This window comes from Pezoporus flaviventris, unplaced genomic scaffold (genome assembly GCF_033815535.1).
Source record: "Pezoporus flaviventris isolate CSIRO_AGI_PZ_B2104156 unplaced genomic scaffold, CSIRO_AGI_Pfla_v1 ptg000001l, whole genome shotgun sequence".
Classification (NCBI taxonomy): domain Eukaryota; kingdom Metazoa; phylum Chordata; class Aves; order Psittaciformes; family Psittacidae; genus Pezoporus; species Pezoporus flaviventris.
Genome location: NW_026892549.1, coordinates 46,161,933 through 46,288,295, shown reverse-complemented (window position 1 = coordinate 46,288,295; position 126,363 = coordinate 46,161,933). Strand labels below are relative to the sequence as shown.

At 44.8% G+C, this 126,363-nt stretch overlaps 2 protein-coding genes and 1 long non-coding RNA gene across 6 annotated transcripts; all 3 read left to right on the top strand.

Moving 5' to 3' along the window:
• The first annotated feature begins 5,792 nt into the window (after nt 1-5,792).
• On the top strand, nt 5,793-12,244 carry LOC133267309 (uncharacterized). Its single transcript, XR_009742744.1, has 4 exons — nt 5,793-6,013; nt 9,185-9,415; nt 10,911-11,038; nt 11,834-12,244. It is a non-coding gene; the product is annotated as an uncharacterized LOC133267309 (long non-coding RNA).
• Nucleotides 12,245-27,037: 14,793 nt separating this feature from the next.
• PLEKHM3 (pleckstrin homology domain containing M3) lies at nt 27,038-104,059 on the top strand. Of its 4 annotated transcripts, none has more exons than XM_061455827.1 (8): nt 27,038-27,866; nt 37,640-38,575; nt 51,059-51,204; nt 55,890-56,083; nt 67,679-67,742; nt 84,671-84,828; nt 93,238-93,340; nt 96,544-96,646. In XM_061455827.1, the coding sequence occupies exons 1-8, from the start codon at nt 27,263-27,265 to the stop codon at nt 96,547-96,549; spliced, it is 2,211 nt and encodes a 736-aa protein (XP_061311811.1). In that variant the 5' UTR covers nt 27,038-27,262; the 3' UTR covers nt 96,550-96,646. The 4 variants fall into 4 exon arrangements, with proteins under 4 accessions (XP_061311811.1, XP_061311820.1, XP_061311830.1 ...); XM_061455846.1 differs by lacking the exon at nt 93,238-93,340 and having other exon boundaries at nt 27,039-27,866; nt 37,640-37,947; nt 38,308-38,575; nt 96,544-98,128; XM_061455836.1 differs by lacking the exons at nt 93,238-93,340; nt 96,544-96,646 and adding an exon at nt 103,833-104,059.
• Nucleotides 104,060-119,128: 15,069 nt separating this feature from the next.
• FZD5 (frizzled class receptor 5) lies at nt 119,129-121,427 on the top strand. The gene has a single exon (XM_061455779.1). The coding sequence runs from the start codon at nt 119,232-119,234 to the stop codon at nt 120,954-120,956; it is 1,725 nt and encodes a 574-aa protein (XP_061311763.1). The 5' UTR covers nt 119,129-119,231; the 3' UTR covers nt 120,957-121,427.
• Nucleotides 121,428-126,363: the final 4,936 nt, after the last annotated feature.

The following is a 126,363-nucleotide window of genomic DNA, read 5'->3' as shown; positions in this document are numbered from 1 at the left end:
GCTGCTTTGTGTACCCTATGTGGGGTCTATTTTATCCAATCTCTTACGCAAAGTTAAAGTAAGTTAATGGTTAACACAGAGCATAATACACAAGTTCTTCATGGCAAGCTTTGTATTTCATATCTTTTCTAACATCAAGTGTTTGAATACTTTTGTTAATTATCAGAAGACATTTGAGAGAAACAAGTTCTGTACTCTTATCTGTGTTTTGCTTTTGGAATTGATAAATTCCATTTCTTTGAGAGCCGTTATTAGCAATGAAGTGACTATTTTCACATGAGAGAAAGGTTCCTGACTGCAGCAGAAACGGGTTCAGTTAGGGAAACTATAGTTGTATTCTATTCTGAGTGGCTGGAATTTCTGAAGAGGCACTGGAGTCCACCTCTGCATTCACAGAAACATCACCTTTGGGGCATAATGTTATAAAGATCAGCAAGGTTTCCTGTGAGGTTTGACTGGTATTGTACACCAATACAGTATTCTGTGAGACAGTGATGCTTCCTGCTTTGTTATGAGATGCCTAAAATATTGTGTGTTCATGATGTAGTGTCTTGCTGCTGATGTGCCAGCAGGATGATGCAAAGAAGAGAGTCCACAATCAGTGTTTTGTTTAAACCCAAACAGAAGCAATAGCAGGCACATTTTTTTCCTGTGGGTGCCTGTCTTGAGATATTTGAGAGGTAAAAAACCAGTTTGTTGGTTGTTTTCTTTATCACAAAGAAAACGTGCACCAAAAGTAAGTCCTGCTTTTGAAAAGCCCATAGAACATGTTCTTAAATCCTGGAGCATGAATTAAGCTGGCATTGTGGACCTGAGTACACTCTTGCGACAAATCTCCAAAACCCTCTCAGTAGCACCCACACAAGTTTGTTCCTGTTAACCCCGACCATGGAAAGAGGTGTCTAGTAAAGCCACTTACTGAGTTAAAGTTCATTTTTAGTGTTGTTGACCACATCCCAGTATAAATGGGTTGCATGAGAAAGCAGTTTAAAAGTACTACTGCAGTCAAAAATTGAAACTCCATTTTTTTAAGTAGAATTTGGCAAAGTAAATCTGTGTTCAAATTTGTAGTTCCCCATTTTTCATTAGAAGGGAGACGGGGGGAATAATATTTGCCTGACTGTTGCTACTTTCTTATGCCTGTCAGCCCTCCAGGACTGCTGCTGTGAACTTGGGTGTAAATACTGTTGTTTTTTTCCCCAGTAGTAATTTACTTTTCATTATGATAAGGAAATGTGTCTTATGTCCTCTACCATTTTTACCTGGATTTACTTCTGTGGAATACACCTTTCAGATGAAATACTGAGAGGCTTTTTAAGATTCCAAGATACTTTCACATTTTTACATCCATCAAATACAGCTAGGAGTAGAACTGGATAAAACTTATGCCTCTTTCAACTGAGAAGTCACACAACTGATAAGTTGTGTGACATAATTGCTATGATATTTAAAGTATGTTGATTGATTGCAGCTGTAATAAATGCTGTAGTCATAAAAATTATGCTTCCAGGTATTTGGGACATTGATACTATTGAAACGTAATTGGAACCATAGCGCTGTGTTCTGAACATTGCCAGGGTAAGCTGATTTAAAGTTTTGAGTGAAACATTTCTGGCTAAGGTATTGATTAGTCTCAAGGGTTGTTTTTGTAGCACTGAACTTAAAGGTAAGTAATCAAACCACAGAGACATGCTCTTCCATTATATTACATCTCTTGAGAAATTTTGACACCTACTTACACTTGCAACAGGTTTATGCTAGAGAAATGTCTGTCTGGAGCTTTAGTGGTATTCTAGAAGCTTAACAATCCTGTCAAAAGTGATGCTATGGAGAGGGAGATAGCTTGAAAGAGGTGTTTAGTGGAGATTTTCCTGGACTATGTATCCAGGTAAACTACTTCTGGAGAAGTCTTGCGCAACAGGAATACAGTGCTGGAATTTTCCTGTGTTTAGATGAGAATCTGTCCGTGACCTTAGCTGAGCTTGGGCCACTCAACCTGTGGAGGCCCCCTCCAGTGTGATTCCTTTCGGCCAGTCTGTGTATAATAGATTATACAAAACCATCTGTATGTGTATGGAGTGCACTAGGAAGATGGACAGATTTGCTGTAACTTCTGATTATTCCACATCTTTATCCTCTCCTTAATGCAGAAGTCATTTGTTGTAGAGTATAAATTGCAAGGAGTGTGCTGTATTGTGCAAGATATCTTGATGTAGGTTTTAGGGTTTTCCATTTTATTTAACCCAATTTTGTGCCTGAGCAATTAATACACTTCTAACATGCTGTTGTCTGAGGAGAAAAACTTATGCTGGGAGGTACCTATTTAAATGTACCCAAAGGGACACTGAAGTCTCTTACCTAGTACCTTGAAAGAAAAATGAGCTGATGAACTTGAAGTGCCTGGAACATATAAATTGATATGAGATTCTGCAAGAAACTGTGGAACTAATCATTCATAAATGATGTGCATGTGTAGTGTGGGTACTTAGGGCAGAAAAAGCACCAAACTGATCTCACCCGCTTTCATCTGTTGTGATTTTAGGTTCTGCTGTAATAGGTAAATACGATCATTTTCATTCTACAATGCTTGTCCTTTAACAGAAAAGTATTCTATTTATTAGGTTCTCAATACATGCTTAACGTGTCTAGAAATAGTTCAGATTATTGCTTCAAATCCAAGCAGCTGGTAATGATTTAGAAATTTGCTTACCTCTGTGATGACAGAATCTCGTTTTAGGTTGGTGCCCAGAAGTAGTAATGTCTGAGAACAGAAGCTAGCATTAGCTGATACATCTTTCAAGAAAGTTTCCCTTCTAAAGCCAACTTTCTGAATTGCTTTAAAGCATTCTAATAGGAAATGTGAGGAAGTTTTTCTTGCTGCATTCATTCTCAGGGTGGGTGATAAAGGTACACACACAACAGTATGGGTGCTACAAAGAAGATAATTTTAAGAGTTCTTCCATTCTTTGTGAAAAAGGGGCTCCCAATTAAAAAATTCAAACAGTGGTTTAAAGTGGAGAGAAAGAAGCCATTCTTTCCAAATACATAGTTAATCTGCAAAGGACATGTCCACAAAGTAGTACTTAGGTTAGATGTTATTTAAAATGGTAATTTAGAATATCTACAGCTATGTTGCTGTTTTAATGTTGGAGTGATGTAAACTTTTACATAGAGAGTACCACCATGAACTCGTGAGATAAAGAATAACAGGATATTCTCGGGGGATCTAGGGAGGGTATCATCCCTTGCACTTCATCTGGAAATAGTCCGTAACTGGCAACTTTCAGTGACAGTTTGACTGACTAGCCCAGCAGTCCCATTGATCTGTGCCAGAAAGGAGCGTTAACATTGACTTAAACCACTAGGATGAAAAGTTCCATTCTTTGGGGGATTTTAATATTTAATAAAAATATTTTTTATTTTTCTATATTTACATTCTCTTGAGTTGGTGTTTCGATATTTTGTGTGATGAAAACAGGCCAGGTTTTGGGTTTTTTGGGTGGTGGGTTCTTATTGCTAATTCCCATCTTGAAGTCATAATCCCTGTTTATGACATAATCGTAGAATTACAGAATGGTTAGGGTTGGAAAGGACCTTTAGATCATCTAGTTCCAACAGGGACAAGCAGTATCATACAGGATTAGAGAATTAGCACAGTGAGGCATCCAAAACCATTTCTGCTGGCTTTTATTAGACTTTTCTTTGGTTTGAGTGTCAGTAGATAACTGACTTCATAATGATTATAGGGTCTTTAGAAGGTCTATGCCCTGCTGAAACATTTGTCATCTGCAGGGTCATGCAAAAGAGAGGATGAAGGTGCTGCTGTTCAGAAAACAATAGCTACAGTGCTACACATTGAGACACGGCAAGTTTAGGCAGTAGCTATACTTCTGAAGGCTGCAAAAAGACTGAAGTTTGTGTATGTACAGCCTCACACAGTGTGCACATACATGTAACTGTATCGTTTTATCAGCCATTGATGATAGCTTGCTATAAACTGTTGGCACAAAGCCATTTTCAGTCATGCTGTAAAAAGCAAATAGCTTGCTTTCATGTGATAGCTTGACGAGACAAGAACCTTAGAACTGTTTATGGTCTACACAGCTGCTTTACAAAGACAGTCATTTAAAAATATGTATTTCCTGAAGCAGTAACTAACGTGCTTCTGTGCTGAAAGAACTTTAAACGTTTAGCATGGCTGTTACCTTGAACGATCAGGCAGCCATTGAAATCTACAGTCTAAGTTAGTCACATACTCAGCAAATAGATGGTTTTACCTTTGAGTAGAATATAGAATCCAAGCTGACACGCATTATAGAAGAATTTGGGGGCTATTTCTAATTAAATATTTAACTTTAAGAAATGTTAATAAAATCAGGAATCAGGAAAAGTAACACTGAATGAAGGAGAGGCATTGCCAAAGTTGTAAATGTAGATGAGCACTAAGCAATACCAGCAGGCACCACTTCTTCTGGAGCATTTGCACTGCTAGGCTTGTGCTTATCTAAGCCTGACCCGACCTGGTTCTCCACATCAGCTTGTTTCCCTGCGCTTTCACCCTTTGCGTCTTTTCCCCCTGCCCTGGCATAGGGAGGGAAGGCAGGAGGACACTTGCTCCTCTTTCACTATCCCTGCTCAGCACTCTTCTGTTCTTTCCCTAAGAACATGCACAACAGACCTGCCACTTTTGTGGGTCATTGGAACAATCTGAGCACAAGTGCATGAAGATAAAGCATATCGGACTATATGAAAGAAGAAGCAGAGGTTCTGCTGCTCCCTTCATATAGTCTTATTCTGTAACTTGCAGCATGGAATGAAGTCTGTGGTCCTCCCAGCAAGATTGGACCAGTTTGATCGGACAGATTAGTCTTGCACATCCTCTTCAAAACTGAAACTCTGTAGTGAGTTTAATAGATATTTGATCGTTCTGGAATATTGGCAGCATGAAGGAACCCTCTCGCTGATGGACATGTTATGTATGTCAAGGACAGGGCTTTGATATCAAACAGAACAGACACTAGTGCAGCAGAGTCATTAGGAAGTGTTGCAAACAACTGAAATCTGCAAAGCCTAGCAAAGTTCTTGTCCTGGGTTCTGCTGTTTGGCTTTCTCCTGAACAGGGGAGAAGGAGCTCTCTCTTTTAACTACTGAGCGCTAGTGTAAAGGTTGTTGCTTTTACGTATTACTTTGGCTTGCAATTTTGTGCAGTGACTATGTGCAGCTGCAGACCCAGATCGCCTGCAGGCCAGGAGTTTTGCCTCGTTCTGTTTCATACTCTTTGCCCTCTCTTGTGTTTTGAAAGACTTGCTCTGCCACAGAGAGAAGCTGCTTGAGCCCCTGGTACAGTACAAACAGTGCAGACAGTAGAGCAGAGATAAACATGCTTCAGCATGTGTTTGTGTTTGTCACCTTCCACCTCTAAAACCAATCCCAGATGCCACCAAAAAATGTTTGCTACATCTCAGTCTGGGAAAGAGGATGTCATGCAACACACTCTTAGGTCTTTAGGTGCAAGATCTAAACCCTAGCAGGGGGTTCATACACATAATTCACTCATGGGACACCATTTAGGTTTTACTCCTGGGTAAGAGGAGCTCTGGCACAACCAAAAGAATCCTCTGTTTTGCTCTCAAATGCTGTAAAATGGAAGTGATGACTAGAGGAAGAGTTTTTAAAAACCCAACATGAATATTGAGATGCCCTAAAGGATTATTTTACACACACCCCACCTCACCCGCAGTTATCTAAGTTCATTATTTTTTGTTACCTCCTTTTTACCTCCTTGGTGACAATGCTCCTTTTTGCAGTGAGCACAGTGGTGTCTCCATAGAGATCGTCATGTCCAGAATCATCAACTTGCCAGCTTGCACTGTTTTCCTGTGAAAGCTGATGCCCAGGCTAGGCTTCTGCCATTTATACCTGTGTTTCACAGTTGAGGATATAAAATAAGATCTGGCCTTTTCTTGTCCTGTGGACACATTTGCCTCCTAATTCTTAAGGTGCCAGTGTTTAGGTATGTGCACGCAATTAACTTCAAGGATTTTTGTTTTCTTTTCTTTTACCAAAACGAAGAAAAGGGGCAGAATTCCCTCATCTTACTGAAACTTCCTTACATTTGTTCTCTGTTCCTTTAGGATGGTAAGGGTATCAACTGCATTAATCTTTTTAGATACTAGAGGGAGCTCATGGCTTGAGCACTCAGAGTGAAACACGGTGTCTTGGAAAATTCTTGAGGAAACACAGACGGGAAGTAAAGTGGTATTGATGACTGTAATGCACTTCTTCCCATCACTGGCAAAATTGGAAGAGCTGAGTTTGTCCGCTTTAGGAAATTACACATGGCTTTCAGGGACACTCAGATAATTAAATGCTATAGCTGCAATTTCTTCTGTATCCAAGCACCTCTCTGTCATGGCTGCATTTATCTTCACAACTTTCTTAAAGGAAATAAGCCCTCTTATATCCCTATTATTACATACAGGACTGCAACACTGGAAGCACTCATGAGAGCACAGCTTTCAGACTCTACCTGCCATAATGAATTCAGTTGTGCATCAGTCTTGCACGTAGGCATCAAAGCATCACATAGTGTTCTTGAGAAGTCCTGATGTGCTGTGTTTCTGTGCTCAGCCAGTTCCTTGAGGCACAAAGGCAGACCTTTCACAGTATCTTCTTGCCCAATCTAATAATACTTCAGTTAGGAGAGGCTGCTGGGTGGACACAGCTAAGGGATGTGCTTCCTAAGCCTCTCTGTGTTGTGCCCTCTTCCCAGTCATAGAGCTGGAGGGAGGCCACTGTCAGGGTATGGAGGAGCTGACAGCAGACGCCTTGCATGCATTCCCATGAGGTACATATTCAGTGAACAACTGCTCAGTGGGTTTGCGAGTGTGAAAGGCAAATGTATCTTGGACTTAAGGTCTTCTCTGAGACAATGAAGGCTGTGCCAGCCTGGTGGACCTAAGGCACCCCAGAAGCACCTCAACAAGATGGACAGCCAGCAGCAGGCTGTAAAGAAGGCTGGTTCTCACTTGGCCAGAGCTGAGGAACGCCTCACCGGGTTTCCGCAGAGAGAATTAGCCAGAACAGAAGATTTGGAAAGGAAGCTGGCAGGATTTGTGCCCTAGAAGGGCCCTAATATGGGAAGGAAGTGTAGAAAGAGCATAAGCAGCATTACAGCATTGCTGTGTGCAGGGGCTGGATGGTGAAAGAAGAGAGTGCATGCATGTGCAGACAGTGTGTGTGTGTGTGTACATGTTGGCTAACTCTTTTGCCACCTCCCTCACGGTGGTATGTTTTTTTGTGCTAGGGATCTATCACTGTAATGGGGCAGTTGAGAGCAGATCAGCCATTAGAAGGTCTTTGGGGGCTAAAGCACAGCCACGCTTGGAATGGGCTAGCTTAAATATCTTAGCTAAGGTAACTTTGCATAGAACAGTGATTTAGTTCTAGACATGTGAATTTCTAATCCTCGTGAGCACTACCTGTGTCCTGTTTAATTACATCTTAACAAATCCTGATTCCTTTAGAAGCAGCTCAGCTGTCGCTGTGATGCTCAGTGAGGTTACTGAAAGTGTCAGCGCGAGGGTTAGTAAGTGGGCAACCATATTCCTCCAGAGCCTGAGGCAAAGCAAAGTCAAGCGCTCTGCTGTTTTGGGAGCCAGGGCTCTGTGTTTGTGCAGGGGCAGATCTGCCCGGGAGAGGGCAGCGATGCACAAGTGCACGCTCCGGCAAGGGTTCTGGTGGCTTGCATAAACACAGACTTCCAATAGCCATCTCCTGCGCAATACAGCTGAACTGTTCTTCTTCTAACTTAGTTTATTCTAAACGTGAAGTGTTTAATGCAAGATAAACAAGTGCCATACCACTGGAGGGAAGTGTGAGGCTGCTCTGACCCTTTCCAGTTCAGGGGTGAGAAGTGTTCAGGGTCATTTTTCTCCCTTTTTCCACAGCAGGAAGGAGGGAGCTCTGTCCTTCTGAGGGGCTTTGGGGTGCTGTCAGGCCAGCATCAACGTAACTGGGAGCCTTTAGTCTGCTCTTCACTGTAAGGGCCATGGTGGTGAAAGTACAGTGTATCAGATAGGGAAGGCATCGCAGCATGTTGACTTCATAGATACCTGGGTTTAAGTACTACAGTTTCCCCGACATTAAGTACTGATCATTAGTATGGTTAACAGCTCAGTCTAGCTTGTGGAATAAAAGGTACTAGGGTACACCTGGGTGCAGAGGGCTGAAGTTTTTCTTCTCGGTATCTTGTAATGCAATTACATAAAGCCAGATTGCTTGGGCTTTACTCTTAAAGGATGCAGTAAGTACCAAATGATGCTGTTACCTGCTTTATTGTAGGTGACACTGTAAAGACTCCTCAGGCTAAGGTGGTCATGTTCCTTTATCAGGTAAGCAGTTTATCTCCATGAACACCGATGGCATTGCTTTTGTTCAGCTGGATTTCCTGTAAACGTTGTCAGCCTTTTTTTATCCTCTTCTTTTTATTTGTACTCTAACAATAGAAGTCAAAATTGAAAAGACCGAGACTATTATAGTTCACTGAGTTTTCCTTCATACAGGATTTACAAAATGGTTGATCTTGTACGAATTCTGAACATGAGTACAATGGTGGGTACATGGAGTAAAGAGGATTTTAGCTCTCAGGACAGTATTTGTATAGAAGTTTCAGGCTATGGAGAAAGTATACCTGTGGGTCACATTTATGCCTTTCCTTCTCATACCTTAGAGAAAAAGAGCCTTGGGGCTGCTCTAACTCTTATCTAACCTGTACCTGAATGGCTATAGCATCAGCCAGAGTTCTCAGGAATGCAGCAGCAATGACATCTTGCTTCTTTTCTTCCTCTGCTACTTGCTAATTGAATTAGCTTTAAGATGAAGAGTCACTCACTGTAGAGGAGTGCCAAGGTGGACACTGAAGGTCTGGATGTAATTTCTGAGGAGAAAACAAGAGCAAGTTTCTAGCATGAGAAACTAGCAATAGCCAGTTGTTAGAGACATTTTTTGAAGTAGAACCAGCAGATTACATTTGTGAAAGCTCTGGCACCTGAGACTTCTTCTAGACGGGTTCAGTTTCATGTCTCTCTACGCAAAGCTTTTCAGGGGTGCTGGGACTGGAAGTCATTGTTGTATAACATCTGTCTGTTGATCTTACTCCAGCATCAGTATTTTCTTCCTACAGTATTTGTTGCCCAGCAAGGAGCTCACGTAGGCTGCGTCTGTATTGCAGGGAAGCAGTGCCTTTGAGAAATCCCTGAGGTGGCTGGAGGCTGCACAAAGTTGTGCTGCTGTGTTGAGGGGCTGGCCTAGGCTTTGGGTGCAGGATGACTGCATGGACAGGCAAAACATGTCACACAGCTGCTGCTGTCTCCCCTGTTTTTGTGGGGCTTTGGTCTACCTGGCTGCTAAGTGGGTGAGTACTTCTCTCCTGTCCCACTCCTGTTGGCCAGGAGAATGGCCAGCGGGAATAAGAAGGAGAGGGAACACACAGCAAGTGCCAGTCAAGGGCATCAGAGAGAAAGGTTTTTGCTAAGCTGGCAACGCAAGACCTATTTCATGGAGGAAGAAGAGCTGAAAGGATGCAAAGACAAAACAGGGAAGTTACATTGAACTAAACTGGGATGCGCTTGCAGACTGATAGTTGCTTCTTGTTCTATATTTTAATATGCCTATTGCTTGCAGTAGATTGCAAACATACACAAATTATTTTCTGGAAAGGAATCTTTTACTTCTCTTTACTCCTGTTCATTTTCCCCTTGGTTTCATGGCACATGCAATAGAAAAAATTGCTCAAATCTATATTAATGAGCTCAAACACAATTCAGGGCATGATCCAGAACTGCAAAGCCAGTGCAGATCTCTTCATTGTTTTAGTGGGCTTCAGATGGGATCTCAGTTAGATCGTTTGATTAAAGTGTGACAGGATAACAGCAGTAGAGTGAAGCAGGGCAACCTAGAAGTAATCCACTTGCATTCATTGTTAGCCGGAAATACTAGCAGAATTGATAAGGGGAAACTGGGGAGAAAATATCCCTGTACTGAAGTATACATGTTAAAGGGCAAATCTAAATAGAACTGACTTGATGAGGTCCAATGCAGTGACCCCCTGTTCTCTGCACCTGAGGGAGAATAAACTGGACAAATTGTTGCCGACAGGGTGATGGTTCTCAGGCTGAAACTTTACTTCCAAGACTTTAGTCACTGTGTTCCTATCTCTTTCACACTAAATGCCTTACCTTCAAGTGCAATATTCTGGCTGAAGCTTCAAGAAGCAGTCTAACCAGCCTCTCATTGCCCGTCCTACCTCTGTCACTGCTGCAAGCTCTCCTCCCTTCTATCCCAGGACCATTCAACTGCTATGCACAAGCTGCTCATCAAGTTTTCCTTCATGTGAGGTCTCAAAACTCCCCAAATCTCTGTCTGCCTTTCCCATGCTGCAATTGCTTTTGCCTTTTTCTGTCGTACCCGTATCTTCTAAGCTATGAACTAACTCCTTTTTTCCTTTTTATTGATGACTCCATTTGTTTCCCCTCACTTGGGATGGTAACAAGATCTCAGTTCTCTCTTCTGAGTCACTCTTTCGATTTTGTTCAAATACTGTCTTCATTTGCAACAAATCTGACTGTATTATCTGCTAGTGGCAAACAAGGATGACATTTAAAAACACTTATAAAGCAAAACCCACATCAGTCAGATGCCAGATCATGTGGGCCTAGTAACCCATTGCTTTACACATCAGTGTATTAACTTCCTTGCTTAGACTGCAAAATCCATAGGCAAAGGCAGTTCCTCTGTATATATTTAACGCTTATTATTCTAAAAAGAAAAAGAGCATATGAACAGAAACTGTGATTAACATGAAGTTAATCTGAAGTCCTGCTGAAAACAGGACTGATTTTCTGTTTTAGGAGTGTAATCCTCCAGACATTTCAAAAGAGGGAGGAGAAATACCACTAATCTTGGAACACTGCAGTTAAGACTCTGGAGCAAGAACAGTATCCACTTCCTAGCTTCGCCATGGCAAGAATGACCTCGGGTATTGTTATTTAATTCCCCTGTGACTTAGCTCTCTGTCTGTAGAGGGTGATTGCTCCCTCTTTGACTTGCGAGGTTGTTCTGAGATGTTTTGATCCTATAGAGATGAGTCAGAGAAGCATCTATGAAAAGTTTCTTTTGTTACAAAAGATGCAGTTACTGGTGAAATGTTGAAAGGAAAAGGCCAAAATCATGAAAACTTCAAACCTAGCAAACCCTCAGGAAACAAGGGTGAAATCTTATGGAGTCTGTGTCTTCAAACCAGAGCCTTGTGGCTTAAAATGTGGGGAGTTTCCACATATCTTTCTTTTTCTTCTTGAGATAAACCTTTAGCACAAGGACATTTGCCTAAATGGAGAGAGGGTTGGGTGGGTTTCTGTACGAGGAAGTTTGTCATTCCGTGCTGCGGCTGAATAAAACCATTACTCATAACAAAAGATGTAGCACTGACACTGGGTGGCTGCCCAGCTCTTGAGACCACTGTCATGTGCAGGTACACAGGCACTGCTTTGTCTCTGTGGTCTGTGCGCTCATTGTACAGCCCTCTGTGAGGGGTGTATCATTTGAAAGAGAGGTAGAATAGCACAATGTCCAGGGCTTGGCTTTAGTGAAAGACCTGCACAAACTCCGGGGAATAATTTCCTTCTACTGTTCTTTAGTTTTCTCACTGGCTAAAAATGAGTCTAGCAATTCTCAACCTTGTATCCACACCACCTTGAATACTGTAGCTATATCATTCTTTATTCACATGTGCGTGTATCATTACAGTTCACCGTTTGAATGCTGTCTTTTGCAGAGACCTCCTGAGACCTCTTGTCCACATTTCACTGTTTAAGGGACCAGTGTGCATGTGACCCTGTAACATTGTAAACCGCCGCTGAAGTGTGTCCCTTATAACTGGTGTTTGAAGATGGGAACAGTCTACGACCCTTCAGAAGAATTTTAGCTCCATCCTCCTGAATGTGGCTCTGAAGGATCTCAGAAAAGTGACCGCTGCCAGAAGGCAGGAGACATTGGCCTGTGCTAGATCCCAGCCTACCTTCTCCAGTCCTATGGAGAGCAGAGGCTGCTCTGGTTCTGCATTCCCAGCAGCATCTCCCAGTCACAGCGGCTGGATAAAGGACAGCAGCCCCAGGTTTTGCTTCGAGAACTTAATCTGCACTGTCGTCCCTCATTACTGCCACTCAGCGCCGTTGTGTCCAGCCATGAAGGGTCACAAGATGACATGACATGAGAGAGGTCGGGCGGGGGGAGAGCATAAAAGGGGCCTAGCAAGGACCGGGAAATACGGAAAGGCTAAAAAGAGAACAGCTACCCAAGCGGTGCTCCCGGCGGCTCGCTGGGGATGGGGCTGAAAGCGGCTGGGTTCACACTAAGTTTTCCCGGAGGTCACTCTGCAATATGGTAACTCCCAGCTCTGCTGTCAGTGCCCATAAAGACAGCTCTCCTCACAGGGAGTGGGGGGGAAGGGAAGGAGATTTGTTTAGAAGCATTAGTGTGCCCCTCCCCCGGCCCCATTAGCGGCCCTTATTAAACCAACACAGACAAAGAGCAAAGATGCCCTCGTTAATGGAGAGTCTCCGATAATTACTCTGCTCTGCCGCTTCTTTTGGGGCCTGAATGGCCTTTGAATAATGTTTCTCTTGCTGTGGTTGCAGACAATACCCTCGCAGACCGCTTTAAGCGGTGCCAATCCCATTAGCAGAAGAATAGCAGAGCTTTCTGGTTGCGCGGGTGTGTGCGCTCTCGGGGAGGACGGCGGGCTCTCAGTGGGAACGGGGCTACGCTGCCCACCGCTTCCCTCGCCTCTCTTGCCCTCCACGGCCCGAGAAAGCAAAGCAGGGAAATGCTGGGCGAAGCTCCATCTCTGCAACAATCATCTCCCTATTTAAGCAGGGCCCGAGCCTGGGAATTTGAGAGAGCCGCTCTGCCTCTCGCTGCAGGAGCGCAGAGACGGGCTCGCCTGCTCGCCAAAAGGGAAGGATGGGAAGAGCAGGGAGGTAGGAGCCCCGCAGGACTGAAGAAGAGGAGTGCCTTCAGCCTTTCCTGGGGTTCCCCAGGCACAGTTCTCCTCCTGCACCCACGCAAGGCACCAAAGGGGACAGAGGCCCAAGAGTCTCGAAAATCAGACTCGGGCTGTGCTGCTGCTTTACCATACAGAGGAGATTAGGTGATGGTCGTTCCTCTGCATCCAGTTGATTACAGAGCAAGGAAATGGCTATACTGGCCACTCTTGGGAGGGTTAATTTTGTGCTGCACACCCCAAGCAGGAAGCTAATTACTGCGTTCAATAGGTAGCTATCAACCAAACTTGGAGGAGTTGGAATAACTCTACCTGAGCCTTTCTCTTTGATCTCCCCTTCTGCATGATAAGTGAAAATAGTGTATAGCTGGGCTGGCTGCGGTGTTTAATTTAATCATCTGATGATATTTATTTTCACAAACATGAACTCAAGGAACAATTATCGGAAAAGCTTCATCTTGTGCTGAACGTGCCAGTTAACAGCCTTTCTGTGAGGTAATAGCTTCCATGTAGGGAGTCAGTAATTAAAACGTGTGAAAAAAGGCTCCTTCTTCAGAGGCAGCGGGGAAAGACAGCGGGTCTAACGCTCAGCTGGTGTGAACTGGCAAGCTTGTCAATGGCCACAATAAACGGGCATTGCTCCTTCTACATTATGCCAGCAAAGGATGCGCCCAAAGGGTTTTTGAGAATTTTCCCAGTTTGAGCAAGATATTTGGATTCTTATCACAGGAGCCAAACTTGGGAATGCATGGTACAATTATCTGGTCTTTGGAAGGCGATTCTGCAGTACTCATGGGAGAAGTTCAGATCTGAAGAACACTTGGTCCTGCAAACTCTTCCACAAGGAAAGCAGCTAAGTTCCTAGTGTTAACAGAGCCATTTTCTCCCTCTTTCTGTGTTAACTCTCTAAACTTGCAGAATCATAATCTAAAAGCCAAGAGAAAGCTGACATTTGAGACGTTCCAAGTAGCAGGAAGATGACTTCCTTTATGTCTCATCGTGTAGACGTATAGGGCACAATTTGTTTACTCGTCCAGTTAACCACCAGATGGCTCTAAGCACTCTGCTCAGTTTTGGGCCACATGTTGATGGTTGATGAGCAAGGGGCACAAAGCTGGAAGTCAGGCTGTATGGACGGTTCTGTTGGATAGCCACCACCATGTCTTTAACCAGTATATCTTTAACCAGTACATCATGAAACAGCTCATGATTTCATGTTGGAGGAAGGTGATATGTTTCAATGATGAAAATTGCAAAATATGGAGGTTGCATTTTTAAATATATATGTACATATATATAGTAATAACAATTTTTGTCCGAGTTTAATATTCCTTCAGAATTAGTGTGTTATCCTGCAGCTTTTAAGGATAATGTTGGTCATTTATGCTCTTCCACTGGCACACAGAGTGCAGGAAGATAATTCTCTACCAGACTAGAGGAAGAAAATGCAGATTCACCTGTTCTCCAATTCAGTTGTTTTAAGCTGTGGTAGAGGGATATGTGATGGATCACAGATATAAAATGTGATTTAGGAAGGGGATGGCATCTTTTCCTGCTCTCAATAAAAAGGTGACAGTTGTTTAAAAAATACTTCTCAGATAGAATTTAAAACTTGAACCTGTTCCTTAGCAGCCAGTGTAAGAAAGGTGCATGTTAATTGCATTTTGCCTAGGAAATGGAAAGTGTTGCCCATCCCAGTACATTTTCAAAAGATTTCCAGAAGGTAAGAACAGAGTTAAGAGTATGTAGAGCTGGGAAATATGTTCCTTAGGGAGCTGAGAAGGACAAAATATCAGACCAGCGTCAGCCTCTTTATGTGTTCCTTCTCTTTCTTTGGGAAACACAGTGTTTCCTAGACCCTACAGTGCACCAGGCAGTGCTTGGAGCTGGCTGGCCCCAGGGAAGCATCTGACAGGGCATGAAGCCCTGGCAGGAGGTGCCTTTCCCATCTCCTGCATAGCAAAGTGCTGGGGACTGCACAACACAAACTATTGTAAATGCCTGAATGTGTTTGGCAAATGGGGTCCTGCAGAGCCCCGTGGGACATGCTTGGGCTGTAGGAAAGAGAGGGGGCAGAAATAGTACCTGGCTGCACTGAATGCCTGGGACTTGACTTGGCTGCTAAGACAACTGAGATTGGTTTGGGTTCTCAGCATGTGGTTACTGTCCTGCTGGATTTAAGGATGCCAAGTGTCTCTGGGAGTCTGTTTTTGAGTAGAGGGCTGATTGTTCTTGATCAAGGCCTCTCAGCTGTCCTCCCTTAAAAAGAAATGCCATCTATGTCCTCCTGCAGTCTGAAATCACTTTTTTCAGCTACAGGTAGAAAATGGTAGATGGGCCACTTCCCAGAAAACTATCTAAGCATAATGTAATGTTAAACACAGGCAATTTCTCTCCAACACAGCAGTGAGATCAGAGGGAGGGATGGATTTTACACTTCTCTTTGAGCTCAGCCCACACTGCCTACCTGCTCTGCTTCCCTGACATTTGTGTCCCCGCAGTGACAAACCAGCATGCCCTGTGCCTCCTGCATGAGTATGCTTGGCCTAGAAGGGGACTTGTACTTATTGCTGGCAGAGAGGCAACATCCTGAAGCATCGTCAGACCCAGGAGACCTAGAGATCTTCTTTACTTTTGAGGAGCCCAAGAGATAAATGGCTCAGTACCATTCCAGGAAAGGCTGGATGGCAATAAATAACATGGCAACTGATGGTACTGCCTCATCCTTGAGGGCTTGCAGTGCAAACAGTTGAATTGGAATTAAAAGATCAATCTTCGACTGTTACTCAGTCAAGAAGCCATTCATTTTTAGGAGCAGGACTTGAGATGTACGGTGCTCAAGTAATACATTATTTGTAAAGGCCAAGATTAATTAGTTTTCAGTTGGATAATCAGGTATTTATTTTCTTCTGCCAATGGCTCTCATTCCTCCATGCTGTCACTGAACTGAGATAACCTGTATGAACACCACTTTATTAATCGTGCCAGTCACGTTTTGCAGTCTACATGAACTGGTTGGTGTGTGTGGATGCAAGCTAACCTAACACCTGCCTTTTGTTGTAGGTTGTGAATCCTCTGTACGGACTCAGCTCAGCACCATGTTTTCGTGCAGTTACATCTGAGCACTGTCCTTGCCTCTGTTGCCCGGCTCAGCGCAGTACCACTGGCTGCCCTGGGCCACAGTGAAGCAGCACAGTGCCTGTGGTTTTAGATGCGTACAGGCAAAACTCAGAATTGGTTTGCGCACCCCAGCTGTCAAGATTCAGGTACATCCCTAATCCACACATGGGTATTTTTCCCAGTGAGGTTATTTTTGCGCTGCCAGGCGGGGTGCCATGCCACACACCACCGAAATCAGATATTTGTTACAGTTGTGTAACTTTTTTCTTTTCTTTGGGTAACAGGTCGTGCCTCAGCTCTTTTTGCTGCCCTGTGGCAATATGAATCCACGCACCGCCGTGCTGCTCCCTGCAGCCTTCACGCCTTGGTAAGCGTGCTTGCACTTGGGATGGGTAAAAATGCGTTTAGGAGTTTGTGTTACCCATCTCTCCTGAAGTCACAATCAGCCCGCTACGAATCTCAGCTGCTTTTAAGCATGCCAGGTTCAGAGTTACCCCTTCTGCTTATACGGCAAAACCTGAAGGTGTTTCCATCATTACTTTTAAGGGGAAGTAGGACCCGGCGCGTTCCTGCATCCGCGCGGGGTGCCGCCGACCGGCTCTGCCTCCGCCACCCGCGCTGTCGCCGAGCCGCAGGGGGACCGCTCGCCGCTGCGCACCGCTGCCCGCGGTTCCCCGAGCGCGGCGGGCGGCGGCGGCGGCGGCGGCGGCGGCAGGAACCTTGGTGCCGCGGAGCCGTTTCCCGCGGCGGCCGGGACGGCTTTGCGGCAGGACGCGGCCCGGCAGCGGCGCGGCGGCGAGGAGGGGCCGTGGGCTGCTCGCCGGCAGCCCCTCCTGGGAGCAGAGGCAGAGCGCGGCCCCCGGGCGGCAGGTAAATACTCGCTTTGGTCTGTGGTCGGTGCGGGGCTCGAAGGGTCGGCGAGGTTCCGCAGCCCCCCGCGGCGCGCAGCCGGCCCGGGCTCCCCGCAGCCCCCGCCGTCCTGGCTGCGGGCTGCGTGCGAGGACCCGGGCGCGGCCGTGCTTGCGCTTGTAGCACAAACACGCCTGTAGTCATGTGTCCGTCTGGAAAGGCACCGCTCCCCTGTGCACGGAAAGGCCCGGGATGCAGTTTCCCCCACCCGTAGCTGGTCGCGATCCCAGCAGGAATTTTGGGCTGCTCCCCATCGGTGGGATCGAGCTCCAGCATGTGTAGGCACAGTGTGCAGGCGTCCCTCTCTATTCTAATAGCCTGAAGAATGACATAATGCTGTGGCCTTCTTACACTGCGGTAGAATTGCTTCTTTCATGGAGCAAGCACACAAAACACAGCTTCTGGAATCAAATAGGCCTGACAGGAGAGTATCTGTTCTGTGGCAATGTGTGCTAGCAGGAGTGCCAGTGAAGATGCTAGGATTGCTGGTATCACAAGGTGAGAGATAAGTAAAGAAACTCAAGCTTGGGTTTGTGTAAGGAATGGTGACTTGCTCCTGATCAGTTTTTGGTTCTGCACTTACACCCCCGATCCCACAAAGATTTACAGACAGATCTAATTTTAGGCACTGCATAATCCCACCAAGTGACTACAGAAAATGACATTATGTAAGAATAAGAAAGCATCTGAATTTTAGCAGAACCTTTTAGCAACAGTAGTTTTCATCTTGCCACTTTCAAGGTTTATGTATCTGAAATTAGTGAATTAAATTTGGAATTAAAATTGAAACACGGCACTACATAGTGGAATGATGGATTTTATCAGTCTGCAGTAGCTATGAACATCATTCCTGCAGAACCTTACCAGGCTGAAGTCACCTTATGTGTTAACATTGCAATTTCATCAGATGTTTTGAGTCTTCCACTGGGCTTCTGCTAAGATCTCCTGTAATAAAGTTATAGTTCAGTTTAGATATCAGCAAGTGTTTGTGCTGAGTAGGACTGAAGCAGTACATGCGGTTACAGCCAAGCTGCAGGGTTGGCTGTTGCGGCAGGGCTCCCAGGACCTGAGGGTTCTGGCTGCTGTGGTAATTTGCCAAACTTCAGCATTATTTGGATCACTGCTTCCCTTCCTTCCACTGCCCCTCTTCCCCTGGAAGAGTGCCAAACCACTGTGGTCCTGGCTGTTTGAAAGACAAGAGGAGGGCTTAGTTTGAGGTTCAAAATGAGTTTGTTATTAAACACTGTATTTCCGTCAATGGCAGCATTCAACCACTAATAGTTAATGGAAATCCAGGTCTCACCGTGGAAAGGCTTATACTGTCCCAGCTGAGCTCTTTGGGTACCATAGTTAAGAGAGAGAAGCTGGCTACAGTCGCAGATCAGGGCTGCTCAGAAAGCTGTGTGCTGGGCAGATACAGGTGTCAGGTGTATTTTCTTGCAGCCATAGCATGATCTCAGGGAAGAAATATCTCCTGTGTTCTTGTGGGAGAGGCTGTGTTTCTTACCCTCCTGGCCTCTGGGGCAATGGCAGCTGTTATTTCCAGCTGTGGGGTTATACTGGGCTATGCTGGAGCCTGGTCATTGCCTCCTGCTTGCTGTGTCACAGAGAAACTGCCCTGCAGAGCTGACTAAAATTGTGTAGTCTGGCATAGATGGTAAAGGATTCAGTTATACTGCTGTTTATACCAGCTACTGCTTCTTCTAGAAAAGTCCCCAAGTGTCTTCCGAGTCCTAGTTATAAGGAAATAAATGTCTTCATCTGGCAGCCCCCCTTCTGTATGTCCTTCGTTGCTTAAATGCAGCTACCTTGGAGTGCAGCAGGACATGCTGCACACAACAGCTGAAAGCTCAGCAGCCTGGTTTCCAGCAGGCTCTGTAAATGAGTCCTGGAGGAGCAACATCCCCAAGAGCTAAATTTGCCTGTTATTTCTGTTCAGAACTCACAGGTGCAAACTAATAATGTCTTAATTTCTGACCTCTTGTCTCCTAGCAGAAGACAAGCTGGTGCATCAGGGCAGAAGTATTAGATTGAATCATGTTGGTTGTTGTTTCTTGAGTGTCCAGTTGAATCATCTTTCCTTTTGTACTGGATGAGGTTTGTATTGCCCCTCTTGGATACCCTGCTCCCTGACAGTCTCTGTATTCTTTGTGCTCAACTTGGGAGGTACCAGGCTGTTCTGTGGTGTCTTGTCTGCCTCGCATAACAGGTAGCAGTTCTTGTAGTTAAGGACAGCATGTAAAATGCAAGTTACACGACTTTAAACAAACCTGTACACACAAAGCAAACAAACCCAAGCATGGAAGTCACTCACCCTCCCTTAGGTTGTTATTTGGTCTTAACCAAGACCAAACATCTGTGCCTCAGGCCAAATCACTGTACTGGTTCATTCTGTTTGTCCATGTGGATTTTGTGTCTGAAATGTGTGTTTGAGGTGTTTGCATCCACAAGATCTACAGGGCTGGTGCTAGGACTCAGAAGAGCTTCTGTTCCTCTACATGCCTGACTTCCTTCCCTGTGAAGTCAGCCAGCCAGCAGGCAGCATGCACAAGGGGGTAGTCTGGGTTCTAGTGTGATGTGACCTGTGAAGGTGCCCACACGCTGATGGGTTTGGCTGGCCTGCAGCCTGGGCTGGTATCAGCTAACTCCCCTCTGGTCAGTCTGCTTTGCTTTCTTTTCCTCTCCTTGCCAAGGGTCCTTCATCCTTTCCAAAGTCCCAGTCCAGCTACTGAGATTTCAAATGGTTACTCATCCACGGGAAGTGATGCAGCCCTCTCATTAGCGGTGCTGCTCCTCAGCCAAGAGGGATGTGTGTCAGATGGCTGCAAAGCAAAGGAGTCACTGGTAAAGATGTGGGGAAAGCTGTACAGCAGTCAGTCTCCAGACGCAGAAAAGCTTTCTGTGGTCAGTACTCCTCCACTGCTGGGTCCTCCTCATCCTCTGGACCCGCTTTGTTCTGGTGCAGCAGGCTGTTGCATACTTTTCAGCTCAGAGTTTCTTGCATTTAATTACTGTTCCAAAATGCAGTTCAAATTAAAGATAATATATACTGTAAGCACTGTTTATTATCCATTACTGCATGCTCATTACTGGATGAGCTGTTCTGTAGCAGTGATGTGTTAGTTCCCCACACAGGGAGCATGCCTGGGGAGCTTGCTTGTTAAAGGCACTGGGTCAGATCAGCAGCTGGGGAAAATGTATGCTTCACAGAGGGAGACTCATGTATCCTCGCTAAGGGTCTGCTTCCCCTCACAGAATACGGCGTTCGTCTTCCTCCCTGGTTTTACCCCTTTCTTCATTTTATGTGTTTCCTGTTAGTTGTTTTGTTTTCTGTAGTATGGAGGACATTACTGCTGTTTTTTAGCCTGACTGTGGTGAGGCACCAAGTTAATTGCAGCTGTTCCTGCCCTTTGCTTCTCCCTGGGTTTGACAGACAGGATATGGGAGCTGTTATTCACTGGTAAATGTTGACATTCAATTCCATCCTAAGGGCAATGAAACTAGCAAACAGGTGGCCTTGTAACATGGACATACTTGGGCTTACAGTCATCCTCTCTAGTGCCTGGCCTTACAACTAAACATTCATGACCACAGAGCCTCTTTTTCCAGTTTCTGTGAACTTTTCCTGCATATTGTCAGTGGTTCTGTGCAGAAATATCAGTCAAAGCTATTTACGTGGGACACTTTAAAATTGGGATCATGTGATAATTTTAAGCAATTACTTCCTTGGCTGTGTTTTGGTGGAAAAAGGCTTTTGAAGAGGGGCTTTAAAAATGTGACTTATAGGCAGTTTCCAGGCCATGTTGAACCAGCTATTGACTGTCCTGTGACAATGTCTTTGAACCTGTGATCCCCTGTTCCCTGTGAAAAGCTTCTTGTAGTTTTATCTTCTTTCTGAGGCACTGTAAATTTCATCCAGATATTTTAATGATGAATCTAATAATCCTGTGTGCTGTGTTGCTCACTTGGTGTGCACAGCAGTAAATCACCTGGGATTTTGGAATCACTTGGGGAGAATGCTTGCCTTGTGCTGAGGGAACAAAATACAGCCAAAATACAAGAAAATTCAATAGTTTGCACGGAGACAGTGTCCCAGCTGATGCTTGCTCCCTGCAGCCATTCCTTATGAAATTCCTAGTTAGCAGTTGCTTCTCCAAATAGAGTATGAGAGACAAGCAGGAGTGCAGCTTTCAGTCATGGCTCAGAAAACTGGCCACTGTGTGCGTGGGATTCATAAACACTAGGAATATGAGTGTTTTGGACCAGGACTGCTTTTTGGCTATATATGGATGGCACACAGTACAGTGGATCTGACTGGGGATGTTGTAAGCTGAGGCTGCAACCACAGGAGCTATGATACTACTCTTCCTGTACAGCTAAGGGAGAGAGGGCTTGGACTGGGAGAGAAACCTAGATGCCATCATGCTTTGAGCAAGCTTCTGGTCAGAACAAGATGAGGATGTTTGCTTAGTAGGCCTTGCTGTGCTATAAATAAATACAGCATCTTCCACATAATTACAGCAGGGTGCTGCTGGAAAGAGGGCACTCCACAATACCTTGCATTGTGCTGCCACCGAGTTTTTCAACCATTCTCTGCCAGTGGTATATAGAAGTGCATAGGCAATGGTAAAGACTGTGTGTGTGACAGTCAGCCATCTGTGCATCCTCATTCTCTCTTCTATCCATTCAGGTGTGCCTACCTGACAAATACAGCTCCACCTCTTACCTAAGAGGTAGTATCTGTGTCTTCAGCTTCATAGCTTTTATCAGGGATTCCGCACAGCAGAGCCCGGTTTTCAGGGACTGACATTGATTTAAGTGCATCCCATTTAGATTCTGGGCAATACTTGGCTATGTGACCCACAGAGCTATGTCAGAAATCGTAGCAGCAAAACCCATAGGCTGTGATGGTTCAGGGTGCCACCAGAAGACACTCAGGTCACAGGCTGAGGTTGCTCAATCTAAGAGACAGAAAAGCTCATTACGTACTAGCTGCTCAAGCCCCAGTGGGCTGTATTTAACAAAGCTGTACATCCATCTTTTCTTAAGGGGACCTGTTGTACAGAGCAGGCTTGTCACAGCCCGTAAACTGGACTGTAGTGGTCCAGGTCTGCAACATAACAGAAATTAAGCTCCCTGAGGCTGCTTGAATGTGCTCGGCTACCAAATTGTTACCTAATTGAAAGAAAGTCTCTTTCAGTTTTCTTGTTGGCACTGGAGTTTCAGCCCAGGGTTGCAGTGCAGCGCGAGATAAGCAGAGCTGGTTCCCACAGCAGGTTCCAGTGTGCTGAGAAGGGGATAGCACAAGCTCTCCAGTGGCTGAGGCACCCCTGCTCTCTATTTGCATGCAGGTAACTTGTAAAATTCCTCTTGTGCTCTTGAGATAAAACTTGAGACCCAAATCTTTGCCAGGAATTCGAGCATAAAGGTCGTTAGGAATCAATGAGACTTGGGGAACCTTTATTACCTGCCTCTTGCTATCCTTTGCTGGCTGTGAGCTCTTCTCATTTATGCTTTTCCTTCTGAACACATTGCTTGCCATCATCTTCGATTGTTCCTTTCTAATTCTCTCTCCAAATACAAGAGAAAAGGGGAAGTTCCTATTTATCTGATGTGTAGCACTCATTGTTTTATGCATCTCTGTTACCTGTGTACTGAAGAGAGGAGGTCTCGTGAGCACCAAAACCAGCAAGACTTCTTGTCAAGCTGTGTGATGCCTCCTATTCATCCTTCCTGCTTTCCCCCTGTGCTTCCCAGTGCTTTTAGATCCATCTCACACTAGCCACTTGTGCTGTGGAGAGACCCATGTGATAGCACTGGCCTCTTAGAAAGGTTAAGGGATTGAGTTTTGCCTGCTTCTCCTTTAGCAGGAGGGTGACTTTGCCCTGTTTCCTGTCCAGGGTTGAACAGTGGTTCAAGAACTGCATCTTCAAAGACACTTCTGCTTTGTCACATCTAGTTGAAGTTGCCTGTACACCTCAAGAGAGAGGAGAATAACTGGCAGATGGGCAGGATGGTGGCATAAATCCTGTTTCCTTAGGAAACCGAACTGAAAGTTGCTTCTTTTGTATAAACTTTTTGTATGAATGGGTGGGCTAAAGATTTCTTCAGTCACTGGTTCTTAAACAGATGCTGGCTCTAGCTTTCTCTCCTGAGCTACAATGAACAGTCTTGAGCATCCTGTGTAAGCTGGAGGTACACAGCGAGTGCCTGTTGTGATGGTGTGTATCACCTGCAAGATTGATTTCTACCCTTGCTTTTCCATGCTTCTTAACTTTCGTCATGCAATGCCAGGTATTTTTCCTGGCCTGTGGGGGTCCAGAAAAGCACATCGGGGAGTTAAATGATCGATTCCATTGTACATTCCTTGGCATTTGTCATCCATGACTTTGCTGTCAGGCTGTGCTGTCACCTAGGTTAAGTCCTCGTGGTTTCTGTAAGGGAAGTAAACTGAAGTTCTATGTCTCACGTGGCATGACCAGCAGTCCTTGCTCTTCAACTCAGCCGTATGAGTAACATGGCCACTATAAGCTCATGAGAGTAAAGATTTACTCGTAAGTACAGACTAATTATCTGACTGCTGCACGATCACAGATGAGTGCTGTATCTGCGCTAAGCAGACATTAGAAGAACATGTTTTTCAACTGCTGCAATCCCTGTGTCCAGCAGTTTTTGCTAAGTACAATGCACCATGTTCCTTCACCTTTTTTTCTAGTAAGAGTAGGGGCCTAGATGAACAAATAGATGACTGCTTCCCATAAAAAAAATCCCTGCTTAGAGTTGCGTATAGCTTTGGCAGTCTCTAAGAGTTTGCGCTGATGCTTCTCTCTTCCTGTCCTATTCACTGTTTTAAGCTGAATGTTTTCGGAAAATTTCAGGTGTTTCCAAGTAACATACCTAAGGCAATACATTTTATAGCAGTTTAAAAGGAGTTCATCCTATCCTATTTGACTTTTTTTTCCCCTGTCATGTGAAGGAATTGAGTTCCAGTCCTGGAGGGGATTCCGATGGAGCTGTTTACTGACATATCAAAGTTTGCTTTCATTTGGCACCAAATCTGTGCAGAAGCCTGAATTGAATTTTTGTTGTGTGCCACTGTCAGAAAATGCCAAATTGTTTATGGAGGATATGTGATTGCAGAATCCCAGTGCCTGTGGGAATTACTGACACAACTCTTTCTTTGATCTAAGGAGTTTCTTGGCAATGTAGGAGGGAATTGAGCCCATCTCCATTGAGATCACCTTTCACATCTGTATCGAGCAGAGCAAACAGACTAGTTTGAAAGGTATGAGTGCTGCAGTTTGTGAACTGTATGATGCAGGGGCCTGTAATCTTCTCATGACCTTATGATTCAGCATCTTACTGGATATGAGGTCAGTTAGACATCACTACGCTTCGTTGCATGACACCGGATTGATCCAGACTCACAAGATCCAGAGAAACATGCAGCCACATGAAGCCTCCAGCATTTAGAAATAAACCTGTTAAATGTAAGTGTAAATCCCTCCCCTTTCCCCTCTCTCCCCCTTGCTTTTCACCTTTTCTAATGATTTAAAATAAAGAACAGAGCAACATTACATCTGCTACCCCTGAAGTTATTCAGTAGCATGTCACAAGCCCTTCTGGAGTGATTGCTGCTCCAGTCGTTTGAGTGATAGCAAAGCTGTATTCTCTGCCAACTCCGGTGAAACAGCATCTTTGAATGGGCCAGCCTGTAGCTTTCACTGTTGGTATATGATTGTGTTAGTGCTGGTTTTGTTTGAGTGAATGCCTGCTGCAGTTTTGCAACTTTAAAATATCAGTTTTGCTGTAAAGACATATCATAGAAGGATGTAGAATAAGTGGACTGTTTACATGTCCGTTAGTCTGTTCTAGAGCTACCAAGGTCTAAGGTGCCAGGGATAAGAACACTGTTCTGGGGTTACTGGCAAGAATGAGCTTCGAGAGTGAACTCCCTGCTCCATTAAGCTGACAACACAGGTGTGCCCAGGATGGCTGTTTCTCACTGCCATCATCTGGCACAGTTGCACAGCTTTGCAAAGAGTCTGTTCCCATACTGCTCTGATTTGAAATCGCTCCAGATCTGTTTTGTTCCCCCCACTGGTTATGGTTCTTGCTCTGCCTTCAGTGTCTTACTCTGCTGACTTTTCAAAGCTGATCCTAGTTGTGGTTCACTAAGAGGTTGGTGAAGTGAATCCTTGCAACGAGATAAGGGGGGAAAGATCCCACTGTAAAAACTTGATGTTTCCAGAGTTATGTATGTGATTTTTTTATTGTTTTTAAAAGTTATTTGCTTGGATTGTGTTTGTGGACTGAACTGCTGATCTGTTTGTTAGGAGGGAGAATGAGCTGCTGCTTTTGAACCGGACTGTGTCACGGCTGTCACAACTGAAGCAGGGATGGGAGGAAGATAGATGGTGATTGCAGAAGGGGTTGGATTGTGCTATGGGATTCTGTGTCCCTCTTCTTGGAGGAGCTGCTGGCCTCCTTTGTCCCTCTGGCTTGCTATAGGAAAGCGTGCCTGTTTAAATGACTTTGCTGATAGAAGTTTGGCAAATAGACTGTTCTGGATTAAAAGGAAGAACCTTAAATAGAAGTATTATCTGTGTTTGATGCTGTTTAATAGATGTTTTTTCCTGCTAAGTGTAAATCTTCATGGGTCCTGGTAGCACTTCAGCAGCATTCGAAAGCTAATGAGCTGCTAATTATCAGCCCTGCCCAGGCTAATTAGTTCTGTTAAGAGAGGATGAATCTAGGCAGAACTCTGAGCTAATATTGCTTTGCTGCTCCTAGGACTTGAGCTGATGTGTTCAAAACTGGGATGTAGATCTCTGATGTATAGACTGTTCTGCGTGTACAAGCTCTAGGTATTGTGATTTCTTCTAGCAGCCATGGGAGCCGTTTTCCTGCTAGCATGAATGCCCAGTCTCCAGGTGCCAAGAACTTGGACACATTTGACTGTTTTCCCCAGTTTAACCATACCTACTGTGCACGTCCCTCGAACCTGGCAGCACTGTGGATGGAGCTTCAGCAGGGAGAGGTTAGAAGGCATCAGGCTTGGTGTGACAGAAATCAGTTATGAGAGCCCCACGTTATTTATTGCACAACAGGGAATAGAAACCACCCATCCTCCTCACAGATGTAAGCTCAGGTGGTTCAGTACAGCTCCTCAGTAGTTTCAGACTTAAAGCCCTTTGCCACTCTTATGTTTTGCCCAGTGTGTCAGTAGCTTGGAAGGAAAGATCTGCAGGTTTATGACAGTACAGGATATGGTATATTTTGTTTTGCTGGTAAGATGCATTGTCTTTCTGGGCAATGGTTTCACTTAGGTTCCTGACAATATTCTAGAGAGAGAGAGAGAGAGGCTCTGTGTGGTGCTCTGCAGCAGCCTAACAGTATAGATTTATTAGGCAAATACTATAGTTCTGTTTATGCAGACAAGTAGGAAAACTAGCTACTGTAAAACTCATGTTGGTCTCCTAAAATTGGGAGTGCAAGCAATCTGGGAGAAAAAGGCAAACTATTTGAGGTTGGTTGGCCTATTTTACTAACCCTTTATTACAGAACTTTTTCTTACATCCCCAAGGGAACCTGTTCTAAGCATTCCCTAGGTGGCTGCATTTGTGGTGCTAGTCAGTGCTACCTCTCAGTCCAGCTTCCTAAAGCTTGGTTAATAAATGGCATCACTTTGGTTCCCCTCTACCTGGTGCCTCATCCTGCTGTCTGCAGGTTCCAGTTCAAGAAGTGATAATACACAGAGTTCACACATAGTGAACAGCAGGAACCGCAGAGGGGTTGTTCATACACAATAATGTTGGTGCCAAATGAAGAAGGAATTAAAATCAAAGGGACTGTGACTGAAAAGAGTGATGTGATTAAATGTATTCATCTGGGAAAAGGCCCTTACTGATGTGATGTTTTGCTTTGCTTTACAGGTACTGAAGCTTATTTCTTAGAAGGACAGTAGCCCACTTGACTCAAGTCTTCCATCTGAAGGCAGATTGATTTGGTTCCTTTCTGCTACTAAGGACTGTAACTGGTGAATGTATTTGCCCCACCACCTCTAAGTTAATGGTGTGCCAAGGACAGATGAGAAACAGCTCTTTGTCTGGATATTGATGTGTTATCTTCTTACAGCATCGCAACACCTTGTGCCCACTGGCAGCACAGGATATGGAGGCTCTTGAAGTTGATGACATTAGCCCTGCCTTGGAAGTGACTGAAGACTTTTTCAATAGTTTTGATACAAAGCTTGAAAAGACTGTGCAGCCCTCTGAGGTGTACAGCGTGCATGAGGTCCCCGAACTGGTTGGGCACGAGGTATTTGACCAGATCACAGAAAGCAGGAACCTGAGGAACGTCGCCTCCTTAGCCAAAAGTACCCTCATCTGGGATCACTGCAAAAATGGCCTCTTGGAAACCAAAGCTCAGACAGCATTCCCTGCCAAAGACCAGTGTGTGGTGCAGAAGGGAACAGCTGCTGACAGCCTTGCTTGGGCAGGGGAAAGGGAGACCACATCTTTTAACATCTTCCATATCTGCCAGCGGAGGAGAGACAGGCCTCGCTCGGTGAACGACATCCTGGTGCAGAATGAGGAAGCCTCCACATTCAAACCAGGGCACAACAGGTCACGCTCTGATATCAGCCATGTAAACTGGGGAGTGGTCTTCACGGGGACCTCCCTGCAGCAGCCACCTGCGCCCGGTCAGGACAATAACTGCGCTCTGCTCTCTTACCTGGCACTAACCAAGGGAGAGGACATCCAAGGAAACACAGGTTCGTGCTGGTGCTTTATTGTTCCTCTTGATATGAGGACTTTCCTATTTGTTTCTGATATTTATCTTGAAAGAGGAGCTGGGTGTTTACATAAAACCAGACAGCCCCCCCAGAGCAGACAGCTGTGAGGTAGCTCTTAAGAGGACAGCAGCCAGCACAGTTCTGTTGTCTTTGGTGTAGCTCTGTCTGCTTGTCTGCCTAAGGATCAGTTTTTAAACCAGTCTTCTGTTTTGTGGTTTAAAAACTAAGCATGGTTTACTTTTTGCTTCTATTTTGTTCAGTTTGACTCAGGAAAAGAAAAAGATGTTATGTATTTCTGACCTTTTCCTTACCTGATGTTCCCAAACTAAAAAAAAACTTTGAACGCTAAAGCTAATGGGAGAATGTCAAATCCAAACAAAGTCAGTTTTTAGTTAGAGTGCCCACTAAAAAGGGGCATACAAAGCTTTACTGTGAGGCCTGAGACCTCTGCTCTGTTTCTTTAAGAAATGCTGGCTGTTCAGTCTATAAACAATTAACAAAAACTCAAGCATGCAATTTGTGCTTGTCAATATTAAGGCATCTCTGCCAGCTTTGTATGGGCTACAGGAAGTCTTGTTATCAGATGGAGGCAGGCGTCTCCAGTGGGCAGTATGAAGCGGTGTTTCAGCAAGCGATTCTTCTTCCTTTTCCTTTCTCAAGCGCTGCGCTGGAAGATTTTGTGCTCAGGGCTTCGGAAACACTAACCCAGTGTCTCTGTGTCCATGATTTATTTTGTAGATGCCAGAAATGCACTGGGCGCTTATGGAAAAGAAAAGCAGCCAGTGCCACCAACATTTTTATAATCTAAATGAAGGCAGGACTTAACAAAGGTATTTCTAAATCAAAGGGTTGTGAAAGCAAGCGTGTTTGCATGTATGGTGGAATGACTCCAGTTATGAATAGGTAGCCTGTTCAGGGTTAAAACATGCCTTTTGAGTTAGGTTTTCCAGATAAGTCAGCTATTCTGGAGAATGAAAAGCAGGTGCCTACATAATGTGTAGGTATATGAATGTATATATACCTACAAAACCCTGTAAGTTACTGTGTTATATTGTGACGTAGTTGCTTTATCCCAGAGAAGGGTTCTCTTGGTTGATAAGTATACTTGCTGCTATTTTTGTTCAGGGAGATACATTGCTTCTTGTAGAGTGGGGTCTCTGCCCTTCTCGTGGAAGGGATGCAGAACAGGAACACGCCTAGAAGCCTGAAGACAGAGCTCTCAGGGCTTGCCAGCTGTATCCTGGGCATCTCATGGGTTTAACTTAACACGTAACATTTCTGTATGCCTTTCAACCCTGGCTCCCACTTCAGCTGGTCCAGTCCACTTGGCTTAAAACAGCAATTAATTGATTCCTTAAGCTTAGCTGTGTCCAGGCAGTCCCTATCACAGTGAGTACCCAAGGCGTGCTGCTTTGGTAGTAGCAGTGAAGTTCACTTGTACTCTTCCCAGCCCTTCAGCAGGCACTTACACTTTTTAAATGCAGTTAACCCAGTGAAGTTTTTCTTCATACAGAAAAAGTGAACAAACTGTGTTAGAGTGTGATACGCTCTTTATCGTTATGCTTTCATGTTGAACAGTTTGTAGTTGCAAGTTGTAACTGTGAAGACCTCACATCTCGAAAGTAGTTTTGTGAAGTATAGCAATATCAGCACTCTCAAGAAAAACAGAAATTGACAGGTTTCAGTGAAGAAAGCTCTTGGGTTTAGACTGTCTGCAATAGTGTCAGGTACCTTCTAGCTCATCTGAGGTGAACTGAAAAAGGGAAAAATGGATTAGTAAGAGTGACTGAAGAACCTCCCCCAGTACTCGCCCACAGCCCATCAGCAGTCAGGACCTCTGAAGGGCTCAGCCACATTTCTTCTATTGCCTTTTGTGAAGGTACAAGGCATTTGTCAGTGCTTGCTGCGTGCCTTCCAAGAGCCTTTCTGCATGGGATGTTTGAAGGCAGGGGTACCATCCTTGAGGAAAGAGAACTTCTGTGCTCTGAAAATGCACTCTTTTAACCTGTTTCCGTAACCTGTTCAGCTGCTGTGCAGGTCTTAGAAGGTAACTGTGGTATTTCTTCCCTCTGTGTTTACAAAAGAGGCTGCTATAAAGTTTGCTGCTGTGAGCTGAGCTGAAAAGAGAAAAGCAAAAGCAAGAAAGCAGGCGTTGCAAGTGTGTGTATCTGGGACTGGTAATCGTTCTCCACGAAAGACTGGAAAAATGGATTTTAAGGTTGGCTGCAAGCTACGGCAGTGGTTGAAGGGATCACAGTGGCGACAGCCTGTGGCAACACCCCTTTCCAGGGCTTTAATGCAGATTAAATGGATGCATATGAGACAGTGAGTGCAACTTCAGCCGCTCCTGTCAGTCCTCACTGCAGTGGACTTCCCTCTGGAGCCTGCAGAGGTCTCCCAGTCCTCCGAGGATGGCCGAGTTGCTGCATAGATTAGCTCTTAACAGGTTTTTTTTCCTTATCTTCATAGTATATTTATTACTGTGAGCTTATCTGTTCCTGCTGCTTGCTTTTTTATAATACAAATAAAATTAAACTGGATCTTTTCCATGTGCTGTGAAAGAAAAGGATCTCAAAAGAAGCTGTGCCTTTTGGGGCAGTATCTGCGTAGGCCTGCTGGCAGAACAGCTAGTGTGCTAGAAATGAGCACTGTTTGGGCTGCAGAGCAGTGTCAGGCGGGAAGTGGACCTAGCAAGGACGGAAGTTGTAACCAAATTCAAGTCGGGCTTCTGTATTTCTGGGCATGTGGCCTTGCAAACAAAGGGAGAATGCAGCTTCTGTAGTATCCAGCAAAAGCTTGCTTAGATCATTAAAACACAACGTATGAGTGTGGATGTTTTCATTCAAACACAGCCACTTCTGAGAGTGTGGGTGCTATGGTACTTTTCCTGGATGGCTGTTCTGTTTGCCTACCATGCCCGTGTGGGAAACTGTCATTTGTGCTGAGCACCTGCCCAGTGACACACTGTCCTTGCTGCAGAAGGCTGGTAACTTGTGCCCCTCTCTGACAGCAGCCATGGCGGTACTTCACCAGCCCTATTGATTTTGGCAGTATGTTCTGTCAGGAAGCTGAGCCTACAGGATTGTGCAGCACTGTGGCAAAACAGACATATCTTAGAAAGGTGACTGTCTTAAAACTGGCCAACGGGCCCAAATTCTGCTGTGCCTGATTGAGACCAGGATTTCACCATCTTCCTTTGGCAGACTGGTTTAACAAAATGTCTTTCCCCTCCTCTCTTCACATCTTTTTTCAACTGGCTGGGACCCTTTCGGGGTATGATCTTGTACTCAGAGTTTGTGCAGGGGATGTTTCAAGCAAGGCTTGGCTTCTCTTCATATAGCTCTGATACATACTTGTGTGTTTTTATAGAGGTAAGGCACCTAAATCTGTATTCAACACACCACTGATTAACAGGTTGGGGACTGGGGGTGAGCTTTGCGTTCTGAGGAATCATTTTACAGTGCTGCTTTCTCTTACTCTGATGACCACACAGGCTTTATGTCAGGGTGTTTGTTTGCCAGCTATCCTCACCTTCAGCTTCAGTAATGGTGGCTGGTACTAGCCAGGGAGGTCTCTGAAGCCTAATTGCCATTTGTGATTCTGTAGAACACCCCTGTAGCACTGTTCTTTGTGGTGTGTAAGAAGCTACACGATCAGGGCAGACCAAGGCCATTAATTGCCACTGGGATGGCAGACCATTATAGGTCTGTGGTGTTACGCAGAAGATAATGGTGCTGAGAGGCAGATGTGTGGAAACAACACTTCTGCACCTTCCCCTGTGGAGAGCAGGAAGCCTCAAACCACTTGGAAATAATCCAAGAGGTATCAGGCCAGTTGGAGAACTGATGTCCCTGTTCCAACCCCCACTCCACCCTGTGGCCAGTTTGTTTTCAGCATTAAAAGGTAGTCAAGGAAAAGGTAACTGTATCACAGAGATTTGGGGCCTATCAAGATTTGAGGAGGCAAAAATGTTATTTAAAATAGAATGCGAGTGGGATGCCCTTCACTGCGGAGATCTGTAAGTGCCAGGGACTGTCTGCACACCTAGCAAGAAGTCCCTTCTCTCATGAGTTTGAATACACCACACAGTAAGGATAGGGAGGGTGAGCAGGGACAAAGAGAGGTGAGGCACTTTGCCCAGCATGAAATGAGAGTATAATTTAGACTTCAACTCATCTGCTGGATGATGCTAACCCCCCTGGCTAAGTCAGGGTGTTCAGCACTTGTTCCCTGCAGGCTCACTCCTGATTGCTCCTTGGGCTTGGGCATCCTTTGAGCTACAAGGGCCATGAGGAGCTGGCAGAGAGCAACAGTAGCAGTGGAGGGGGTTAGACTGGGCAGCTACCTCCTCCAGTGGAAACGTGACCTGCTCCACTCCCTTGCCTGGGAGGCTGTGGAGGATGCAGGGTGGAGTGCAGAGGGAGGTGATGGCAGGGCCTCACATATAAATACAGTGGGTAAATTCACAGAGCAGGAGGATTAAAGTAAACGGCGCTGATGAGTTTGGTTGTGAAGCTCTTCTGGCTGGGAGGGTTATTCTTTATGGAGATTTTTGCTCCAAAATTATAATACTCCATAAAGTTAATGAACAGATTTCATCTCCTAGGGCAGTGCTGATTGCTTCCAGTGATGTTGTGATGACTTTCATAACTGAATTTGCAGGTTAGTTGCTATCATTCCCTTAGTGGTGTCAGCCAGCTCTCATACCCTTTCTTCCAACTTTTTAAAGCTGAATTAAGTGAATTTATAAAAACATCAGCAAATCTATCCTTATTTGATATTCTCACTTCTTCTGCAAGTACTGCTGCTTCCTGCATCTCCTAACTGGTAGTAAGTAACGATCTCTTTCAACTCATTATACTTCTGTTTCTGCCAGAATTGAGTCCTGTTCTGGGCTGGTCCTGCACTTTGAATCCAGCCTCCTTCTTTATAGCCCCCTTCACACAGGCTCTGTGTCAGTATGCACACTATACAAGTGTTCCACTTGCTGCGGAGGAGCAAAAAGGATTGGATGGAGTGGCTGGGCAGCCAGGATCCTGTAGACATCAGCAGAGTTTCTCATGTATTTCTCATACAATGCCACACCTGAAGGGAAAGACTATATAATTTATTAAGGAATAAATTGTTGAGGTTCTTTAGCCATCTGTTTCAGCAGTTCATTCAGTGAGGAGCTTATTTTTGGTAAACAGCAAAGCCAGTCTCACTAGCAATGCATAAATCTAAAATGAAGAGCTTGCAAGTTTAACATTTTCAAAGAAGGTTTTTCTTTCCCTAAGCTTAAGGAAGATAATAGAGTGAATTCCCATATGGTGGGGAGAGATGCCGTTTCTTTATATAAATTAATGCAAACAGCTACCTGGTTACAAGTCCCACTGCTGTACTGGTCCCTTGAAAAGAGATGGCATTTGGGGAAGCCAGACCTGGCTAAAATCTGCTGGAAATCTGTGGCTAAATATGAATGCCGTTATTTTGGGACCAAGTGGAATCAGATATACTTGCTTGAAAGAGAAATACCTGCAGAACCAGATGGGCAAATAAGTGGGAAGAAAAGACTGTATTTTTACAGTCATTTACAGGACACTGTAGATCTGAATCACACTGGCTGAGGCACAATTTGCCCCTGATCTAGCAAACCCCATCAAGCCTGTGATTAGCCCAGACCAATTGGAGAGGATTTTAAGTCCCAGAGGTTCTATGTGAAACCTAACTTCTATGGAGATCAAATTGGAGGACCATTGATAAGAACTCTGTAACGCATGCTCATCAATTACTAGAGAATCCAGAGAAGAGTGCCACCTCAAGAGACAAACCCTCAGAAAGTAGGCATCTCTGCTTCTGCTCTTTTCCACGTTACTTGGTATTACTGCCATCAGAAATGTTTCAGTGTTGGAAAGCAGCTCAAGTTTTCCTGCCATACTAATGGGGATGAAAGTACAGTCAGTTTTTCAGGAGCATGTATCTTCTGGACATGCTGAGACATTTGGCCTCTCTCCTGGGGTGCTGGTTGCACCAACAGCCCCCAGTGTGGAGAGGGGTTGGTGTGTCCTCTGTGCATAGTTCCTGGCTGGACAAGTGGGCAGTCCTCAAAGGAGAGGAGAAACATTGAGGAAGATGCTGCCCTGTCCCTGGCTGCTGAGTCTTTCTTTGCTTCCCTCTGCTTTCTGCTTTTTTCCCCCTGTTCCCTTGAAACTGTAACTCCAAATGGCTCAGGCGTGGGCTATTTGCTGTCATTATTTCCGTTTTTTCACTCTTCCTCAATTTACTCTCCTGTCTCTGTAGGGAGGAAAAGAGATGCAGTTTCTGTTTGGAAGGCTGATGGGAGCGATGGTAACATTTGCTCTCTGAGTGGAAAGGTATTATCTGGCACATTGCATGTCGAGGAGATAAAGGAGCAGCGGGTTGTAAAGTGTGTGTATGTGTAGCATATGGATTCAACCTGTCTCTGCCAGCATCTATTGCTCTGACCGAAACAATACGAGGCATTTAATTTTAATCAAGTTGGCTTCTGGTTCTGTCCCAGTTAGAGCGAGATCCAGTGGAGCTGATTCATGGGAGCTTTGAAGGGAAGGAGTGGGGCAAAGGAGGGAGACAGGGCTGCCTCTGTGAAAGGCAGGGAGAGATAACCTTTCTCTAACTCAACAAAATACAAGCAAACCTGTGGGCAGATGAAGGAGGCTGGGGGAAGGTTATGAGTTGTCTTATTATCAAGAAGCTTGAACTGTCATCTGTACTTGATGGAAGTGAGAGAGATTGCAGTTGGAGCCGCAGAAGCACTGCCTCCCTGATTGGATTAATAGAAAAGGAAGATGACTCTAGAATGGCTGCCCATTATCTGCACTACAAAGGGATTAGTGTGGGTTTCAGAGAAATTAATGGCTTTTGAGTTACAGCAGAAATACTAATGAATGTCAGGGCCAGAGATGTACGATGAACAAAATTAGTTCTCTTTTAGTGTGTGAGCGTGCATGTGTATCTATCCATTTGGGCTACGAAAGTGTGCTTTTTCTCTACCATTTTGAGTTTTAGATTAGGCTTTCAGTTTTCATATTTAGCTGAAATACTCTTGAGTAGCTTATTTGTCTGCAAGATGTGGTTACATTGATTTCTTTTCTACCTTTTCAGACCTAGTGCCAAAGTAGCAAATTTTTAACTGCTGTTACGGTTTCAGTCATATCTGCAGTAAATTTTTGTGGATGAAGTGTAGAGTGCTTTAAACACAGTGTTAAATGTGGGCTCTGTTCTGAGTATGTGGGTGATGTGGGGAAACTGAGGCTGAGCTGGAAAAATGAAATCTGGGTGCATCCTTTTTGTTAGTGTGGATGGGAGGTAGCATCCTTCCCCTGTTTTTTAACCTCCTTGAGGTTTGCATACTCACATTAAGTGTATCAGGCAATTAATTCTCATGCATGTTCATAAAGTTTAACTGAAGCTTGTTTACTTACTCCTTATACATCCTTAAAGTTGGTCTTCATTGAAGAGCTAGCCAGAGCTCTTACACAGTTGCTGTTCTGAATCTTCCTCCTGCTCATACGTGAAAGTCTTGCAACCAACTGCAGCAATGCTTTCAGCCAAGGATGGGAGCATCTCCTTAGACTGTAGGTTACAGCCTAAGTTCTGCTTTCTCACCAGCTGGTATCAGAAGCCATTACTTCTGATACCAACTGTCCCCCTCATACTGAGGGAAAGTAACTAAGTCCCTCAGATATTCATAGTCCCTGACTCTCCTTGTGCCCCTGGGAGTGTAGACAGACTCGCCTATTAGCCAGCAGTAGTGACAACAGCTTGACCAGCAGTCCTGGCCATGTTAGCTGGGAAACCCAATACAGATGGGGTAGCAGTAACTTCTGTACATGTTCATCTTTGGCTCTTTGTTTTCAAGCTTCGGTCAAGCCCAGATGCTTCTGTTCTCTTATCTCTGCGAGGAAGACACCCTAGGTATACTTGGAGGTGATAAACTTGTTAAGAGTGTGACCTGTTAACGTGAGTGGTAACTGGTTAAGCTGAGATGTTGAAAATATTTTGTGCCTCCAGCTGTCTCCCCTATCCATCTTTCAAAGGTTGTCAGCCTGAGGGCAGAAACCATGAGTGAAACAGCTCCTGTATTGCTGCGGTTTGTGATGCTGCTGTGTGTTAAGGTCAATTGATGCTGATTTCGTTTTGACCTAATTGTGCCTGGCAGTGGATGAGGAGCTGTTCCCAGGTGGCTGCCTTGCTCCTGCGTCAGGAATAGCGGTCTCCAAGGGAGATGGACAGCTGGAGGCAGAAACCTCTTCACTTGTGTCTGTTAATTCTGGCACTGTTTGCAAGTCAAGACCCATCAGAGGTACCCCCACTGTAAAGATGAAGTAAAAGTCAAACGGGAGCAAGAATTGTTCCTCAAGGACATGTGGTTTTGGGGTGCCAAGTGTTAAAGTCAGTGTTAAACAATTGAATGCCACTGAATTTATATGGGGACCAACAAAAATGGCATAGAGCTGCATGTCCAGCCCAAGGTGAAAATACAATGTCTGCATGTGGCTGAAGTGGTGCAAATGAGATTGGAACAAATTTTGTACGGAAACCTTTTTTAAAACTCGGGAAAGCATTAGGTAATTCTTTCTAAGTCTGTATCACTTTGGTGGCCAGAGTGATTCATGTATGGTTGGTTTTCTGGGGACAAAGAGAATTACCCTCGGCTTTGTCTTGAGCCAAGGTTTGTGAAAGGGTCTGCTCTGAAGCACCTTTAGTGCTGAGATGCTTAGACGCATGTGTTTGAGACTGGGCAGCCTCTGACTTTTCATTCTTGGTCATATCTGCTGGTCCTGAGCCTGATTCTCATAAATCAGCAAAGCTCCTCTCTATTAAATGGAGCTGTGCAAAATGTTCTGGTTCTGGATCGTGCTGAAATGTGGTAAGAAACTGCAGTTGTTGGGCACAGTTCTCCATTCCCTGTGTCCTGGCTAAGTCCAGAAGCAGTGCCTGGGTGCTGTTCCAGCCAGTGGCCCACAGGCAGGGATTCCCTGGAACCTGGGGGGAGAACATGGTGGAGCAGGTATCTTCCTGCAGCTCCATCCAGGACCCCATACTGGAGAAGGTGGAGATTTCCTGAACAGAGCTATGACCATGGAGTGCTCCTGAGAAGGAGTTTATCCTGAAGGACTGCAGCCCCTGGAGAGGACCCACACTGGAACAGGGGAAAAGAGTGAGGAGGAAGGAGCAGCCAGAGGAACTGACCATGACCCCTCATTCCTCTTCCACCTATGCTGCTTGGGACAGAGGGGAGGTAGAGGTGGTGTTTGTGAAAGCACAAAGTTGAGCCTGGGAAAGAGTGGGGCAGAAGGGGAAGGTGTTGTTTTCATTTGCACGTGTTTCTCACTGTTGAAATCTATTTTAGTTGGCAAGAAATTACTTGATAATGCTGTACTCTTCTGGACTAGGTTCTGGGAGAGTTGGAGAGTTTTGTTGCTCTGTCGCTGTTCTGGATAATCTCAGGAAAATGGCTTTGGTTCTCTGTCCCTCTCTTTCCCTGTCGCCTTTTTTGTAAAGTATTTTGGTACCTCTGGATAAAATAGTGCTGTATTCTCGTTTGTTCAAATGTAGTCAGTGCTTGTGTTGGATAATTATAACCTATTGGGTGAATGCTATTTCTGTGGTCCTATCCTCCAGGTACATCATGTATGCGTAGGAAAGATGTATAAGCCAGAATGACATAGCAGTTTGAAACGACTAATTAAAAAGAACTAATGGTAACATTCTCATTTTGTTTCCTCTAGAACACAAGCCAATGTTCCCAAATATTCTGAAGAAGGGATACTTAGAAATTAGAAGAGGCAGCGACAGCTACTGGCAAACCTGTTACGCTGAGCTCTCCCCGTACAAACTGTACCTCTATTGCTTGGACAGCAGTGGCAACCAGACTCTTCCCAGCGTGTATCCACTCATGCATTTTCAAAGGGTCACTGTCAGTGGTTGCATTGAAACCAAAGTGGTGGATGCTGTCCTGTCAGACAACTCGCAGCTACAGCTGAAGGCGGAGTCCTCATGGGAGGCTTTGGACTGGGGACAGAAACTCTGGGAATTGGTACGTGCTTCTGTGCCTGTTTTCACAAGACCACAGGAGAAACTGGAGAATGTGCCAAAGCCTGAAAATAACAGTGACCTTTCCAAGACCAATGGATTGTTAGAGAAGCCTGTGGAGCTCTTCCTATCCATGAATTTGACTGAAAACACTAAAGACTACCAAAATATCCTCAAATCAGGGACTCTGTATAGGTTGACCATCCAGAATAACTGGAAGGCATTTACTTTTGTCTTGAACAGGTCTTATCTCATGGCATTTCAACCGGGTAGGCTGGATGAAGATCCTCTGCTGAGCTACAATGTGGATGTGTGCCTGTCAGTCCAGACAGATACTCAGGATGGCTGTGACTCTTGCTTTCAGGTCATTTTTCCCCAGGATGTCCTCCGCCTGCGGGCAGAGACCCATCAGAGGGCCCAGGAGTGGATGGAGGCACTGAGAGCAGCAGCCAATGCTACTAGAAGTTTAACTCAGAACCCACAGGTCACGCTTCGGAACAAACCTGGAGATCGCCCCTTTGGAAATGATCTTAGGAAGAGCAAGCGCCAGTCTGTGACCACCAGCTTCCTGAGCATCCTGACCACGCTGTCTCTAGAGAGAGGGCTCACAGTTCAGAGCTTCAAGTGTGCAGGTAAGCAAGCAGGCTGCAGCACCTGCACCCACTCCCCTTCTGCACAAAAAGGAAATCACTCAGAAGAGCATGTATGTGTTTTAGCAGCACACAGCTGATCCCTGCATCTCACTGTGGCCATAAATACTTTGGTGTGTTAGGCTTTCTTTGCACATACAGCACTACATGGGCTAGGGCTGCCTTACAGGGTGGCTCAGCTGTTTTCTTGATTCAGGACAGTGGAAAGGTGGTCCAGAATCCAAGAGATTTGAATTCTGGACATGATGCAACTTTCCAACTCTGAGCGCTTTTGCTTCTTTTTATTAGTACGTCTCCAGGTAATTTTTTGAACTCAGTTTCAGATCTGGGCCTTCTGAGGAGATTCCTCAAAGCATTTATGCTTCCCTGAAACATTGTCATTTGGCAACTTGTGTTCCAGCACTGAGGAACATAATGTAACAAAATAAGCTCATCTGCTTGGTTCTTCCCTTGAGGCAGGGATGAAAACATGACCTTAAGCCTCTGCATCTAATTGAAAATCTCGGTTCATTTGACTGCTGACTCTAGTCCTAGGCTCCATCATGATTTTACCCAGTTTGGGAATGAAGTGAAAATAGAGGGGACCCATGTGGATACATAGTCCTTTTACTTTAGCAAGGGTAACATTGTGGGACAAATCTGGATGCTTTGTGCTTAAGCTGTACTCCATGGCTTTAGTTGCACTCAGAAGTTGTCAGTTTTATCAGAAACAACTTTTCTGGAGGGTTTTCCTCTTTTGTTATGGGAGCTATGAGGGTCCTGCCTCTTCCCCACTCTGCTCTGGGGCAGGGGTCTGATGTGGAGGTCTCCTGTTGCTCTGGAGCCATGCATGGCTCTGGGGGAAGGGGGGAGGGTCCAGGACCTGCTGGCTGGCCTGAATCCCTTCCACAGAAGACCTGAGCCCCAGAAGTACTGGGTTGTCCTTGGAACTTGCTGTGGGTGCAGCTGGGTTTGTCCCTGTCTAGTAGTCACCCATGGGCAGTGTTCCTGGACACGTCTTCAGTGCATGGCACACACCTGCTGTCATGAAGCATCATGAAGATTGTCCTCACTGCAGTTAGTGATTTGGTCACAACATTTGGGCTTCTGCCTGAACTAAGTTCTGTTCTTGGGTACATGTTCTTTGTGTGACTGCACATTGTTTTTGTTCTGGGAGTAGTTATGTGGCAAACTACTGCTGACACTGAAGGTGCCTGGGTCCTGTGATAACCCTCGTTACCTGAACACTTTTGGACAATGGTCATGTCTTACTTTTAAGGATAGTTGTGAGAGTGAAAACTGGAGGAAGACTCTGGGAATGGGTCAAATATATATGCCCAAGATGGATCTAGCCGAGTGTGTTACCTAGTAGAGAGCTTTATGAAACTCAAGAGGGCAGTGGAATTAACAGCCTAATTTTAAGGGAATGTCCCAGACAATGTTGAAACTTTAACCCTGTCTCCTAATTTCTTTTATTAAGCTCAGGAGAGGAAAAAAAAATCATAATTTTGCCTTTTACTGAGGTCCAGGAGAGTTTCAAGTGAGCATTTCCAGTGCCCTCGTCAAAAATAGGATCAGGCCCTGGGATGGGAACAAAATGCATGTGCTCAATATGAAAGAGGTTTTAGTCTTGCATTATGTAGTATGGGAGGAGACTTTTCTGTGGGAAAGGATGGATTTCCTCTCCCAAACATGGGATGATTGATCTGCACACACTCATGCGTGTCCCACAGAAGTAAGCTGCTCTGGCCGTGTGAGGGTTGCATGGTTTCCTGACACACGTGAGGCATCCCCGGTGCTCCCGTGGCCTCCTTTTAGGCTGCAAAACTGAACAAACACTTGTGCAAAGAAATGTGATGGTGGGGAGGCTGTGAGGAGCCGGCCACTGGGATTCCCTGCACCTGAGGGTGGGGATGCAGAGCACTTCCTGTGGTTTTGGACCCTTTGCCATCTGTGTGAGACCCTTCAAGCTGGTCTTTGAGAGTTGCCTGGAACTTGTAGCTGTTACCACGGTGCAAAGAAATGAAGAATTGCAATTACAGCTGGGAGAAACTGGGGAAACTCGTCTGGCTCAGAAAAGTTTGTGTGAGGAGCCTTTGGAGGCACACCAGAAAGCTGAGACTCTCCTTGTACCTTGCTCCCTGCAGGCAGTTTGCTCTGCTCCCCCTGGCATGGGCTGCTGTTTAACCTAAGGGGCCTGCTGTTGGTAATTACATCTTGCAGGCATTGAGAGCGGTTTTCCCCAGGGCTGCTGGGAGGGGTGAGCTTGGAAAAGGATGAGGAGGGGGGAGGAAGAAAAGTTTTGCTGTGAATTCTTCAGCCATTTAGTGCAAATTCCTGTAATTACCGTCTTTGTGTCCTGTCCCAATGGCACATAATACAGCAGAAGCCTTTCCTAATTGAGACCTTACAGGAGGTACAAATCCCTCCTTTGTTCGGCCTGACAAATTAGTGCCAGAAAGTGGCAAGGTCCGAGTGGGAATCAAAGGCAAGCAACACAAAGATGGAACTTAAGGCTACAGTAATAACCCTCTCCAGTCCTGCAGGGGTGGGAGGGAAGGAAAAGTAATGACCAATGAAAAATGAAGGGTTTTTTTGTTATAAATTCCCTTGACATGACAGCACCTCAGGGCTGCTTTATTTATTTAGGAAAAGTGATTAAATAGTAATACAACAGGGCAGACCATTGTCTCTGGAGCTACCCCCCTTCCTGCAGACCCCTGCTGCCTTGGCTAATTGATTGACAATGAACCTCTGATAAAGAAGGTTGTTGGGAGGACCTGATGGGGACAGTTTTTGTGGGGGTTTTAATTTTATTTTCTCTTTGCAGTCTTTGTGGGGTTCCCCTCCCTGATTTTCTTCCTGTTTGAAATGCCCTCTGCATCCTCCTTCCCTTTTCTCCCTCAGTAAAAGCTTTTCAAGGGGCTGCTCCCAGACAAACAGCTGACCCAAGCAGGTAGGGAAGAATGTGAATGTCTGTGCCTCACTATTGACAGGTTTATCTTGGAATCTGACTAGCACTTTTCAACTCGTGATAGAAGCCAGGGAGGTGGTGTCAGATGTAGTCATGGGGCAGGGGGGACAAACTGTTGATACACTGGAGTCAGAAGGGCAGCTTGAAAAAGTTTTTCCTTTGCTCAATCAATGCATACAAACATTTTCATCATATTTCTGTCTTACTGTGGAAGGCAGGATGTTATTTCCCATCATTTCCAAACATTAATGAATAGGCTACTGACTAACAGTGGAGAGGCATGTTTTTTATAAACACCTTTCCTGCCGTTACTTATATTTTTTTCTTTGGAATAGCAATACATTTTGGAACATGAGGTTAACTAGAAACTGCTGGCACTGGAATGGCAGCTTCCTATGTCCTTTGCATGTTCATATAATTAATTGCAGGCTCAATCGTGCCCTGTTGCTGGGGCACAGCAGTGTTCCCATGGGAAATGTCTTGGACTTGGAGCAAGAGTGGCATTTGTGAGTGTAGATCTGCTCAGTGAGACTTTGGAGGGACCTACCCCTTTTCTTCAAATGGATATGAAATTAAAGTTGGTTGCAAGTCCAAGCTCATAAATACCAGGTTTTATCATTTGTTCTTTAATACGTAGGAAATGAGACGCATCATGTTAGGATGAGTTGTTGGGAGAGCAGTGTTGTTATTTTCTGGTCTGAATTTCAGCTGAACTCAAGTGAAACCCCCAGACTGTTCGTGTTACAAATTTGGGATGAGATGGCTTCCATCAAAACGTGTTTGGCAAGTGCAGCATCTTGCAGACAGCAGTAGCTGATTGTGAGTGCTCCAGTGGCTGTCCTCTCTCGGGCCATCTCTGGGCTCCTTGGGAATGGCAGATTCCTCGTCTCCTGGAGGAGCACTCCTGGAGGGCTCTGTAAGGAGCAAATGTCCTCAGGTGCCCTTCACTATTGCTATTCCTTTGGCATGTGCCTTCAAATTTCTGTAGATGGGGAAGACAAATGGCCTCTGCGCTTGCCTCCTGGTTTGTATAGCTCCTGTTCTTTTGATGTCTCTCTTCCTTTTCATCTTTTATTTTTTCTCTCCCTGTCATTTACTGAAACAGATTTTTTTCAGAGAGGTCAGTTGTGTCTGCCAGCAACTCTTGTTGCTTAGACAGCAAGTCCTAATGGATGGGGGAGTTCCTGCCTTCTGCAAAATGTGCTCTACACCCAAACCACATTTGTCTGTATGGCTTTCCTTGCTCCTCTTTTGGGATGCCTTCTGTCCGTTCTTCCCTGCTTTCTCCGTGTCTCCTCACTTGCCAGGAGGATAAATACAGCCATTAGGGCTTCAGTGACTTGGCTGGCTGAGCTGAACGCTAGGTGCAGAGAAGCCAGGGTTAGTAAATGGGCTATTTCCTGAGCTTGCAGCCCTGTCAAATTGAGCAGCAGGTGGAAAGCTGTTGGCTTTCAAGGAGTCATTCTGCCTCTAGTGCTGTGATCATGTGCATAGATGGGGAACAGTCCAGTGCAGTATGCTCAGCTCATGAAGCCTCTGCTCTGGCTCACCCCACAGATCTGAAACTATCCCCTACTGTGGTAACAGTGAAGTTCCTTTCATTCTTTTCCCCTCAATGAAAAGAAAGTATTTTCCTAATAGATTAAAAAAACCACGCGCCCCAAAACCAGGTGCCATGCTGACTTTGTTCAGCTTCTCAAAAAGCCATATAGTTGAAACTTCCCAAGTCCAGATAGTTGAAAAGCATGGGTGCTCCTTCTTTGGATTTAGCAAATTCTTTGTGAGCTGTCATCCTGCCCAGTACCTATTTGAAGCATAACACTGGAATAGAAACACTAGGGGACAAATATTAGCAAACACAGCGCAATAATAAAATACCAGAATGCCCTTTGGAAGGTTGTCATCACACTTGTCACATTTTCAGTCACAAATAACAGTTGTTCTCTCCTGTCCAGGGCTCTTAGGGTTGTGCTTTCGAAGCGCTGTATATATTTTGTGCTTGGTTTCATTTCAGTTGATCTCTTTGTTCCAAGACTTCAGCAGCTTTTTGCCTTCCCTGTATTTGGGTCTCTAAAATCCCCTGAGAATGTGTTCTGCACAGTAAAAGTTTCAGTGTTTAAGTATCATCACTTTAGACCAATCTTCCGGTCTTGCATGCGACTTTCAGGCCCTGTTTCCATTGATTCAAAAGTAAAGCTTCCACTGCTAGCAGTGGTATTTCTAAACTCATATTTTTTGCTAGCCAGAGCCAGCTGAGCAGAAAAAACATCATCCATGTCTAAATTAGTATTTGGAAAATCCACTGAGTCTAAACAAGGTCACTGATTTGTTGGGAGAAGCATGAGGAAGGTTTCCAGGCAAGGGTAACTTGAATTTGCATAGCAAGGAGTACTGAATTTGCAGTGGACCTGCATATTTCAAAACACATTGTTGCTGGTCCACGGTGCTTTGCCATGTCGCAGCTGTTGTTTGGGGAAGGATCAGACGATACCACGTAGACTCTCTTTTAGTTGCTTGAGTGGATCAAGCCTGTTAGCAGTGATCAGTTATGATCACAAAAGACCTTAATCTTCAGGGGTAAAGTGAGTGATCTCTTCAGTCTGGTTTTAAGATGGCTTGACTAGGGGAAATGGCAGTGAAAGCTATTAGCTTTTTCTACACTGATAAAAGTTAGGTCTTCCACCTTCCTGGGATTTGGCTGGCACCTTTGCAGAGTGGGATTTGCACCTTCATAGGATTTGATTTGGAGTTGACCTGTTGCTCTGATCACACAAAAGGCTGGCCTGCTCTTTGCTCTGTTCTCTTGCCTACCTTCTCAGTATAAAAATACAAGCATGAGTGTAATCAGCTGTAGGAATGGGAATACCATTATTAATTATGCTCAAATTATCTACTTACTCGTAGCTGGCAGACTTAAAGAGCTGGCCTGGAGAGTGTGTTCAGTTCTCATCCCTGACTAAAGAGCTGGTGAATTACTGAATCCTGCCAATAACTCATTCCGTGGGAGCTCCTATTCCCTTCTGTCAGGCAGTGCTTCTGAGTCTCAGCAAAGCACCAGATATTGCAGAAAACAATCCCTTAAGGGGATGGGGGAAAGAACAGCAAATTAGCTTGAGGTGTATGGTACTCTTTCTCAGTCCTTTTATCCTGGGAATAGGGAGAAAGGAGTTGAAAGGATACACTATAACTGTGTGTGATGCGTATCTGCATAGCTGTTTTTAATTCCCTTGGAGCAAGTTCCCTGGGGAAAATGGCGTCTCAGCCTTTCTCAGCATTGACACTAAAAGTGAAAGAACCTACAATCTGGTGAAATTCAAGTGGGGAAATCCAAGCAAATGAAAAGCTAGTTTCCAAAAGTACAGTTTTGTTGCAGCCATTTGGCACACAGCTGATATTTTTCTGTCCTGATTTATTGATGAAATGTTGCCGTTGACTTGTATATGCAAAGTGCATTCTTACAGTTTGACATTTATGTTTTTTCAGTGTTACATTTGCAGGCTTAACTAATATTAGGTTTATTTGAAGTCAGAATTTAGCTGTGTAACCTCCATCATGCTGTATGAGATCTTCTACAAGGGGTAAGTGTAGCACAGACACACAGAATGTTGTGTATGGTGTATACGTGCTATCACCTGGCTTGTTTCCACCAGGGATTTTTATTTTTCTAGATTGTTCATCTTCTTGGTGAGGGCCACAGCTGTGTGTGTTTGACATGACTGACAACAGGGTGTTGTTTATTTCATTTACCCCTAGCAGGCTAAATATTGGATATTTACGCTAATCCAGTCTTCACTGATAGGAAGAAAGCCTGGGTGCCGTGGGTATGATTCATCTCTCCTGCCTTGGTGGGATGCTCTGTGGCAGTGTGCCTGTGGGGCATCACTAGTAGGATGAGATGGGTCACTCTGGAGTGGCCTGTCTCCCCAGCCCAGCCTACAGCCTGTGGCCAGCAAGCCTAGACTAACTTAGCTGAGCTTGCAAGACAAGAAAGGCAGAGCTGTGCATTGTATCTTCATATGGCACTAAGGAAGGTGGGAAAGCTGTTAATTTAGGGCTTAGTCCTGAGCTGCAGCTAATAGTCAAGGTTTCCATTGACTGAAAACAGTTTGTCCATCCTTTGGAGTCTATTAAAGAATTAAAGAGTCTAGGAGCTGAGGGCTAATGAACCCTTCTTTATTTCTGGAGAGACTAATCTAGATTATAATTAAAGTGGAATTTGTTCTTTGCTGACATAAATAACATGGGATTTATATGTTGCTTAGATAATTACAACTGGATAGGGTCAAACCCACAGGGAAAATGTTATGCCATTAATGGGTTAAGATTTTGTAGTCCATAAAACTCAAAAAAATAGGCAAGGTGAGCAAAGTGTGAGGCTTTGCTTAGAGGTGTGTGAGTTTTTTCTTTCTTCAGAAAGAGAATTGCTTTGGAAAAAAGCAGTAATGCTGGGAGAAGGACAAACTAATGCAAATTCAAACATGGGTAGGCATGAAGGAGAACTGAGCTGGATTGTCGGTCTTTCTTGTGAGCTAGAGTTTTCCCGTGGTGGAGTGAATTGGAATAGATGCACAGAAGCACAAGACCAGCAACTGAAGTAATTCTCACCTTCTCTGTGTTTGTGCTGAGCAGCTAGAGCAATGTTGTGTGTGTGATCTAACACTTTGAAAATTTGTTGCTGTGCTCCTTCTGCTTAGTCTGCATTATGGCATAATCAAGCTGAAAGCCTCTTGAAGTCTGTTGGTCATTTTCTTTTCTTCATATTGTATGTTGTTTCTAAACGAATTAGCTTCTAAGCTAATCTGTCACAGATTTAATTATGGTACACGATCATGAGGGAGTTGCTTTTTCCTGATACTGAGTAAGGAACTTTATTGAATAACAAAAGCATTTGTGTATTTAATTCTAGTTTGGTCTCTGTTTCACTGTAAAGCTGCTCCAACCTTTTCGTGCTAAAAGATTAAAGAAAAAGGTATCTGGATAAAAAAGATACCTGCGTGTGTCTTCCTTGACCATAAGAGTATGGAGCACCCTGAAAGTGGCAGAAATGGGGTTTTCTGTACTTTACAGGAGAGGAATTATATTCAAGCGTCTTGGATTTCTCCTTCACACTATCCTCACCACCACCTTAAGTCAAGAAGAGAGACTCATTGTAACTTTTTAACTTTATCTTCCTGTACTACTTTCTTCCCAAAGTCTTACCACTTGGAAATGAGCCTCTTGATGTTGATATTCCTGCTCTGCTCACAGACATGTCGTACAGAGAGATTCATCTGTGCTCAGCAGCACTTTCTTGCTGCTATTTTTCTAACCCCTATTTTCTTAGCTTGATTCTAAGGCTGTTTTGTTATATTTTCTGTGATTAAAGGTTTTGGATTACTCCTTCCATCTGTTTGCTAACAGTGTACCTACAGCTACACTTCTATCCTCTGTAGCTTGCTCTGTAATATCCTTTAGGTAGGGATGATTTGGAATGCTAGTAAATATGACAGTATTTTCCTTCCTTTAGGCTCAAGGTTTGACAGACCTTTGTGTGGCTGTTATCTGGATAATATTCTATGTAGGCATTAGGAGTAGGTGAGAGAGGCTTGGTCAAAGTTGTGCCACATTTTCCCCCCATCCTTTCTCTAGCTATGGGAAGTGTTTTCTCTGCAAACATTAAATGGTCCCTAGTTCAGTTTAGACTATTTGTTGAGTTGTGTTAATGATCTCCGAGTTGGTAAGCTACATCTTACTGTCTTGTTGGGAGGGGTGCTCAAGAGTTTAAAGCCAGGAATCAGTACTAGCTTTGCTTCTGGTAAACATGATGGCAACTTTATGTACCTGACTGTCCAGGTGCAGGATTTCCAAGGGCGTTAAGCCACAAGCTATTTCTTCCTCCTCTTCTTTCTCTCTCACTTGTGCTCTATTTTTTTCCCATCTTAACAAAACAAAGTAGCATAAGTGGTCTGTGCCACAGGAATATGTTTGTCGCACTACATCACTTTGAACTGCATAACATCAAAGAAAATCAGTGCTTTGATAACTTGATTTGAAAGGATTGTAGAAATAGCCATCATTATGAATCACAACAGATGGGAATGGAAAAGATGGTGATTTTCAAACAGCAAAGCTTGTAAGGTAAGGGAAAATACAAAGTAGGTGCCAGCTCCACATTCTCATCTAAAATAGCCAAACCTTACAACTTTTGTGTAGCTTTGCAGAATATGATTTACTTGAGGATATGGAGAGGAATGAGAAATACTCTGTGTAAATATGTGTTTCTGAGGAACAAGGAAACAAATGTGGGCTCAGAGAAGAGCTGGAATAAGGGAGAAATGCTGCTCTGGTAGGATCTTCTTCCACTTTTTCCTCTTATAAAGCCACCCTTCCTGAAAGGAAGGGAATCCAAGGTTGCTTGCTGAGACCCTTTTCACCCTGGAGACCTTCAGTTCTTATGGGACATAGGGAAGAAGGAGAAAGCACCCCCAGCACTTCTGTGCTTTGGCATTTCTCTCCCGAGTAAACTCTGTGAACTGGAGTCAGTTTCTGGCTCTAGGAGATTGCAAGAAATTAGGCCTCAAAATCATCACTTCTCAATTGCAAATATTTTAGTTTAAGGTGATGGCTGTACAAATCGGAGTTTAGCTTATTCTTGCCTTCAGTCTATGAGATAGGAGTTTGGGCACTAAGATAGACTGTCAACTGCAAGTTATCATGCTAGCCTGTGCAGTGGACAGTGCACAGTAGCAGTCAGGTTAAATCAGTGCATCCTGTCTCATCCTCATCTCAAGATGAGTAAGTGTTGGCTAGTGGGGAATGTTTATAAAGGTTTCAGTGGCATTAAGTTAGGACACTTCAGTCTCATTCAGACACTGCTCAGACTGCTACTAGTACTTCATCAACTGGTCCAAACACATTGATCTAGAAAATACTGCATGTCGTTTAGCAGTCTCCATTTTATCCAGTATGAGGAGGTGGCTGTATGTAATGAAAGCTGAAGTTGGAGCCAGTTGAGGTATAAAGATGGATACGTCAGTGCTTTTCAGTGGTACGAAATTCAGAGACAACTACTGAGGATAAGATGCAGACCCTTCACTTCTTTTAGCAAGGCTGGCACAGAAGAATGTGCTGTACTGAGGTATTGCTAATAAAATCATTCGTTCTGAGGGCTTGTTCCCATTTAGCTTGGGAAAAGGGAATGCTCTCTTTCCTAGTTTTCTTCATCTTGCTCCATGAGGAAAGGATTGGGCATACTTCTCTGTTTTCTTTACAAAGGGGCAAGACTTTCCCCTCTTGCGCTTTTAAAAACATGGGCTCCATAGCAACAGTGTGAGTACCTTCTGCAAGTGTCTTCCAGGGCTACTACTCAGGCAAATGTAATGTCAGACAAACAGGACTGGTATTTCATGTCTCATAAGCTGTTCAAAACCTTCACATTTATGTGTGAATGCATTTTAAATATTGAAGGAATAGTTCTATATGTACTCCAGAGCACTGATGCTAAACTTACTACCCGCTGTGGCCGACTTCATCCATAACAGCATAGTGGAGCAGGACTGCATGGAAACTCTTTTAACTGACTTGTCAAAAAACTGTTTTTTTTAACAAAGGCAAGGAACAGGAAAGGAAATATGGGAAAATGCCTGTTTTGCACTGAGGGAAGTATGGAGTTGTTGACTCCTAAATTCTAATCCCAAACTACAGTCCTAAGTGATATTGTTTTGCTAATATTTGCCACACAAAAATTGTATCTACGGTGATAATAGTTTACAGTCATGATGTTTGGGGTTTCTAATCAGTTATTGGCTGAGACCGTATTTTTGCATTATGTATGTTATGCCACTTGAGGTAGACGTTTATACTTCTGCTCTGATCTTATGAATGGTAAAAGAGGAAACATTAATATAAGTGTCTCTTTCATCAACTGACTGGTTTTGATATTTTCCTTTTTCAAGAAACTGCATATCCTCACTTAAAAAGGGGAGAAAGGGAGACAGGAAGTGTCTCACACTGATTCACTTGAGAGTGAGTATTGCAGAGTCAGTGCCTCTGGAGTGTGGAAGAGGAGGAAGTGAACTAATTGTGCTGGTCCGGTTATTCTAATTATTTTGATTAGAGCAGAGGGAACATGGTAGCATCAGCAAGTGGGGAGAAGGAGGAGTTCAATTTATGCCTGCAGTAGTTGAGCTGAAATCTCTCCTAAAATAAGGATAACTTCTCCTGGCAAAAAATGATGCCTTCAGTGTGAGAAGTTACATAACTAAACAAATTCAGTTACATGAACAAAAGCAGTCAGTCAGTTAAATTCTGCATTAAAAGCTCTGTTTAACCAATACTTCTGCCATAAAAGTGGTGCACAAGGTCTCTAGGTCTCTGCTGATCAGTGTTGCTAACCAGTTCCAGCAGAGACCTTCTGAGCATACAGCACGTGCTGGAATGAGTCTCTGGTGCTAATTGTGTCTGTAGCTGTAAATGTCATACAGGGACACTAATATTTGAGGGAAAAGAGAAATGCCATCATGTGTGCTGTGTTAAAGAGGTAAGAGGTGTTAATAACAACCACAGACATCTCATTGTATCTTATCTAAACACTTTTAGCCTCGCTTCCTGAGCAGGTTGTTTAATGTGACTGTGCTGTCTGTCTTCAGCTAATATTATTTGAACCTGTTCGCTTATTTTAGTCACAGCTGAGAGAAAGGCAGAGGTGTCAAATACAGTGAGTTTCTGTGTGGTTGTGTGGTCAGGTGAAGAGCTCTGCATTGTTCTTTCCAGCTAAAGCAGCAGCTTTTGAATACATTGTTTTACTCCAGGGACTGCATATAAGAGACTATGGGAAGAGGTGAGGGATCCAGCTGTGAAAAAAGTATCAGGCAGACTTCAGACCTTGTAAGATACAGGGTAATCCACTTGTAAGGAAAAAATAACCCCAAACCCTGCAGGAAACTGAGCTGTGTCACTACTGCTAGTCAAGGGCTATTCATTCCCAATGTGACTGCTGCTCAGAGTTATTATTCATGGCCTGACTCTGGTTTGCTTTGGCTATGCTAATTCTGTGGCTGAATCCTACCTGCTAAGTCAGCGTCCCTTCTGGCTGTCAGCGGGAGCTGGCTTGTGCTCCTCCAGGCAGCCAGTGCTGGCCCATTCTATTGTGGGGAAAATGGGAGCTGTCTGGAGCAAGCACACAGTCATTCTGCAGTCTGGTGTTCTCTATATAAGCTTCAGGTCACGGTTTTCAGATGGCCATGGCTGTTAAATGCCCAGTATCTCAAAGCTGGTCTTCTGCCTTTGTTTCTTGAGAAATGCTAAGTATCCTTTTACTGTTCTCTGAACTCTTTGCCATAGATGCCCAAGTTAGCGTAGTTTTTTTAGTATTTATATATTTATTATATTTATTCTTCTGTTTTTTAGGGAATGAGAAATGGCTCATTGGTAAAACAAATAAAATTTAAAAAGGGTCTCATAATTACTTATCTTGAGGGTATACTCTGGCATGGTGTACAGACCCAGACTTTTACCCCCTCTCTCTTCTCCAGGCTGTCAGCGCTCCATAGGCTTGTCCAATGGGAAAGCCAAGGTATGCAGCTACAGTGGATGGTATTACTGCAGCACCTGCCATGTGGATGACACCTTCCTCATCCCTGCACGGCTCGTTCATAACTGGGACACTTCCAAATACAAGGTAATCTCCCTGCAGGTTGGCTTGCTAGCAAGTGAACTGAATTACTCTTTAGATAGAAGGACAGACATTACAACAGATAGAAAGTTACAGGCCTTAACTGCTAACACTGTAATCTCTGTTCCTTTTACCAGAATGAGCCACCGTCAACAAGGCAGATGTTTTCATCAGTTACCTTAGCTGGGCCTAAAACATTCCTCCACAGGAGCAGCCATGCTTCTCTTTCTTGGTGGCATTTTTTCCATCATTGTTTATGTGGTTGTTCAAGAGACAGGCTCTTTTAGCCCTAATCTTTGCATTTATTGGGCCTTTGAAGAGTACCTGTTTCATGAGCACAAGGGACTATGAATTGGCACAAGGGACTATAGATGAGCACTGCTTGGTGATAGATGCTGAATTGTGGAAATGCCTACAGGAAACTGGCATTCCCAAACACGGTGTTTGCATGGCCCAGTATGTGTCCTGTCAGTTGGCATGAACATTTCAAGTGCACTAGAGGGACATTGCTATAGCACTTGTTTGGACCAGACAGACGAAAGCAACATAAAGAGAAAATCCTATAGTTGTTCACCTGCCACACAAGCAGCTTCTCTGAAACTTCTGTAATCTGCTATTTACTACTGCCTTGGTGGCTGGTTGCTAGATAGGGGCAACTGATTGCATGCCTCAAAGCATTACACCAGCAAACACAGTAGCAGTGTTGTTTTGCTGTCTCAGGGAGCATATGCTGGAACAAAGACTCGTAACAAATCCAGACCATGCTAGAGCTTCAGACCTAGCAGCCACTGTTGGGAGAGGCTGTTTGATGTTTTGTGTCTGCAAATATTATTATTATGGGCTATTTGAAAAGGGAAAAAATAACCAGTAAATGCTCTATTAGAGGAAAAGCAGCTGTCTTGAAGAAGAAAATTTGTCAGAAAGGGAGATTATTAAAAGGTAGCCTGAGCCTGCCATCAGGAAAATTATAGTCTTCCACTATAAAATGCAAGATTCTTCAGAGTTACAAAGCTCTTATGTGTGGAGACAAAACTCCTTCCCTTTCCTAGAAGCTAGGAATAAAATATTTAGGCATTCTTCCTTTGGATGCTTCTACAAAAGACCAGACTTGCTAGCCCACGGTAGTATAGGTAGCCCTGATACAGAGCAAGTGGATGGTAAGGCAAACTCATATCAAGCTGTAATATTGCCAAGAAAATAAACTGTTTTTCTAAACCTGCAGGGTAAAAACTATGCTTTATGCTCTGTCTCCTGTGGTCTTGGTGTGTAGGCAGCTGAGGCACAAAAGGAAATGGGACTTTCAAGTTTAAGCATTCACTGAAAACTTAATCTACTGTAATCTCACTGTAATGGTGAGAAGCTTTCAATTTGCACCTTTTATAGACAGGCAGAACAGCTATGAGGTGGCTTGGGAGCACAAGCAAATTCTGTGCAGATACTCTATCAGTCTCTGTGCCTAAGTGCTCAGAGAGTTGGATTTAAGAGAGGAACGCTGTCCCTAAGGTAGGAAAACACTACAGCATCCCCAGCTATATGAGCAGAGAACTAAGGCAGGGAGGGAAGGTGAAGAGCACATCATGTACCACAGTGTCAGTGTGACAACTGAGCTGAGATCACTGGTTAGATCTCCTCAACTCCATCCCATCCATGTAAAATAGCAAGTTGTTCTCTTTATTTTTGTGAAATCTTTGGGGTTTTCCCCTTTCTGTTCAGTTCTGCCTACATATGCTTTTATTTGTGTCCTTCCGATGCCTCCATGGAATGATGGAGTGCTATTCTGAGACAGAGCACATATTGCCTGTGCTTTTACATCTGCCTCTCCTTTCTCCATTCAGAGATAAGGCCTGGTGTTTATTTTTTCTCTATGTTCTAAAAGGCAACTTAGTGCTGGCTGCTGCTTTTAAGTGTTACAATGAAACTGTGTGATTCCTGATTAGTGTATTAATTAAATGTGCTGATTCGGCAAAGGCAGATACACGTCCCACTTCCTTGAGGTGATCTAAGTACTTATAATTTTATTTGTGCTCACTTTTAAATGAAGATCACTTAATTTGTCAGCATTTCAACTCTCAATTGGCCAGTGTGCCGACACAAAGCTGTGCAGCAACATCCCAAGTGAAGCTGAAAAAACAGAGCTTCTTCTAAGTGCACAGCCCTACCCCTCACAGGTAGTGCAGCAATGCCTGAAAGTGGAGCTTCTGTGGTGGGTGATTTGCTTCTGGCTGGACTCATGGCATAGGCTAGATTGGTTCTGCAGGAAATAAGCATATAGCATCTTTGATGGGCAGAACTGAAACAGGGTTTCGATCTTAACAAGCTTTGGTGTTTCGCACAGTCTGAAATGTGCCTGTCAGTCCCCCACATGGCATCAAAGTAAATTAAGGGTCTGAAAACATGCACTCCATCCCACTGCCTTTGCAGAGGTTTCTGGGGTCTGTTCTATCTGTCTCCTAGGTACACTAGGACATAAGCTTTTATAATGATACAATAATTGGGCATGTTTCTCTTTTACGTTTCATGGACTCCCAGACATCTGAGCAGCAGCAAAACTGTTACATCAATTAAGTAGATTTTGGAAATGGAGAGGTTCTTGTCTGAGTTTGGCAAGACAGGTCATGAAAAAACAGAAGCAGTAGAACCCTGTAGAGCTGTGATTTTCCGTATCTGGGACTTAGCACCTGAAAGCATATGGGTAGGAGAAGAAAAATCCCCTTCACTGCAATAAAAGCTATTTGAAAGGACTTGGCAGTTAGGCATGTTTCTCCTGTCCTAACCAAAGTAGCAGTTCAGTCCCCAGGTTCACTTTTTTTCCTGTCTCCCTACTGTTCTCATATTTGTGTTTACATGTGTTTGTGTGAGGGGAAAAGAAAAGAGGCAATCTTGTGAACATGCTTTTTCCTTTTACTTGGGCCAACTGTTTTCCCCGTTTGCACACAAAAAACAGTAGGTATTGCAGTTTGGTTCAAGTGGCTTCCAGCAAAATGCCGGACAAACACAGCAGGAAATGAACTCACTGTGCCAGAAGGCTTCAAGGGAGGCTGACTGCTGGTAAATTGAATTCCGAATTGTGAGTTTGCAGCCGCTAGAGAATAAAGGTCTGGAAATGTCAGCATCCATCCTTGTATGACATTTAAAGCTAAAACCTTGTTACACTTTCCATCTTTTCACTCCTTCTGGCCTACTTAATGGGGGTGTCTAGTCTTCCCAGTTAAATTGGGGGACTGTAAGTATGCTTGTAGATGTACTAGAATATTGGCTGGTAGCAAGCTGAGTTATTGTGACTGCCTGACCCTTCCCATTATAAGACTACATTTCAGCTTCTTGTAGCTTTGCTATGGTTGATTATGTGAGTTAATGTTTTACATGACCTGTGTGCCTGTGTCAGGCATTCAGAGTGAACCGACACATACCTGTCAGACAGTGATGCTGGGCAAAGTACCATTTTAGGGCCTGGGGAACCTGTGGAGTTATGCTCTGCTGCATTTAAAATTGCACATTGTATTATCTGCGTAGTTATTGGTGGGAAGGTTGGCCTTGGCATTATTTCTTACATTTGTATTATGCACTGTGAAAAGCTTACATTTAGGGCTGGCTTTCCCTGTAAGTAGCTAGTGACTCCTGTAGCTAGTAACTTGTGCTGGTTTTGCAAGTGGTGCAATTGATAAGAATGTCTATTGCTTTTCTCTACTTCCTACCTTACAGCACCAAAATGGAAATAACATCCTAAATCTCAAGAGTCTATGATGTGCCCTTTCTCCTTTTGTTAGCCTAATTCATCCCTCCCTCACTCAGTGTAAACACTGATTTAAAGGTCTGGGAAGGCTAATTGAATTGTGGAACAAATAGTATTTCCATAGCACAGTTTCAAGTGATTTGCAGCTCATTTCAGATAATCCCATCTTCTCTTTTCCAGCTGTGATAAAATACAGAAATAAGGAATGAGAGGGAATTTGGCCTACTCACCTCAGAAACAGGAGTATCTTCTCTAGTGGGAACAAAAGTCCCATTAATTTATCAAGATTACAGTAGCTGTTTGCAGTTGGAGATAGAACAGAGCACTATCATGAAAAAGGCCTAAGAAAAAATTGCAGATGAAATACTGGGAGTGAGTAATACCAGTCATTATTTGTCTGTGTTTAAAAAAAAACAAAACTCAATAGATATGCTTCCGATTATTTTCTTTTTACATCATTTTGTCCCTGCCGGCTGAGTATGAAACAAATGGGAGCAGTACTTTACACTGGACTTCTGTACTCTGGAGTAGTACAATGTGATTGGATTTGCAGTGTGTATGTTTCCTTTTCTAATGTGCTTTGGCACTTACCTTTGTCAAAAAGAAAGCAGCAAAGAAAGAGGAAAATCTTAACAGGGAAGAAACTTGGTAATTAGTTTTTAGACTTAAAAACCACCTGGTAAGCTATGTTACCCAGCAGTGAAAACATGTATGGCTGCAGATACTGCTGTATATTGGGTAAGTAAGCAATTATCTCACACGCTCAACTTTGATGGGTTTCATGAAGTTTGACTTGGCTATAAGCAGAGACAGCTGGATCTCTCTCAGCTCTGTCTTCATTTGTAATTGGTAACAAAGTAAGTTTTCAGATGCAAGGAACAGCTGACAGATCACAGAGGGGAGGATCTGCTTAAGAAGAGTTGGGAGGAAAGCCTAGCTGAACGGCTTTATTTTTCAGGTATCAAAGCAAGCCAAAGAGTTCCTGGAATATGTTTATGAGGAGCCATTGATCGATATCCAGCAGGAAAATCCCATGTTGTACAAGCATGCTGAACCTCTGGCAACCGTTGTCCGCCTGAGACAGCAGCTAAAATCTCTCCGAGCCTATTTGTTCAGCTGCAGAGCAGCAGTGGCTGAAGATCTGCGTAGAAGGTAAGAAACACAAGACAATGTACAGCACAACGATGTCCTTTCCTTGTCATATTGCTTTTCTCCATTGTTTTTTTTCCCTCACAATCTCATTCTGAAGGTGTTAACCATTGTAAAAGCTGTTGTGCTTGTATCTGACTTCCCTGAGCAGCTGGGTTGTCTGTTGCCAAAGTTGGTTTTATAGGGTCTGAATATCTGAAGTTGTTCTGGGCAACTATTAGCCCAGGGGTCACACATCGTGATGAGTATCTTTTACTTCTCCTCAGGCTTCCTGGCTGTGGGTGACTGTTTCCAGTCAAGTATGATACCTCGTGCTCCCTGCCATGGCACCAGAGTGCCAGCTTGGGGAGGCACTGTTGGGACCTTTGAAACACCTCAGAGTATGGCAAAGCATGGGAGAGCCCAGTCAACTGCCTGTCCAACGCTTCTGCCCTCTTCTGTGATATGATCTGACATGAAGGCAGAGGCCAGATGTAGTCCCCTGGCATGTGACCCAGCATATGATTTATGTGACACCAGAGCACTTGTGCTCTTGCACATCCATAACATGGCTGTGCTGAGTGTTTTGTTTACCTGAAAACACAGCACAGCACAGCAGAATGTGTTTTATAGTGAGTTTTCTGTGGTGGAAACAGTAGTTCTATAGGACATGAACTTGATTTTGGAAGTGCTGTGTCTTAGTCCGTTCAGCTGCTGCTTCATTTTTTCTAACAAGCTGAAAATTAACAATCTTCTGAAGACTATCAAGCCACAGTTGTGATCTTGAAAAAAACAAGCTGCTTTTGTCGTGGATCTCTGAAAGAGATGGGGAGATGTCTTTGCTCATGCAATATTGTGAGGCAAGTGGCACCAGGTACAGGCAGCTGATCTAATAGTAAATGCATCTATAAGCATTTGTATACTCCAAGTTTCTAAGTAAGACAAGACTGCAAATAGGAAAGCCACTGCTTTGAAATTGTGAGCCATGAAAAGGCAAGGAAGCAGATGTCATCAGTGACTGTATTTTGAGCATGGTGTTTTAGGGATGGGGAACCTGAATTCTCTGGGAGGGAGAGGAAGATGCAGTAGCGCCTTTATCCCAGGTAAGGAGTGAGACGTTCTGCTATTTGGTGCATAACCTATGACATTGACATTGCTTTGATGAACTACCTAGAACAACTAAGGGAAGGATATAGCAAGTTTCTGGAAAGCACTGCTGAGTTCTTGTGTGAGACCGGCTGTGTGCTAATATGTGTTTGTGTCTTACTGTTTAATTCCTGTTACTTGATAGGGCAGCTTACAGCAGTTAAAAAATAAGGATAGGTTTTTTTTTTATTATAGATGTTGGCATTATCTTGTAGAGCTCTTTTGCTGTTCAACTATAATAACTTTCCTATGCCATCCTCTTCAACTGCAATAGAAGTAAAAGGAGACAGATTTGTGAAGACTGGCATTCAAAAACAAAAAAGAAAAAAGGCAGAAAAGAAATTATTCTTTCTGATTAATGCTGAAGAAAAGAATCCCCTGATTAAAATAGACAGGAGGAGGCACGAGACTGAATGGACTTGGGTAAGAGTGAAAGAAGAGAGATCAAAAGAGGCCTCAGCAGAGAAATCAATGGATTAGAGACAAAGAGATGAGGGAAAGCCAGAAGGAGAAGAGTCAAAGAGGGAAGGGATTTCAGGAAATTAAGAGTTAATGAAGAAACCAGGACAAAGGGGGAGCTCCAAAACCTACCTCCCAAAAGAAGAGATGTGTTGGGGAAATGGAGAGAAGAGAAAACGAACAAAAATTAGCGCAGAAATGTGTGCATAATGTTTTCTCGGGTGGGGAGGAGAGAGAAAAAACCTCCCTGTATCAAAATGAAACACCCAGAATAGCAGAAAGGGGAGTTGGGAAATACTCCAAATGCTACCTTTTCTTATCTAAGTGTTCTTTCACGCTGTCTCCAATTAAAACTCTTTGTGGTGGAGAGGAGGACACAACCCAAGAAGTGTTTGCTTTTGTACTAGGGAAGCATCTCCAGTTTGGTAGGACTTGTTAGAAGTGCTGTAAAAACCACTGCAGGAGTGTATAAAACACATCTTAGATTTCTGCTCCTCCATGGTCTGTTGCGCTGGGTGCTTAGCTAGTTTGGTTTGGTGCTTAGCTAGTTCCTCAGAACTCCCTTTAGAGGTCTGCAGAGATGAAAAGTAAGAGACGCTTTCCCAGAAGGAGGTATTCCTTGCCCAGAACAGTCCCAATGGCTTTGCTTTCTGCATCTAGTATCCCAGTGTGCAGACATTCGCTATCAATGTGATGGCTTTATAGAGCTCAGCTGAAGAGTAAATAAAGAAAATAGGTGATTTAAATTTCCCTTTGGCTCGTCACATGGGCAAGTTGCAAGAAAAGGAGGAGTTTAAACAATATGGTGAGACGGCACTCCTAAATTTAGTACCTAGTTAGAAATGGAAGACTGGGGGAGAGAATCCAGTTATCTGTCCAGCTCTAAAAACATTCTTTTTCTGCTTGGTCTTCACCTTAGCATGTGAATGACTATTAATCACAAGAAAGTGAACACAGCATGTTGAAGACCTGTCAGACCCATATAAACAGACTGAAACAAACTGTTAATATTGCTGTCTAGGGAGAACTAAAAACAGACTGATTAATTATATTGGCACCTTGCTGCCTTTGGGACACTGATAGAGCCTGCCTTATTAGGGAAAAGCAGATCACTCTAAGGTTTCTTTTATTAATACTATTTGCATTATCATCTTCTTTAAATCTATACCTCGCTCTTGAACCCAGATCACAAAATGAAGATGGCAATGAAGTTAAAAACTCTCGGTGTCCTCTGGGAAGACAAAACTGTTTACAGTGCTTACAAGGCACTTTTTTCTGAAGAATTCCAGATGGCTATAAACTAGGTTAGCTCAGGATCCAGTTGGCTTAAATGTGGAAATGTTATTTATAATGCTTGGTGTGCACAGATAGGTACTTTGGGAACTTTGAAACTTGGCATCTAGTAGAGAACTCAGGGCTGAACCATGTTGTGAACTTTGAAGAAGCAAGTGACTATATAGAAAGAAAGGAAGGAAAAAAAGCAGAAGAAATCCTAAAAGTAGCTAGAAGGCTCACAATAAAAGTGGTAGTCTTCAATTATAATGATTTATTCTCACCTATTGCTTCACCAGATTCTAAGCTTTTTTTTTATATTTGAAAGGGAAAAAAATAAGGAACTCGAACTTGGCTGGGAGGAGGAATAAGGCCCTCCACCAGTTGCGTATCAGCAGTATTCCTCTGAGATTAGCCAGCTGAGACTCTCAGCCTGTTGCTGCGCTCCCTGTTTTACAAGGGATGTTGTTATGCCTAGTTTGCTGTGGCTGTCACTTCAGTATTGCAACAGACATAATTTGCCTCAAATGTCTTTACTCAACAAGTTCTTGCTTGTTTTGGTTGCCTTGCTTGTGTGGATGCTGTTCAGGCAGAAACTGCAAGACTGAAACCTTATGCCAACATAGAAATTAGTACAAGTGGAGTTGTACAGATCCCACCGCCATCACCTGCAGATTGTGGGATGATGAATGAATGGCACTGGCAAACAAGATAGAGTCAATAAATTTGATAGCTAAGAAAAAGCAAGAATTAATTAAGTCCATTAAATAATGATGTAGGTTATTCTGTGAAGCTATGCTGAATGATGCAAGTTTTATTCTGCTTTTGCCTTCTTCCTTTTATCTCTAGACACAAGACAGACTAATAGCATGTCCATGTGCCACAGCCTCTTTTCCTCTGTTCTTGTCATGGTTGAAGGCTCTTCAGGTCAGAAGGATGTTTTCGGGGAAGTCTTCAGGCACCCCTGCATCTACAGGGTGGGCTAACCCAGGTCAACCCTCAAGCTTCTCTGGGCACTCTGCTCTCTCAGCTGTACCCCTCAACTTGCAGTTCAGGCGTTGCTAGCCCAGGTATTTTAGACAGATGGCAGTGGCACAAGGTAAATGTTCTGCAATACATTCCCATATACATTAATGCTCATTGCAGTCTTCTGAATGGTAGTGAGAAACCGTATGGGAAAATTTCCCTCTTGTTAGTACTCGTCTCTGTCTAATACCATTTGTCTGTCAGCTCCAGACCAGCAATACATCAGTTTCACCCTAGCAAAACTCCTGTGCTGGTTACATTACTTAGCATCTTACAGGACAAGCACATTTGAGCTTGCTGTTGCAGCAGGAGGTTAAAGGTACACCTCCAGTGCTGCAGACCTGTGCTCCTGACTGAGCCTGCCGGTCTGTCAGCATGATGAGAAACAAGCCCAAATTCTGTTATGCTGAACAATAGAGTCCTGTCACTTCCTACAGTGAGGCCTTAGACATATCACTTCTGACACAGGGGTAGATTACTTTCAAAATATTTGTGTGGCAATTGGGGAACCTGTCTAAACACGTCACAGGAATCCTGATTGATCTTATGCAATCACTATACCACCAAATACCTCACGTATGTGAAGCTGGAGCTATGTCATCTTTCAGGCTAAGGACAACAGAAGGTCATTAAGTCATGTCCCAACTGTCAAAGGAAACTCTTTTCTCCATTTTCTTTGCAATGGGTAGGCCATTTGGAAACTGGAAAATTGCGGAGCAGGAGAACAAAGACACATCTTGTGAAAGCAGTAGACTGCAAAAAGAAAGTTTGAGCAGGAAAGGAGCAGAAAGATTTGGTTTTCATAGCACTTAGGGCTCTGAGTTAATGGCAAAACCAACAGAAGAAGAAAATTTGTTGCATGGGTGATTGGAAAGAGGGCAAGAGAGAAACTCATTCAAAGACAGTATCTGGGTATCCTGAGAGGATCCAATGTTAAGACCAAACAATACCCCAAAGTGAGAAAAGAGGAGAAAATAAATGCAGAGATGTGTGCGTGAGCCATTTGTTGTTTTATATAGATCCTGCTTGTGTGTACTCATTGCAGTAGCTGATATAAAGCATTCCTGTTAATGGAGCTCTTACATACAAACCACATCTTCGCTTCACTTGTGTCTTCATGAAGCAGTAACTGTGCCTGCAGGGTCCTTGCAGGCTAACATCTTAAAAAGCAGAAAGCAGATGGCTAAAACTGTAGAGGGTAAGGTTAGGTTGGACTTTGAGCTTTTGTTTGAACTAGGGGTAACAAACAGAGCTGGAGCAAGAAGACGTGTGCCAGAGCAGCCAGGGTAGGGGCAGTACGTCCAAAGGAAGGTTAAAAGCACAAGCCAGTGTTCTACCATGGTAGGCAACCAGCTGAGGAGCATGCCAGCAGTATACATAAGTTTTCCAGAGGACTGGATCTTGTAGTTCAGTCTAAGAGCACACCTGCACCTCTTTGTCAAATAGATCAGTAATATCTTTCAGAATGGTAATTTCTATTCACTTTTTGAGACTACATTTAAAAAAGAAGTTCCAATTAGATGTGGACGCCATATTGTGCCGGTTTTATCCCTGTGTTTTTATATCAGAAATTCCAGCAGCAAAATACAAGTGTTCAGAAGTGCCTGACAAAAACAAAAAACATTTTCTTATTCTTCAGTGCAAGTTAACTGGGGATCTAAGCTATTTTGATTTCAGAATGAAATGCTATGCCTCTTGTTCTCTGCATCCTTTTAGTAACTGTGGTACTTGATTCCAAACTGGAGTTTGATCTGTAGTAGTTCTTGTCTTTCACGATGTTACTGTAACCTTGCTCAAGTAACCACAGAGGAGAGAGTTAGCATACTGCATTTTAGAGTTGAAAGTTTATATACTGGTTCAGGATTGCTGATGGATGATAAGGGTAACTGTTTTAAGATAGAGATGCTCATGGGGAATTTCATAACAGCATGGAACAATACCTAACATGCTTGCTAATAAATCTAACACTAGTCCACAGTGTGGACTGTGGATACATAGGAATGTCTGCTCCCAGAATTAGAAGAGTTTTCATACCTCACGAATGTGAAATGATTCACAAATGCTTTTCTGGAATTAGAAAAAATCATCAGTCTGGTATAAGACCACAAGAATTAAATAACTAGTGTTTTGTTTTATTAATTTATTCTTACTTTTTGACTTTCAAATCACTGGGTTTCCCAGGGCCCCACTTCTCTAGATGATTTTTTTTTTGCTGGGAAGTTAGGGTCCTCCTCTCCCAACACACTTCTGGGAGCTGAGATTTCCAAGGAAATGCAAAATCAAAAGCTGGAAAAAAATCCTACCTTTCCCCATCACCTCCAGTGCTGTTCTCTGTCATAAATTAACAGACTCCATGTCAAATGATTTCAAGGGATAAACCTAGCAATAGGTGTTATTTACCGTGCCATGTACCTTTGGGATAACTCACATATATTTGGGATAACTCTCATATATTTGGGATAACTGGCAATTCACTGATATCCCTCTATAGTTTTTAAATCGTGTAGTAACCCTGAAAAATGCGAGCTCCTCTCAGTGAGGTTGGAGTGCGCACAGCCGCAGCTGTGGGTGGTGCCTACTGCTAGCACTTCAGAGGTCCTCTTGCCGCTTGTCTAGGGGATAAAAATAATATGGGAGCACTGGTAATCATCCTGGGCTTGCTTGTCAGCTACTTTAGTCTGTAGCATGGTGCACTGGCTTAAAAGTAAATTGGTGGTGGTGCAAGTTGCAGTGCCAGGGTATGACCCATGCTGACTGAGGAAGTGGACTTGGTACCCGGGGTGCTGTGCCAGCTGTGGGTGTAGCAGCTTCCTGCAGAAGAGGGGTGGAGAGGCTGCCTGAGTGTGGCTGCATTCTAGACTGGTGCATCTGCCTCTCCCGTGAGTCACAGCTCAGTCATACAGTTCTCAGCCTGGTCAAACAAGGCACTCCTGGCTGGCACGTGAAATCCCGGTGTCAGCTTCCCCTCTCCTCCCCCCTTCCTGTCCTAGGTTTCAACAGGCTTTTTGGTACAAAAGAGACGTGGTTGTGCCCACCTGCCAGCTAACTTGCTTTCTTTTGATTGCACTGTAGAAAGAAGAGTTGGCTCTGCTTATCACGTTTGTACTTCGGTTATAGTGTCAGGCTTGGGCAGATTAATTGGTTGTAGCTTTAGCAGAGCTGTCAGGGCATTTAACCCATTGAAGAAAAATTACCTAAGCTGATGATAAACAGGCTTTAAATGCAGAGCAATTACTTAGTGCTAACAAAGCACCATGACTACATACTTTGTCCAGATGCAAAAAGCAAAGTCTTATCAGTGGTTCTGTTTGCAGGAGGACACTAACAGATAACCTTTATTTGTGCAAATACTTACCTGACAAGATCATCCAAAAGGGAAGAGATGAAATTTCTGGTTCTGTCTTGCCTGAAGGTTATGCTTCAGATGACAAAGTATCAAACAAAAAGAATAGTAATCACAAAATAAGAATGCCCAATTCTCTCTTTTAGTTGATCTGAAAGCCTCCTACAGTGGGTTTCTGTCCTGCTTGTGTTGATTCCTTTGATTTCTAGCACTTAACAATAAAGCAGTTTAGAGACCTTTAACCAGTAGGACTTTGGATTTCATTGTTAACAGGAACTGGCAAAGCTAGAGGGCTGGTTAGCATTGAACTTGGTTTGTTCATTGCAGGCTTAACCCTGATTGGTGGTCAGGGTTTACAGCACAGCAACCTTGTGACTCACAACTGTTCTGTTTTGCATTGATGGTGAAACTGGTCTGGGAGTTTCCAAACTGTGAAAGCTTACGAGGTGCTTTTAGTGGGGTGTGCACTTGATACCATTTGCCTCTCAAGGGTCGCAGGTCACATTCTGAAGCAGCAGAGGATTGAGTTTTTATTGTGATGAATCTTAACATATTGTGCTTGACCTCTGTCTAGCTCACTCCATTTTTTCTGTGTTAAGATTTGACTGAAAGGACACTGTTTGTTGAATGCTTTCAGTTGACCAACTTCTGAAAAAATCCAGTTAGTTATAGCACATCGATCAAAAGATTTACAAAACTGACATCTTTTATTTTCCTTTTGAATAATTTACCAGAGATTTCCCATTTGGGGTTTGTAAAGGACCTTTATGTCAAAGGAAAAATAGCATGCAAGCACATGCTTTGGTGGTTTTGGTTCAAGGCCTTATATTAACACAAGAATGCTCAAAGCTACATCTCATGCAGAAAGCAAATACTTACTTTCTAGTGAAATGTTGCTAAGTGCATTTGTCTTGGCCTACTCTATGGTCTCTGACAGATTTTTAGACATGAATGTGATTTTAGGTTCATTTGGATGTCATGTAGTGCTTTGTCTGGATGCTAATGCAACGGCATGGTGTTTGTGTGAGCCCCATCTTGCCTGCTGTACTTTACTGACTTTGGATTCCTTCAACCAGTTTCAGTTGCAATTGACAGAGGGATGGAGGTGGTAGAGACATTATGTTCCTACTTGGTACATGAGGGGAAGTGTCTGGGTCAAAAACCAAGAGGCTCTGGATTAGTCTTGTGTGCCCCCTCCTGAAAAAGATTTTGTATAAGCTATCACCTCGTTAGGCTCAGAGAACCTCTGTGGACAAGCAAGCTGCTGGACATCAGTCATTTTCTTGCTCACTGGACTATTTGGTCTGTGTGGACTTCCTGACCCAACTGATTTGCTTGCATTTTATGATGACTTCCTCTGAAAATGCCTCTTGAGTTGATATTCTGGTGTCTCTTATTTTCTTGTTCCCCACCCACTAAAGGCTGACAAAACTGTCACTAAACATTCATTTCTGGGAGGTGTCTTCACAAGTTACATTCAGGTAGCTGTTGAGTTTCCAAATGGGACTAACAGAAGTTTTCTTGGAAGAGATCTTAATTGCAGATGTGCAGCACAGCAAGATGTGGTTTTGAAATAGCTGCTCAGCTCGCCACAGGTGTGGTGACCACGCATAATTTGTATTTTAAATGACAGGGTCTGAGCTGCCTACTTCTAGGTGATTTCAGTGATTTCCAACTCCTGAAGCTGTGTACTCTTCACCTTTGGAGATGTGGGTACCATATAGGATTGGACCATATAGAAGCTGGTCCAGTGCCTTCATAACACGTTTTGTGAATGCTGTTGTACATGCAAGCTCTGACTGCTCAGCTGTTTTTCTGTGGCCCACCACAACCAGACTGGGATTTTGTGAGTCAATAGGACTGCAAATCTGAAGCTGGACCAGCCTTACTTACTGAGGGGTTCTTAATGCCTCAGTTTGCATAGCAATTTCCATTGCACTCCTTTCAGAATGAGTGCTGGATGTATGCATGTACAGATGTGTCTTGCATAAGACTGGGAGGGCAGTGCCTACTTCTTTTCCTGGAAATAGATTTGGGAGGAATGTTGGATGCTGGTGCTGCAGAGCTGCTGCTGCAGGCTCATGTATCTCAGGGAGGGGGACAGGTACAGGGAGAGGATGACTGTCACCAGGGCCCATGCTGGCTGAGACCCCCCTGACAAAGGAAGTCCCTTGATCATGAGTTTGCTTTTCATCTGCGCACTTTTTATTAGGGGTTCGAACTTGCAGGAAATAAAATGCAGTCCTTGAAGGCGGCAGGGGAACGTGATGTTAGTCATCGATATCGGTCGTTGACAGTTTCTGCCTTATGGGCTATTCAGGCTATTTCCTGAAAAAGGAAATCTTTCATTAGCTAATTATTTTCTTTAGCAGTGCTGTAAGGGCATCAGCAAATAATAGTTCCTGGCAAAGCTATCGCACCATTTAGCGTCTGCTTGTGTGATCAGAGGAGAATGATGGGGAAATTTTAATGACAAATTCTGTCAGAGCTGAAAAATACTAATGGCTTCAAAATGCTGTTCAGAGTTGACTCCTTAGCAATCAATTTTAATAAATCTCCTATGTGCAAGTGAGAAATCTAGATGTCATATGTTATCTGATATCTAGATTGTGACTGTTTTCTAGTGGTCTTTGGCACCGTGCCAAATGTATTATGAAGGTGTGATGCAGCAGAGCCACTGAAGCATGTTCACCTGTAATAGGAGCAATTGTATAGCCTGCAGAACTAAAAAGGGAAAATGCAGTATCCCAGTGAGACTGCAGCTGAGAATTAGGTGGGTAGAGCAGACATGCTTGCAGAGCCAGAAAGAGCAAGGGCACGGTCCTGCTCCAGAAGAGTGCCGTAAGATTGGTGGTGCCCAGTTGTCAGTGCCTTGCTTGCAGGACTCTTCCCCTCCCACCCCAATAAAGCTTAGATTTTTATCAAAAGTATGAAAGGAGTATGAGGCTTTGTACCACTCACCTTGACAGCAGTGAAAAGTCCTAGTCCCTCTAAGACAGCTTTGAAAGCAGCAGTTTAAGATAGTTGTTTAAGACAACTAAGAATAGAATGAACTGAGGTGCTTTCATTATTTCTTAGATTCAGTGCTCTGTCAAAGGTTGCGGTTGGTACTGTTATCCCTGTTGATCTGTGTTTTAGCTAATTATGTTGTCACAGCTTCTAAAACGTCTTTTTTGAGTTCCTGTGTACCTTCTCAGTAGGATCATGGCATGGTCATATAGGCCTTTCAAGTATCTGTTTTTTTGGACATGTCCAGTGGTTTTTCTGTTCACTGCCATTCGGTTCTGCCATTACAAACTCGTCTTTGTCAGAGCTTTGTTCATGTATTTAATAATATCAAGAATTTTGTTTTCTGTATTGCTTTAAAACCACATGGTTGTAATGCAGGAGCTGAGTTCACCATTTATTCTCTAAGCAGCATGTAGTGTAAAGTAGTTGCACCTCTTGAGATACTCAGTTGCTTTTTTGCAAGAGTGGTGTGATTCTCTGCTCCTGTGTTACATTTGTTATGACTGGAAAATAAAGCTCTTTGACTGGTTGGTTGTGTGTGCACACAAAGGTAGACATTTCAGCTAGATGCACTCTTTCTGACATCTTTATGGCAGATCCATAGGTTTTCATAAACTTTTCTTGCTAATATCCACTTACTTTTACAAGGTCTATTTTTCTCTGTAATGTCGCTTTAATCCAGTTTTTCATCTTACTGCAAGTCACTTTAATTAGGAATTATCTTCTCTGATCAGGTTTCTGTAATTTAGCTTTACTGAACAGGTCTGTCAATTGATAATCAGTGGTCTTGCCTGAAACCTTGGTTTATATAAGGAAAATATGCCTTTCTCAAGTAAGTCATTATAAAGTCTATACCAATATATTTATTTCTGTATGCAAAAAGGAATTTATACCAATCAACTTGATGTTGGAAGAACAGTATCTGCATGGCATTTTTCCCAATATAATTGTTTCAGTTACAAGACCGTAAATCACAGCTTTCTGGGAGACCAGCAATCTTGTACTAAAACCCGTAAGAAATACTACAGATATGTAGTTTGGGTTATTTAGTTTTGTTACTGGGTTAATTGTTTAAAGAAACACATCTGTGCTCAGGGTGAGCTTTCTGTGGCTGTAAATGTCGTGGTACCCACTTACCTGACATTTGGAGAATGACACTGGCACAGCATTCATTCTTCTTGTGGAATTGCTGTGCCCATGAGGAATGCTGTAAAAGTAGCTGGTGTTGACAGGATGACATAATTCCAGTTTTTGACAAGCTTTGTCTCTCTAGCATTATTGTTCTGCAGTCTTTTGGTGAGGAGAGGAAATCTTTGAGTTTCATGGTCAAAAAGGTGTGACACATCCATTTTTCTCTTTTCCAGGATTTTTCCCAGAGAGTATCTTCTCCAGCAAATCCATCTTTATTCTCTCGCAGACCTTCAGCAAGTAAGTTTCTTCAACTAGTTCTACCTGCTACACATCAAACCTGTTCTCATCTTCAGTGCTAATTGTACATTCCCCCTTCTAGCTAATCGTAGCATAAATAGCTTTACTTCCAAGCTATATCTGTGATTAATAGTTTAAGATAAAATGAGTTAGTGAGGCATTGGTTAGGGATGAGAGGCAAAAGCTTAGAGGGTCAGTGTTGAAATGGAGCTGGAAAGAGGCTGTGAAAGAAAACTGTAATCTGTAAAGGGAACTTTGCTGTGAGGTTTTTCATCTGATCAGTGAAGGCCCATCTAAGGTTCAGCCTACAGGTAACAAGAACAGTTTCTTTCTTTCTTTGAAAGAATAGTTGTTCAGGGATGGATGAGTTTGTACAGTCCCTAACACAGCATGCTTATTTATAAAGTCTGCTAGGCATTACCATGACAGATGAAAAAAAAAATAATAAAAAAACCCCAAACCACAAAAACCTCAGCAAGGCTGCTGCTACACAGAGGTAAGCCATGCAGTGTTACTGTGACAGATGCGGCCACAAAAGAGGTAACGTGCCAGCAAAATGTGTCTTTGCATTGATATTGATGGAACTAAGCGGACACCTTTGCAGTACATCGGCCTAAAGAGTAGAATTTCATTACCTTCCAGATTAAAGAAGAAGAATTTGGCAAAAAAAAAAAGCTGAAAAAAAGAGGAATAGGGAATCTAGGGTGAATGTGCTGCAGCGCTCAGATGCAAAATGGGAAAAGTGATGAGGCAAGATGTGATAGCTGACCCGAGCACATCTGTGTTCAGACTCTAATGCCTTTGCTGGTGATATGTAAACACATTATTTAAAGCTTCTTCCACTGATACTTCCCTTGTTTAGTGGTGCCTTTTCTGCAGGATAATGGATAGCACAGTCAGTTCTGGATGGTCAGGTGACTCATTCAAGTTAAGGTAGTTGAGATGTCCCTCAGAGCTGGAGACTACAGAACTGCAGGAAACGTGGCTTTTGTTGGCTGGTGAAGTCACAGGGTAGAAATGATTCTATACATAAAATAAAAAGGCAGTCATCTGAGCTCTAAAACTGTTTCCACATCTTTGCAGCATGTTCTGCTATCTCATCTTTAATAATCAAGCCGTGAAAAAGCAAGCTACTTAACTCCAGAGCTGCAGTCCCCCTGGTGGGTCTATCTATTAGCCCCCAGTGCTTTGTAAGCTGCTTAATCAGTTCCTAACATTGGTAGTAGATATTTTAGAAGCAATCAGCAGCTTATCAAGCACCCTCTGGGAAGGAGGGAAGGTAGAAGTCACAATTCATCCATTGATTTAGCAGTTCCCTTTAGCATGTTTCTTTGTGTTTCTGTTTGCAAGACACCTTCTCTTCCCCTGAGGGCCCCAGCCCCAAACTTATCATATTTAGAGGCAATATAATTTGATTACCATTTCTGCTGGGGTGAGTTAAATTGCATTTACCTTTTAATCTAGCTATATCCTTGTCAGCCTGGAGAGGGTTTTCCGCATTTCAGAGGCTCCAAGTTTGAAATTCGATTGCCTGTTTTTGTCAAAGTGGAACTAGAGTGGAAAAAGGAGGAGGGCTCCACTGAGAAAATTAATCCAACAGCCGGAGGAACACTAATACCCTTACAGCCCGTGACTCCTCCCTGGTTTGCCCCTTACAACTGCTTTCTCCCAGTTGCTCATCATTTTCTACTGATCTGCAATTTGGGTGTTTTTTTTAATCCTAAAAGTTTCTCCTCCTTTTGATTCCTCTGCTGCCTATTTTTTTCATATCCATGGACTGCTTTCGCACTGTATCCTGCTGTCATGTAGATTGCATGTGTTTGGGGAATTAACTAAAAGGTTTATTAAAGATTAATGGAAAGATAAGGCATGGTGAGTAAATTAGAAAAGCAGAGAGGGGTAATCTGCAGATGTAAGCAACCTTTACCCTGGTTAGTCGCAGCTCAGTTCTGATTTGTTTCCTAGCCAAGTTCTCTGTGGAGATCCTAGAAAACATGGGTCATTTCTTCCCAAGCAGCTGAGATTCAAAAATGTAGTATGAGGGTCTGTTCTTAGGGGCAAAAAAAAAGTTGAAATGTCTTTTTGCCAGTAGCTGAAGCAGCAGATAATACTATTCCAAAATTAAATTTAATCTAAACCTCTTTCCAAGCTTAACAGAGCTTCATGCCTAGACCCTGTGGATACGGCAGGTATATACTTGAGCTTTCTGATGGTCTGGGGATGGCTGTCACTTGAATCCATTTAGATAGGGCTCTGCTGGGGGAGACTTTAACTATGAGGTTAAAAGCAGAGTGGAAAAAATTGAAACAAATTTAATTAAATCTTTAACTTTGGGAACTCACCAAATCCTGGTGAGGCAATGGTTTTCCTAGTGCTTTATTCAGTAATAAATGCCTGTAGTGCATATGTGAGTAGGCTTGACCTTTAACTAAAGAGACAGTGAGTGAAGGTCTTTATTTGCATGTACATGTTTATTTAAAGTGAACAAAAACACATGCATGTACCCCAGCAAGGTCTCACTGCAGACCAGGGCCCCAGGGACTGCATTAAAGTTTACAGCAAGTCTATCTATGGGCATTCCCATGAGGTACATATTCTTAGAATCCCCTTGTCGTCCTTGTTGTGGGAGGTGTTAACAGACGAGATAATGAATTAGGTGCATTCAGATGTAACAAGCAGAATCTCAAAGTGTGACAGCTTGCCTATTCTGCCCCATTGGCTACGCTTGCTTTCCTTTCCAACTCTCCCTGGTGTCATCTGCCCAGAGAGAAATCTGCCCTGCGTCACCTATAGCACCACTGCATCTCTGTTAGCCAGTTTTTGAAGGCTATTCCAATCAATTAAAGCTCTAAAGAGGGAGACTTCCAGTTGTTAGGTAGCAGGTATTTACTCCTGAAACTGCTGTTTTTAGTAGGCACAGTATAGGGCAGCTTCACCTGAAAACTACTAGAGGTATAACTCTGTTCTCTGCTGACATGACTAATGGACATGTATCACTGGCTATGTGTATGTGTGGACAGTTTATGCAAGCTGGTGTTCAAAACTATCCATTCATTTTGTGTAACTGTGGGGCTGCTTTTGTTGAAGCTTAACAGTACTCACACTGTTAAACATTGGTTTGGACAGAAGCTGACTCAGACAAGACTATACATTTCTTAGGAACAATAAGTCTTGCTACTTCTACTAGATTCCACATAAATGGGAGCTGTTAAAGTAAAAGACTTGACATAGCTGTTGTTCAAAATTCAGGTGCTTAATCCACACAGGTAACTAATATCTTGCCTATTTTTTATGTTAAATAGCAAGACATACAAGTGTACAAAGTTTATTGCAGTGATGGTCTTTACTGCAGAAGCACTCTTAATCATGGCAGTTATTTCATCCTGGCTGTACTGGCCCCAGAAGGTATTGTAAAATAAAAAGAATCCATGTCATGTCAAAAATGACTGGATGTCAAGGATGGAAATCATGACCAAGATAGGAGATTTAAGAAGACAATTATTTGAAGATTTGTTTACATGGCAACACTAAAGGAAGAAAAACGAAGTGACAAAATATGGGGATTTAAAATGATGAGTTCAGTTACACTGAATCACTGTGTAAATACTGTTATTCAAAATATAAGTGGCTTTCATTTGGTTTATCTTCATTTACTTTGGAAGCAAAGTGAGCTGAATTATATTAAGAGTATTTTTATTCTGAATGTGTCTGTCCATACAGGGATTTAATGTGATATAATTTATCCATTTTAACATTGTAGATAAACTAATCTGTTAACATTTAATTAAAACATCCATTTACTTCAGATCAACTTCCCTGACTATGTACCTGTAGGTGAACCTACAAACAATGTGAAGAACAATGGAGATAAAGGATGAACAGGAGAGCCCTATTCTCACAGTAATATAGCATAAGTGATACAGTGAATATGAGCTATGCATAAAAATCCTTAATAGAAATGTGTCTTTGCAGAGCACGCAGTGAGCAGGAGGAACTTAATGTCACAGTAATATTACTGAGGCCACGAGTTTATCATCTTTGAAAGGATTAAGTATCCATAATGAGAATATCCACAGTTACAGTACGTCAGATAAAAAGATTATGAGGGTTCAGAATAGACATATTATTTACTGAGGGGATTAGGAAGATGACTTCCCTATTGACAGACGGATCAATGATTTCATCTTCCTCTGACGTAAATAGTACTGATTACAGCATCCGATAGCGTTTTGGACTACGTGAACAGTTGGTCTAACAGAAGCATTGCAATATGAAAATCTCGATGTTTCTGTTCAAGATTTTGTGCAAACAAGGTTCCCTAAGAAAAATTTGGGGAATAAAAGTGAACTTCAATGAAACGTTAGTTCAACTTAATTTGAGCCTAGTATATTGTTACGTCAGGATTAGGAAGCATTAGAAAAACAAAGAAATTGTTAGGTCTTGTTCGGATTTCCAGACTTTTAACCCATGCTGTACTTCCATCACATCTCCTTTTCCAGTGGCAAATTTGAGTCCTCTCTGTATTTTCCTAGACTGAGATGGAGGAGGAAATGGAAAATGCTTTTGTATGTGTAAAACTGAATGGTTATTTAGACAAGTTGTTTCACAAGTCCCAACAATAGCAAAGACTGCAAGGACATGTGGAATTTTGTTTTCTTTTTTTCAGAAGTAAAACTTGTGTTCTGATCACTCAGTCCTCATACAATTACTGAGAAATGCTCATCTTAGGTTACCAGCAGTTCCTTTTTATTCAAGCATAAAAAGCATGGGATGTGGCATCTAGCCCACATGCCTGCGCTGGTGAAAGCTAGTATGTGTATGTATATTGCTTGACAAAACTGGGTTTATATACTGGGCTGATATACTCTGGGCTTGCTCTAGTTTTAGAAGTGTTACTGGAATAGGTGCATGACAAACATTGCCCACCCTACCTCTTAATGGATGTAGCCATACCAGTAAATGCATTAGTGCAAACTTGTTATATCAATGAGAAAGTCTTTTGCTGTCATTTCTTTCATTCAGTGATTCAATATAAGCTGTGTCAGCTTAGAGTTTTATTTACCAAGGAGGTTTACCCATGTAGCTGTACCAGCAGATCCTTTTAAGTTCAGGCAAGCCCTTTTTTGCTTGCGGGGTAGGAGGTGGCAAATGAGAAGGACAATTAGGTTTTTGGCAGGCTTGGCAGTGCTGAGATGGCTGAAGATTTGTCTGTCACAGTTCTCTGTGAGAGTTTACTGAGCTCAACAAGGGCAGCAAAATGCCAAGCATGTCAGTGCCATAGCTGCCACAGCTCAGAGCTTAGCACCGTAGTGAAAACACTGATTTACATCCCTAGCCTCCCAGCCACGTGTGATGGCGATGCAAGTCCTGCAGTGCATTACTACCAGTCAGCTGACCACAGGTTGGAAGATGTTGCTCCAGAGTAGAGATGGTTTAAAACAGCAGTGGGTTTTCACTGGCATGTCAGGTACAGCCCCAGCTCTTAAATATTTGGTAGGAGGTAGGTAGAAACAGATGGTTCTGTGAGGAGGTGAGAGGTGTACATATTGTTAATTTGTACCAGTGGAACAATTCTCATCCTAAGAGCAGGGACTCTTCCCTACTCTGCTGCAGACTTTCTGTGACATACAAGACAGACAATTTTTAATGGGTATAAGGTAAAATGGGTCCCACTTTACTATATGTATGTTTAAAACAGGCATCCTGAGCACACCAAAGTTCAAAAGAGGGAAATCAGCACTTTGGAGGGCTAGTTTGTCTGACTTATATTAATTATTATTGTACAACTTAAATACATGAAGATTTTGAGTCACTTAGATAATTCTGTACTTGAACTATGTGAACATGCATCTTGGACCATAACAACCTGATGCTAATAGCCATCTTTATGTCCTTTGTTTGCGATCTGTGCCTGTATGACTGTAGTAACTGTATTAGCAGAATATGAAAATAGTCCTAGGATGGGAAAACCACACATAAATATTGAAAGGTCTGATAGCAAAAGAGCAATTAAACAGCTAGTGTACTTTCCTCAGGCTATGGCTCCTTTATCACTCATTTCTGTTGTCACTCCCTGGAGTTTGCTAGCAATGAGCTGCCTTTCAGCAGAACAGGAAACTTCAGGTTAGCTGATATTCCAGGTGTGTGTATAATTCCCTGAAGTGCTGACAGCTCTGCTTACGATTAGTGGTAATGGCAGTGATCTTACTGGTGTTGCCTTTTTACAGCAACTCAGCTGGGGAAGGGAGCTGCTGTCATTCAGAAAGGCTCATGGTCAGGTGGAGAGCATGGCAGTGCCAGCCAGGCTCATGGGTGAAGAGCTGGCCAGGAGCATTTTGGCAAGTGACAAGTTAATCTGACTTAGGTACGTGAAAGTCTTGAAGGAGCAGAGTGTGGAGATGTAGCAAGATTGTTAATAAGATATTTTTAATAGCAGAACTGGCTTTTGCCCTGATTGAAATTAAAGTTTTCAACAGGGCTTATTAAAATACGTGTGTGCTTTTCCATGTGAATATGTAATCTAGGCCTCTAGGGTTTAGTGCGGCTTTTTAGAATGAAGCTGTTTAAAACAACCGGCAGTGGTGCCAGTGGCTCACAGGAGTTTGAGTTGCAGTCTTCAGAGATGTTTTAATGTTTTCAGCCTTGGAAGAGGTAGTAGCAATATAAGCTGCCACTTTTCTAGTCCATAGTGCTAACCAGGGTTCTTCTGTTCTTTGGGGTTTTTGCTGTGCAGAATGAAGGTCCCAGTACTGGAGATCAGGGTTAGCAGCGTGAAAGATTGGCCTCTGATCTCATTGCCATACTCCACACGGACATATCTCAAAAGAATAACATGTCAGGAAAACCAGTTTCCCAAGAAAACAAAATAGTGTGTCAGCCCTACCTGCTTGAATAAGAGAAGCAAAGCTTTTTTAGATGTTTTTTTTAAATATACTCCGCATTCACAGAGGGTTTTTTCAGAGTAACCCTAGCGCTTGATGTGTTGCTTTCTTGTTCTAAAGTCCTTCAGAGGACTCCACCTTAAAATGCCCTTATCCAGCCCTGTGCAAAGCAAAAGTTTCTAATGTTGTGATATCAGTCATGAAATAAGATCTTACTCAGTGGGCATGTAGAGTCAGTTAATAGTTCTGCATACAATTGCCTGCTTTATCTTAAGGAAAAAAAAATTCCAAAGCACGTATGTACTCTCTGCCTGAATGCATACTTGCGTGCTTGTGTATTTGGAGTCATGTATGTTTTTAAGCTAAGGAAAGTGCTTTCTGTTCTCTACCAGCCGGATTCCTGGTACTCTTTCAACCTTGTTTGATTAAAGTAGCCTTTAACCTTTACTTGAATACCTGCTTCTTAAAACAACCTATAATTCATCCCTGCAACAAGATTAGGAGAACTTGGGGTGTGACAAAATTGACATGTAGCTGCCTGGAAACCTTGGGGGAAAGAGAATGGAGGAAAGGTGATTGAAAGACAGTGAGTGTGAAGGCAGAAGTTGTGGGGCTGGAGTCATGTTGCAGGGCTGGCTGAGGAGTTGGCACAAGTGATTCCCAGGCATGTTGTTTGTACTGAGCCAGTTCCATCTCTTTCTCACTTGTGTCAGCTTGTACCCAGAGGCTTGCTGAGATTTCGAACTTTTCTTTCTCTCCATGAGAGCTGTTGGGGAGGGCTTGGAGGGACCTTGTCATCCTCTCTGCCTCCTGCTATAAATTCACTTGGACTGTCACCAGTTTGTTCCTCTCCCCCAGCCAATGTAAAACTCCATCCTCACCTTGCCCCCTGCCTATATGTGCTTATCACAGATTAGCAGTATTTGTTCTTGACCTTGTCTTGTTTTTCCTCCTCTTCCCAGTGCCTGTTATAGTTGTTGGCTAATTTATGGAATATCAGTTTAAGACCAAATCAAAGTGCAGCATGTTGAGTGGTCTGGTTGGAAAGGTCCTCAAACAGCAAATGGCTTTGCTGTCAGTGTGGACTGCCTGGTGCAAAGAAGTCAAAGGGAGCTTGTGATTTCTGTTTATTCAGATTCTCACTCATTTCTGCTTTTGTTTGATTTATTTAGTCGTTGGTTTTCTGGGATTGTTTTGTTCTTCACAGTGTTTATTGCCAGGTTTCCTTTCGGGTTGTTCTCTGCCCTGAGGGGGGGCTGAGTTAGCACAGCACAATGTATGGCTGTGGGATGCTGCTTTGTCTGTGTCAAGGTCAGTGGTGGCAAAATGCTGTCATGTGTTGAAGCCAGCACCTTGCGCTGGTGTCAGCACTGGATGAGTCTCTGGCCTCACCCACTCCTGTCCACCCTGCTGCCACCCTGCTACCAGCAGCCAGACACCTGCAAAAGCTGCAAAGGGAAGAGGACGGAGAGGATGGGGTGGTATCACTCTTATTGTTAGGAACTGAGATTGGCAGTAGCAACAAAAGAATGGGGCTCTCCTGAAGTTACTGCCGTGTTCTTTTTGAATTGGTTTTACAGAGGTGCATAGTCAGTGATTCTGGTGTGCATGCACGCATATATTAAGAAATCATTCTTCCCTTAAGTCACTTGCAATTTAAATAAACAAGACAGGCAATCTGAAAGAGATGACTGGGAGTCAAAGTGGAGCAAAGCAAGCTGACCGGACCAGTATATTGCACAAAAGATGGGGCAGAGCTGAGATCTGATATCTGCCTCCCTGGGGCTTTTACCTCATGATCATCCTTCCTCCTTCCATTTCCCTTTCCTCTGAACTAAAGATTAATTATGCATTGAAATCATAACAAGAATTCATGGTGTTAAGAATGTGGTGAACGGAAGGGAAAAAATCCTCAAGGAAATTAGCAGTCCATGAGCATTGTCTGTTCCCTAAATATAAATGATGAGGAACTTCCCAGCTAGGCAATATGTTTTCCCTTTCTTTTCTCTGCAGCTTGCATTATCCTTAGCTAAGCATATTGTACCATGCTTGTTTCCAAGTCCATGTTTTCATCACAGAAATCCCAACCCTGATGAAATCTGTCACAGGGTGGAGATTCTATTTACTCTTTGTGCTTTAATGCCCAATCTCCACGCCTAATGCATGCAAAAAACACCTGCTTGTTCTCCAGCTAGCAAATAAGTAAAGGCAACCATTGTAGCTTTCCTGCACCCTAAACTGCTTTTGCTCTTCCTGGTTTGTGACAGAGATCACATGTGACAGAGATAAGAATGCATCAAAAATGGTTTCTGAAATAGGTTGTACCGTGTAAGGATCAAGGTAGAGTGTGAAACAAAGATTACTGACTGCAGCAGAAAAGCAGGCATTGGGAACAACTTTCCAGCTATTTTGAGCACTGGAGAGTTTGGGGGGATCTCTGGTGAGAAGCTTTTATGCAAGTCAGTTATCAGTCGGTTGTGCCACAGGGTGAGGAGTAAACAGGAGGTCTCGAGAAGCGGTTTTCCTAGCCCTATTTTCTTGTATCATTGGTAGTTCCTTCAGAAGTGTATTTCTTATCTATCCTGAAGGTGAAGAAAGATTACTGTCTGAAGGTGAAGAAATGTTATTGAGTGTTTAGTCCTCCACAAAGCTTCCACCAGTGGCATTTGGAGGGTAGTGAGCACAGTGATGAATCCAAACTGATCTGTTCAGGAGATTTCATTTACCCTTTCATTCACTCCAGAAAGCGCATTCTCTATGGTACTCTGAAGGCTAGGCAAGCTAAAGCTTACTGCTGAGCTTGTTAGCAGAAGACTTGTTTCAGACTACCTGTTTCTAGAGAGGTAGAAAGAAAACAACCAGGAAGAGGCAGAAACCTTGTCTTTCTAGGACGGTGGAAAGCTGTGCACAACTGTTGACCGCTTCTTCAGATAGCTTCTTTCTGCCAGACATGCTTCTGACACTAATCCCAATAATTAAAGTACTTTCTATCCCTTCAATATATATAATTGGTGATGGTGAATGAGCTTCACGGCTATCACCCCTCCTGTTTTCTCAGTGCCTCTTGGCCTTTTCATGTCTCTTCTGCATTGCGTCAGTGCCTCCTGGCAAATTCTGTCTGTGTCTGTCTCTCAGATAGAGCCAAGTGTGCGTCTGGCCTTGAGAAATAATCATAAATTTTGTCCTGTCAGAAGGAGAGGCCAGGACAACCCAGTTGAGATTCGAACCTGTAGTTCAAGGTGGTGTAGGGATTTCGTATCACTTAACCCATCCCCTCCAGGCGTCACTTATGTCTGACATGTAAATCAGGCTGGAGGAATAAGTGGAGCAGATTGCTTGTGCTCCAGAAGGAGGTTACAAGGCAAACCTGTGTCTTTAAAGAGAGTGCCTTCAAATAAATGTTATCTGCAGAGAAATACACCAACCCTTACATAGTAGTTAATGTTACTGCTTCAGTGTTGGCTTATAAACCAGCTTTATCACCTCTCTGACAATAATGATTAACAAACTGATTTACAAGGGTGGGGTCACAGAGCCATTAGGCAGATTTAGTTTGTCTCACAGTCGCAATGATACAGAACTGGAGTTTTACGGCATTTTCACCACTTCACCTGGAATACTGAACCCTGATTGCAGGGCTCTTGAGCAGAGCAGTAGCAACAGATACTCCTTTGTGAGGTTAGAAACGGGGTTTTGTCCTGGGCTTCTAGTACATGAGGAATCAGAGGTCTAGGTCTGAGGACTCAGGAGAGCTGGGGACATTTGTAGCTCCCTACTTAGAGTTTATTTCCTGATCACTTAGCTGCGGTGAAGTGATGGTGGTTCTTGGTTGTCGCTTGTGCCAGAGTGGCAGAATATACAGATGTGGGTAGATTTCTCTTCCTTCTCTCTACTGCGCTTTTAGAAGTTGGTAAAAATGCACAGATGGGGTAGGAGATTTGGTGACCCTCACTCAAATTCACAACACAGCCTCCTGCAGGGATGGAATCTGACTCCTTACCTTTTACTTCTTTAGCTAGCACTGCTGATAGGAGCCCTGCCCTCAAAACAAACACTCACTGCCCTGAGAATGGCTGAAAACTGTACTGTTTTTTCTCTCCTGTCCAGGAAGTTCATTATGTTTGATAGATTTCAGTGTTGATTTATGTGGCCATGATGCAAAGGTTGGGTATTTCTGTGGACCTGGTGTAATAGGTGGGCAGAAAGCTGTGGAGGCGTTACTTGAAGCAATAGTTCGTTACAACTGACTCATTTTTCCTTCTATTTCTGCACATTCCTGCTCTAGTTCCCCTAAAGCCCTAATGTCACCTGTTTGCGAATGACAGAGTCCGAGTTTGAAGGGGACTTCCATACTTACCTTGTCTAATCAGTTAGATTGCTTCTCAGTGACATGTCTTGTTCTGTTTTCAACCAGAAAGTTATAAGCCATGAGTTTAGGTTACCATCTGTCTGGTTACCACCTCTCTGGGTTAGAACTCTCAACAGAGTCAAGAAGTTCTGCTACTTGGGCACTTTTCTAGTTTGTTTTTTTCATGAAAACATGTCTATTGCAACACTGCTCACTGCACTGCTGTCCTGTGGGACTAGTTTGTGCAACCCTCCTTCATGCTGGTGAGTATGTTCTCATACAAGGAGTCTTTGTTGCCTGAAAAGGGAAGACAAAGTGACTTGACTCCTCTCTGCTCTGGGCTGGGGTTCTGGACCCTCCTGTACTGTGCTGCATGGGAGAAAGAGGTTTAGGAGTGAGGCTAAACCCCCAGCGAGTGGGGGCCTTCAGAGGTGGACTTGTATGAGCATTGTGCTTGGTCTGTAGAGCTCAGTTAAGGAGTGGGGTCAGGACAGAGCTGTAGCTCAGCATGTGTCAGAGGTGAGGGGACTCTTTCTTCCCCAGTGCAGGGCAGCGCTGTGGGCTCAGAAATGTGTTGTGTAGGTAGGACACAGGGATACCAGTGAGAGTCACCTCAGCAATATGAGCTACTCCTTGAAGTTGTCTGTGGGCAACGGCCCTGTTATGTGCATAATGCCACTGAGTAGGATTTCTCTGCCTGTGAAGGATGCTGTGGTCTGTGGCCTTCCCAGTTATTCTCTGGAGATAGCTGGCTGCCCACTTGCTTCCGAAACATCACCTTGATAGAAGAGAGTACTATGAGTAGTTTGCAGTCTTTGGATAAAAGGATCAGGAAACCTCTGGGGGCCAGCCGCCCTCCTGACGAGTAGTTAAACTTTGACTGATCACACATTGCCCTCATGATCATATTAGTGTGATGCATCCAAAGGGATTTCAACTTGTTCCATAGCCCCTGCTGCCTTTCATCTTCTCTGTCTTCTTGCTGAATCAGGAAAAACATAACTCAGTGCATGTGAATCGTGTCTTCTCTCCGCCCAAGGCTCTCGGTGCTGTTGCCAACATTGGCTTGAATGCTAAAATTCGGCAGTCCCCATATTTCCTCCCCACCTCATACAGAGCATAACTGTTTCTTTGGATTTATACTGCTACCCAAGTGAGTGGTAGCACAAAGATACACAGAGAAGAAAGTTTAATTTACCTTTATTCATAACTTGTATGAAAAGCCTCTGTTCTAGAAATCATCTAAAATGATTGTCCCAACACCCTTTTGGCATGTGTTCAGCTACTGCGTACCCCTTTAGTTTCTTCCACTGCTGCAGACAAGTGTCTGCCTTCCCCTCTTGCTTCCCCATACCACCTCAGCTTTCCAATCTGGGTGCAGGAGGCTGGGCAGTGGGGCAGGTTGCTGCTCCTGCTGGCTTTCTTGGCTTCTCCTCTTGCCTCCCAAGCAGCCCTTGCCCCTGCAGCCGTGCTCTGGCCAGAGGGATGCTCTCTGCAGTGTGGGCAGGGAGCCTGTCTGGGATGCTCCTCCAAAACACAATTTGTCCCACTTAGGGTGGGAGATACGTGGCAGTTAGTGTAAAAAGTAGTATTTGTTTTGTTGATTTAAATTACAAGTGCTCTGAGGGCAGGGCCTGTCTTTTATGTGTGTACAGGTGGGTGTGTATTTTATACAAGTCCTAGTGTGAGACATGCAGTTAGGAGCTGCAGTGTGCCAAGCCATGGCTTTCTGTGCTGTGGTAGCTTGGAGAAGTGTTTTTCCCGATCCGTAGAGGTGAACAGCGATTCTGATCTCAACACTGGAGCCTTTCAGAGACACAATTTGCTTTCAGTCTCTGAACACAACTGTCATGAAGCAGCATATCCCAGAATATTCCAGGTACAGCAGTGGTAAGCTCACTGTAAAAACATGGCCCCATGTCCAGAATCCTTTAGGGATAGGTTCCTTGACTAGTTTAGGAAGAAAAAGCTGCATTGCATCCTCCATCAGTTGATGACCAGGACCAACCACTATTTCATCCTTAATTTTGGTCAATGAAACAATTGCTTTCACTACAAAGAATTTGGATTAGAAAACAGACCTTGCTCTTCATGTGAGCTGTAGGTAGAAAAGCATCTGAACTTTGAAAAACTTTAGTTTAAGTCTGATGCTCTTTTTTTTTTAGGCAGGAATATATTTTTAAGCCTTTTCAGGTATCAAGGCTATTATGCTTCAGGGAGAAGTCAATGCTGACATTTTGGGTTTCTATTCCTTTGGTATATTCTTAACTTACATTTTGTGCTAAGTTGTCACAATTCAATAAATGTGATGGACTTCTGCAGCTTGTAGTGTGTGATTTCACAGTTTCTCTGTTTTGTAAACTTACTTTGTAAACTGAAATGTCCTTAGGAGAGTTTTGGGTCAAAGCTTAGGAGTGCCTCCAACAGTGTGACCAGGTGTGTGCTGGGTTAGACAGCACGTGGGCTGTGCGGTCTCTGTTACTGGAAGGCTTTAGTAACAGATAGAGCTGTAAAGAATGACATAGATGTTACTGGCTCTGCCAAGATGTCCTCTTGAGGTCTTTCACATATACACCCTCCCTCCATGATTTCCCTGATATCTGGATAATGCATTACATTCATTTAACACACTTCTATTCTTTAATCACTTGTGTTTCCTTTAACTCAAAATCACATTGCAGCATCAACTGGGAGAATATCCTGGGACTCTGACATCGTGGTTCTGGGATGTCTAAACTGACTGACCCTGGTCTTCTGGCTGTGACAAGAGAGTGCTAAGTCACAGGAGTGTTTTTGTCACCTTTGATTACATGTCCTGTACTCCTTCTCCTAAGCCATAAAACACTCACTGTGGAAGTGTTACCATGAAACTCCTCTTGGGGACAGAAGGTAGAAATCTTCCCTTTTGCTTGCCAGGGTAAATGGATATGAGGATTTTATTATTCTTAGCTACAAACACAAATGAGAGAAGGTGCTGCATGGAAAAGTTGCATCCTGTGCACAGCCTTGAGGTCTCTGATGAAACAAAATGACACAAAATTTACAGATGCTAAAAATAGTGATAACATCAGTTTGATGTTGCATTTTGTGTTCCTCCTATAATATAGTAAAATGGCCTATAATTCACATTGCAAAATTGGCATGCATGTCTCTTTGAAGATACCATCTTCACTATATGTCTGCAGTGGCCAGAGTTACAAACCAACCCTCTACAGTGCTACAACAAGCCATACAAATAAATAAATCAATAGGAGCAAATAACACCAGCTCCTCAGGGGCAGCTGCCCAATCTCAATCTGTTTTGCTTAGGTTGTGAGCTCTTCATAGGAAACCTTGGACAGACTTAAATTCACCCCTGGTGCTTAGGAAGGTAATATAGTATGTTAATTTTGTTTATTATATTATTATATATTTATTATCATGATTTTAATTCAGAGTTTTAACAAAAGTCCTTGATGACAGTGATGTTAGTACAGACTCAGAGTTTGTTTGCAGCTCTGTCTTCAGCCTGGCATTTTAAGCTGAGTGCTTGTGGCCTGTCAGAGCTGGTTGCTGGAGCATGAAAATGCTTTGGGAAATATGTTTTTATTAGCTTTGTATGCATACTTCATCTGTTAGTGCTAAATGGCTTTTTGGAGGGTGACTGTCACACTGTCACGGCCTGTGTGGCTTCACTGTTTCTTTCCTCCTGCTTATTGAATACTGTTAGCTTCTGTGTATTTCCCCTTCTCCCAACTTGTTTGGCTTTCAGACCCTCTGTAACACTGGAGTCTGCAAGCAGAACATTTCTTTCTCTAAGATGAAAGACAAAATCCAGCCAAGGGGAGCTAAACTAACTTCTGACTATCTGTTAGAAGGTTGGTGATACCACTGCCTTGAACTATGACTTCATATTTCGTGCAGCAGCTTCTCTGCATTGTTTATATTCTGGTTGAAGGGGATCTTCCTATACCAGGATGCAATAGGAACGTCATTTTTCCTCTAACATGAGCAGATGTCCTATCTGCAGTACTAGCAATAACATTGCCACTTCCTGTTGTTGCAGATGTTAGCAGGCTAGAAGTGAAAGCAAAGAGGGGGCACAATTCAGTCCATGCTATTCGATGCCATCAACATCAATGCTACTTCCTTTTTCATGTGCCCTCTTGGCTACCCTGGAACACAAGTTTATTTCTGTTTTATGTTACACACGGAAGGAGTCCTTCCAAAATCTCTGTTGTTGTTCTCTGCCTTGACCTTTGCTTTCTGTAGATTTGTTTACATTGAACCCAAATTACAAGTGGTTTGTTACCACATTTAGGGAAGGGGTGCTTGAACTGAATCTAGCACATGTTTAAGTGTATATCTCCTCATTCTGAGGCTTTAGGGCAGGGCCCTGTGCAAGTCTTCAATCAGCAATTACTGTGTTCTCTTTCCTTTTTATAGGAGTTCACTATCAATTCCTGTAACATTTCTATCAGTAATCTTGCAGGCAGCTATTCAGACCACAGGAAGCTTAGGAGAGAAGAATATACACTTGGGGCCTTATTCCATCTTCATTATTCCCTCCACCAGCAGAATTCCTTAAAGTCTCTGGAAGTTTGATGTGAATGGAAAGTATTTTGCCTGAATAGCACCCCTTGTTGAGGCATTGTCACCAAGTCACAAATTTCGATGAGTGTTGTGGCTAGCAGTTGAATCTATACTTCATGGCCGGTTTTTCACACCAGCACCGGGAGTGCTAATCACTTCTAATGGCCTAGGCAGGATTGTCTGGCACTGAGGGACTTCTGGATTTGAGAGCTGGACACTGAAGGGGAAGAAAACAGTTCCTATTCAAGACTTTATCTGAGAATTCATTCATTTTGGCAACGACAGGAATATTGTGTTTTAATGGTTTTTAGTGGGAAACACAACATTACTAAAGGAGGAAACCCAGGGTTCTTTTCACAAAAAGATAGTTAAAAACTTGTGGTTTGGAGGAAAAGGAACAAAGACAAAACTGTGATCTGTGCATAAAAAATAACAAGAACGGAAAATCGTAAATGTAAGGCAGTATCCATTGCTGTCAGTTAGATAAGATGGAAGCCTTTAGCTCTTTATCTACTTTTTTGTGCCTTAGTATATGAATACTAAGTTCACAGTTCTGGTGTCCTCAACATAAAAAGGACATGGAACTGTTGGAACAAGTCCAGAGAAGGGCCACGAGGATGATCAGGGGACTGGAGCACCTCCCGTATGAAGATAAGCTGAGAAAGTTGGGGCTGTTCAGCCTGGAGAAGAGAAGGCTGCGTGGAGACCTCATAGCAGCCTTCCAGTATCTGAAGGGGGCCTATAGGGATGCTGGGGAGGGACTCTTCATTAGGGACTGTAGTGATAGGACAAGGGGTAACGGGTTAAAACTTAAACAGGGGAAGTTTAGATTGTATATTAGAAGGAAGTTCTTTACTGTGAGGGTGGTGAGGCACCGGAATGGGTTGCCCAGGGAAGTTGTGAATGCTCCATCCCTGGCGGTGTTCAAGGCCAGGTTGGACAGAGCCTTGGGTGGCATGGTTTAGTGTGAGGTGTCCCTGCCCATGGCAGGGGGGTTGGAACTAGATGATCTTAAGGTCCTTTCCAGCCCTAACTATTTTATGATTCTATGAATATATTGTTGTATTTAAAATGACTACTAATCTTGCATGTTATTGTCAATCAGTATTGTCTTCTCCTCATTTCAGGTTATCGAAGGAAAGCTGGCTCCTTTCTTGGGGAAGGTGATCAAGTTTGCCACCTCTCATGTGTACAGCTGCAGCCTTTGTAGTCAAAAGGGTTTCATTTGTGAGATTTGCAACAATGGAGAAATCCTTTACCCCTTTGAGGACATTTCTACAAGCAGGTACTGTCATGTCAGTCATATGTTTGACTCCTGTATGGTATTCTTGCAGATTCTCAGCCTCATGACCTCTTATTTAAATAACTGGGAACTGGATCCCACTAATGCATGTTTCTGATCAGATACACTCAATTACTGGTTCAGGGAGGCCACCACGAGTGGTCTTCGCAATAGATACAAAGAGCTATTTCCCAAAACCTTGTGAATCTCAGAACAACTGTTGAAAAAGGGAAATGACCCCACTAGCATGGCCCAGTATGACTTATCCAAAGCTGTTCTGAGTTTGCAAAGTGTCCTAAAAACCCAAATGGATTCGCTAAAGTGATCACAGACATCCTTCTGGTATCTGATGACACTGGGCCCCTGATGTATTGGGGTTATCCATTATAAAACAATAACCATCTATTCTGCAGTGTTTTCCCCATGATGTTCTGGCTAATTCTCTGCTTTCTGTGTGCAGACTCCTCTGTGCCTCTGTATGTAAGATTTTATTTTTTGTAAATGGCATTGCTATTCTCAGGTGGATACAAAATAACTATAAGCATATGCCATTCCCAAGGTAAACAAAAGAACCTTTATTTCTCATTATACGGAGTACTGGATGCCAGATCAGGGACAGGAGTTGCATGGGAAACCTAGAAGCGAAATGCAGGAAAACGGAGCAGTCTTGGCAATGCAGCAGTGTACTACTGCTGCATTGATAAATACAATTCGCAATTGCAATACAAAATACGAGGCATTTCAAAAATGTCTTGTATTTCAAATAAAGGTGATATTTTTTCTTAAGCTCACCAGAAGGACAGTCCACCTGACAGCACAGCATTCCTCCACAGATAAGTACTTTTCTGGCTGCTTCAAATACGGTCATTTTAATTTGTTCTCCAAAGTGTTCCACTGAAGGGAAAAAATATTGAAGAGCCACCTTTGGAAACAATCAGGACCAGCCTGTTGAAAGGGCTTCATTAAGAATCTGATTCCCCTGTGTGCACAAAGATGTCAAATTACAAGTAACCAAGCACTTTTCTTTGGGGATTTTCAGCCTGACCTGAATTTCAAAGACTGTTTGCACATTCTTTTTTTTTTAAACTCAGACTCTCATTCTAAAAACTGCATTGACAAAGCAGTGGACATAAGCTAAACAAGGTGTGCAGCTGAGCTCTATAACCGGTGTTCGAGAAGGAATGTATCTGGGGTGCATGGTAGTTAAAAAGGCTGGGTTAGAAAGAGACTAAGATGACATAAAACGTAAGATGTCTATTGAGACGGTATAAGGGGCAATTGAAGATATTCCTCAAAGATTGATGAGAAGTTTTAAGAGCATTTGGGAAGACAGGAAGACAGGTTTACTTGAAATGCCTGTGCATTTGATTTGTCTGGAGGATTTTTGGTCACAAAAACATTGTTGGGTGTATATTGTTCCCCTACCCTTCAGCTGAGATCAGACAATACCTTGCAATTACAGAGTATAAACCCTTCTGGAATCAAATAATATTTGTCAGCAGCTCAGCAAAAGCGGAAAGAAGCTGCTCTAGCTCCTGGTTTTGTGTGAATTAGAAGCCAGAAAGGACTTTTGTTCTTGTTTCACAAATACGGAGTCGTGGTTGATGTCATGCCAAAGACAGCAGTCTTTGTTAATGACTTTAATTAGAACACAATCAGCACAAAACGTTCTCCAATGTTTTTCTTTCTTATTTTGTCAGGGGTCATTCTCCTTACTCGTTATGTGCTCCTTATCATTAAACCTTGATTTTATCCCCAGCATTTTCCATTTCCTTTCCTAGTTAGTTTTCTGGTCTCATTAGTACTGGTGTGTGCACATGCACCTCTGTGAAACTAACCAGATTATTTCAGTTCCATATTTTTTCTCTTTTCCACCTTCAGGCTGGAGGCAAGTAATGCCAGCAGAGGAGTTTGTCTGTTTTACCGTCCAGCTCCATCAGCCATAAAGCAGTGAGGGAGAAGGCCAGATAGAGGGGTTTTGTGTTTGTTTCCACGTCTTAGACATAAGAGAGTTTTGAGGTAGGTGTGCAGACCACTACGGTGACAAGTGTAAGGTGAGGAGGCTAGTCAGAAATAGGTGGATGTACAGTGTAACATCTGGCAGATGGAATGGCAACTCACAAAAGGTTTGTGGGAAGACTTGAAATTATACCTGAAGTTTCTGATGATGTGTTCAGCTTTCCTTGTTAGCTAAGTGTTATACACAGCTCCGAGTAAACAATTAGCTCCGATTTGTCATTTGGTTGTACTATTTTGAGTCCAAATGTTCAATGAGAGTTGACTGTGATTTCCTTTCTCCATGCTGGTTTTCTGGATTTGCTGTCTACAGCACAGTATTCACATTTTGTACTCAATAGAAGACAGCCAAGTAACTGGCTGTAGCTGCTGAGTTAAGGAGGGAAGAGCAGCTGAGGTCTGAAGACCATGTTTTTCCTTCTTGGTTTTCAGTGCTGCTCATTCACGTTTAAGTATGCTGCTAATTCTACCAGCAAACTGGGCTGTTTGGTTAGAAATACTCAAAAGTGGGTGCATGACAGCTTTTGCAAACTTTACCTCTCTGTTGAATGTTTGAAAAGCAAAGTCTGTGTGTGTGTGTGTGTCTGTGTTGAGCTGGCATTTGTTTCTCTGGCTACCTCCCTGACCTTTCTTGCTCTTTGAAGAGAAGAATGACAGCTGTCAGAGAGGCGTTTTAATTCCAAGGTGGTTCTCAGCTCGTTGTTATCTTTCCATCTTCATGGTCTCTTAGGTCAGCTTTGAGGTGGAGAGATTGCTTCTCTCCAAACTATTCTCAGAAGTTTCTGGAGCAGTCTTCAGTAGGAATTTTTGAAGGATGGGTCTTCTTTAGATAGATGCAGCTGAGAGAAAAGGAGGGCCCCTCTTGAGGGCTGGAGTTTCTCTTTGGTCAGGTTATTTGCTTGAGAGTAATTTTTGTCAGTCCTTGAGCAAACAGTGAATACCTGGGTTATGCACTCCTCAGGGTTTGAATGCACATATATTACATACCCTTCTCTCACTAATCAGCATGACACATTCCTTTGTTGGCAAACGGTTCCAAAACAAACACAATCAGTTCACTTAATTAGCGGGTCTGTGGGCTGTGCTTGGCAGGCTCTTTACATCCTGCTCAACAATACAGTGCAACAGTTTGCTGCCTTGAATGTAAGGATGGGCTCACAAAGTCATAAGCTTTCTAATGATATTTCCTTTCTGTGGCTTTTCTTGGGAAGTGGCCATTCTGTACGGCTTAATGAAAGCTGTGATTCAGTAGTTAAACAATTTCTTTAAAATTGTCCCATCCTTTTGGATACCTTTTCCAGCCACTTTGATTCCCCTGTCCCGATTTCCTCTTTTCTGCTTTACCTGTATTTATGTAACTGTTCATAAGTGTTCTTCCTAAATTTCACGATTTTGGCATTGTATTTGAGGGCCTTTAAGTCATGAGAACTATATTTAAAGCCTCCTGAGTTAATTGCACTTTTCATGAAGCAAATTGCCAACTAATGTAAACTCTTACAGCTCTGCCTTTGCTGGAGCTCTGGCAACCTAAACGATGTGAGCATCTACCTCCTGTTTTATTTCATGGACAAAATTTGCCCCAGGCTTAAATTTAGTAAATGAACATAGAAGACCATCCTATCACTAATTTTATTTTTTACAAGTGTTGTGAAATGAGTTTAAATACCCCTGGTTATAAATAGCCTTGTTAGTGGTATTCTTGCCCATTTGTTAGCAACCAGGCACTGCCCCTCAAATTGTTCTGATATTACTCATTCTTCATTACTGTGGTGAAAAGTTATTGTTTCTTTCTCCTAAAATAAAATAAAATGAAGAATCAGAAGTGTAAAGAAAATGCCTGTGGAGTGGTACAATTGTCTGTAATATGTGGCTGGATTTGTTTTATAACCGAGAACAATTTTTAACAAGCTTTAAATCTTAAGGAATACTGAGGAAAAATACCATTGGAATGAGAACAGAATTACTCATTAAAAAGGGGTTTCTGTCCAATTAGATAATCAAGTAATTATAGCTATGGTTAAGACTATTGTATGTTACCCTGTTAATAAAGTTTTGGGCTTGCCCGACTGCCAGCATCCCAGTGACTATTTTCACAGGCAATTTGTCATGTTTTGCTGGTAAAGCTATTTGCTTGGTTAAGAAGGATTCAGTCAATTCCTTGCCTTTGTGTGGTGACTGTAGATGTATGTGAACCATGGAGAGTTGCTGTTTTGTGTTTTGTATTCATTTATCAAGGCTAAACTGTTTTCACTTTGCAAAGTTAATTTGTTCTGCAGATCAGTTAAGACATGTAGACCTTTTAAGACACAAACCAGAAGACCCAAGTTTAAAATAGACGTGCCACAGAACAGGCTTGACTATATCAACCAGCTTGGATGCCTCTATAATCTTTGGCCACCATCCTGATAAGATGTATGAATGTACTTAACTTTATACATACTGAGAAGTCTTACTAAAGGCTCTGAAGTTGTGCTTAGCTTTATGTGCATGCCAAAGTCTTTGCAAGATTACACCTCACCCTGTTATGGATGCTGTGTCACTGGACAAAACCAGCTTTGAGCATTTGGGAGAATAGATTTTACGTGGTAAGGCTGAAATATACAGTATAGAGCATTTCCAGGAAATACCTTGGCACAGGTCAAAGGCATCAGTCAAAGTACCTAATTTTCCCTCTTGCTTTGATTAGTTTGTTTCATGCTAGTCAGCCTTTTCCCAAGCCCACCTGAGCTGTGCTAGTAGTTTAGTACCTACTTACTGAAAGAGCTTAGTTTATGTTGATAGTCGGTTCAAAGCACCTTGAAATGAGCTGCTCAGCACTTTCTTTAAAGAAACCTGGGCAGCTAAGTAGATGTTAAGTTCTCTTGATAATTTAATTTTACCTCAATCTGTCAAAGCTAGTCAGAATCTTCTGGCACAGATCTGTTTTTTGTCTGTGCAGGGTAGAGCAGTAATGTTATCTAGAATACATAAAAAGAAAGAGATAAAATATATTCTTTCGTATTGTAGAAGCGTATTAGCTTTAGAGGTTGGTTTTACCTGTTGCATGTCAGAGTGGTAGTAACTAGAACATTCGCTGTAGAGGCAGATGTATATTTTGGGTAGGAAGGTCTCTGCAGTGCGGCCTTGTGCTCTTACCTGGCTGTGGCAGCCGTCTCACTTCCAGTTTCTATTTTGCAGCTTTCCTGCTGTGCCTTGTTCCTCACACTAGATTATTTCCAACTTGCCATTTAATTCTTCCTCCTCCTTCCTCATACAAATTCCCCTTTGAAGATAGGCTCAGTCTCCCAAATATGGTTCCTAGTAGGCCAGACAACAGCTTTTCAATTGCCTTTTAGCCCACAAAAGCCAAAACTGCCTACTCTAAGTGCTCAGACATTCTAAGATTGCCTTAAGAATCTTGTTGTTTTTAACATTTTTAAGAATGTTCAGTTCCTTTTTTCCATCTTGGGTGCAGGTAGGCTTGTTTTAATATTACAGCAGAGCCATGAAGTCCAGGTGCCTTTGCCTTTTTCTTTTATTAAAAGCATAAATCCTGATTTAATCACAGGTTTTCCAGACTTGAGACTTACAGAAGGATGCCGAATAGTAGAATCATCCAATCAAATTATAATGGCCTCTCCATTGGTTTTCAGGTAGCGGATCTACCATGTGTAGAGCTTTTCCCTTTTCCAAAGTAACTCAGCTCCGCTGACTAAAGTGTAATCACAGAGTTTCAGATTAAATGTTTTAATACTGATTTTAGTGTCCCTCTACTGATTTCTTGGGAACTGCTTTGTACAGGCCACATTACTTGGTTTGCGGCCTCTGAACTTGGCTTGGAAAGTGCAGTACTGAGGTTGACAGTTTTTCGTTCTCCTGACAGATGCAAGCATGAAAATATACATACATAAATGTAGCATAAATCCCTGCAGCCACAGCCAGAAGGGAGCTGAGGACACTCTTCCCTCCTTAATCAGGAGTGATGGAGCTCTGCAAAGAGAGGTCTGGGGGCTGCAGGGGTCCCTTTGCTCCTGCTTGAACCCTGCAGCAATGCCCTGGTGCGGTAACTGCCTGTTTAGACAGCTGTCATGGGAGAATAGCTGGTGGTTAAATCAGGCTCTTCTCGGCCTGCCCTGGTCTGTAACAAATTGTTCTGTGAGCACCCAAAATGAAGGCCTGCCCTGTGATTTCTGTATGTGTAGCAATGGAGGGGTTGACGATGAAGCTGCTTCCGCACTGGCAGAACACCGCTAGTTTTATCTCCCTTAGTGAGCTGCCCGCTTTCCCCCTCATTTGTGAGGCTTTAATATCTCTGACCACTTTGCACATTTGTAGGATGCAGCTTACCTTGGCAGTGGGTGCTGGCATGACAGAACGAGGGGCAAGAGATGGCTCAGATGGGGAGGCACCGTTTGGGTTGGTCCTTGAGGCTGTTCCAGAGGTGTGAACCGTGGGCACCCTACTTGACAAGTCCCATCGGTGCAGCCTGTGTCACTGTTACACCCCTTGCTCGCTGCCACCTGTAACCAGGTCACCCCACTGCATCACTTCCCCCGCATACAGGTGGGGCCAAGTGGGGCCAGTGGTTGGCAATTGCAGTTATGTCTGCTGTCTCTGTACCTTCTGGGACCAGCCCGAGACCCAGCCATGCCATTATAAATGAAGAGTGTCTTCAAGCTCTGCTGGCATATCAAGGGTAAGCCCTGTCTGATGAGCAAGTATATGGAAAGGAAAACTGCAATTATGCTTTGAATCACTGCTGGCTCCCTGAACACTGAATTGATCATTTAGAGTGAATTTCAGGCATGTAACAATTTGGAGGGCTGGGTAAGTGGGCTTTGTTCTGGTTTTGTTTGCCCTTTTTTATTCTCCTTTTCAGAGGTAAAGTTTTCAAAAGCAAGTCTGAAGTATTAACAGTTTTTAAGTATGGTATTAAAAATAACCCAACCATGTCTAGTAAAAACCATATGTCATACAAGGTATTAGCTTAACAAGCTCCTTATAGGGACAAATCAATGTCATACTAGTGCCAACTTTCTTCCATTCATTTACTACATGGGCGTCCCTCCTTAGGCAGGCTCCTTGTGCTGGTTCCTAGGCAACTGTAATAATATTGCTGCACGTGTGTGTCAGGCATTGATTGCCTTTGGGGCTTTTTTTGTGTTGCAGGTGAACACAGGCTAGTCCATTTTCCTTCTCTTTGTGTTCTACTAAAGTCTCTGAGAGTTGTGAAAGGTGTGTCACAACTGGGAAAGAAATACTTGTAGACAGGCACATGTGCATAGCGTGGGATGGTGATCATGCCGGAATCCCTAGGCAAGGCTTACTTCAGCTGCTGTGGTGTTTTAATAACCAGGTTACAGGTGGCTTAGTATTTTGGATGCTTGGTGAATGTATAGCATCATCTAAAAACCATAATGAAAGCGTAATGAACAATCCCGTTTTATCTTGGTTTTACTCTGCATGGAGGGGAAGAAAAAGCCTGAAAAGGTCTAGTCAGTGAAGGTTCAGCCCTAAATCAGTTACTGAAATTCCTTTCAAGGGATTTCTCACTTGAGCAAATGTGTGCAAGGTCTGACACAGAGGAAGTGGGGTTTTTAAATGTTCTAGAAAGAAGCTGTTCTAATAAACCTTGCCATTCACAGCAGCTTCATCCCAACATGGTCACACTGGCCAGTCTGTCAACATATAGGGTTCCTAGGAGGCAAAACCCCTGTCTTTCAGATGAGGTCCTGGGCCTCCGGTTGATCATCCTTGGTCGATTTTGTCTGCTTAATGTGGAAGGTCTTTGAGGCCTCTTTATGTTGCCCCCTGCCTATTTGTGCACCTGATCATACCCAGAGGCACCTAAATGATGGTGCAGTGCAGAGGAGAAATACAAGTGTAATCAGTTGGTTGTGCAGAATCTAGAATTACTTGAGCCATAAGCCTGTGAAATACATGTGGGAAGCATGAAAATAACTTGGCAGAATTTACAGTTTACCAAATATTGACATGTAAATGTTTCAAATGCCCAGGCTTCATGGGTGATACTAACATTGGCATTTCCTCAGCGTACAGGAATGATTTTATGCTTTTAATGTAGAAAGGCTTTTCTTTTGTAGCTGATAATGATAAGAGCATTATCGTGCCTGTCTGGCTGTGGAGAGCTTTGCCCTTTCTTTCTTACAGTTTTCAGTGCAATAGAAATTATTTAGAGGATTGAATAATTCTCTACATTTTTGTCACTCTGATGTTCAAACAAGTGAGACATCCTTAAAACATAAAACACCCCCTGTAGTCTCTGTAGAAATTGAGTTGGTCACGAAGGAGAGAAAATACTGAAATAGAGAGGAAGGTATTTCAGTTGCCTTCTTAGAAGACAGAAAATTGTATGAAAACAACATGCAATGTTCAATTCTTCAAATAATATTTCAGAAATAGCAAGATGCTGTTAATGTGCAGTATTTCAGTATCATTCATTAAAGAAGGAAACATGAAAGGCCTGAACAGCTATGGCCTCATCAGCTTGTTATCAGTGGTGAGTGGAAGTCTCACAAAAGATGCTTTGGCCTCTAACCAGAGAAGTCAGGATTCAGAAGTAGTACCTGAGCTGTGAATTACCTGTGACAAGAAGAAAGGTTAAGGGAAAGATAATGTAAGTGTAGTGAAATATTACATGAGCCTTCTATAGACTATAAAATGTACTTTTTCTCCAGAGAAAGAAACGCTTTTTGGAATAGCGAGGCTTGAAAATGACAGTAAAGAAAAGCTGTGAAACTCACACATGGATTTAAAGTTAATAGTCAGGATTAAATAAGAAGCAACCTGTTTGTAATATTCCAGGAAGGAATATAATTTTGGTGGGATTTTTTGGCATCCCTGGAAAATTTCTCACAGTGAGATTAGGAATGGTCAACCAGTTGACTTTTGCAGGGTCAGTTAAAATTGACTTGTATCTGATCTGATGAAAAGCAAAGCTATAGGTGGCTTGGGGTAATATAGTTCCATCACTTTAAAGGGAGTAACTTAATCATTTGCACAAAGGCAGAGTGAGATCAGCATTCCTCTCTCCCTGCCCTAGTGACTGAGTTTCTTTAGCAATAAGAGGATATAAGCACACAGTGAAGGCTGACCCAGGTATCCTCTCTACCTGTCCCTATGGAGAGCAAGAGGCAGCTTTGTTCTCCAGCTCGAGCACTGTTCTTCCAGGCTGTTGTTATCTGCACCCCACGGCTGGGGCTGCGAGTACCTCAGCTTTCACTGGAAAAAGCAGAAAATAGGTCTTCAGAGCAGCAGTCAGGGTTGAGGGCATCAGAATGGACCAACAGTGGTCATGCTGGCTGCCAGTGCAGTGGGCTGTGAGATCCAGGTCTGGCTATTTGGACTGCCTCTGGTAAGTGCCTGACAGCATGGGGTCCCGGTCAGAGCTTCAGCTGTGGCTCCGACTCTGATAAATGACAGTGCAGACACTTCTTCTCCCTTTTGGTTCTGAGCAATGTGAGAGAAGTTTGCTAATTTTTTCCATGCGCTTATTTCTGAAAAATGAATTAATCATCATTTAAACACCATCAATCTGTTTTTAATGCTGATGGCCTTTGATATTCTCTAATGGGAAGAGTAGGTGTGCTGGCTCCTCTGTCATCCTGCTCCATCCATTTCAGCAGCAATTTCTGATAAGTTTTATCACCTCTGTGCATACTGTGGAGAAATATTGAGCGAGGGTAGGGAGTGGCAATGTGAGCGCACAAAATTACACTTCTCATCAATCATTACCCTCTAGCAACTTTCAGGGCATTGTAAATTGCTGACTAACAAGGGAAAATTAGCTTGATAAAATCACCATTAGTGTCAGATCAGAATGGTGTAAAGTTTTTAAGACACTGCTGTCCTTTCTATCTTTCCCTCATCCATTAATGTCTGTTCATGGAGATTCCAATCCAGCAAAGCATGTAAGTACATGTTTAATTGTAGGCAGATCGGTAATCCCAAGGGGATCACTGGGATATGAGTCCTAAGCATGTGTTTATGTGCTTCTCTGGATCAGCGCCATAACACACACTCTCTGCGCACAGATATGATAAATACCTCTGTGTGAGCCAGTTTCCCGATTCAAACTTAGATTTATACTCACTAACTGGATTTAGAAATACAACAGTCAAGTTTTACTGTGAGAGAGCATAGAAGTTTGTGGATATAGAGCATTATACTTAGCCTCTTTAACCTTCCTTTTCTTACTTGTTTTTTGGGTTTTATCAGCTTATGCTAGCTAGAAATGTGCCTCTGTAGCCTCTGCATAGCCTTCTTAAAGCTCTGCAGATACTGAAATTTAGACCACATTTGGACCCATGCATAAAACTTAAAGTACAGCCACATCAGGAATCAGGTTTTAAAAGTTACAGGTGAGATGCAGATGCAGGCAGTACAGCCAACAGGTTGCATTAGCTTATGGATTTGTATCAGTATTGTCAGACTGCATGCCAAATGCTACAGTTTGCCTTATGGCTTCTCAGTGTTGGGGGTTTTCTTCATAGCCTTGAAGACAAGAACCTTATTTCTAACAGCAACCAAAAAAAAAAGGTCCAAAGAAAATAACAAAAATGTCCAAAGAAAAATACCTAACAAAAAAATCTCAAAGCAAAAAGGCAAAAAAACCAGTAAAGATATAACAACAGGCACTTGGTTTCTTCTGTAGTCATTTGACTACAATAGCTGCGAAAAAGGGAAAGTGCAAGGCATTGCAAGACTTCCTTACAGAATCACTGGGGTGGCCAGAGCCCCTCATTTCTATTTGAAAATCACTCTAAAGTTTGATGTTTTGTTGCTTTATTTGATTATCCAACTGAAATCTAAGACTTTTTAGCTCTGACACTGTCATCCTTTTATTAATTTCATTTGCTTACAAAGCTGTAGAGACTTAACTCTTAACTCATCTCTACAGACAGTTATTTTCATTGAAAGGCTGAGAATGTTCAACTGTTCAGTTGTAACCCACGCCATGATCACCAGATGTTTCATTGCTCCACTGCTATCTGGAACTGGGGCTTGATCTGTTGTGACATTACATCCATTGCATCAGAGTGCCTCAAGAGTAATCCAGTCATCTTGTTTGAGCAGTTGGTTTGTTTGGAGTTCTGATACTGTATTTTAGAATGGAATAACACAGCTTTGAAAGACAGAAGCAATAATTGTGGTGTTCTAGTCTAGTCTTCCACAGGACACAGAGCAGAAGACATTACCCGCCTCTGTTTGAAGGGTTTTTTACTTCATGGGGTGACTTCTGCTGTTGAAGTGGACTCTACTTAAGAACAGCTGACCACTGGAACATCGATGAGGAAAATGTCTTATCTTGACTATTACAAATGCTGAAATATATCTTGATGGAAATGAATATTGTTACTCTTCATTTACAAACCAAAGAAGCAAACTTGGCTTTCATTAAACAAAAATATCTATTCTGTGATAGACCTGAACGCTAGTTAATAAGAAGATAAGTATTGGTGCTGGGACAGATTCTCAGCAGTGGCAGCAAGTCAGCTTATTCTAGTGGTCCTGAGTAGCTTTATACCAGCAGAGGTGGGGGCAAGACAGTGTTTTTTACAGCTCCACTCTTTTGAAACGTAGTGCTCTTTGAGCTACCAGAACTGTTTGAGGGAATATCTGCTGCCCGCAATCCATGTGATGTCTGTTGCATGCTCTGGTCCTATTTTATCATTCAATGTTGACACTAATTTGTGTTTGCAGGTGTGAAAGCTGTGGTGCTGTCTTCCATTCTGAGTGCAAAGTGAAGGCTGTGCCATGCCCCAGGTGTGTGCGTAAGGAATTGCAGAAGAAGCAGAAATCCTTCTGGAGGCGACTGAATATGGATGAAAACTTTGAAGAGTCTTACAACATGTTTGAGTTATCATATCAGAACACATGAGTTCCTCGAGGCAGTGGCCAGCCTGAAGAGAATCCCTTTCCCAGCTGCCAGCTGAAGAAACTTCTTGGCTTAGCCAGGCAGACATCTTTTTGCAAAGTATTATCTGACCTTCCTCATCTGTGAATAGCAGCTGCCAAAGTGGCCGTAAAGCCTTGTTGGCTTTGAAATACCAATGGCTAAACTGCATTTTGCATTGAAGTCCAGCCGCTAGCTCTCATATGAAATGTGGTTTACTTGAAATGCTTTAGGTCTAGCTAATTAAGCACCCAACTTTTTCTTTTCCACCTCTGGAGAAGACTTTTCTTGAAGGCAGAAAATACTTGCTGCCACAACCACATGAATTTTATGTTGTTAATTTAGAATTGATGAACCATCTACTTATTTATATGTATTATTTATTTATTATTAGCCTCAGCAGAGGTTCTGGTGAGGTGTTTCACAGAACCCAGTGGGGCAGGAATGATTTTAAACCCACCTGCTCTTTCTAATGTGGACACATGGTTCCATTTTCTCATGTTTCCAGAGAGCTGTTCTTAAAGGATTGGTGCATTTACATGTCACTTCTTGAGGAAAGAATAGTATCTCCCATCAAACCTTATTTGGGGTGCTTGCAATCATAAGATACAGAATAATTCCTTCAGCTATATTTATATATTTAGAACCAACCCAGTGATCTATTCCATACGCAGATAAGCAGGGGACTTGCTACTTCAGGCTGGGTATATCAGTAAAGCTCTGTCACTGAAGCCCATTGAGTTTAGGCTGTTTATTCTCCATCTATGTGAGACCATGTCTTCGTCTCCAGTAACATGATGTAGGTTCTGACCTCCTGCTAGTCTCACATTTCAAGGCATTTTAAGTGTCCACATTGGCTTTGGTTTAATTTCATGAAGTTTACTTTAAGCATTTCTCTAACCTGAACTTGTTAGACTCATAGTCAGGAAAGTGGTCCTGCCCACAGTAATCAGAAAATACCTCCAAAATTGTGAAACACTAGTTTGTGGTGTTCATGTACAACTTGTGTCCTGCATTCTCTGCAAGCTCTAAGGGATTTTATACTTCTGTAGTGACTTCCATGGTGGAGAACGAAATTCCTTGAGGTATGGTTCTGCTCCATACACCTGTAACACAGGGAAGTAGTGAAAGCAGTGAATTACATGTACTGTAAAAGGGAAATACATGATGGATTTAGCTGGGGAGATGTGTCATTACTGACAGTATGTTTGATTCATTGCAGCTTCACCTCCAGTGAGCACTTAGAGATCATCCTCCCTCCAATCCACGTTCTTAAATCTTTCTCCAGACTGTGCAATAATATGTGTATTACGTACATATGAAAGCACTGACATACACACATCTATATACAGAAAGCAAATATGGTTTCAGGAGAAATAAGCCAGTCATATATGTATTGGGAATGCTTTGAAAATGGGAATACTTTGCTTCCTGTATTATCTGCAGGCTGTTGTATTCAAAGCAGAAAGTAGTCTTGATTGTTGAAGCACCTCACTAATTGCTTAAGTATTTTAAATAAAGGAACAGGGTACATCATGCTTACATTAAAAGATAGAATGCTACAGTGAGTTGCCTTGTACTGGAGTATATGTGGTTACATTTTCCAGCCTCCAGTCAAAGAAAGCAGGAGAAGCTGAGCTTTCTCAAATTGAGTGCAACTACTATGTATATAGAAGCATGTTTATATCTGTATACATTAGACAACCAGTGCCTTTCTTTTTCTGAAGTCCTTCTCTCAGTAGGATTCTTTGGAAGGAAGTAAGGGTTTTTCCATGTTCTTGGCAAAGTAGTATAGGGATTCAATTATTTAACAAACCTGGTGAATCATGCACCTTTGTCACTAAAATTAATACTTCCCCTACAACAGTGATGTCTGTCTCGGCTCACTGTTCCTCATGCGAAATGAGTTGCTTTGGATATCATCCTTAAACATAGAATGTTCCTTGCAAGTCCATTCCCATGTGAAGAATTCCCTGCATTTTCACAAATGCAAACACTGAGGAAGTATTGTGGAATTAGTCATGCAAACAGGAACTGCAGTGCTACTGGCTGAATAAACAGTGCGCTCCCATGTTTTTCAGCATGTGTCACCACAGCTAGTCCTTTGGCAAAGCCAACAGCTCTGAAACTCAGAATCTGGCAGGTACTATTTTGAATTAGCTCTAGACAGAATGGTGGGTCATTAAAGGAAAAAAGATGGTGCTTTGCATATCATCCTGCTCTGGTGTCTAAGACACCTTACAGCGCTGGTTCATGTCCAGCTCAATTTAGAGGTGGATGCTTGTGTGCATTGTCAGAAACCCTACAGAGTCAAGGAATCAAGGTTCAGACATTGGAGACTACTAATTACATTGTCAGATGTCCTGATCTCCAAAGCACCAGTTGTGTGGGAGGTTAAATGTTCTAGTTGAATGCTGGCATAACAGCACAGACAGCACTGGAGTTACTCTGGGTTTGTACAGGTGTTGTGGAACGGTTTCTTTGCTAATGGAGGTTTACAGTAAAAAAGAGTTTGATGTCAGCAAAAGCACTGGAATTAGTCTTGAGCCTGGAACCACTGCTGTTGCTAACAGCAAAGAGCAAAAGTGTATTTTTACAATATGCTGGTGGCACCCAAGGCTTTATGTAAAAGGATGCTGTACAAGTCAGATTCATTTCTTTAAAATTCAGTGTTGTTGGAAACAAGCCAGTTCCTAAAATGGACATGCGTTTATTTCTGCTTTGGAAAAGTAATACAGCTTCTCATGCTATCTATAGGAGCAGACTGTAATATGGAAGATGCTTTCCTCTCAGGGATGCCTAGCTTCTACCCAATAGAAGTTACTCCGTATGAATGCATAAGATGAAGTCTTCTGTCACAGTTATGTAAGCATAACAAAAGGCTTGATCCTGCCCTCAGAAGGTGCTGATGCTGTAGCAACATGCCCTATTCATTTTTCTGGACTGCAAGGCAAAAGGATTAACTGAAACTACTGTTCACATTGCTAACTCCCAAAAGCCCCAAATCTGAAAGAATAGTTTTCCTGCAAGAGCCATCTGCTAGCAGGAGACTCAGCCTGGGGTTCTGTAGATGGTTTGGGTTTCAGACAGCACTATGCCCTCATGTGATTGTCTCTGCTATACAACAGTGCTGCAGGCTGGTACCCACTGCTAGCTACTCATTTTCTCCCTTCTGCAGACCATAGCCTGCATGTGGCTCTGTTCTGCAGACTTCTGGGTGGGCATCAGCTGGAAAAGTACCTGGGGTCTTTCCAGATTGCACAACTTTCTCCCCACACACACAGGGATGAAATTACGTATTGGTATTTCTAGTCTCCTCCTGCCCATGCGTGGAATAAATTGGAACAATAGCATTTATTGTGAACCAGGATAAAATGTGCTGTTTGTCTCCTTCGCAGAGAAGGTGCTTTCCTAGCTGTCAGAGGAGAAATTGATCTGTACATCCAGTTACTGCTTTTGCCTCTACAGAGCTTGTAATCAGTGTAGAAATAGGGTACTTCGCTGCATTGGACTATAGTCGGACCCTCTAGAGCTGCTTAGAAACTTCTCATCTCAGTTTGATTAGTCTGAGATTATTTGAATCTAGGACACTATAGAGATCCTTATTTAAGTCTCTTTTCCTCCAGTGTTCTTTTGATGAGACGAAGGACCTACCTAGTGGATGCAAACCGCAGCTTCTTTGTATATTAGCAACCTATAAAAAGAAAAATTTTGATCTCTTATGTAGAACTCTTTCTATTGCTTTTTCTTTGGTCTGTCTTAGGTGATGAAAAATGATGGTTTTGGGATGTGACGCATACCAATATGAACTCATTGCCGGGAGGATAGGAGTTGGCAGTTGTGAGGGTTTCATAGATAACTGAGAGAAGTGTGTTTTTGGTGAGGAGCTTGAGTTTTTCACAGTACTCCACAGGCTCTGATGGCCTTTTAGGAGTGAATCCTCAGGGTACCTCTGGTGCTCCTCTTGTCAAGGCTTCTCCTAATATCAGGATTATGTATATTATAATGGATTGATAACATCCTGAAAGATTTAGAAAAGCAGAGGATGTCTGTTTGCAGTGAGATGCAGAAGCTGCACAGTTGTATTTTGCTTTTTCTCTGTAGCAACAAAAGCCACTGAGTTTCCTGAGCTTCCCAAGGTCACGGCCTGGATTGCAGATGACTGTTGATTTCTGTAAAAGAAGTGTAATTGAATAATCGTCACCATCGTCTTTGCTGATCAGTTGCAAGCCAGTCCCCCCTCTCCCTCTGCCCCTGTCTGCTCAGCAGTGCTGAGCCTACAGCTAGACTTTGAGCTCATTGTGCTGCTTTTGAACCAGTCGAGTCTGATCATTCTCTCCTTCCTAATTTGCCTTCCAGTTTTCCCTTCCCAGTAGGAGTGCCTTACGGTACGGTACATTAGTGTCTATCTCCTTGTTTTGGATTTCCTGATTGAATCTGCTGTTCGATTAACTTGTACACTTAAACTGAAGCTCTCCCATGGCTGGGCATGCTGTTTTGCAGGGGCAGCTGAGTTCTTCCCTCAGGAAGTAAGCTCTACAGGCTGCATATACCAGCTCTGAAGACATCACACTGCATGGAAACCCCTCATTTTGATCAATTTGGTGCCTTAAATTTTCAGAAGTGAAAAATTTTGTCAGGAATGCTCTGCTATGAGGCAGCATGTTTGGAGCTGGAGCTCAAAACCCTTCCTTATGGCAGTTTCCATCTCACTAGGAGTGGTGACCATAAAATTTGTTTACTGTCTATGCTTTGAGAAGGAAATATGTGAAAGGGTAGCATGGAGACGGCGCTGGTTTTTATTACCTGTATTTTGGAGACTAGCTGGGTTTGTCTTCAGCGGTTGTGCTTACGCAAGGCCTTCAGGAGCTGTGCATATATAATGGCAAGCACTGGGCATTAAAATGCAGTCAGGTCACATGCAATTGTGCTCCTCCTGGAACCACTGGGCAGCCCATGCCATGTGGCGAGGGACTCCCATGCGGTGCTCCCTACCTGCATGCACAGCTAGGTCCAGTGCCATGGGAGTGACGGCATTTCCTGAGGTCTTAATTGTAGTGCAGCCTGGTTCCCTGAAGGCTAACCGGCTAACCAGTGCGGGCTTGGTCAGCCTTACCTTAGGGAAAGGTTTAACCTGTTCAGATTTTAGCATGATTTGCTAAAGTGTATGGCTAACTTCTGGCATGTGTCAGCCCTGGGCACATGTCCATACTGACTGTGATCTTTTAAGTGTGTGTTTGACACCAGTAACAGGAATCACATTTGACAGTGGCAGTGCTGTCACTGCATTTTAGCAGTGTAGTGAGGACACAGCCTGGATGATGGTGTGCAAAGTCCTTCTTTACTTGAAAACCCGGGTGTGCACACACTGCCTGGGGTCACATCTTAAAATGCCAAATTCCTTAGGGTGGCCATTAGTCCAAATCACAAAGATGTCACTTGTGGGCAGCATCAGAGGAATCCAGGCCTGGAAAGCTCTCAGCTCTCTAGGACCAAAGTGTGTTAGGCCTCGTCTATGTGCACAAGTGTCAGTGGCTTGATGATTTATTTACGTGTGTCTAATTCACATGTTGAATCAATATAAATCCTTGAATACACAGCATTGTTTTGGTGGGAAAAGGGTTTGTTTTGGTTTTGCTTATGCACTTGTCTACAAAGTCGATCTTGCTTTAACTGGAGTGTGCTTTCAGACTGATTTTTAATGGCATTGATACCTGTGATACCAGGTTAGTTTATATCAGTCCCTCCTGTACTTGAGCTAAGCAAAAGTAAGAATTCATGACCAAAATGTGTGTTTGAAGGGTTTTAAGTGATAAAAGCAGCTTCTAAACCATCTTTAGTTCAATTGAGACAGTTAGAAGCTGGGGGAGCCAGGCGTGAGCACCTTGAGCGCAGTGGCTGATGCTATCCTTGGCAGCCTGAGCACCAGCTCACCTGCAGCACTTGCAATGGATTTCAGCATCACTGACAGTGCACCCTGAGCTTTTGGAAAACCATTACATGTGTGTGCTATTTGTTAACTTATTGGCAACATCATTCTGTGTGTTTCATTGTTCTTGTGTTTGCATTGGGTTTTTTTTTACTTTTGACAAGGATTTTTATTTCATTATCTGCAACTACTAGGCAGTCATCTTAATTTATTTTTGATGTGTAATAATGTTCTAATTTAAATTCAGTGGGTCGAATTGCTCGACACTTGAGCAGGGTTTATTTGGGTTCACTTGTGACAGCATCAGAGCACCAGTCCCTCGTGTATAAAGGCAACTCTCAATAAACACTAAGAAAAGTTGTTTGTCCTTTTTAATTTGCCTTCTGGTGGGTACTGCGTCCTGGGTAGGACAAGCTTTGGAATGCTAATTTCCTTAAAAGTGATAATCTGCTGGCAGAAAGTCTTCCAAATCTAAGCAAATGATGATATTTACTGTTCCTGGTCTGAACCAGGAGCTCTCTGGCAGTACTGTCAATGACTGCATCAAGCTTTGCAGGTTTGGATTCCCAGTTAAATCTCTCCAGTGTTTTTTGAAAGCCACAAGTGCTTGGGCCACAAATGCTGAGCGCCAGCAGCTTCCAGGGAAACTTGGTGGGAGCTGTTGCCAGACACCTTTGGATATGGAGCTCCTAGGAGGCAGGCAGGAGGCATAGGGAAGCAGCTCCCCACTGTGTGGCTCTCTGTGTACCTCTGCCAGAAGGGTCCAAGCTCAGGGGCTTGAGTCCTAAGCAAGGGAGGCGTTTCCCAGCTGGACTGAAGGGACCACTGAAGGGCCGGAGGGGCATGACTTTGCCCACATCGTAAGGGCTGTCCAGCCAACAGATGTAGAAGCAGGCATGATTCCTGCTCCTCTGGGCTGCTTCTTGCAGTGCAGCAGCTGAAGAACTTACGCAGCTCCTTGGAGCTCTGGCTTTGGTGACCAAGGTTTGCAGCACTGAGCCATGGTGGAGCTCATGGGCATAAACCTGCTGCCTGAGGGCCCAAGAGAAATCCACACCCAGCCCCATGCTCCTTCAAAGAGAAGGAATATCCCCTCCCTCACTGTCTTCCTGCTCCTCCTCAGAAAGACCAGAAGCCCACCAGGAATGTCAGTCCTCTCCCCTGCAGGAACCTTTGGACTTCATCTCTGTGATGAAATAGGCTACAAGCAAGGAGTTAATATTTGACCAGGACCACAAAAGCTGCACAAGAAAACCATGGGGCGAGACCTTCTCTTCCTCCTTATTTGCTTTACAAGGTGAGCAAATTCCATTATGATGTCTCTTTCACCATTCACTGCCACCTCCCTTCCTCACTTCACCCTGTAAGAGATGGTAGGAAAAGCATCAACACAGAGCAGAGACTGTGGGGTCTAGGGAGCCCTGGGAGGAGTGCTTTGGTTGTTTTTTTCATGTCCTCCTGTGTCTGTATTTATACAGTTTCTTCTGTCCTCCTTGCCTGTGCCCAGCCTCCCTGTTGTGCTCTGTTCGAGTGTATGAACCATCACTGAAATAGATGCTGACAGGACATACTCCAATAGCTGTCATGGGCAACTGAGGGCTGGAGTCTCAAGCAACCTTTCCTTTGGTTCCAGTCAGGAGCTACAGTGGTGGGATTTTTCTCCCTGTTGTGCAGGCTCGTTACATGAAAGCTGTGCCCTCCTGTGAAGTGTAACTCTGCCAAATAATCTTACCTTGGCAGCTCTGTTCTTAACTGCTGCGTGCACACCCACACAGCCATGCTTTTGGGGTTGGTCTGTTAGCCATCTGTGTTAATTTATCAGCTAGCCTTCAATGCAGCAGGCCACAGAAAATACCAGTCAGACTGTGAATTGCAGCTTCCCATCCAGGTCCCCCGGGAAGCAGTAGCAAAGGGACTGGCACCCACAGAGCATCCACCCGCCTTGTTCTCTTCATGGTTAATACTCCTCATGCTGGTGGGACAAGTCAGTGGTTTATAACCATATAAGCTTATGTGCTTGGGACTATTAGATCACGGGCAAATCTTTTAACCAAGGCAGCAAGTCTTTTGGGTTTTGTACTTTCATATTCTTATTACATGTTAAATGCTTTACAATAGGTTGAACCAAGAGGGTTGATCATCTCCTATGGCCAATTCCCATGAGTGATATTATGGTTTGTATCACCTGAGCATGCCAAGTCAAGCTCTAGCTCTTCTCTTAAAGTTGAGGGCAGTTCATTTGTTAAAGTTACCCCTCTAGCTCTTAGACCAGAATTAACAGCATTTGGTTTAATATAGGAAGTTGAGTGGCTTTCTAAAAGGTGGCAGAAGTGCAATGCAGCTCTTCTTCAGGGATTGACAGTGTTCACAAGTCTGTGAAGTCCTGAGGACACTGTCAAAATGGTACAAGCTCCTTGTCCAGAACTGTGCTCCAGGCTCAAGGAAACAAGACCTCTTTTCCTTTCAAATTTTCCAGATTGTGTATGATACAGTCCAGATTACAGTATGGTAACAGATTAACCCAAATGGGATCCTTCTTTAGGGACGGAGAGAGACCTTCAGATCTGGGGCTTACCATACCTTTTTCAGTGAAAAGCATACTGAGGGCAAATGAAAGCATTCTGTATGTGTGTGCATAGCACTGGACTGTCTTTTTTAGAGTTCTTGTTTAGCTAAATGATCTCCAAAATAGAGGTCCCATCTAGAGGCCTGAGTATTACTACTATGAGAAGGTGGTGAAAAGCATCTCAGATAATCAGGTGTCACAAGTAAAACCAGACAAAATCTCCAAGGCAAGCAGGAGTAAATTCCAACCATTTTAAGCATAGACAAATATAAAACTTGGCATTGCGGCTGTAAACATGCTAAAAAGTCAGTCTGCTCTTTATAGGAAGTGACTTGATTTTCTATAACTGAGTTAGAGGCATTAGCCTCAGATATTAAAAATTAAGTTGTAAGGCTCATCTGGGTAAGCAAGAGAAGGCAGATAAGAGCTTGTGTTAAGGGCTGAACTTTCATTGACTTAGAAGTTCCCAGGTGTTTATTATGTAGGTATGATACGATGTGCTTAGAGGTGAATAAGAAGGAATTGTTAGTAAAGTTAAGTATTGTTTAAAAATAAAATGGTACAAGTTGAAATGTCAGTCATTGGAACAGGTTGCACAGGGAAGTGATTGAGTCACTATCCCTGGAGGCATTTAAAAGAGATGTTGGCGTGCTTAGGGACACAATTTAGTGGTAGACTTGGCAGTATTAGGTTAGCAGTTAGATTCAATGATCTTTTCTAACCTAAATGATTCTGTGATTCTAAGTTACTGAATCTGTAACTGTAATCAGTGTGCATGGAGCACTTCAGTCCAAAGTGCTTTCATAGCCCTAAAGATTATAAATTAATCTCATTTGTGACTGACACTGCAGGCCGGTACCTAAAGTGCAATAACTAAATCATGGAACATGATGAGTATCTCTCCACTGACTTGTGCCTTCCCCTGTAAGTATTCCCACTGATTTCTGAGAGCAAGGTGTACTGATTCTGACAGGAGCAAGGTTAGGGTGGAAGAACTGAGACTCCAGCACATTCTCTCATCAGACATCAGCACGCAATTGTTAGTGACACTGGTGGATGTTGTTTGTTGTGTACAGACTGCAAAATGTCCTGTTCTAGCTTGGACTCTGCACTTCTGAAGGGCACTTGCCTCTGATTTAACAGACAGCATGACTGATCCTTTAAGCAGGTACAGGCTCTGTTGACTTCAATTAAAACTGTAGTTTGTGGATAACCAGAGCTGGGCTCTCGGTGTTCAGAGACATGAGCTGTAGCAGTGTATAAAATTGGCAGATTCCTTGTAAAATGCATATACATCTAGCACAGAGTTAACCCTGGCTGATAACAGGTAAAAGAGGGCAACAGTCGAATAAAATAAGCGTCTCTACTGTAGGCATTTACACAGTATTGACATTGTTAGCCATGCATAGGGATTTACATCAAGTGTTACTGCGCTGTCATAAAACAATAAAGTACTTCTGTGAAGGGCTTAGGGCAAAGGGGAGGCAGAGAAGTCTCACTATATAAGGCCCTCCTCCAGCACCCATGGTAATCCATGGGAATGTTTCCATAGCTGTTGGCAGGAGCTGTGTGGAGGCCAGCTAGGGGAGGGTGAGCACAAGCGGCACGTTTACTATGTTTAGAGCAGGTAACTAGTGGCTTTGACTCAGAGAGGATATTGGCACCACCAAGTTTTAGGAGCCTAATGCAGCTGACAAGTCCACCTTGCAACCACCGGAGAGAGATGAGGGTTCCTACCAGGACCAGAGATGTATCTGACCTGAATTGTCCTCTGGTGTTTCATAGGAATGCTGACAAGGACCCATAAAAGCTAAGATGACATTAAGAAAAATACTCTGGTCAGGGCGGCCAGGAGGTGAAAAGGGCAAGAGTCCAGGGTCCCAGCATTCCTACACAGCGTGCCCTGGACTCAGCACTCTTTCAGCTCTAGGCTGTTGCGGCTCCACCTCTCACACTGGGCTCACAGTAGGCTTCCCCTCTTGGCTGCAGGACCAGACTTTGCAGCTGAGCTCAGTGTTTATATGTAGTGGACCAAACTGAAATGCCAGTCCCGATCAGTCAGAGCACCAGGGAGTTTAGATCCAGGCACAGTGCCTGCATGGCCATGGGTCTGCGGCTCCAGTTTGTCCTCCCTACTCTTCATGAGGTTATAGCAAGATTTCTTCTCCAAACCACGTATTGCTCTTCCACTAGAGGTGGTTCCTGTGTAGTTGTTCCCTGGTTAAGTGCCACTGCATGGGAAGGTGTACTCTTTTTTCTTTTCAGATGCAGGAAGTAGTTCTTTTCAATCAATGCATGTAGCACCAGTGTTCTCCAGCACAGCAGTCCCACAGCTGTCCTGTGGCTGTCCTACAAGCGGTGGGAGAGTTACCTGCTTTCTGACCCTACTCTGGACAGTGCTTCTCGAAAATCAGCCCACTTCAAAACAGAGAATCATCTCCTTTGAGAAGGGGCATTTCAGATCCCTTCATAAACCTGAGTGTGGCCACCAGCCTAGCTTGCCTTGTTTTGTTTGTCATGAACCAAAGTTCCTGAGGGAGCTGATACAGGCTGTTTGGAAAACATTGGGTAGATGTTGAGCGCTTCAGCATCTGACCCCACATCTCTTAACTGAATTGATTTTTAGCCTAGGCAACTGGGTAAACTTTCTGTATTTCTTTCTCAGAAACATTGTCTATGCCATTTCCTGTCCCGGGTTTGATCTTGAAAGCTTATGAGTAGAGCTGAAGCCTGTCCCTTACTCATGAGATACATCAGCCCCCCAAACACCAGGGCTAACTCTGTGTTGGGACAGCTCTGAGAGACCATGGGCTCACTCAAGCTGAATCTCAGTATGAGGCTGGGTTGGTCCCTCCCTGAGTCCTGGGAGGTGTCACAGTGGCAGTAAAAAGCCTCAGTCTGTGGCACATGTCCCTTTCATTCCTCCCATCCTCAGCTCAGCCGGTGCTGGAGATGTGGCCCAGTCCTTACTCTCAACAGCTCTGCAAGCTCCTGCTCTACAGGACAGCCTACCCCAGCAGAGCACTGTAGGACACCCTGTCCTTGCATCCCACTGTCTTTACGCAAAGAAAGGGTATTTCAGTTCAGTAAGAGGTGAGCTGTCTCTCACACGTGTACCCAGAGCGGAGTGCTGCAGCACCAGCGTCCCCGTGGCTTTGTGTGTGATCTTTTCTCATGAATATCTCAGTGGTGTCCTCATCACATGGGTTCCTGAGCCTCTGGGATGGCGAGACAGCCTGCGGGATGACGCATTTACTTTACACATCTCTTGCTCTGCATAGCCACCCATTAAAATCACTCGCTTTACCCTTCTATGCGGGAATCTGTGGGGAACTTGGAGCAAACTGCTTGGGACTGGCAGGGACATACACGCAGGACATGCGGATGAGAGCGTGTTTCTGGCTCCTCACGCTCCTTTTTACTGACTCTCCTCACTGATTGGAAAAGACCCATGTCCGTCCGTCCCCCCGTCCTCCCCCCCCCGTCCCCCTCTTCCTCCCGGGCCGCACAATTGTCACCGCCAATTAGTGCATTGTTAGGGCACACAATGGCGCTGTGGCCACTGGAATGGGACGCTTTTGTGCGTCTCCAGTCGGCTGTAGGGGCAGTCAAGATTCATTTAGGGCCTTACACAACATGGACAGAAAATACTATCAGAAAAGCAAAAGGAGGAAAGAAAAAGGGAGGGGGAGAGAGGTAGCGGGGAAGGGAGGGGGGGCGAAGCCTGCTATTCAGGGGTTAGCCCAGCCGCATGAAAGGCCCAAGAAGCAGTGCCACATTGAAGACGCGCCTTGGAACACAAAAAGGAACCAGGGCTTAATAGTAATTAGTGGGCAAACTGCAAAGAGCGCCGTGGCTCTCCAGTGAATTGTTCCTGCACTTGCTGCCGCCGCTGCCCCTTCCCCCTTCCCTCCGGATCCGGCCGGAGGGGAGCAGCGCAGGGATGGGAACTGGCAGCCCTCCTATGCTCAGCACGCTTTGGGGAGGCCTCATCTAGCTCTTCTTTGTGGCAGGTAAATTGGATTTTGTTCCCTAAAGCTCGTAGCCAATTACAGGAGGCGCTCTGCAGCCAGGGTGCAGGGGTACGGTTTTGGGATCAGCACTGTGCCTCTGTCAAGGACCTTTACAGCAGTCCAGTCACTTTTTGGAGCCTGGCACAACGCACTGGGCTGTGTTTGATCATGGCCTGTCCCTCTTCTCCCAGCAGAGCCTTGGAGGTCCCTGCTGCTGTTCTCTTCTGCTTCAGGTGTTCCCCTCTTTGCTCATAAAATAATCACCTGTACGGGTTTGTAGGATCTATATAGGGAAAACCCGATAGCAGCCCTGTCAACTTAATAGGTGTGAGGAATCTGCTCAGGCTGAAGACCAGTCCTTCCTTCTCCATAGAAGTCTTGCACAGTGCAAACAGCACTTATACTCACCCTTTTCCCCTTGTTTTTGTGCCAGCTCTCAGTCATGCTAAGGCCTTCACTGGTATTTCTTAAAGCACATTTTGGCCCAGCACAGCTTGGGTTTGCCTTGGGTAGCTGCATTAGTGTGCAGCTGAGTATGTTTAATCTCTGCTTCTGTAGGGATCAGCTAGTTGCTTTCATCAGTCTCAGCTCATCTCTTGAACTGCTCATACTAGGTTTAGTCAGGAGCTTACATGCCCAGCAGTTAGCTGTGTCTCAGGACTATGCCAGATTGAAAGATCCATAAGGCAGTAATTCAAATGAATCACTTCACAGTACACTCTGTAAAGCACAGACCCTTATTGGCGCTGGGAGCGCACGGGGTTCAAACCTCCGTACATGTCTCCCAAGCACAGTAAATTTCAGGGGGGTTTATGCTTTACATTGTCATCTTGATATAATTTTATCTAAAGCATCCACACATACAATTCAGTAAGTTATATAGCTGTAGTCCTCTTATCCTACTGCACACTTGGTTCTATGTGTCTACTGGCAATGACAGTCTATTGGTTACCTTTTAGCTTTAGTAGTATTGATCAACTGCTAATACCTGAGAGCTACATGCTTAGTTCTTTGTTCAAATTGTTATCATATCTTACCATTAGGGATGTCCCTGCTTAGAAGCAATTTACAGAAGCAGATGCAAGCTGTCTACAGGCCCGAATTCTAATGCATCGTTTATCATGCCTCACCAGAAGGGCAGGTTCCCACTCCCAGAGGGGCCCACTATTGAGTGAGCATTCATGTTTAGGTGCTAAGTCATACTCATGCTGAAAAGTAAAGTTAGTTCAGGCCTAATGGCTTGGTCTCATTATGTTGTCAGGGAATCTAAATAAAATCTATGGAAGGATGCTGCAAGGCCTGGTGATGAGTTTGTTGGCTCTTCTCAGCTGATGGATGTGCATTCCAGAACCTAGGGGTTCTGGAACAGGTGCTGATTCCAAGCAGACCAGACACAATCCCACAACTTAAACTGGACTCTGGCAGATTCAGATCAGTATAAATTAGACCAGACACCAACTGATCAAATTTAGTAGTCTGCACTGGAAAGACTTCCGAGCTGCAGCGCATGAAAACGATACACACACAGAGGTACAGTTTTGGACCACCGTTTCTCTTCTGGTAGAGACTGAAAATACCTCATCATTGCTTCTGTTAGCTACGGGTACAACACTCACATCTCTCTAAGATACCTGAGAAATGTAAGAGATGTAGCTGCTTCTCCAGTACCAGCCTTTTCCCATGACCTGGAAGTGGCAGCCACTCTGTATGTCTATACAAAATGGGTTTGATTGTATTAAAACAGTGAAAATAAGATTCACAACCAAGACTTTTGGTCTGTCCAAAATCCCATCACGGGTTTCACACAAGACTGAGGACAGCACAGCGGGCATCAAGGACTTGGCTGGCATTGCTGGGACGGCTCCCACAAAGCAAACAGGATCAGGGAGCTCACAGTGTACGTGTCTCACAGATAAGAGCTCGTTGAAGGCACTGTCTTGCAACACAGAACGTGCCTGTCTCTCACCAGCCATGATATGTCCGCTCTCTGCTAATTAGCAGCATCCCTGGCAGAGTCTCAGCTGAAAGGATTACACTGTCTTCTCACCTTGCCCTCTCCCTTCCTCCCCCAAAGAGGGATGTTTAGTCCTGTTGGGATGCAGCCTGGCTGGCACAGGTAAGGAATCAGCCTTCTTCCCCTCTAGACTGCACCTCTACCAGAAAGGGGTTTTGTCTCCAGGACAGTCAGCCTGGCCCTGACTGAACGGACGTGCAGCCTCACATCCCTGCAGCGTAGCGCTGGAGGTTGTCAGCCTAATGTGCTCTAGTGGAACGGAAACAGAGGGCAGCGTCTGCAGCAGGAGCCAGAATGGTCTTTTTCCAGCTCAGGACTGGAGGGTTGATTTCCCAGCTCTGTGTGGCCATAAGGGCAAATCACAGAACTTTTCTATCTGCAAAAGCAGTCAGAATTACCTGTTATTTCTTCTGTATTTTATGTTCCTTGGCTGCTCAACCTGAGAGCTGCTTGTACCGCAGGTGCGTTCAGCACCCAGTGCAGTGAGGGGCAAATAACGAGGTGGTGTGGCAGAAGCTCATATGGTAGTTTTTCCAAGCACACTCAGTGGGTCCTGTCTGTGTTGTGACAGTGTAGTGAGGGCTGGGGTCTGGCAGTGCCAGCCTCTGGGAGGCATGGAGAAGGGCTACTCCACTGTTGTCATGCCATGAGGAAGGAGCTGGCCTGTGTGAACCCCATCTCTGCAGAGGTTGTGTTACCTTTTTTGTCAGCTTGTTGCTTACATACAATCAGTTTGATTGCATCAGTCTGGTGAAAAGAGCCTGTAAGGACTACACAGCCTCACATCAAAGATTTTGGCACTCCTGTGCTAGCATTTCCAGAAAGATTGAAACTATTTTAGAGCACTTTCTTGCATCACCAAGACATATCCCAAGCAGGATATCACTGCGCACTTGATGGTGCTGCACATGGCAGTGAAGTACAGGATTTAGAGAATGGGCTCCTTCTTTTGCCCAACAAATCTCTTGATGTACTCCAATTCTGTGACACTAGTCCCTGCTAAAGCTGTTGCAGTTTAAGATTGAGCTCTGTGGATCACTTGCATGCGTTAATTCTTCCATCTAATACCTGAATGTGAAGGTTTCTAGCAACATCCTATGACCTGTGTATTACATTATCCCATGACTTGCAGGAGGAAGTAATCAAAACATGTATAATTCCAGAAAGTGCTAATTACCTTTTCATCTGTTTCTGCCTCTTTTTACTTGTGTTCAATAAATGTTGATTATGCAGGGATTTAAATCTGTATTTCAACATAATTTGGTTCGTTTGATGTGAATGACATGCCTCACTAAGCCTTAGCTCCAGATATTCCTCCAGCCCTATGTCAAGCACTTCAAGGATGTCAAAAGCAGACATGGAGAATCTGAAGTGCCTGGTCTTAGCATGAATGCCTGAAAGGTCAGGGAGAGGACATTGTTTCAGCAGGTGTCTGGCCTTGATACTTACTGGTTCGTGAAAACCTGAAAACACAGCACGTGTGTATCGCATATGGACTTCCTTCTTCTGGGGTACTACAGATGAGTGTGCATGCAGGATGAAGCTTTCAGATACTGTGTGATTTTTAATTGCCTCTGATCTTGAGTGGGAAATGTGGCATATTGTAAAGGAGTCCATTTCCCAGGGGATAGGTCTGTAACAATTTCTGGAAATAAAGATTCCTTAAGGTTGCTTCAAGAAGGTCCAGAATCACTGCACTTGGGGAATCTGGATTATAGCATCGTAAGAGGTTAAGACAGACTGAACTTGAACTACTCTGCTCTTGTGAGACTTTACTTGGAGTATTCTGTACAGTTCTGATGTCCTCAACATAAAAAGGACATGGAACTGTTGGAGCAAGTCCAGAGGAGGGCCACGAGGATGATCAGGGGACTGGAGCACCTTCCGTATGAAGACAGGCTGAGAAAGCTGGGGCTGTTCAACTTGGAGAAGAGAAGGCTGCGTGGAGACCTCATAGCAGCCTTCCAGTATCTGAAAGGGGCCTATAGGGATGCTGGGGAGGGACTCTTCATTAGGAACTGTAGTGACAGGACAAGGAGTAACGGGTTAAAACTTAAACAGGGGAAGTTTAGATTGGATATAAGGAGGAAATTCTTTCCTGTTAGGGTGGTGAGGCACTGGAATGGGTTGCCCAGGGAAGTTGTGAATGCTCCATCCCTGGCGGTGTTCAAGGCCAGGTTGGACAGAGCCTTGGGTGGCATGTTTTAGTGAGCGACTTTGGTCTGTGTTCAGAATAGAATCATAGAATCATAGAACAGTTAGGGTTGGAAAGGACCTTAAGATCATCAAGTTCCTACTGCCCTGCCACGGGCAGGGTCACCTTCCACTACAGCAGGTTGCTCCAAGCCTCATTCAACCTGGCCTTGAACACTGCCAGGGATGGGGCAGATAAAGTACTGCTGCTGTGACAGATGTTGATTTAACTTTGGTGCAAAACAAGCAAATAGAAACAAGTTTCCAAAGGTTGTGACCTGAGGCAGGGCAGGGAAAGCATTGTGCCAGAGCTGAACTGCTTCGAGCAGTTTCACCCCAGAGGTGTCTCATGGCAAAGGGGGCAGAAAAAGGACCTACCTATTTAGAGACGTCATTGATCAAAGCAGCATTGGTCTGAAGATAAAGCAAGCCGTAATTAGTCTTTTTTGTTGTTATTATTACTGTTGTTGTTATTTCATAGAGCCATTTGACTGCTCCCACGTGTGAGTTGGGGTTTTGTTTTACTCGCATTCAGTGTCGAAGCTGGTGTGAGCCAGCACCAATCTTTGCCAGGCAGTGAAGCCAAGCTCCTTCATGCCTGCTGAGGAGGCTGGCCAGAGGTTGGGCTTCTCAAATCTGCACCCGCATTCAGAAGCCAACACTTGCGGTTTTGCATGCCAGTCCCCAGGAGACTGCAGGGAAGTGGTGATGGTCCCACCTCACATGCACATAGAGGGTTAAAGGGGCCATGGTGGAAGCCATGGCTGTTCAGGTCACTTTTGCTGGACATTCAGATCAGTCAGGGCAAAACTTGGGTAGTTCGTGGGGAATGCTCTGCTCTCGGAGCTGGGAAATGGCCTGAGCTGCTCAGACCACAAGAGGGGCAAGCACTGGCCCCTTGGTCAAGAAAAAATCTCAGATTTCATGCTTCAAGGTTGCTCATTTGGCAGCTTTCCTGAGAGCGCAATTCCCTTACAGCTATAAGCATACAAATGTATGTGCCCTACAATTACCCTGCTTGGAAATCCCAGTGGAGCTGGAAAATACTTGGAGTAACTTTTTTGCAATGTATAGAGCAGCAAGCATTTCAGGAACAATCTGACTGTGTATTTAAGCAGTCATTACTGCCTTCTGGGTAAATAACACATGTTTTTAAAATGGTCTCTATACACAATAGCCGCTAACACAATAAATCCTAATTGCTCTGAAGGACCCATTAGGCTCTATGGGTCAATACATGGCAGAGTTTTGTTGAAAGTCACTCACCCTGTTGTTACATAAGCCACAATTTGAAAGTCCATAAATAAGTATTTGCCCAATGAAGAGTGAGGGCTTTGCCAGGGCCATGCTAATTTATCATGTCAGCTTCACTATGGGGCTGTTTTCTTTTCAAGGGCCTGTGTAAAAAAAGAAAAAAGAAAGACAAGGAAAAAGAAGCACAACGCGATGTGTTTCAAAACCTGCAGATCTGAAAAGGGCCAGGCTGCAGTGTGCCCCCCAAGAAAATCAAATGTAAAGTTCACTGTCTCCTCCCAGTCTCAGAGTTGGACCCTTCCTCATCCTCAACCACCCCTCCTGTGCCTTTAGACCAGGGCCATGCTCCTGCCTCTGCCTTGTGCGTGCTGTGGTGCTGGCACCTTGGGGCAGGAACACCACTTTGGTGTACCAGCCTCACAGAAAGGGGTCCTGGTGCCCAGGGAGACCAACAGAAACAGATTATGTAGATTTTATGTGCACTTGTATGTACAGCTGTTGTTGAGTAATAATTGACAAGTCCAGCAAGATGAGTTTCAAATGCAGTCACGCTTTCTGATTTTACTTCAGTCTTATTTATCTGAACTTCACATTTACAAGCTGCAGCACTTGGGTCAGGCATTGCTAAAGTCTGTGTTGCTGTTGGAAATTAGGTTTTTTTGCATTAATTCACTCAGAAGCTGTCTAGTTCCATGTAGCTTTTTGAATATGACTATAGTTTGGCATGGTTTGGTTTTCCTATAGTAAGGTGTGTAATTATAGAGGTATAAATAAAACCAAACAGTATTGGTATAGGTTAGGAATTTCTAGGGAATTTCCACAAGCCATCCAAGGTGAAAAGCATTCAAGTGATTTAAATCTGGATTCCTGTTCCCAGCCCACATTTTAAGTCATTTGGGCACATGAGAAAATGCTTTCCCTTGCTGCTGTTGCTCTTAGGTAGGTTCCAGGTGCCAGGATCCCTCTGCAGATGCCATCAATGATTCTTATTCTGCTGTGATCACAAAGGTCTAAGAGTTGCCCCATCTCCCTACCTTCCAGGTCCCTCCTGCCTGCAGGGCAGCAAGGACTTTGGTCTCTTATTCAGAAATCCTGCTCCAGGTCCAGTTATGGGATGTCAGTCTCAGTGCCGAGGTTTGTGATGCTGGCCTTACGACTCGCAGGTGGGAATGCAGACACTTGCCACAGGTGGAAATAGAGGCACAGCTGTCTTGGTGCAGCATGCAACCGTGTCCTGTGTGTAAGGGTAGTATCAGTCTCCTGTTGTACCAGTACATGGTGGGTCTGCTGTGCTGGAGCTGGCTGGGGGCTGCACCATAATGCCAGATGTGCTGGTTGTCCATCCCTGCACCCTGGCAGGCGGTAAGGCCTGGTGCAGGTCTTGTGCTGCTGCAAACACCCCTGTGGTCCCCAGCACCCCTCACTCGAGCAGTTCATTATGAGGGCTCACAGCTAATTCGAGCAGCACCTGAGCTTGCACAGCCTCCAGTCACCTGCACTGAGCCCCCACTGCTCCCTTCTCTGGGGCCAGGGACTGGTCAGCAGTACAAACAGAACTGGGATCTGCTGTTCCAAGCAGGAAGGGTCGAGGTCCAGGGGCAGCATGCTGGTACTACAGCAGGAGGGGCAGGAGGTTCCTGCCCTGCTTTGGTATAGGCAAGATCAGTGTGCCCCGTCTTTATCCCTGCCCAGAGCCTGGGCTGAAAAGCTCTTTGCCAAAAGTCCAGGAGTTCTCTAACAAGAGCAAGGGCAATAGCTAGTCTTTACAAAGGGAGCTCGCCTGGTCCTTTTCTAAAGTCTGTCAGAAGTCACAGTGTCCTCACAAAGGCTGTTTGTGCAGGTGAACAGAGCAGGCTGACAACACAGCAGTGAAAGAACCAAATACAGAAATACTTTCCTCTTCTTCACTTTCTGCTTCTACCAGGAACCACTGCCCTGCAGCTGGAAATGCCTCAACAGGTAGAACTTATGTCTGTGAGGGCACGTATATTATCAGCCTATATCCTGTGGGTTGGAGCCATGAGCAGGGACTAGCTGGACTTCTGAGCAGACCTGTCTAGTGTGATGGAGTTTCATGAACTCCTCCACACATGGATTAAAGGTAAAGCCATTTCCTAATAATTTGTAGAGTTTTTAATAACAACAGCATGGTTTTAGGGGCATGAAACAGTTTCTGTTTTGTTGTTGGGTACGACAGGTTTTGTGCAGGCACAGCTTGTGTCACCAGTAGTGCTGGATGCACTTAAAGCACTGTACTCTCATACTGCACTGTAGAGGTTAATAACAAGCCTATCAACTGTACTTGCACTTACACCATATTCAGTCCTGTTCTGGCTGTTCTGCTGTGTATTCATGAAAACAAAAAGGAAGCAGAAGCACAGAGCAAGCCAACAGATGTCTACCTGTTTTTTAATTGGGTTTTATGTGTCTCCAGTGTAGCCAATATAGCATTATTTACAGCCAGGCTCTAAGAATTAGGTACATCTGGAGGAGTGGTGAAACCTGAACCAGGCTACAAGAGTTGATAGATTAGCTGAAATGGAGAACACCCCCATTTCCCCTTCTTATCTTCCCCCTTGCCACCTCTATACCTGTTCCTCATTGTGTGTCAAATCAAACCAAGATACTGCCCAAGGGAACGCTTGAAAAATGAAAACTACCAGCAGAAAAAGAGAATTTCTGCTCTCGTGGAGCTTCATCAGCATTTTCTAATTGTACAGCAATGATGATAATAAAAAGGCTGCCCTCTGCTTTCAGCTATAACTTAGATAATCAACTGAAAGCCATAATGAAACTGTGATTGCTTTCTGCTGGGCTGCTAGTCCACAGAAACTCCTTGTTGGGGAGAATTAAAAGGTATAGATCCTGCTACAGGGATATGCCACTGTGCTCCAGAGGAACATGTGACTGGTAATTCTTTTCTCTGCAGTTTTATTACAGGCAAAACTTGCAGCATAAAGCAAAGAGGTGTAGGGACTTGAGCCTTTTTTTTTTTTTTGCCTTTTTCTTTTAAACAAAAAGTTGTTCAGCATCAAGGTCAGCAGTGCCACATGATATGCGCATCTAGGCTGGGTGGACTTGTAGACACAAAGGATTTTGGAGGAGGGAATGAGATCTCTGGCCTTAAAATCCCTGGGGACTTTGGTGTGTGGTAGCAGCAGTCAGTGCTCGTAGGCGCAAGGGCCACTGGCCACAGGGCAGTAGTCAAGCCAGGTTTTACCTCTGTGTGGAAGGCAGGGGCTAAGTCCTGCCCTGAGTCTTTGCTTTCTGGGCGCTGGGGATATTTGGGGTGTTGGTGTTTTGCAGCACCAGGGCTGAATGTGAGCTGTCCCGGTACATGATGTGCTGTGGGTATGCCTTGACTAGCAAATCCAGTGCTGTATGTGAGCACTCTGGTCTAACTCGCCCTTCCATCCCCATCTGCTGAGGAGGAGTGGCAAGCTCCTGTGCAAGGGCTTGGAGGCAGCCTTTCTGCTTGGCCAGAATAAGGGTGCTGCCATAGCGGGTGCAGCCTGAGTCCCACATCTGGGTTCTGAAGCAAGTGTTCCCTTGCATGCCCAGGATGTGCCGCGGAAGTCTCCGAAATCCGGGCTGTAACTTCGGTGTTCGCTCCTGCAGGAGCTCAGGCTCCTCACATGAGGCAGCCGAGCGCGATCCACGCGGTCGCTCTGGCAGAAGCCCGCGTGTCCCGGGGCTCTGGGGAGGGCTCTCTGCCCCGGTCGGGGACTCTCGAAAGCGCCGGGCTCGCCCGCTTGGTTGCTGAAACGCCTCCCGCGGCCCGCGCCGGCCGGAGCGCAGGAATGCGGCAGCGCCGCCGCCCGCTCCGTGCCAGCTGCGCGGCGCGGCAGAGCCGGTTCCCCTCCTTCCCGCGGAGCCTCCGCGTTGCCGGAGGCGGGAGCAGGGGCGCGGGCAGCGGCAGGGGGAGCTAGAGGGAGGTGCTGCCGCCACCCTTGTACTGGGGCACGGTTACCGGAGCAAGGCAAAGGCGGGACAGGACCCGTGCGCGGCTCCGCCGGCCCAGGGCTCCCCTTTTGCCCCGTCCCGTTACGGCGGGGTGAGGCCCCTTTCTCTCGGAGAGGGGCTGAAGGCTCCGACAAGCAGGGGTGAAGCGGCACGACCGCAGGCACCGCCTCCTCCTCCTCCTCCAGCCGCTGCCCCCGTCCCGCTCTACCCTTCACGCCCACAGGGGCGAGCGGGGCCCTGCACGGACAGGGCGCGGGTCGGAGCTGCCGGCGCTCAGGCAGCGCCGCCGCCGGCTGGGAGCGCGGCGGGACGCGGAGTCCCGTGCGGGGCGGGCCCACGAGCGCTCCCGAGGCGGGGCCGCGGAGGGGGGCGTGCCGCGGGGCGGGGCGCGGGCGCGGCGCGGCGCGGGGCCGCCCGGCTGCCCCAGAGCGCAGGTGGCGGCGGCGGCGGTGGAGGTCCCGGTGCCGGTCCCGGTCCCGGTCCCGCTGCCGGCGGGGCCCCGGTTCCGGCGCGGCGGCTGCAGGTGGCCGGGGCATGCGGCTGCGGTAGGACGCGCGGCGGCCATGGGCGGCCGGGGGCTGCCGCTGCTGCTGGGGCTGCCGCTGCTGCTGGGGCTGCCGGCGGCGGGGCGCGCCGCCTCCAAGGCGCTGGTGTGCCAGGAGATCACGGTGCCGATGTGCAAGGGCATCGGCTACAACCTCACCTACATGCCCAACCAGTTCAACCACGACACGCAGGACGAGGCCGGGCTGGAGGTGCACCAGTTCTGGCCGCTGGTGGAGATCCAGTGCTCCCCGGACCTGCGCTTCTTCCTCTGCAGCATGTACACCCCCATCTGCCTGCCCGACTACACCAAGCCGCTGCCCCCCTGCCGCTCCGTCTGCGAGCGGGCCAAGGCAGGCTGCTCGCCCATCATGCAGCAGTACGGCTTCGCCTGGCCCGAGAGGATGAGCTGCGACAGCCTGCCGGTGCTGGGGGACACCGAGGTGCTCTGCATGGGCTACAATCGCACGGAAGCCACCACCCTGCCACCTTTCTTCGGGAAGCCCACGCGCCCGGCCAAGGACGCAACCAAAAACCTGGTTCCTCTTGATGGGCAGCGCCCCTCGGGGCTGGACTGTGGCCGGACGTGCAAGTGCAAAGCGCCTCTGATCCCCATCAACAAGGAGTCCCATCCGCTGTACAACCGCATCAGGACGGGGCAGGTACCCAACTGTGCCATCCCCTGCTACCAGCCCTACTTTACCCAGGACGAGAAGACTTTCACCACTTTCTGGATCGGTCTCTGGTCCATCCTCTGCTTCCTCTCCACCTCCACCACTGTGGCCACCTTCCTCATTGACATGGAGCGCTTCAAGTACCCCGAACGCCCCATCATTTTCCTCTCTGCTTGCTACCTCTTCGTCTCTGTGGGCTACATCGTGCGGCTGGTGGCAGGGCATGCCAACGTGGCTTGCAACCCGGAGCACCACCACATCCACTATGAGACCACAGGCCCTGCCCTCTGCACCGTGGTTTTCCTTCTCCTCTACTTCTTTGGCATGGCCAGCTCCATCTGGTGGGTCATCCTGTCCCTCACCTGGTTCCTGGCAGCTGGCATGAAGTGGGGCAATGAGGCCATCGCCAGCTACGCACAGTACTTCCACCTGGCTGCCTGGCTCATCCCCAGCGCCAAATCCATTGCTGTGCTGGCGCTCAGCTCCGTGGATGGTGACCCGGTGGCTGGGGTTTGCTACGTGGGCAACCAGAGCCTGGAGAACCTGCGGGGCTTTGTGCTGGCACCGCTGGTGGTTTATCTCTTCACTGGCAGCCTCTTCCTGCTGGCTGGCTTCGTCTCACTCTTTCGCATCCGCAGTGTGATCAAGCAGGGCGGCACCAAGACTGACAAGCTGGAGAAGCTGATGATCCGCATCGGCATCTTCACCATGCTCTACACCGTGCCTGCCACCATCGTCATCGCCTGCTACATCTACGAGCAGCACAACCGGGAGGCGTGGGAGCAGGCGCAGAACTGCTCCTGCCCGGGGGATCCCCACCGCCCCAAGCCTGACTACGCCGTCTTCATGCTCAAGTACTTCATGTGCCTTGTGGTGGGCATCACCTCCGGTGTCTGGATTTGGTCTGGCAAGACGCTAGAGTCCTGGAGGCGCTTCACAGCCCACTGCTGCCGGGCCAGGAAGCCAGCGGGAGCCTCTGTGTATGGTGAGGCCAGCCCAGCGCTGGCCGGCAGGACGGTGCTGCCCAGCATGGCCTCCTACCACAAACAGGTCCCGCTGTCCCACGTGTGACCGAGGGAGCCTCGATGACCCCAGCCACAGGGAGAAGAGGGTTACAAAGACCCTGGGCCACAGAAGAGGGGCTGGCAGCTGGGCTACCCTGGCATACTCAGCCCCTGTATGGTAGTGCTTCCTGGGACCAAGTGTGTATGCCCACAGGGCACGGAACAGCCCCAGGCAGGGCAGGGCGAGGTGTTCCCAGCAGTGTAGGGGCAGAGGGGCACGGAAGCCTGGAGCCCGGCACCATGGTGTATGCCCCATTTGGGGTCCCATGTCCTGCCTGAGGTCCGAGGGTTCTGCTGCCTATGGGTCAGTCAGATGGCAGGCAGCCCTTGAGCACTGATTTGTTTCCCACCGGGAGCCTCTGGGCAGGTTTTGCTGGTGCTGGGTGAAGGGGAGAGATGCAGCAGGCAGGGCAGGTGGTGTCCCCAACCCCGGGTGATGCTGGTGCTGGCACTGGCACCGAGCAGCTCACTAGAGCCTGGGGGGGGGTGGGGTGGGGTGAGGGGGGCCCGGGGAGAGCTGGTAGTGGGGGCTGCCTTCCTGCTGGGCTGCAGCAGGACGGTGCCCCTGCAGCCCCCGGAGCCCCGGTACAGCTCCGTGTTGTGAAGGAACAGGACGGAGGGAGCTGTGTGACCAGGGACTTCACAGGCAGTGGTGGGGCAGGAGGGAGGAGCTGCCACCCAGCCCTCGAGGCGGGCAGGGATGGGGTCCCAACTGCCTGCAGCGCAGGTGGGAACCAGGCAACCCCAAGGTCCCTTCTCCCGCATGCCGGCTCTCCCCGGGCAGGGGCTCGGGGCCGGGCAGGGGCTGGTGCTGGTGGGGCTCAGCTCGTGGCACCGAATCCCAGGTTCAACCAGTGCTCTGCAATGGGCAGCCGGCTCCACCACCCTGGAGCAGCTCCCGGGAGCCCCGAGGGGCTGTGCGGGTGACGAGGCGGTTGTCCCAGCACCGGGGTCACAGGGAACCCTGGGCACCGCTGGCCTCAGCACCAGGAGCAGCCTCCTCCTGAGCCGCCGTGTGCCTGGGAAGCGGCCGATGCTGCTCCGAGCCTCTGCTCTGCAGCGGGGTGGGTTTCTCGCTCCTCACTCGTGCTGTGCAGGTTACGTGGGGTGCGCCAGCCCCAGCACCCTGCCCCTGGCCTGCCCAGCCCAGCGGGTGCTGTGTGCATGGGGGTTCCCAGCCGGGCGGCAGGGCTGGGGAGCCGCTGGGTTTGCCACTTGTTGCAGCTTCAACACTTGGTGCTGCTTTTTCCGCTGTCGGACCAGTGCCGGCTTCGGGAGCAAGCGGTGGGTTTAGGAAAACTCGGCAGAGCGCTTGCACTCCCTTCCCTGCAGCAACCCCAGGTCCGGCAGCAGCAGAGCACTGACAGACAGGGAGCCTGGTGTTAAGCGCTGGTGGCAGCAGGGCTTTGATAAGCAGAGTGATGGCAGGGTAGGGGGGAGCGCTGCCGTCAACTTCACCGAGCACAGCAAGGGCGAGGGGCTCTCGCTGCAGCGCGGGATGGGGCCGGGCTGGTGGGAGGTGGCGGAGTCTGGCTGCAGGCTGCGTGCTCAAACACCCGTTTGGTTTGTGTGGGGGTTTTGGGGGGAATACAGCGTGGGTTTGGTTTTTTTTTTTCTGTGTTTTGTTCTGTTTTTTAGGGTGGTTGGTTTATTCCCCCCCCCCCCCCAGTGGTGATATATGTAACCACCTAGCTGTTACTCAAGTCCTTTCTGCCCTCCTTCAAGCGTGGCACGCTGACCTAGCTGCCCGAGCACTGGGGAACAACCGCTGGCTCTGCTCCCGCGGGACTGCAAGGACCCGGGGTTGTTCTCAGCGCCCTTGGGCCACTTCAGTCAAGATGGTTTCCGCCTTGTTTTAAAGCCAAAGCCTGGGAAGTGAGGGGATGTTCCAGTGGCACAAGGTTCCAAGTGTGCGTGTCTGGGGCGTTGTGGCCAGAGCAGCCAGCGGTGCAGGGGCTGCTCAGCCGTTCCGATCAGCGCTCTTGCAGCAGGTCTCACTCCCTGCAGCGTGTTGCAGTACTTCCCCGTAGACAGGATTGCAGCACGTTGTATTAGGAACTGTAAATAGCTGTATTATAGCCTGGGTTGTACATACAGAAGCTGTAGTGACCTTTGATACAGGTTTGGGGCAGGTGTGTTCTCAGCAGCAAGGCAGGTCAGGCGCAGATGTGCTGTGGGTAGTCTTGTGTTGTAATCCAGGGCATTAAATGACTCCAACCTGCTCCAATCCACGCCTGGCTGGACTCCTCTCTTTCTATAGTGCCTTTTGTCGATACAGCTAAACACACATCATGCAATACAACGAACAAAACCGTGTCAAAGGTGGTGTTTTGTTGTTTTTTGTTTTATTTCCAAAGTGCAACTGACTGTAAAGCTCTTTTTTTAAGGTTAAAAAGAAATCCAGGCTTAGCTACAGACCATTGCCTATTGAAAAATGCACGAGCGTTTTCAGCTTCGATCTAATGGCAGGTTAATGCAATCAATGTTTGTGCGAGCCTGGCTTCTCAGCAACAAGTGGCTGGAGGGGGAAAGGAGCGGTTGCCGTGTGCCCTGTATGCTGTGGCCAATTCACACATTGGGTTTTGCCTCTTCTGTTCCCGATGCTGTTCCCTGTTGTTTAAATACCTGTACTATATTTTGTGAAAAGCTGAAGAAGTTTTATTCAAAGAGAAGTATGGAGATTAGTTATTTATGAGGACCAAAAGCAAGTGTGTGTGTGGTTTTCTTTGCTTCTGCTGGGATATGAATTGCCATAAAAACTCCATTGGGGAGACACAACAGGGCAGCATGTGCTGGAGGGCTGTGCAGGGCTGGGGTCACTAGGGACTGGGGGGGCTGGTGAGGCAGATGCACTGCTGTGGGGCAGCAATAGTGCATTTGGTGTCCATGGACGCTCTGTGTTGCAGCCTGGGTGAGGAGCCTGTCTCTGAGCAGGGTTTAATCCTCAGGGGCTGCTGTGCTTCCAGCTGGTGCCCGTGGCCTCGCTGACAACCAGTTTCCTTGGACAGGCCAAGGTCACAGCTTGCCGGTAGAAGAGGGTTAACCATCAACTTCTATTGGCGCCCTGCAGTTTGCACAGGATCAGCTCCTGCCCCAAGGAGGTGCCCTTTGATACTCCTCAGGCCAAGCAGGTGACAGCTCCCAGCGGAGCAGGATGCTGCTGCTGATGTGAGTGCCCGTGTTGCCATCTGCTGTGTGCTCTGTGTTGGGAGGAGCGCTTCAGGAAGGACAGCAAGAGGTTAAGGCTGGCTCTAATGGTGACTAATGGTGCAGGACTCTGCTATCTAGTTAGGTGTGTAGGCACACACCAGGTTCCACCAGATAGGATCGCTTACCTGGAAGCAGCATTCCAGCACCCAGCAATAAACCTGACAGCCGCACAGACTGACTCACCTGATTCCTCAGTGATCTGCCGGGTGATCTGCGCCCACTGCTCAAGTAGAGGCAAACCACACAGGCAGGGGCTGATCCTATCCCATGCAGGGCACCTGTTCCGGGGTGTGTGGGGACATGCACGTCTCATGCTGTTGCTGAGGGGCTGTGGATGCTCCTGCTGCCTTGTGATAAACTCCAGCTCCTCACCAGGGGCCATGTTGTCTACCCTTGCCTCCCAGGGAGCTGCCGTGTCCTCAGCAAACACCAGTTTGGCAGCACTGTATCCATTTGAGCTACCTTTCCATAAGAAGGGAAGGGCCATTACTGCAGGGAGCTGATTACAAAGCACCTGTAGGACTCTGCTCCTATGAGCACACGTGGCTGTGCACAGCTTGGTGCTGTCCTGCTGTGTCACTCCTGTGCTCTCCATGGCCCATTTGGCCAACTTAGGCCATTCTCAAGGCAGTCACTGGCTTCCCTGGGGTTGACCAGTGCAAATGCAGCATGGTTTCAGGCAGGGAAGCATGGAGAATGTCACTGATAGCATGGGAACCGTGTGGCTTCTCAAATAGGTTTTAATCGCATAGGGCAAAGCCAAAGTGGTTGTTCCACCTAAAACATGCCTTGTCCACAAAGGCAGCCTGAGACTTTGCTAATCCTATGACAAATAATCCCATGTTCGGGCAGGTGAATGCTCTCTCACCAGGCAGTCAGTTGTGGGGTGGTGGTGTTAGTAAGCGCGCTATAGGCACTTTGGCAGCACCATGTCATTCATTGTATATTGTCAAACACCTCACTGGGTGCAAGTGGAGTTTTCCCAGATAACACTATGGAAACTCATTCCTACGTAACGCCGTTGTGCTGTGGGAAACACCAGCACAGGAGGGAGGCAGCAGCCTGCCCGATGCCAAGCACTGACCCCACCAGCGCGCCCTGCCCCACGCACACCTGCCAACCCCTGCGCAAGCCCTTGGCTCAATTGCTCTTCTGTCCCTTTCTGCTCGCTCAGGTTATGCTCAATGCCTGCACTCGTAGCCAGAAGCCCTGGTCTTGACGTTCATTCTGCCCCTGAAGTACCTGTCCTCTTACCTGCCAAACCCACACTGGAGAGGTTCTCATGAAATCCCCTTGGAAACAGCATACACAGTTCCTGTACACAGAAGGAAAGGACTGCTGAGGGCATCACGCAGCCCACAGACCCATCCCTGGGTTCCTGCCCCTGAGGACACATGATGCTTGTGTTAAGTCTTGTTGGCGCTCACACGATTCCTGCCGGTCCATAACATAGCTGTTGTCTCTGCAAACAGCATTCACTGCTGGATGGGGGGTGCTGCCCTGAACCAAGTGCAGGCAGAGGTCACCTCAACAGATTAAAGATGTTGGATTAAGAGCAACAAGGCACACTGATCCTGTAGCTGGCTCCTCTTCCCTGGGAGCAGAGGTAGGTGCCCATCTCTGCAATACCAGTATTCTAACTATGACGGCAGGTTTCCTTTTGCCTTTTTGAGAACAGTGCTGCCACCATATAAAGAACAGTGAAAGTTACAGGGCATCTCCCTCCCCCAGTTCACCTTCCAGAAGAACCCCTTAAATGTAATTCCTCCTGAAACACAATCACTGCTCATCCCTGCAAAAGGGAGCTATGTGGTTTACTTTTCATTGTTTACCTAAAAAACCCATGAGCTGTGTTTTCCAGGATCTAACGCTTTTGGGAGGGGGAACCAGAATGTTAAATGGAATTGCTCTTTTCCCTCTCAAGAAGCTGAGGTGTAGTGGAGCCCTGCTTAGTGTCTGCTGAACAGATCACACTGCTATCGACAACATGCTCTGGGCTATGCTGCAGTACAACTAAAGCCAGGCAAAACTGAGCTCAGCAGCCTTCTGCAGGATATAGTGCAGAAGCAGCTGTCAGCTCGAACTGTCATGCACCTGCCATCGGATCAGGGGGAATAGCCTCCATCCCACTTGGCAAAAAAGGTCAGTGAGAACTCCAAGCGCTGCTGCGCACCCCACTGCTGCATGCCTGCGTTTGCAGAAGC

Coding starts and splice junctions, on each gene's coding strand:
- FZD5 (XM_061455779.1), top strand. CDS start 119,232: ATGGGCGGCCGGGGGCTGCCGCTGCTGCTGGGGCTGCCGCTGCTGCTG.
- PLEKHM3 (XM_061455819.1), top strand. CDS start 27,263: ATGGAGGCTCTTGAAGTTGATGACATTAGCCCTGCCTTGGAAGTGACT. Junction 27,867..37,639: donor GGACATCCAAGGAAACACAG/GTTCGTGCTGGT, acceptor TGTTTCCTCTAG/AACACAAGCCAATGTTCCCA. Junction 56,084..67,678: donor GCTGAAGATCTGCGTAGAAG/GTAAGAAACACA, acceptor TCTCTTTTCCAG/GATTTTTCCCAGAGAGTATC.